Raw genomic sequence first — 121,896 nt, forward strand, 5'->3', positions numbered from 1 at the left:
TGTAGCCCCCCATCACCCAGAGCAGCACGAGTCCTTCCCAAAGTGCTCCTGCAATAATTCCTTGATGAAGCTTGACCCAGAGCTCCTGAACTGTTAGAGCCGACTCGGAGTTCACCTGGCATTAATTTAAAGCTCTGACTCAGGTGGTATATATGGAGGGACTCAGCATAGGTTGCTGCAGCTGTTGACAACCTTGAGTACACTAGGCACTGTCCTGATTCTTTGTAGAGAAAAAAAAAAGGGAGTTAAAATCATTGAACCTCCTCTACCAGTCAGATGCTCTCATCTACCGTATCTGATTTCATCGGCACAACAAACTTATGAGGTGAGGATTATTGTTCCCATTTTACAGCTGAAGAAACGGAGGTCCAAAGAAGCAAAGCAGCTTGAGGAATGTCACCCAATAAGTCAATGGCAGAGCCAGGAATAGAACTCAGATCCCCATGGCAACTGCCCAATAAGGATGGAATGGGAATTCCCTGGCATGGAGAATGCATTCCAGGAATCTCTTATATTAGGAATTCTCAGACCTAGTCCTTACCCCGAAGTTCAAATACTTCAACCTGGCCCTGTGACTAAGAGGGTTTCCAGGTAGTTTAAGGAAAAGTGGTAGAGTTATTTTATAAATGCCTCTGTGCTCGTGGTGTGCCTATGTCAGGCAGAGCGATCATATCTCCTTTGTGACCAGGTCTTAGAAGATGAAGAGGACAATCCCATCTGGTCTCTGAATCTTGTCACCCGATAGCACAGGAGCCAGTCTCTTCTGGCCTAATCCTAAAACTGCCGTATCTCCTTCGGCAGGCTTTATTTTAGCCTAGAGGACCATGGGGTTAGAAGATAATGGGTAAATATTTTAGGACCAACTCCTCATAAAAGAACAGGGAGGCCTGGGAGAGGATTTCCCCAGATCTAATCTAGCCCTGGTTGGACAACAGTCAACCTGTGTCCTGTGGACTGTGCCAGTTCACAGTAAAAGGGCTAACTGTTTACTGCAAATTTTATATAGTTCTCAACCCAGTGTTAAAATCAGGAGAGAATGCTTTTTGAAAAACTACATACCATGAGTTTTGTTTTTTTTTTTTTTAAGAATTAACAGTAGAATTTAAGGCACTCAAATCATTTGTCTCCTCTAAAGCCTCATGTCTTAATGACTACAAAATCTTGCCTCTGGAACCCTGGCAGGATTTTAGACTGGGTGTTAATTAATTTGGGGGAGAAGGGGATTGGCATGCATTCACTTGGAGTAGGGAGAGATTTCGTACTTCTTGAGGAGAAAGAGCAGAGGTGAAATAGATGTAAAAATGTATCCCTCGGGCTTCCCTGGTGGCGCAGTGGTTGAGAGTCCACCTGCCGATGCAGGGGACGCGGGTTCGTGTCCCGGTCTGGGAAGATCCCACATGCCGCGGAGCGGCTGGGCCCGTGAGCCATGGCTGCTGAGCCTGCGCGTCTGGAGCCTGTGCTCCGCAATGGGAGAGGCCACAACAGTGAGAGGCCCGCGTACCGGGGGAAAAAAAAAAAAGTATCCCTCCTCAGCAGGACTTGGTTCCCACAGCTGAACTGCTGATTCTACAAGCCGCCTTCTGCTTCATATGAAAATGACCCCTTAGTTTTGCTCTGATTTCCTTTTGGTCATAATTACCTGTTATTATAATATTCTCATTACCACAATATAAAACTGTAGAGGATTAAGAAAATATAAAAATCACCACTAATCCTATCACCAACCAATAACAGTTTCCAGGGTTTTTTTTTCCCCCTGCAAGTTCTTTTTCCCTCTGTATGAGCTTTATTCATCCATTCAACAAATATTTATTGAGCAACTACTTCTATGTGTCGAACACTGTTCTTTTCCATTGTCGTCGTCATCGCGGTAAACACCATCTTTTCCCTTGTTTTCACTGAATAATACAGATGGCTTATATTTCTAGCAACAGAAAAGAAAAAGGCAACATAAAACCCGTCAAAATTAAACTCCATTCCTGAAGTCTGAGGTGATGTCCTGGGAGTATCTTGGCATTTACTCTGTGTGGGAAGTAACTCAGGGTCCATAGTCCAGTTGTTTCTCATTCATTTGTGCCCAGGGGAGGGGGCTGTCTTAGCTGCTCCAAGAGCACTGGTGGTCACTTACCTCTAGGCAGACCTATCCGCCCTGTCACATCTGCGCCCTTGACAGGGAAGGAGAATTGTCCTCCCTGAGAGGAGGACCTTCCACTCCACACCTCCTGCACCTTCTCACCTCTGCTGACCTGGGGCCTTGATCTCTTTGTCCCAAGGAAAGAGCACAAAATCTCTAGACAGTCTGTTCCGTCCCTCGGGCCGCTAGAAGAAACAAGATGGCAGCCCCCAGCTGGTCACTCTGGCCTTTTGTTATGGTCAGCCTGGAGCTTCACTCCCTCTAAGCCCCCTGGCCTCCCACACTGGAATGTAAATATAGAAGCCACCGACCTTCTTGGGATCCAACAAGCAGCGTGGGGGCCTCCATCTTCTCCACCTGCAGGCACCCAGAACTCTCCTCCCTCCTCCCCCCAACCCACTTCAGGGCCCTGAGCTGCTCTCCTCACTGTTCATCAGCTTCTTCACCCAAACCACGTGAGAGAACATGAGCCGATAGAAAATGGGGAAGTGGCGGATCCAGCTGACTTCTGGGAGGCCTCCTTGTTATACAGATGGGCTTACTGAATGGGAGGGGCCCCGAGGAAATGGGGGTTTCACCTCCTTCCCCATTCCTTACTCACCACAACTCCCATCACCATCCTTGCTCTTGGAGCGAAAGCAGCACACATGAGGACTGAAAAAATAACCATAGTAATAATAACAGTCAACATTTCTTGATGATGACAATGAGCCAGGTCCTTTATGCCGTGCTAGGTCCTTTATGAGGGTCATCTCAATTAATCCTTGGAACAAGTTAGTTATTATCCCCATTTTATACAAGAGGAAATTTGGGCTTAGAGAGGTTATGTGACGTGCCCAAGGTCACATAGTTATTAAGTGGAGGAGGTGGGATTTGGACTAGAACAGGATTCCTAAGCGTCATCCTACACTACCTCCTGTGCCATTCACTCATACCTACTATGTGCCAGGCATTATGGTGGAGCCTTTATACAGGTTTCTTTAATCCCAAAACAACCTGTGAAGGAGGCTGTATCCCATAGTACTAAGTAACCTTTTGGAGTCAAGCAGGCTTTGCCCGTTGTCCCTTAAACTCAATTAAGGCCATCGCCTGGGCTTGTGCCTTTCCCCCTCTGCTTTAAACTGCCATATCGCAAAGAACATGGATTTTAGAGTGCAGGAGACTATCTGAATCCCAGCTCTTCCACATGGCAGCTATAGCAGCTTTGTTATCTCAAGTCTCAGTTTCTTCATACATAAAATGGAGATAAACACAACCTCCCTAATGGGGTTATTGGGGGTGGTTAGTTAAGGGACATAATGCAGGTAAAGCACAACACCTGACATCAGTGTCCGATAAAAGGCAATGCTTATTAGAATAAATGGTAAGCATCAGAACCACAATACAAACTCAGGGATTATTGGCTCCAAATACCAGGAACACTGCACTTCCAGGGTCATGACAAATGGCCCAGCAATGTAATCAGGGTTCCTGCCTGAGTGACAGAAAATCGTGTGCTTTTGGAAACACTTGTTTGCTTTTATAGGGTATGCTCGCAATGCTGAGACATGTGCACCTTTTCTCACTTTTCTTTAAAAAATGAGTGTACCACACTCAAACTTTTTTGGAGGCCCCTCATCACAACTTCACTGCAAAGGTTCAGCAAGTTAGGCACACGTTAGAAGAGAATTTAGCAATATTTGCATCCAACATCCCTCATTTACAAGGCAAACGTGACATGATGGATTTGCTCCCTGCCAGCAGCTACTTTGAACACTTTGAGTCATACTGCTGATTCATAAAATGAGGATAATAATATACTTGTTCAATTACCTGAACAAAGTGCTTCCCAGTACTCCTCCGTTCTCTCCCTTCCTAATTCCCATAAAACAAAAATGCTATTTTCTCTGCGGAGGTACTCTTCACGCAAATCTCAGGGATATCTGCATTAAAAGTAAGTGTAAAATTTTGGAAAGTTTGGGCATAGTGGGCATATTTTGAATTGTAGATGATGGCAGTGGGAAAAAACACAACCTTTTTTTCACTCCATCTGACCCTACTTATGTATCAGGTTGGCCCTAGAAGTAGCTCTGAATTGTAGCACAAAGAGAAGAATACCAGCAAATCTGCCTTTGAGATTGAACCTTGTCCACTACTGGCTCTTTGACTCTGGGCGAGGCTGAGCCTCAGTTTTCCTACCTGTAAAGAGTTGGTGGGGTAGGGTAACACCCAACTGCTAGAGCTGTTGTGAGGACTAAATAAAATAAAGGACATGAAAGCACTTTTAAAACCCTGGGTATCCACAGAGACGTGAGATCTTATTGTGGATTGTAATCATTAAAATCGGAGTTGTCATTGTTAACTGGAAATCTAACAGTAACCTCCATTTGTGTTTAATTCCTGGTGAAAAGCACTTTCCAGAATGTCATCCAGCTTTGGTCTGTGGTCACAGAGCTTACTAGTAAATACTTGTGCACGGGTGGCAAACGACATCCCCAGATGTGTCTAAGCCAACAGTAACACCCGATAGCCATCATTCCAGTCTGGTTCCTTCTCTCTGAAACACTTTGTCGTGTTTGCAGAACTGGCCCACACTTGGCACATCTGACGAGTGATGAGGAAGCCAGTGGCTAGAACAGAGTGAGTAGGGGCAATGAGCTCAGAGAAGCAGTGAGAGACAGGACCTGTGTGAGCAAAGGAGGCTGTGATCGAACTCAGGTTCCAACTGGATCATTTCAGGGCCAGAGTGGAAGTGGGGAGGCCAGCAAGGAGACCTTAACCCTGACGAGGGGCCTGGTGGGTTGGACCAGGGAGTTAGTGATGGAGGTGGTAAGTAGTGACTTGGTGCTGGACATAGAAAGGACATGTAGGAGAACATGATGTCCAGGAGGATCCAAGATTTGGGCCCGAGCATCTGCAAAGAAGACAGTGCAGCAGGTGTTGGGGAGCCCAGGAGTTCTGCTTTAAGAACTATTTTGAAGAATTACATTTGGGGGACTTCCCTGATGGCGTAGTGGTTAAGAATCCGCCTGCCAATGCAGGGGTCACGGGTTCGAGCCTTGGTCCGGAAAGGTCCCACATGCCGCGGAGCAACTAAGCCCCTGCGCCACAGCTACTGAGCCTGTGCACCTAGAGCCTGTGAGCCACAACAAGAGAAGCCACCGCAATGAGAAGCCTGTGCGCCGCAACGAAGAGTAGCCCCCGCTCGCCGCAACTAGAGAAAGCCCACGCGCAGCAATGAAGACCCAACACAGCCAAAAATAAATACGTAAATAAATTTTAAAAGTATATATTAAAAAAAGAAAAGAATTACGCCTGGGAGTTTTAGTAAAACATTTATCCACATGTGATTTTTTGAAAAGGCACACACATCCATAACACACATTATAATATTCAGAGAAATTGCTTGTCCGTTATCTCATTTGATCCTTAAAGCAGCCTTGTGAGGTTGCTGCTGCTTTCCCCACTGCATCATGATTTGATTGGACAAGTGGAATCACTATGGTTTGATATAGAATAAGGGGTTTACCATAGAAATTAGACCTTCTGCCATGGGTAAGCTCATGGAGAAGGGTCTGTGTCAGGTGTTGTGCCTACAGTTGATACTGGAAGTCGGGAGGGAAAGCTGGACATGAAGTGATGGAGAGCAAGGACGTGCCAGAATCCCCATGGAAAATAGGGACCCCATGAACATGAACCAGAGCCTGTGTCCATCTCCCATCACCTCCAACCTCAATGTCACAGACGACCTACAGGAGAAGCCGTGCCCTTTACGTGCAACTGCATACACTCTGACCCAGGACTTGAAAGGGCTACAGGAGGATGTAATAGGAGCTGAAGGTCCAGGTGCAGCGCCACACCAATGAGCCGAGCTAGCAGATCAGCAACAGTGTGAGAGTGCGTGTGTGTGTGTGTGTGTGTGTGTTGCCACAGTGCCTGTTATAGCATAAAAATAGTTCCTGCTTTGCTGCCACCTTCCAAATGTAGCACAGATTTGTCTTGTAGCCAACTCGAAATGAGATCCACACAGGGAAGGGAATTCTGGGAAAAATGATTCCAGCGTAGCTAAATTGACATGGTATAAAGCCACCACACCCAGTTTACAGATGAAGAAAATTAAGGCCCAGAGAAATGACCTGACTTGCCCAATGCCTCGCAGAAGCTTTGTAGATGTTTTTTCCAGAGCCAGTTTTGCTGACCCCTAGCCCTCTGGCTTTAGTTCACAGTTTCTGAATGCTTGCCATGTGCCAGACACTGAACGATCGCATCCAATGCTCACCACCACTTTAGGGAGTAGGTATTATATTCCCCAGTTTATAGATGAACACACCGAGGCTCAAATAGGTCAAGTCAAGTAATACAACTACGGAAAGGGAAAGCCGAGATTCAAACGCGGGTTGGTCAGACCACGAGCCCCACGCTCTCAGCCTCCTAGCGTGTGGTCTCTCCTCCACGGACCCCATGTCCCACCCTGCTTCCCAGGGCGGAGCATCAGAAGCTGGCTCACGCTAAGAGAGGTCCTGGTACCCCAATTTCTCCTCCGTGGTGCTGGCCTGGGGCCAGTTCCCTCCCACCCCATGGACAGTGTAAAATCATGGTAGGAAATGCTTTGGTTAGTACAATTAGGAGCTGCACTGAAGGGAACGCGTACTCCAAACACAGCAGGGCAAAAACACCAGAGCACAGGCTCTGATGGGGAAGAAGCCCACCAGCTCTCGGCCACAGGAACCGGAAGCATAAAAATCAAGCAAGTGCCCCCTTTATGCTGAGGAATTTCCCACAGTTCCAAAGAGACCAGAAAATAGATCTGGGTGGGGACAGGAGAAGGCCTATTGCTTTAGAAATAAAACCTAAGATTTGTGGCTTTAGAGTTATCAGACGACTCTACATTCATTTAATTCTCTTGGTAATAGTAATAATAATAATAATGTAATAGCTATTATTACGTATTGCAGTGGACTGCTTATTTTGTGCCAGGCACTCTTCTGAGCACTTCACATAAATTAACCCAGTTAATCCTCACAATAAGCATATAGGGTAGGAAGTACTACTGTCCCTATTGGGAAATTGAGATATGGAAAGATTATAACTTGTCCAGGGAGCCCAGGGCGTCTGCCACCAGAGCCTAATTATTCAACCTTTATGCAATACTAATCTGTCTCTCAACAACCCTGTAAGGAAAGGAGACAGGAAAGGAAGGTGACAGGATTATGGTCTCCATTTTGCAGATGAGGAAACTGAGGCTCAGAGAGTGGAATAAGGTGCCGAAAACCTCCCTGCCAAACCCAAATTTGAAGCCAGAGCTAGTGAACTATGAAGCTCATTCCCTTTCCACTCTGTCGCTCAGTCCTGTTCAGTTAGTGAATGGAACATTCAGAACTTGAAACCAAGTCTTCCAAAGTCTAACTCAAGCCCAGCACCAGTTGCTTATGGTTTGCCAGAAAGACTCATTGCTTTGAATACTCAAGTGGGCAATTTGGCTTCCGAAGTCAGCCTGGAGGCCAAAAGCCATCTACCTGGTGAACAGAAAGGTCCTCTCACATTTTCAGTCAGGAAAGGACCAACGTTGACTTTCCCACCTTGGAAATGTTGCCTCACGCCTTGAAAACAGAAGAACAAAAATAATTTGAGTTTTAGAGGTTGGGCAACCCCAGCCCTGGTCTATGGCCATAACTGTGGACACCCTAGCATTTAGCCCCTTGGAGGCAATAGTGTAATCACGCCTCTGTAATTCAACAAAACTCACTCACCCAGCATGGACTTACTAGGCATCCCCTCCAGAGACACACCCTAGGGGGAGGGGAGGCATGTCCATGAGGGAGCTCACACACAGTCCCTGCCTTCGGTGACTTTACTGAGTAGCTGGGCAAACTCCAGTTCCCCTCCCACCCATCCGCACCACCACATACCTAAATAATATCAAGAAACATGGCCACAGGAACCAGTGGAAGCTAGCAGGAAAATGGCTGATAAAAATGTCTTTCATCATTCACTCAATTATACGTAAATATGCGTAGTTTCCTCTTATTTGTCAAGTGCTGTGCTAGGCACTTTGGATGTGAATCACATTTAATCTTCCTAACACCCCCGTATGGTATGTACTCGTATCTTTATTTTACGGATAAAGGGAAGCACATGGTGGGAAGATGACTTGCTCAAGATGAGCCTGTGAGATAGTGTTTGTAATTCTAGAACCCAGATCATCTGACATCCAGTTCACAGCTCTTTTAATTCCATCATACTAGAAAGGGAATTATAAGATCCTGGAGTAAAACACAGGAGCAAAGCAAGCAGAGAAAAAAGGGTGAGACAGGCAAATCAATGGGCAGGTCATTACAGATTTTTTACCTACCCATGGAAGGCGGAAATAACTAAGACAGCTAGTTGTCCAGCAAAGCATGGTGTTCCCCTTCCATAGCCGAGCCATGTTGCTAGGAAATGATTGCCAGGCCAAGGCCTCCCTTTGTCCTTGCATCTCGATGTGGCTGTGGAATCTGTCATCACCAATGGGATGAGAACAGAAGTCGTGTATGTCACTTTGGGACAGTGTGTTTAAGAAGTGGTTATGCCTTCTTTATTCCCACTTTTCCCATCCACTGGTAGAAAACAGAGGGTCTCACCACAGACACTGCAGACATCCCTGCTGGGAGAAGAGCAGTTGGGTAAATAGAATCTCACATTTGGGCTGGATGTGAGCAAGAAATGAACTTCTGTTCTGTTGGTCCATCATACATTTGGGGGTTTACTTGTTACAGCATCTAGCATTAGGCTAACTAAATATGGCAGATGAGTGCTAGGCTTTGGGTTGTTGTAGAACATAATTCACTCTACCTCTCAGGTAGGCAATAAATCAATAAGGTACATATGGGTTAACCAGCCTTTCTGAGGACAAGAAGGGCCCTTGGCCAGAGGTGTGGCTTTCACTAGACTGAGCTCCTTGGGCTGAGGCCTGTCTCACTGCTCTCTGCTTCCCGGGTCTAGCACAGCTCCTGGCTCACAGGACACATTCAGTAGGTGCTCTATGAATGGATCACTTCCCAGATCATTGCCACCAGAACACAGCGAGTGGCCGCAAGACTGAAACTTGATGCAAATATCTTGAAACCAGAAAAAAAGGGAGTATTTCTAAAATGTCTAGGAGAGAATCTGAACTAAGCCTTGAGCCTCTCTCAGCCAGACAGAGCTGACAAACACTACAGCGGACGCAATAAGGAAATATTTTGGACTTTAACAACATTACACATATAACAAAACAAAAGAAGAAATCCCTCAATAAAATACCCTTGTGAAGGACACCCCTGCCAACCCTTACCCCAAGGAAGGTGTCCTAAGTGATGAACTGGAGTGTCCCCATCCTTCTCCTGATGCATAACCATCACTTGTATTCCCAAAGGACTTTTCTGCTTAGGAAGTTTTATGGGGAGGGCCTTGAAGTACCCTGGGGGAGAGCTTATGGTAAAGAGATGAGGGAAATACCCTGGGGCTTGGGGGTAGACTTCCTCTACCACCGTATCCCAAACAGCAACTTTCTCTATCTCTCTCTAGCCTTTTACTCTCTTTTATTTTCCTTCATAGCACATATAACCCTCTGAGAGTGTATATACCGATTTGTATGTCTCTCTCCATTAGAATGTAAGCTCATAATGTCAGAGACTTTGTTTTACTCACTGCTGTGCCCCAGTACCTAGAACCATGCTAACACCTAGGAGGTGCTCAATAAATAATTGTTGAATGAATAAATAAATGAATATATGTATCATAACAAGAACAACAAATTTTGGTAGTTTTCCCACTTTTAATTTGAGCTGTCCTATAGTTCAGCTTGGTAGGTACAGTTAGTACCCATCAATATGCAGTTCGCCCCTCCTTCCTGGGCACACAGAAGACCACTCATCCCAATAACCATGTGGTTAGGTGTGGCCGTGGGAGTAGATCTAGCCCCAGGGCTCTGAGGGAAAGTGACGCTAGCATATCTGGGCTGAAGCACGGCTGAGAGGGTATGTGTTCTCCACGAGCCCCTGCCCTGCCTGGGCTGAGGTTATGGGGACACCAAATCACAGGAGTCTGGGATTGCCGAGCCGCTGGATGGAGAGCAGCTGCTCTGAAGAGCTGCCCAGAACCACAGGGGACTTTGCATGAGTCAGAAATTAACTTGTGTTAAGTCACTGAGATCTGAGAGTGGGTTGTTACTGCAACACGGCCTAGCCCAACCTGATCCCAAAAAGCCTGTTTGCTTCAAATTCCTTTACGTCCGAGAAATAGATGAGGCAAATGTACAGGAAAGAGGGAAAGAATAAAGTGTTTCCATCACCCAAATACTAATCTACAATTTCAAAGTACGAAAGTGTCCGCCATGAGCCAAGCATGGTGCCAGGTCCCAAGCTGGGCCCTGAGGGAATTGGAATGAATCTGAATCAATCCCTCTCCGCACAGAGCTCACAGACCAGTGAGACAGGCGTGTTATTAAAATATGATGGGATGCTGCAATGGCTAGAGTTCTACTACGTACAAAGTGCTCAGGGCACACATAGGGTGGAACACTGCCTTCTGCCTGCTCCTATGTTAAAGTCACTCTGGGCTCAGCCCAACAGGAGCCGCTCCTAGAACACTCACAGGAGCCAGCCTAGGTCAGACTGTCTCTAGTAGTTAAAGCGGGCGAACAAGGCAAGGGGCAAAGTTTCCCTTCCCTCCTTATCGCGCTTCCTCTTGGCTTGTGATGCAGGCTCCTCTTTCCCGGTGTGGAAGGCCTCCCCAGGCTCTGCAGGTCCTCCCCTCGGCCAGTCCTCTAAATCAGAGCCCTAAGTGGTGTATTAGTCAGGATTCTCCAGAGAAACAGAACCAGATACGTGTTTGTTTGTTTATTTGTTTATTAATGCTAAGGAATTGGCTCACACAGTTATGGAGGCTGAGAAGTCCCAAGATCGGCAATCAAGAAGTCTGAGACTGGGCTTCCCCGGTGGCGCAGTGGTTGGGAGTCCGCCTGCCGATGCAGGGGACACGGGTTCGTACCCCGGTCCGGGAAGATCCCACATGCCGTGGAGCGGCTGGGCCCGTGAGCCATGGCCGCTGGGCCTGCGCGTCCGGAGCCTGTGCTCCGCAACGGGAGAGGCCACAGCAGTGAGAGGCCCGCGTACCGCAAAAATAAATAAATAAAAAATTTTAAAAAAAGTCTGAGACGCAGGATTGCCCATGATGTGGTTCTAGTCCAAGTCCAAAGGCCTGAGAATCAGGAGAGATAATGGTATAAATTCCAGTCTGAAAGCCTGCAGGACTGAGACCCAAGAAGAGTGATTTTTCAGTTTGAGTCCAAAGGAAGGAAAAGACTGATGTCCCAGTTCAAGCCCGTCAAACAGCAGGCATTCCCTCTTACCCAGTCAGTTTTGTTCTATTTAGGTCTTCAGTTGATTGGATGAGGCCCACCCACATCAGGGAGGGCATCTGCTTTACTCAGTCTACTGATTTGTTGTACACCTGAAACTAACACAACATTGTTAATCAACTGTACTCCAATATAAAATAAAAAGTTAAAAAAAAAAAAGCAAATGTTAATCTTCATCCAGAAACAGTCTTACAGACACACCCAGAATAATGTCTGACCAAGTGTCTGGGCATCCTTGGCCCAGTCAACTTGATACATAACATTAATCATCATGGATGGTGACACTTGTCCTGACTGCTTTCCCATTGATTCACAGCCAGTTCAGCTTGGGAAGCAAAAAGGAGAGGAAGGGAATCCAACAGACTAATGTATGTCAACGATGGAAGTAACTCTCATTCATTTAGTGGCTACTGCTAGCCAGGCATGTTAGATACATTCTCTCTAACTTTTATACAACTCTGCAACATAGGAGAATGAGCCCCATTGTACAGATAAGGAACCTCAGGATCAGAGAGATGACGTATACTGAGAGTAAGTCATTGTATCAGCTGGTGGCTCTGAGAGGTCTGAACATCACAGCCTCATCTTCTAATTCCTGCCCTGTAACCAAGTTCCTGACTTTAATATCTGAGCTATTCTGTCTGCTCCTTAGCCTTACAGCTATTGTTTCCTTCCTACGTGTTTGCAGTAGCAAAGTAAAAACTCCCAACCATCTGCCACTTAATAAAAAGAAAAATATTATTGATATTTTTAACTCAAAGGACATGGTCATGGCAGCAGGAAGCAAGCAGGGCAGGTAGATCAGCTGATTGCAAGGCTCTCACAAACCCATGTCCCTTGTCTTCTCCCACCACCTCATCTTGCTACTCCAAAGCCATTAAAGAAATAGCCCCTGGCTCTGAACAGCACCCAAGAAAGGCAATTCAGAAGCTGGTACTCTGATGGCAAGATGTCTTCTAGGTCTATTGCCCTTGAGCTTGGAGACCTCTACCATTTCTCTGCCTGGCTTGCTTTTACAGTTTCTTTAGGACCAGGAGGTTGCTACTTCAAAATGGTCCCTTGCCTTTTGTTCATTGGTCAGTTCATGCATGTGATCCAACTGCTTCTCCAATCAGGAGCATTTAAGAAGGAGGTGGTGAAGTCATCCAGCTCAACTGCAGCGGCAGGGTGGCCCTTAGGAAGAGTCCAAAGGACTGCTGTCATTGCAGCTTTTTTTTTTTTTTTTTTTTTGCAGTACGCGGGCCTCTCGCTGCTGTGGCCTCTCCCGTTGCGGAGCACAGGCTCCGGATGCGCAGGCTCAGCGGCCATGGCTCACGGGCCCAGCCGCTTCGCGGCATGTGGGATCTTCCCGGACCGGGGCACGAACCCGCGTCCCCTGCATCGGCAGGCGGACTCTCAACCACTGCGCCACCAGGGAAGCCCTGTCATTGCAGCTTTAATTGACAGATACGCTAGGGGAGGACAAGGAGTAAAACCACAAGCATCGGCCAATGTCTTAGTTTGTTCCGGCTGCAGTAATAAGTACCAGAGACTGGATAGCTTATAACAACAGAATTTTATTTCTCAGAGTTCTAGAGGATGGGACTTCCAGGATCATGGTGCTGGCAGATTCAGTGTCTGGTGAGAGCCCACTTCTTGGTTCATAGATGGCTGTCTTCTCACTAAGTCTTCATACGGCTGAAGGAGAGGAAGGAGCTCTCTGGAGTCTCTTTTATAAGGACACTAATCCCATTCAGGAGAGCTCTGCCATTATCACCTAACTGCCTCTCAAAGACCCTACCTCCAAATACCATCACGTTGGGGATCAGGTTTCAACACATGAATCCTGAGGGGACAGAAGAAATACTTAATCTATAGCAGCCAAGAAACAAAAGACCTTTAGGAAAAAAGTATTTCTAATCCTTATCTTTTGCTGAGACATCTTTAGCCCAAGAACCAGGACATTTCCTTGGTTACAAAATTCAACTTTAGTAAAGAGCAAGATAAACATGCAGTTCTAAGAGTTTCTAAGGACAAGCCAAGGCAGTGTGTGTGTGTGTGTGTGTGTGTGTGTGTGTGTAAAATAGGTCTTACTTACAATTATAGCTGGCTCAAGACTTGAACCCAAATCATCCTTACTCCCAAATCCACACAAACACCAATGTACCCTTCGTTTAATACAATGTCACCTGCATGGGTGATATGTTTAAAATAAGAAAATGCTTATTCCTCCCATCTGAGACACAGGCTCCTGGGGTTTCACAGGAACCTTTGGAAGGCAATGCTTTAACCAGTGATTTCTAGTCTGTCTTTTTTGCTCCAAATAAATAAAAAATAAATATTCATGCTTCCACTGGGAGCAGTAGCTCACTATGGCATAGACATAGAGTTGAAATGCAGGGTTGGGGGCAGAGAGAAGAGGGCATGTGTGGGCTGGACAAGCCCCCAGGTGATTTGGGTACATCATGGAGAGATAAATGGTATGGGCTTCTACTCTACAAGGATCCTAATGTTCAGACCTGGTCTTCGTGGGACAGATCTCATTTTAGTCCTTTGTTTTCTTCTAACTTAAATTTACACAATTTTTCATTAATAAGACAATTAAAAATAAACTCTCGTCTCCTTGGAGCTCTATGTTTCCTTTATATCATTGCCAGAAAATTAGGCACAGCTGGGAGCTGCATTTACAGGAGGACATGGACTTTGGAATCAGAGAGACCCAGGCTCGAATTCCAGGTCCTCTCTAGGAAGGACAGTAAACCCCTTGACTCAGTTTCACCCACCCCTTGAGCCTCAGTTTCCTCATCCTCAGAACCAGGTGATCCTATCACCTTTCTGGATTTGGAGGGTCTTACATGCTACAGACAATAAACATTTTCCAGTCTGCTGCCTCTCACTGAACATTGCTTCAGAAGTCCGTTTCTAAGAATTGGCCTAGTGTGTATATTTGTCATTTGAAATAGCTGTTCTATTGTGATAATGTGCCACAATTTGCTCTGCCATTTCCCCAATGGTGGTAGTGGGGATGGTTTCTAGTTTTCTTTTCTTATGAATTGGATTGCTATAAACATCTTTACACAGATGACTTTTTCCCCCCTTAAGGGATTTCCCTGGAGTAAATTCCCAGAAGTAGAATTACTGGATTGAAGAATAGAATCTTCTTTGTAGCCCTTGTTATTTGTTGCCAGATGAATTCTCATTTTCTAAGAAGGCTTTCAGCTGGGAGAGCCCAGCATTTGTGGTAGATATTATGGGTTGTTTCTGTCTGCCACTGCTGTTCCTGTCAAAAGCCTTACTGGAGAAATCATTCTCAGACTTTCATCCTGCAATTGGCACAAAGTGGTAGGAAATATGGACTAAATATAGAAGAAAGTGGAATGTGTAGGGATGCAGGGCTGGGAGAGTGAAGGTTGATAAAGCTCTCTGCATTTAGGAATTAGGATCTGGTTTGACTATGTACTTTGGTCTAGAGGTAAAGGCTGCTGGAAGAAAACACTTCAAATAAGCTAATATTTAATGTTTTCATTCTACATACATTTATGAGCCCTTACCCAACATGTGCCAACATTTATTTGGTGTCTGAACCTAGCCTCCCCAACTCACTTTGTAATATGAGGAAGGCAAGTGGTCAAAGTCTGGTCCTGCCCACCAGGGGCCTTTCCCAGCTCAGATACTAGAAGAGAGAGCCTGCTTAAGAAGCCAAATGAGGGTATGAGTAGAGCCTCAAATCAGAGGCAAATAACAAACTGAGGCACAGAACAACGAATCAAGAGCTTCCCTGAAATGAACAAATGCAAAAGTCCAGAGGAAGAGTAATGGGAGTATATGTGGAGTAAAGGAGAAAACTGCAGGGAGGGAGGGTGATGTAAACCAGTATAATTTCCTAGAAGTTTTTAAATTGTGCTATTCAAATCTTAAATATCTTTGCCAATGTTGTTTTCTGCTTGATCTATCAATAACTGAGAAAGCTGTATTAAAATAGTGAAGGATCTGTTAATAATTCTTTGTAAATCTAACAATATATATAATATATAATTTTGAAGCTATGCTATTAGGTGAATAATGTTTTATACTGTTACCTTCCTGATAAATTGAACCTCTTAGCATGATGCAGTGATTCTCTTTATTTTTCTTAAAGCTTTTCGCCTTGAACTCTATTTTGTTTTGCATTGATTTAACTGTAGCTGCTTTTTTAGGTTAATATTTTCCTGCTTTATTTTTTCTAGCCTTTGACTTTAAAATTTTCTGTATTCATTACAGAATGTATTCATAATGAATGTATTCATTCATTATAGTTGAACATCCCATAGAAATCATATAGTTAAATTGGTTTCTATATAGCCTAAGAATCTTTGTGTTTTAACAGGAGAGTTTTATCCATTTACATATATTGTGATCACTGACTGATTTGGATTATTTCTGCCCTCTTATTTGTTTTTTTGTTTTGTTTTGTTTTGTTTGTTTGCGGTACGCGGGCCTCTCACTGTTGTGACCTCTCCCGTTGTGGAGCACAGGCTCCGGACGCGCAGGCTCAGCGGCCATGGCTCACGGGCCCAGCCGCTCCGTGGCATGTGGGATCTTAACAGACCAGGGCACGAACCCACGTCCCCTGCATCGGCAGGCGGACTCTCAACCACTGCACCACCAGGGAAGCCCCTGCCCTCTTATTTCTATTTCTCTTTTCTATTCTTACTGTCTTTACTGTTTTACACCCACTCTTATTACCTTCTTTGAACTGACTGCATTTTTCCTCTTCCTCATCCTACTTCTCCCTGTACTTGTTTGGAAATTAAATGCTCCAAGTCTATTCTTTTCAACAAAGTATAAATAGCATTTTCACTTTTTTCTCAGAAAATACCGTGACCTTAGAATGCCTTAAATCTGATCACCTCCTCCTCCAAACTCATGTACTATTTTTGTCCATATTTCAGTTCTTGGCTTTTTGCCCCAGACACTAGATATTATCATTATTTTAGTTTTCTTAGTTTCGTCTACAAATTTACCAAAATCCCCACTCACCATATCTCCTTGAACATTTCATCATTTTCCTTAATAATTATCTGCTGTTAGTAAACTTTCTCAGTTTTTGTTTTTCTGCAAATTTCTGTATTTTACCCTTATTCTTGATGGGTAGTTTTCCTGGGTATGGAATTGTGGGTTACTTTATTTCAGCACATTGAAGATATCAATTCACCATTTTCTGGCTTCCATATTTTCTCTAGAGAAATGCAAAACAAAACTACAATGAGCTACCATTTCACACCGGTCAGAATGGCCAACATTAAAAAGTCTACAAATGACAAATGCTGGAGAGGGTGTGGAGAAAAGAGAACCCTCCTTCACTGTTGGTGGGAATGTAAGTTGGTGCAGTCACTCTGGAAAACAGTATGGATGTTCCTCATAAAACTAAAAATAGAGTTGCCATATGACCCTGCAATCCCACTCTTGGGTATATATCCAGAGAAAACTGTAATTTGAAAAGATCCATGCACCCCTATGTTCATAGCAGCACTAGTCACAATAGCCAAGACACTGAAGCAACCTAAATGTCCATTGACAGATGAATGGATAAAGAAGATGTGGCACATATATACAATGGAATACTACTCAGCCATAAAAAAGAATGAAATAATGCCATTTGCAGCAACATGGAGGGACCCAGAGATGATCATACTAAGTTAAGTAAGTCAAAGAGAAAGACAAACACCATATGATATCACTCATATGTAGAATCTAAAATATGACACAAATGAGCCTATCTACAAAACAGAAACAGACTCACAGACATAGAGAACAGGCTTGTGGTTGCCAAGGGGGAGAGGAGTAGGGGAGCGGGTGGATTGGGAGTTTGGGATTAGCAGATGCAATCTATTATATATAGAATGGATAAACAACAAGGTCCTACTGTATAGCACAGGGAACTATATTCAGTATCCTGTGATAAACCATAATGGAAATAGATATGAAAAAGAATGTATACTCAATACTCTGTAATGGCCTGTATGGGAAAAAACTAAAAAAGAGTTGATATACATATATGTATAACTGATTCACTTTGCTGTACACCTGAAACTAACACATTGTAAATCAACTATAATCCAATAAAAAATTTTTTTCAATAAAAATTTTTTAAAAAGAAAGGAAAAGTATGTATATATGAATATACATATATGTATAACTGAATCACTTTGCTGTACAGCAGAAATTAACACAACATTGTAAATCAACTCTACTCCAATTTAAAAAAGAAAAAGAAGAAGAAGAGACACCAGAGTGCTCGTCCTTTCTCTCTGCCATGTGAAGACATGGCCAGAAGGTGGCTGTCAGCAAACCAGGGAGAGAGCCCTCACCAGAACCCAACCATGCTTGCTCCCTGATCTTAGACTTCCTGTCTCCAGAACTGAGAAAAAAATTTTCTGTTGTTTAAGTCACCCAGTCTGTGTTACTTTGTTATGGCAACCCAAGGAGACTCCGCATAAAAACTGAGATAATATAGTAAAAAATATATTTTTTTTTCTCTAGAGAAGTCAGCCATCAGACACATTGCTGATCCTTTGAGAAAAGTCTTATCTTTTCTTTCCAACTTATCTTCTCTTTCATCCCACCTCCAAATACCTTTTTTGATTTTCTGGAGTTTGCCATTATTTGTATTTGTGTGTGTGTGTGTGTGTGTGTGTGTGTGTGTGTAATTTGTTGTTATTTTGGATCTGAGAATTGGTTTCTGTTGTATGCCTTATTCTCTGGAAAATAGACTCTGAGTAAAAGATTGGCATGCAGAAAGCTTTTTGAAGAGAGTTCTCAGGATCAAGGTCCGTAAAGTAAAGGAATAGGATTGGAACTGGATGAAATTGGGTTGTGATGTAGTCACAAAAACAGCATCATCAGCCCATCCTATGGGGGACTCTGGCACTTAGATGGCCAGAATCAGAAGCATTGTCTCAAACTGGGCCAATGTAGCTGAGCCTTTACAATTTCACAGCAATGACTCATTGGACTGAGGCGGCCCTCAAGAGAGGTGTGTGACATTGGGCAAGGCAACTCTCTTCAGCTGTACCTTGTCAATTGCCAACACTCTTAGTAGCTGGTCCTGATGGGGGTAGGAAACAGAATTGGGCTGGAACACCAGAGTATCCACTACAGTCCACCCCTCATGATATTCAGATCTACTTGTTAGAATATGTCCTAGAATATGGAATATGTCCTGGAATATGGAATATGTCCTAGAAGCGTATCTTTCAGGAATTTACTGGACTCTTTTTCTGGAAAAACTTAAAAATAAGGTTAATGGTATAAACTACTGCACTGACTGCTGCAGGACAAAGCAGATACTCATCATCTCCTTCCTCTACTCTCCAGACCCCTCATCCTCAGCTAGTGCCTCTGAAGGTTTAAACAGCTTACCTGGAGGGGTGACCCAGGCTCTCATCTCTGAAGGATCTGAACTCTTGGTCACCCTGGCCTTCTCAGGCAATGACTTTTGCACTTATCTATTTACCATCAAAATTAGGTGAAGAAGTACCAAGAAACACTCAAATAAATCACCTGGGTGCCAAACATATTCTTCCCTGCCCCCACTGTGTAACATCAGCTCTACCTCTTCCTGCTAATCAGAATCAATTACCCCTTCCAGGAGCCTGAAGGGATGAGAGAGCAAGAGGTAGCTGAAAAGTTAATGGAATCCTTTCCAGAAGCATTTCCCTTTCTGTAAATAAACCTATGTAGAGCCCAGAGTTGTGGGGATGAAGCACAAATTCCCCAAGTGGATAATTGGGAATGATGGCAAGGAGGCTACTCCTACATAAACCCCTTGGTTTCCAGATCCGTGTATCCCCAGCCTACGGGGGACAGCACATCACCTCCATAGCTCTCTTCAGATCAGGCTCATTCTTCTGTCTTGGCGCTCATTAAGATAATTGCACCTACTATGATTTTGACAATTAAATGCTGAAATCTCACCTCTGTTTTGGGGATCATGTCATCTCCATTGTTATTAGTATCCCAATTCTCCTACCATGAGCTCTGGTCTATAGGGAACAGCCATCACTGAGCTTCTCGGTGATGCTGATCCTCCTCTGGTCAGTGTGTTCCTTATTGCTTTGGCAAGTGGTGTGTCTTTTGGGCCCACCTGTGCAACATAGTCTTCTGGTGGATTTCCCAGCCTTAGTTTGCACACTTCTCCGAGCCATTTTATCTCCTCTTCCAACATCTTCCATAGCAACTATGGTATTTCAACTTCACTGACTGTGGGCTATAAGCATTCTCCAAACATTTAAGAGTCATCCTGAAAGTGTGTTAGCACTGTCTCCCAGGGTCCTAGTCAGGGAGAGTGCTGCCATATCTTTAAACTTTTCCTTATCCAGTTTTATGGTCTGTACCCCATCTTGCTTCAGCACTCTCAGAATCTAGGTCTATACACACTCTCGCTTCTGCTGGTACATGCTGGCTCTGTCCTGCAGTTCCTCTGGGTTATAGTTCCTTTCTTCCTTTACCAGGCCTGGCACATCCCTAGCTGGAATATGTTGTGATTTAATCCTATATTTTTCTGGTGGCTAAAAGGAGGGCAAATAGGGGTGTCATGTGTTAGCTCACAAGGCAAAGGCCTCTGCATTGTCTTCAAATGAGGGGGAAACACTAGCCTTTAATGGGGAGTGGTAGGCTACTGCTGCAGACCCAGAAAATTCAGAGCAATCTGGAGACTCAAGATATTCAGGTACATCAACACAGATGTCCTTCTGCCACATCTCAGGGTCCGCTTCCTTTCCAATCAGGGCTCAACATTGGTAGACTAACCCCGCCTGAGTTTAGAATCTCTGTGACTCTTATGCTTAAATGCTGGGTAAGCTGAGCTCTTTCTGTTCCAGAGTTCAGGTGATGGGAGTCTCCATATAAGCTGCTGAATATTTACCCTCAGTCGTTCATTATCTTTCTCTGGAGCATCAATTGCTCCCTGCCACACTCATCCAATTCCATCCTCCTTATAGAGCATTTCCTCCATATTACTCAAACATCTGACCCACCACTGTACATAAATACACTTGTACACCTTCCCAGTTTACCACAGTGAAAATTTTAGCCATTTCACCGCTACCTTGTGCCAAGAATCATCTGTGTTCCATCCACCACCAGTGATAACATTCTTACTGCGTGCAGCCAGCTCAGAAATTTTATATTAACATCTGCATTCTTGGACACTCCAGGAACCAACTACTGCAGGTCAGATTTCCCGGGAAGCAGATTTTGGGATGAACATTTGCATATTGGAAACTTTTTGGAGAATATTCTCAGAATAATCACCTTCAAGGACATGAGGGAACAGAATTGAACAGAAGGAGAAGGTAGGGTATTGAAGCACTCACAGCAGTTCTCAGCTAATCCCAGGTGGACCACTGGAGCTTGGACAGACTTGAAGAATAATCCTGAATCTAGGCAAGGAGGCTGGCTTGATTCCTATACATTCACCACTTACTGGAGGCTGACTGCCCTCAGGAAGGTGTGTGGGGGTGACCCTGGATGAAAGCAACTGTTCACAAAAGTTTCAAGTCAAAGAGAAAGAACAATGGAGCCACAGCGTGAGGACATGGTATAGTCAAGGAAAGAGTTCCTTAAATGAAAAAAGATGTTAGCGCTTTTTAGGCTAAAAGGAAGGAACTAGAGGAAAGGGAGTTTTTCAGCCATCAGGAGGTCTGTGGCCTGGTGGTGGGTAGGATGAAGGGAAAATTAGAAGGAAGATTCTCCCTTTGCTGAGTACTGATGACACCGTAAGAGAAGCAGCCCCGAAAGCTATGGACCATTTGGGAAAATAGTTCTGTGCATGAGGGTAGATGTGTGTGTTTAAAAGTTATTCATTAAACAATCATGAGAATGGAGAGGTATGCCTAAAACTCATACAGATGGGGAGAGCTTGAAGGGAACCAGACCTGGAAGAGAATCTGTGCTTGGAGAAAATTTTCAATCAAAAAACTCTGTTGACCCTATTGAATCAGTATTTTCCAAATTTGTATGACCATGGAAGTTTTAATTTTTTGGAATATCTTTTGATGTGTCTCAGTACACTCCTCAAAACACAGTTTAGTAAATGTGGAGCCAAGTAATAACTTGAAGACTTTAATCAGTCTTCTAATGGCCGATTCATCGTCAGGAGAGAAATGGAATGAAATAGAAGGATGGTTGAACTTTCTTATTCAATGATGTTTCACTTTGGAAGACATTTACAGAGCATCTACTGTCCACTGGACCCTGTTCTGGGCCCTAAGGACACAGAGATGACCAAGGCAAAGGCCCTGCACTCAAGAAGCTGGCAGCCTGTGAGGAGACTCAGACAGGTCTATAAGTAGATATTATACTGAGTCCCTCGGGGAGGGAGATACTTGGTGACCAGCCAGGAGCCTGTGCTTGTCCAGACACGGCCTGGACACCCTTTCTTCATGAGAATGGACATGAAGAAGGAGGAAGACAGGAGCTGGGCCTGAGTGAGGGGACTCTTGGAGAGACCAAGAAGGGCAGGGGAAGGCCAGCATTTGGAGTGAGGACCTACCTGGCCTGACTCTGCCATTACCTGGTCATGTAATCTTGGGCCAGGCCCATCTCTTAATCTCCCGGAGCTTCTGTCTCACTTGCAAAGTGGAGACATTTATAATCCACACCTCACAGGGTCTCCATAAGGATCAAATAGGAAAAAAGGAATGTGAAAAAATTATGTAGGCCGTAGAGCACTCCACAAAGAGGGATCTTATGACTTACTTACTCCTTCACAAAGTGCATTTCAAAGAAAGCTAAACAAACTCCCCCAAACTTTCCACTCAGGGCTATTTTTATTTTGTGATTTTCCAAGCCTCAAAATGAAATTGAAAAAAAAAAAATCTTCAGCGGCTGCTTTTTATATGGTAGTTTATAAGAGTCAGGGTGAAATAGAAATCATGATAGCACAAGGCCCCAAGTTTACATTCTCAGAGGGAGGCCACGAGCTGGGAGCAACGAGGACTGTAGAGAGGGCAGCTGAAATCACTAACGCCAGCCTGGCTCTAACTAGCCTGTGTAGTTTTAAGTGGTCTAATCAGCCCTGCTTTTCACAAACACAAATAAATAAAAATTGACATTACATCGGGCAACAATACGGCATGCCCTGTGCAATTAGAACCAGCTGAGTTTATGCGCCCCACGGTTTACGGAGAAGGCAGCCGTGCACTGCGCTCTGGGGACAGATGGCTATGTGGCTTCTTAATACACATGTTCCAGGACAGCGGTTCCCAACCCCTCGGGGGGATGCAGGCTTCTTTCAGATGGTTCTAGAGGTTCATCTGTTATAGCAGCGATGTCAATAGGCTGGCTAAATACTGGCTCCCACATATATGTAGGCATAATTTTCAAGTGTGCAGGCATCTAGAGGCTTTGTTCTTTAGGTATTTTCTCAATGAACAGATACTAAGAGCAAAATGACTGTGCCATGCAGGTGAGGTCTTTTATGTTAACAAAGGGTCCTCTTGCTCGAAAGGGTTAGATTCCACTGCTCTAATGTGACAGAAGTCCCAGAATTAATTAGAATTCAATTGTAGAATGCTGTGGTGCATGGAGAAAAGGAACCACAGGGGTCTGAGAAAAGACAGGAGTCAAAACTTGTTCTAGGAATTCCAAAGCCTGGACCTGCTCTTGGAGGCAAGAGATTTCTTCTGCATTCTTACTGTTCTTACTTGGTCGCCCAGTGTCTGGTGCTCCCGCCTTGCCTCCCTCCCGAGGGGGCTCCACACTGCAGTTGGAGTGAGCGTTCCAAAATGCAAATCGGAACTTCACGCTACCCAACTCCAGAACCCTACCCCCTCCCCCACTGCCCTGGGCACAAAATCCAAACTCTTTGCAGAGGCTCACAGAGCTCTAGGCAAGACCTCCCCCATCCCCTTTCCTCTCAGACCTCATCTCCTGCCCCTCCCCCTCACTCTCTACTCCAGCTCCTGGGCTTCCTGCCTTATTTAGAAACAATCCCAACACCCACGGCCCCCACTCTGGCCTCTGCATTTACACACATTTATACTCTCAGCCTCAGACACTTCCTCCCCCTCCCCCTTGCCTGAATAACTTCTACTCTCCCAGTTTCACATCTTGGTTTACATGTCGTTTACTTTGGGAAGGTTTGCTAGAATCTTCCCCCTCAAGACAGGTCTGAGTTAATTAGCCCTCCTATGGATACAGCTCCCTGTAGCTGTGTCACGGGAGCATGAGATGTGCCTGGTTCTTCAACCATCTCTCCATCACCACACCTGAAGCTTTGTGGGCTTTGTTCCCTAGCGTGTCCCGGTGGCAGAAGGTCAATAAATAGGCTCTGAATGTGTGCAGATGTGCAATGAACGTCTTTCCCCTTGTGGGATTGGACAAGTAATGCTTTCAGACAGAGGAGCTACGCAGCCCCCGTCCCACCTCCCTGCATAGCCAACCACTTACTACAAGCCAGACAGACCTGGGCACAGGTACTAGCTCTTGTTCAAGAGCAAAGCAGAAACCCGCAGAAGGTTCTGGCACTGGTTGCAAGCTCTTGGGAAGAGAGATGCTTGTGCTGGGGAAAAAATGAAGAAAAAGTTGACTCAGTGGAAAAAACAGAAGACAGAGACAGCTAAAGTACACAGAACTCTCTCTCCCCCTCCCTCCCCCGCTCCCTCTCTGTCATCTCAGTAATTTGCTGAGCAGAAAACTACTGATATTTCCTCTTGAAGTCATAGGATTCTGCTAAGGGCAAAAGGGTCCAGAAAGGGTACCACGTGGCCCGAATTTACCAAACAAGAGAGGGGCAGACCTCAAACGAGAACCCAGGTCCCCCGATGCCAAGTTGCCTCCTCTTCTCAGATCACCATGGTACTTAGGCCTGTGTGTACACTTCTCTGGAGAAACTTCCAAATCCCAGAAGCAGCATATGTGCCCTCGGCCGGAGATGGCCTCAGTAAATACATAGTGCTTCTTGGCTTGCAAAGCAAATGTTTACTCAAAACCCACATAGCATGGCACGTAAGTTCCTGACAGCCCTGGGCAGTTTCTAACTCACTTATCATTTATTTTTAATTTGCTTTTTAGTGCTTATATTTTCTCCATTAGACCTGGAATAAACAGAGTTCCGAGTAGAGGCTGGGTGAACTGAAAAGTGGTTTTTACTAAAAAACCCTAGTCTCTGCCTATTATCTCTAGATTCCAGTTTCTGACCAGTCCATGAAAAAAATCAGTCAAGCTTAAATGGAGGCAGTGCTCCGTTCAGGGGTGGTCTTTAAGACAAGACGACATGCCCTGCTTTAGGAAACGGGCTGAAGAGTTAAGGAGACACATGTGGCTCTCAGCATGTGCCTCAGCTTGAGACTCAGGGTGTCTGGGTTCTGGTCCTGACCTTGCCTCCAACTAGCTGGTGACCTTGGGCAAGTCACTTAACCTCTCTGAACTTCAGTCTCCTAATCTGTATAGTGTGACTAATGATATCATTTTACCTAATTCACTATACGGACAACAGACCAAATTAAAGGTCACGTCCAATATCTCTCCATCAAGTATTTATTAAAGGCCTACCAGGGGCCTGGCTGTTCTAGGAACTGAAAAGACAGCAGTGAACAGAATGAAATCCTGTCTTCATGGAGCTTGCATTTCAGTGGGGAGCAGACGTGATAAATAAAACATAAGTAATAGGTCTGATGCTAAGTTCTAAGGAGAAAAATTATCATGATAAGGAAACAGAGGATGATGGGAGTGGGTCACCTTTTTCTAAAGGGTGGTCAGTAAGAGGCTCTCTGATATGGTGAGTCTTGGAGGAGGTAAGGGAAGAGAGTCCCAGGCAGGAGGAAGAGTGGTAACAAGGCTCCAGGTGGTAAAGCTTGGAGTGTTCAAGTAGGAAGAGTAGGGTGACTGGAGCACAGTGAAAGAGTGGAGAGGGACAGGAGACAGGATCAAGGAGGAAGGATGGGGTTCCCCAAATTTAGTGTGTATAAGCATCCCTGGAGGTGCCAGGAAATGTGATCCAGAGATGCTCCTGTGTACTAAGCACTGGCCTGGAGTCGAGCATGGGCAAAGGGCTCCCTGGACCACAGTAAACACCATCCCAACCTGACTCGAGAATGCACACGAGGACTTCCCTGGTGGTGCCGTGGTGAAGAATCCACCTGCCAATGCAGGGGACACGGGTTCGAGCCGTGGTCTGGGAAGATCCCACATGCTGTGGAGCAACTAAGCCTGTGAGCCACAGCTACTGAACCTGCGCTCTAGAGCCTACGAGCCACAACTACTGAGCCCTCGTGCCACAACTACAGAAGCCCACAAGCCTAGAGCCCACGTTCTGCGACAAGAGAAGCCACCGCAATGAGAAGCCCGCGCACCGTATCGAAGAGTAGCCCCCCCTTGCCGCAACTAGAGAAAGCCCGCACATAGCAACGGAGACCCAATGCAGCCAAAAATAAATAAATAAATTTATTAAAAAAAAAAAAAGAATGCATATGACCTCTGGTTGCCCATGAACATGTTCCCATTTACACCAGCTCAGCTCATGTGAATTACATGGCTTAAATGTGCCTGACTTTCAGCCCTCCTTTAGGTCAAGCCACTGTGTTTTAGAAAATTTCACCTGCAGAACTGGACATTAGTGTGGACATTGTTAGATACAGACATGAGGGCCTGGGCAGCCCAGCCACTGCTGCCCTTATTTATGAGGCAGACTGTGGTTTGTTATGTGAGGTCTGACAGAGGTTCTCAGCCTTGAGCCCTTGCCTACCAGACTCTTGCCTACTATTTTCCAAGAATCAGAGAAATATAAGTATGTGTGGTCTGGATCTTGATCGCAGCCTGGGAGCCGTTGGAACTGCTAGCCCGTGGGCTGGAGCCATGAGCGGGCCCGCGTGGGCCAGGCCAGGCCAGGCCGGTCAGGGTGGACACTGTAGGAAGGATACGATGGGCTGGTCCAGGGTTGCACTGTGACAAGGCTTAAGCCTGGCCCAGAGAGCACTGAGTAGGGCTTGGAGAGAAGGGAGGGAACATTATTAAGCACCTCGTGTTTTCTAGGCAGCGGGTTAGGCTCTTTTCATGCACAATCACATTAAATCCTCGCTAACCTGAAAAATAGAATTACTGTTCTATAGAAAAGGAAACTGGGGTCCAGAGAGGCTGAATAAACTGCCCAATGCCACATTGCTATTAAGAGGTAACTGGAAGCATTAGAACTCACTGACCACCAAGGGGGGAACGGGGTAGTGGGTGGGATGAATTGGGAGGTTGGGATTGACATATATACACTATTGATACTATGGATAAAATAATGAGAACGTACTGTATAGCTCAGGGAACTCTACTCAGTGTTCTGTGGTGACCTAAATGGGAAGGAAATCCAAAAAAAGAGGGGATATACGTATATGTATAGCTGATTCACTTTGCTGTACAGTAGAAACTAACCCAACATTGTAAAGCAACTATACTCCGATAAAAATCAATTAAAAAAAAAAAAAGAACTCACTGACCCAAAGACCGGCATCCTTCGGTGACACCACGACTGTTGTTTTATGAGTTACTTTATCATGTGCAGCTCAATGAGGTCCTGTTGAGTTGGGTAGTTGAGACTAGTCATCCTTCCTGTCATCTCAGGAGTCTGGAGAGATAACCAGATTCTCCAGACAGATTTGGGATTCCAGTGGGGAAGAAGAGTCCATGATCCCCAAGGGCTCCACTGATCTGGCCCTTTCAAGAAGATGCCCATCTCCTCGCCATTGGGGCCCTCGTGTTTCAGTCTGGGCAGGGCCTCTGGCACTGGGCACCCTACCGCCCTTCGCGTGACCCAGCACCCAGCCACCCAGACCCACCTCTGCGGCCCCGGGCCAGGCTGGCTGAGTCAGAGATGTTGGTAATGACCTCCGTGTCTCCCCAAGTCTGAAACACTGACTTGTCTCATAACCATCTGCTTCTGCTTCCTTCTTCCTTCTTGGGCTTGTTGGCACTGACTCTCATTCGAGGGCACCCTTGCTCATGAAATCTCATCTGCAAATAGGGGAATCTATGCACCAGTCCCACATTGTTGACATCTCTGGAGTTGTTTATAAAAGTATCCCTGGCGGGCTTCCCTGGTGGCGCAGTGGTTGAGAATCTGCCTGCTACTGCAGGGGACACGGGTTCGAGCCCTGGTCTGGGAGGATCCCACATGCCGCGGAGCAACTGGGCCCGTGAGCCACAACTACTGAGCCTGCACGTCTGGAGCCTGTGCTCTGCAACAAGAGAGGCTGCAATAGTGAGAGGCCCGCGCACTGCGATGAAGAGTGGCCCCCGCTTGCCACAATTAGATAAAGCCCTCGTACAGAAAGGAAGACCCAACATAGCCAAAAATTAAAAACAAAAACAAAAACAAAAACCCAGCATTTGAAGCCTTTAAAAAAAAAAAAAAATCCCTGGCATTCCCTGCCCTGTGCAGCTCCATGTCACGCTCCACTTGCAGGTGAGCTTTACCAGCCCTATAAGGAGTCCTTTACTTGCCCTTTGGGGAAGTTATGACTCACATCACCAGCTTTCCTTCCCTTTCTAGAGCTTGCGTTATCCATTAAAAGGGCCATTATAAAGGTCATGGAGAAGACTAATCCCAGTCCCGGGCTTTAAACATTTTCTCCAGGACACAGTTGAATCAGTGATAACTTGTGACCAATTCGTTTGAAAAGGAACTAGTTAGCTTAACTGGAGGATGGTTATCTCAGTGACTTGTCTATTCATCTTGGGACTGGCTAGTTCAGGTAGGATCTGGCTAGCAAAACCATGGGCTGGGTAGTTCATATTTGGATTGGAAATTGTAGCTCAGGGCTTGATTAATATGTTTTTCTGGCTGATTAGCTCAACTTGTTATAGCAGCAGGCTTTGGAAGAAACACCTTGATCTTTATCTCCCTGAAAGCAAGTCAGCATCACTCTGCCAGGTTCACCTAACTCCAGGTAGCCAGCATACAGGTGCAGAGAGTATGAATGGATCCCTGCAGCACGGCAGCATCACAGGACCGAGCCCAGCCTTTCGCTCATATCTAGGACACTAGGTCTCTGCCCAGATAGAATAGTCATGAGGAGAAAGAAGATAAAGTTCATCTACACATTTATTCCACGATGCTTACTGAGCACCCACTCTACCCTGGCACCGTCAGGCACTGGGCATGCAGTCAGGACAGGATGCTACACGTGCTTCGATGATATTTCCCAGCCTCCTTTGTGGTTAGGAGTAGCCACGGGACTGAGGTTTGGCCAGTGGAACACTAGCAAAAGTGATGTGCAACACTTCCAGGTGTGGCCTTTAAAGTCTCCTACACAATCCTCCACAGTCTTTCTCTTTTCCTGTGTTTGCCAGTAGAGCAGACGATCCAGAAAAAGACTCTGAGATCCTCGAGGAGCCATAAAATGTATGGAGCCTGAGTCCCTGATCACTGCACACAACAGAGGCCTCTCTGAACCCCATGCTGACTGGATTTAATGGGAAGAGAAATACACGTTCATTGTGTGAAGCCACTAAAACTCAGGGCTTGTTTGTCGCAGCACTCGACCCATCCTGACTAATGCACAGCCCTTCGCCTTTTACTCATAGCTCTTGGCAGGCATTGCCACTTTCTGTTCCAAGAAAGACAAACCATCCAGAGAGTCCAACTTCCTTCTGCTATATCCCTGACTCGTCTGTGTGTCTTCACCCTTTCCTTGTCCATCCCCACCCCCCCCCCAGGGTGAATCCATCCACCAGGTGCTTGATCACATCCCCCTATCTGTTTTGCACCTGCATTCTGTTGATTGTTCTCTGCCTAAAACAAAAAATATACATTGAACTCTCCTCTTTCCTTAAATGAAAGAGAGTCCCATCTAGAAGCTGGGTACTTGAGGCAAGTCATCCTCCTCGTCATCCCAGGAGTCTGGAGAGACTGTCAGATTTTCCAAACAGATTTAGGTGGGGACAGAGGGTCCACATTTCCTGAGAGCTCCATTGATCTGGCCCTTTGAAGGGGGTGCCTATCTCCTGAAATAAAGTCTGTGAAAGCGAGCTGCTTATCCATCCTGCATCTCCCTAAAGCAACCAACCTATTTGTCTCTGACCCTTTAGTACCTAATTCCTGATGAATAAGCCAGTTACTATTTCTACCTTATCACTCATTGATTCCTTAACCCACAGAAACCTAGTTTCCTCTCCCACTGTTATCCTGATACTTTTCATTCAAAGGTCGCTGTTGACCTCTAACTGTCAGGTCCAGGGGATTCTTCTCAGCCTCTTCCAGCTTAATTTCTCAGAAGCACTTGACACTTGCCCAACTTCTCCTCTAACTCACTCTTGCTTAATGTTTGCAGCCCTCCTCCCTCCTAGTTCCTTCTGATGCCCCTAAATGGACGAAGGCCCCCATGTTCTGCTCTCTGCCAACTCTTTTTTCTTGAAATTCTCTTGTTTGACACATAAGGCTACTTAATAATAATAACAATAACTAACATATTGAATACAAGTGTCAGACAAGTGCCACGCATATCACATACGTTATCCCACCTCACCCTAACAAGAGCCCTCTGAGGTTGGTGGTGCTATAGCCCCATTCTACAGATGAGAAAGTCTAGGCAAAAAGCATAGGTAAGGAACTTGTGCCAGGCCACCACCGGCAAGGGGTGGAGACAGACGAGGCTAGTGCTTGCCTGCAGGATGCCTTTTATTTACTTTTGGAGAAGTCAGATGCAGCCCCATTCCAGAGTGCGTGTTTTGGCAAGTGGAAGGAGCAGCTGGCCGCACTTGCCCCCTAGGCAAGCCCCTCATGCAGAACACAAAGTACAGGAGTGTGCAGGCACTCAGAGAGCCAGAATTCAAACCCTGGCCTCTCTGACTCCAGAGAGGCTGTGCCCCTCACCTCACAGGGCATTGTGAGGATTAAAACTAAACAGAGCACAGAAGGATGTAAAGCTCTGGGCTCAGCGTTCAGCGTGTAAGAAATATACAACATAGTTACTATCATTGTCATTATAATTCATCTCACCATTCTCATCCACTTCCGATGTTTCAACAAGTGAATTCATCAAATGTTTAATCATCTCTCACGTGTCAAGCGGTAGGCTAGATTCTGAGGTTACCAAGATGAATAAAACACTGTTCCTGCCTCATTAAATTAAAAATCTAGCAGGAGAGAAAGCCATGCAAACAATGTACTAAAATTAAAAAGCAACAGGCGCAGTAACAGAGCTGGTGCAAAGTGCTGTGTGAGCACAGAGGGGAGAGCATTATGCCGGTGTAAAGCAGGGAAGGGAACCAAGGTAAGTTTGGTGGCAACTTCAGAGAGGAAGGGACATTTCAAAGCGTCTGGACCATGAGGAGGGATAATCCAGAGAGGGAAACTGCGTGAACAGAAGCATGCAGGTGGGCAAGTACATGGTGTATGTGGCCTGGAGTTTGCAGTTGGCAATGGGAAGTCATTGAAAGCAGTGAGGCTGTGATGTGGTCAGATCTTGGTTTTAGAAAGAAAGCCCTGACATCTAGAATGGTGTTTGGCACATAGTAGGTGCTCAGTAAACATCTGATGGACATTAGTTGAAAGGAGAAGTGGAAGAATGTATGAAGAACTTGAAGGAAACTTTTTTCCTGGGTAAGCACTGAGACACTGCACGTGAATGTCAACGTCCTCTGGAGTTGTGTAAACATGTATGCTCACATATTTATTAGAATTCACTGTGGAACAAACTTGGACTTAGAGAACATTAGCACTGGAAGAATCCCTGATGGGGAATCGTTCCTGTCCAACCCAACCAGCCCAGAAGCTGAGGCCCAGGGAGGGAAGTGGCTTGCTGAAGGGCTTTGTCTCAGGGGCCAGTCAGTTTGGGCTGCTGTAGTGTGGCTCTCCTTGAGTCTAGTGGCCTAAGTTTCTGATTTGATCAGGTGCTCCATTCAGGAACTCTACCTCCTACTGAGCACACCTATCATATTTCCACCTCCACTCCTTGCTTATAGGTCGGTGGCCCTGCCTGAACGCCCCATCCTGTGTTCTTTCCAAAGAGTATCCATCCTTCAAGGCTCTTTTCCTCCGGGAAGCCTCCTCTGACTACCCTGGCATAAAGTGATCTTCTCTTACACTTGTAGTAGTTCTTGAATACTTCTTATGTGCCAAGAACTGTGCTGGGTAATTTACAACCTCTACTATACTTAATCCTCACAACAGCCTTGTGAAATACGTGTCATTGTTATCCCTCATTTTCAGAAAAGGAAAGAGGCACCAGCAATATACTAAAAGCTAACAGTACACCGGACAGTCGACTAAATACTTTTCATGGATTACCTAGATTATCCACAGCACAACCCCATTACGTGGCACTGTTACTATAATTTCACTTGACTGATGAGAAAAGTGAGGCTCAGAAAGCTGAACTTGTCCAAGTTCGCACAGGGATGAGGGGCTGGTTCCGGAATCGAACCCAGCATCCTGTCTCTGGAGTCCCACTGGCTTCCCAGTGAGGTGAGGACTTGCTTCGGGTCACCCCAGCAAAGGCAGAGCCGGGGTACCAGCTGACCGGAAACCCACACTTCACCCCCTGTGCTGGATAGTCCTCTGTTGCCCCAACTGTCCATCCAAATCACCCATCTGGCTCTCTCCATTGCTACTAAACAGCATGCTTGTTCCTGTGTTTTACTTCTCTAACTGGATTGCTAGTGCCTTCCGGACAGAGAATATGCCTTTGAGATCTCAGTATCCCTCAGGACCCCAACAAAGTGCCACTAATTCATGGGTGTTTATGACTGAGTAACTGATTGATCGGTAAGACAACCCAACGACGGAAGTCATGTTGTATTTTCTCAAGTATGGAGAGGTTTGTGGAAGCCAGTAGCCCAAAGTTATTACAGAAGCAGTGACTACAGATTCCATCTACTTTTCAAACATTATAAAGTAGATCCCAGAACAAACAGGTTAAGCTTGGGCTTCCCTGGTGGCGCACTGGTTGAGAGTCCGCCTGCCGATGCAGGGGACACGGGTTCATGCCCCGGTCCGGGAAGATCCACATGCCGCGGAGCGGCTGGGCCCGTGAGCCATGGCCGCTGAGCCTGCGCGTCCGGAGCCTGCGCTCCGCAACGGGAGAGGCCACAACAGTGAGAGGCCCGAGTATCGCAAAAAAAATAAAATAAAAATAAAAATGTTAAGCTTATTGTCATGTGCTCAATTTAAAAAATATTGAAATTTATATTTCTCTTGAAGGCAGGTTGCCTTCTTTGAATGCCACTCTTGTCCCTAGAGCCACCACTATAAATACTTCTGATCAACTGGTCCATAAAGACACATTATATCTTAACACTGAGGACTATTTTTGTTAGATTTTTTGGACCCCTAGACTCTTGTAATATAACTTAAATCGCATTGATTTTATACTGAACCTGATTATGTGAATTTCTCCTCTTACTGACCTAAGGACCTACTCCCTGAGAACAGACTATAAAGTTTTGAAACAGCTTTCTACAAAAAAAAAATGTAGATTTTTTTTTTTACTCCCATACTTTATTTTCCCAGCTCCTACATGAGGAGGTTACATGTTTTCTGTAGGTTTCCTCCTCTAAACTCCAGCTTTAATCCATTGTGTTGCTGCCCCCTACTGGTGACAAATGGAGGGTGACTTGCTCTGTTGGGTTAGGGCTGGAAGCTTCTTGCCTTGAAAACACCCCCATGCTTTTGCAGCTAAGAATGTTTTGTTTTCAATAATAAATCTGCCAGCCAGCGGTAGACATGTTACACTTACCTAAATAGTAAATAAATAAAAGCTTTTCCCAATTCTCAGAGCCCTCCAGAAGTAACTGTACGATTAACACTTACTTTCATTTTTTTCATACCCATACCCTACAACCTCATTCTCTCAGGGCTGCTCCTGAGGATTTCTGTTTTGTTCATCTTTGTTTCCTCTGCACTTAGCACAGGTTTTGAGACATAGTAGGTACTCAATAAAAGTTCATTAAAAACAGGTATGCTTAATAATGAATGCCTGAGACGATGGGAAAGAGGGAGGGAGGAAAGACATTTTCTACAAGCCCCTCAGCTCATGGTGAACTACAGAGAGCCACACTGGGTTTACAGACTCATTTAGTCAACAACAAGGGCTTCAGAACTTTCACCAGCAGATTCTAAAAAACAGAATAAAAACTTCTTTCCTTTCTTCCTTTCTCCTATAGCTGAGCAGACAAAAGCCTGGTATTGTTTGAATTGTGGTCATTAGGCTCTCGACTCACAGGCTGTACTTCTCACTTTTTTCTTGAGGTTCTCAGTAATTACAGGGCAGCTTAGGTGTTTTCCCTTTTCTAGAAGGGAGAATAAAGGAGACTAGCCCTGCATAGCTGTGGTGAACATCTGCAGGTTGGGCTATCCAGTGTCAGTTCCCCTTTCTGTTAGGGGAATGCCTGCTGGGAGTAGCCTGGGAGGGGTAGGACCCTGTCTCCGCCTGGTCCCCTGGCAGCCATGGTCCTGGCATGGAACCCAAGATCAGCCAGTTGAACATTCTTGCCCTGCGCTTGGACTCCTGTAGGGACGGTGGGAAAATGGCAAGTCATTAAAATTCTTTTATAGTAGCAGTTATGCTGGTTGGCAGAAGGGCATCTATGGCTGGGGTGGCCATGTCTACATCAGGAGGCTGTGTCTCAGCCACAGGTCCCTCTAGACAGTGGGGCTCAGGGGCTGACTTCTTGGACCTCTGGAGCTGTCTCAGTTCTAGCCTCTCTTCCAAGCGTGGTCCTCCAGACTTTCTGGAAATTCCATGAGCCCACATAGTCTTCCAATCAAATCCTTTTTGACTCAGTGAAACCAGAGTCAGTTTCTATCACTTGCATCTGAAAAAAAATTAACTAATACAATAGGAATCAAAGGGAAAAGCGAAGACAAAAGAGAGAGAAGGAAGGAAGGAAGGAAGGAAGGAAGGAAGGAAGGAAGGAAGGGAGGGAGGGAGGAAAGAAGGGAGGAAGGGAGGGAGGGAGGGAGGGAGGGAGGAAGGGAAGGTAAAGAAAAGGAGAGGGGAGTCCTTTTCTGGTTGTCAAAATGGGTGCCTAACCGCTGCTCAATGCATAGTGGGCAGTAAATAACGTTGAATGCAAGGAAAGTTCCTTTATAAAGTTTAATATAGTGTAAGATGCTTGTCTGGTAGTCTCCTTACCTGATCCCCACCTCAGCTCTAGGGGTCCTGTAGGGATCAGGTAAACTCAAGTCAGCTATTAATTTGTCCTTACGACTCAAAGTCTGCAGTCCACAGACCAGCAGGAATCACCTGGGAACTTGGAGAATGCAGACTCTCAGACCGAGTCAGAATCTGCACTTTAACAAGGTCCCCAGTGATTAGTTTGCACAATACAGTTTGAGAAGCACAGGTCTCTGAGACCGTGGTTAAGTTACTTACCCTGCCAAGTCTCAGATTTTTCATCTGTACAACGAGAATAACAATCATAAGACCTAATGCACGTATAGGACACAGGCACGTGAAATTGTCCATATTTAATCATTTTGACTTAACGGAAATGACAACTCCATGTGGTTCAATGGAATACTTGTACAGGATTGAATAAAATTATCCACAGAAAGTGCTTACCGCAGTGCCTGGCACAAGGTAAGATCAGTAAATCTGTCCCCAACTTAAGTTCTAGCAGAATTTTTTCAATTCAAGTTTCACACTCTCAGGACGTTGGAAGTAAACTCCGACAAGCCTCGGATAGAAGGGGGAAAGGTGATGAATTAGCAGACACAGGGAGAATGCAAATGATTATTTCAATTAACATTATTTCTCATGCACCTGCTCTGTGCCAGTTACTCGGCTAGCTGCTGGGGATCCTGAAGAGAGCCTGACAGACAGTGTATTCAGCACCGTTACCTGCAGGCGGAAAGTCACTTGCCCGTGTTCTCTCATGTCATTCTCACAGAACCACGAGATGGGGATTAACTCTACACGTACATGAGAGAACTGGGCTGAGAGTCCAGCAATTGTCCAAAGTCAACCGCTAGTAGACGACGAAACTAGGTTTGGAATCCGGATAAGCTAACCAGCATGCTCAGCTGTCACCATATGTCAGCATGGTGGGCTGGAAGCTTTCCTCGGGGCCACCCGAGCTTTGAGGCCTCCTTCCCAACCCCCTGGCTTCTCCCGGCCCTGCCACAACCTCACCTCTTTCATCATCCAACTCTGATTTGATAAAACATTGCCTACCCCCCAAAACAGTCTGGTTCCTAAATCAGAGAACTCCTTGTAATTCCGGGTCTAAGATGCAGCACAGCATTGGTCTGGCAGCATTTCCTAGAGATCCGTGGGAAGCGTTTTGGCCCTAGGTATTATTCTGCCTCTCCAGCTTGAGCTGGTTTTAGAATTTTCAAGTCCTCTCTTCATCCCCAGCCCGGTGGAGGGCCAAGTCCTCCAGTCGAAGTTGTCCTACGGTTATATCCGAACGCCTGAGGTGTGGAGAAGTTACCGCACCTGGGTGCCCTACTGTTGCCTGCTGCACCAGCGGGTTACCTCTTCAGCCTTCCCTGTGGCCTTGCTAAAATGGGCGCAGCTTGGATTCATCAATTTAGTGGGAAAACACTGAGCGTCAGCTGTGGCCAGGCACTGCCTGGGGCCTGGCAATACCTTAGGGTAACAGATGCTGCTGGTACCCACATTTTTTTCCAGGTAGGGGTGACTTTTATTTGAAACCAGAAAACACCCTATTTTGGGGTTCATCTGTAACAGTTAAAAAACAAAAGAAGAGAGAGAGAGAAAAACCAATACTCAAAGGCCTTCCCATCTCGGGGTGAGCTGGCCCACAGACAACATGTGCACCTCTTTGCCTTAGGGACGTTTCTTTGTTTTTCTGTTCTTTTGTTTTTCAGTGGAGGAAAATGGCTCTGCCTGCTACAAGGCAGGACCGACAAGTCCTAGAATCCATACTCCAGAGGGGCGGGACTCTGGTGAATTCTGGCAGTTGGTATATAAGTACTCCAGCTCCTGGGCTCCTGTCAAAGGCAGGTATTCTACATTGGCTCCCAGAGTCCCCAGTGGGGTCAGGCTCCAGTTTCCCACAATGGTAAGGTGATTGAAAACACATTCCCCCTTTGCTTTCTTTTCTTCTCTGCCTCACCTCCACAACCCCCTGCTGGTGCTGGGCACCTCCTAAATAAACTGTCTACACTTTCCCAGTCTTGGAGTCAGCCTTTGAGGAAACCCCAATCAGGGCCAGCTGTACACAAAGCTCACATCCTGCCCTCGGGGACACACTCAGGCAGCAGTCACTTGCTGTGCCTTCAAATCACTCTTCTCTGATTATTTATTCAATAGTTATTAAGTGAAGGTTGCAATTTCCTATGGAAAAATGTTATGAATAAACACCGATATCCTATGAATAAATACTATTTACAGAAACAACTTAATTACTAGTTCTTGTCTACTGGCTGAAGCAGAATCAATGTTCAGGAAAATCTGACAAAATTTCCTACCTTTCAGAATTCTGATTCTGTCTCCAGTTTTCTTTGCTGACTTCCTGAAGTGGACTTCTTAAGGAGGCACTTCAGAGGATTTTTAAATTTAGATGATAAAATGAGTCATAAGTTCCCAGGAAAGAGCACTAACCATGCATTCCTTGTATGGTTTTCAGAATTTCATCAGAGCGCGACCATTGTGAGTTTCACAAAAACTCAACAGAGATTGGCCAGGGCTAGCCAGGAGCGTTTTTCATTCCCAATGACAGATGCCATCTCCCTCAAGGGGAACAGGACCAATTTATATTTTGCCAATTTTGTCTAGTGACGTCCCAGTGCCCCGTATAGATGAGCGTCCTGGCTGGCCGCTGCCTGGCCTGCGCCTTCATTCACCTCCGTCCACCTCCACAGTGCTCAGTCTGCACTGATTTCCTTTTGCTGCCCTTACTTCTTGGCGTTAAGAGACCCTAATTGGCAAAAGTTTGCAGGCTCCACGGCCAGAAGCTAAGGTGAGCTCTACTGCATGTCACTGCGACTTAGGACATGGCTTCTGCGGCTGCTTTCCTCTCCACCCCTGTCCATACCCCTTCCCCAGACCCTGGGTGGGAGCTATCCTGCTGCCAGAACAATCTGGAAGTCACAGTGATGGAGAGAACCCCAGGATGTGAACAGTCTTGCTGGGGCTTCAGAGCAAGTAGGCACACGGGAGCCCCAGCCTGCGGCAGGTTCTTGAGGACTTCCTGAGTGTTCCTCTTTTTTTTTTCTTGACAGCTGAGAGAAGTGGGTGAAACACTAACTCAGTTTGGCCTGACAGTTATTTATGGAGCATCTACTATGCCCCTAGCACCATATGAAACCCCATGGAGGGAAAGGATGCTAAAGATGTCCAAGGTGTGGTCTATGCATTGAAGGAATTTATAGGCTTCTTACCAAGGAAACGATTAACGTGAATTAAACAATTAATTTTTAACTAATTAAATCAGTTAGAATTTAATCAAATTAATTTAATTAGAATTTAATTAAATTAATTAAACTTAACAGCATGAATCTGATGGCTATAGTACAGACCATTGGTCCAATTTTGGGAGAGGGAGGGGCAATGTGGAGAGGAGAAGAAATAACTTCTATTAAGCACCTACTACCTACTATATAATTTAAATTCAGTTTCTCAGTTAATCATCCAACCACCTTAGGAGGTAGATATTATCATTATTACTATTCTCATTACCATGATTTCCATTTCACAAATGAGGAAGGCAGAGGCTCAAAAAAGAACAATTTGGTTACATAGTTATGGAGAGGGCAGAGCTGGGATTTGCGCCCATGTCTGTCACATTCTAAGCCTTGTGTTCTTTAATGTGACATTCCATCCAGAGTTAGACTGAGTTCATTTGGATGAACATAGTGAGAGAAGTCTTTAAGGGAGATGAAGGATTTGAATTGGGTATTAGAGCAGGGGAGGATTTGGATGGGCAGAGAGGAAGAGGGAAGTCGCTTTGAGTGTGGGAAATAATATGAAGGTGATGTGTCATGGGGTGTTCAGCACCTGGAATAGAGTCTGTTACATGGAAAGCTGTAGGATGGATGGATGGATGGATGGATTCATGGGTGGATGGAGGAATGGATAGATGGGTGGGTGGACAGATGGAGGGGTAAGTGGATGAGTAGGTGGGTAGGTGGATGAGTGGATGAATAGGTAGGTTGGAATGTGAACGGTTGAAGGAAGGAATGGATGGAAGAGTGGGCAGATGGGCAGGGGAAGGAATGGATGGATGGATGCCACTACATATAAGACATGATAGTCACTTATAAAACATGAATACAGAAATAGGAATGATTTTTAATATGCATATCAAGATGTCAATTTGAAAACCACTGTTGTCTCTCAAATGGGTCAGCTCAGAGAGCCTGTAAACATATTACCAGGAGGGGTTCACCTGCCTTAAGAATTAAGAGAGTTAAGGTCAAAGGTAGTTAAGGTAGTTAAGGTAGTTAAGATTTCAATTTGTATTTCACTATTTCCTAACTTGATTTCAATTTGTATTTCACTATTTCCTAGCTGTGTGACTTTGGGAAAGTTTCTTAACTTCTCTGGGCCTTGGTTTCTTCATCTATATAATAAGAATAATACCTTACAGCACTCTTCAAAGGGATAAATGAACCAGTCCATGTAAAGCTCTTAACATAGTACCTGGCATTCAATAAAAGGTAAAGAAACTTTCAAAATAAGTAAATACCATGGGGTTGATTAACCTGGGGCTTTTTGTGGCCAGGAGCCTACCTAACATGCAAGACTTATTATTTATTAAAAGTATTTTCAGGGAGACAGAAATAGTCTAGTCCGAAGAACGCTAATTAGAGTTTCTAAACAAACACATGACAGACCAGAGACCAGAATTGGGAGCCAAGCTCCTAAAATCTAGAAGATAGTTCAACAGCACAGAGCCTTCAGAGGTAGAGTCATTTTGAAATCTGAACACAGCTGTTGTTTACTTAATGGAAAATCAGTGGGCTGCGAATGGGAGAGAATCGCATCTATCCACCTGGACCCCATGGGCTGCGGTCGTTGCAACCAGAGTGTGACCGCAGTGCGGAGGCACGAGGGGATTTACTCAGAGCAGAGGATGCAGGCAGTGACTGAGCCCCGCAGTCTCCCCTGCAGTCTCCATGGTGCAAGATCAGAGTAGGGGCTCCCGCAAAGTGACCCACAGCGCTGGGAGGGCTGGCTGCCCCCTGGGTTCTCTTTTCCCACTGGGGGACCTGGAGGCTCATGGGAGAGCTCTCCGCGTGCTGGGGGAGGGGCAACGCGGCCAACGTGTACCGGCTTCTTTTACCTTCAAACGCGGTCTGTCTTGGTCTCTGAGGTGCAGGGGGGTGCTTCAGCCTCACCGCATGCTCTAGGATCCTCTTGGTGGTGTCTTGTTCTTGAATAGACGTTACTTATTCTTGTGAGGGGGAGCGAGGTCAGGATCGACCTATGTCAACATCATGGTGACGTCACTCCTCCCTCCATGCCTTTCTTCTCTCCCTGCCCCAGGCCTTCTTCATTGAACTATAATTGCCCTTCTTTCTCCCTCAGCAAACGGAGCTTCCTTAAGGACAGAGACCACGTCCCTCCTTGCTCACCATTGCATCCCAATTGGCACATAAATATTTGATGATATATAAGAGGAAGGAAGGAAAGGAGGAAAGAAGGAGGGAAGGAAGGGAGTTAATTTCTCAGTGAACTTTGAGAAAGGATTATCTAGAAAAAAAAGGGATATGCTGGTGTTCCATGGCCTGCGTGCATTTCACAGGATCCCAAATACAGCAAGGAGCATACGGCAGCCACTCAATAATTGCTCGGTACTTCACCCCGCCAGTTAAGATCATTAGAATGCCTAGGTCCCCACGTAAGACCAAGACTTAAGATTTCCCAAAAGGACGGTTTTAGAATCAGCCATTGTGATGCTCCTTTTGGCAGCACCTCTGCATCAGCCTGTGGGGAAATGAGTAGCGGAAGATGTTCAAGCGGGTCCAGGAGAGGGCCTGGAACCAAACCCACAGAGGCATATCCTCAAGCTCCCTAACAAGAGTGGCCTGAAGTGGGTGTCAGGAGCTGGGGTATCTGGAACCAAGGGGGTCAGAAAGGCAGGAAGAGCGAACAAGTGATGGGGGGTGGGTGTCTATATAAGGCAGGGGAGGAGGTCTGCATGGATCCTGGACTGTTCCCAGCAGGGCCTGCAGGGGCTTCTGGCAGTACAACAGCTGGATATGCCGGAAGCATGCAAAGGTCAGAGTGAAAGTCAGGCAGTGCTGGGGTATAGGCGCTCCACTCTTCACGTGGTTCTTCTCTGCTCCATGAGTGGTCTCATCCTCTACCCACCAGATTCCCTTTGTTCCCTGCTGCAGCCCGTTCTCAAGGAAGAAAAGAGCTGGTGCCCTCACCCACGTGGGTATCTAGGGCTTTGCGCCAGTCACTTGCTTGCTGGCTGTCTGATCCATCCCCACCCTTCTCCTGCTCTACCCTGAATCTCATGACCATCCTTGTCAATGATCCTTAAGCTCCTTTGTCCGAAGGATTCTGGCCAGGTTCAGCGGAGGCACCAGTGGGCGATGGAGGGCTTGGGTTGGGAAGAAGCCAGGGTGTTTCGCTCCCTTTCTCTCAGCTCCAGGCAGCATCTTTAACAGTGGTCACATCTCTGTGGTTCCACTTCCCACTAAGCACCCTTCTCTCGGTGGTCTCAGCTCTTGTCAAGCAACCCCTGCTGTGGACTCTTACCTGATGACCCAGGCCACGGGGCCCCTCACACAGCCCTTCCCCCAAGGTTCCAGCTCCCACCAGGCAACTCTGGTCCTAGTCTCTGATAATACAGCTCCTCCTCCTAAACTCATTCATTTCTGGGTCACCTTACCTTCCTCTGGTTGTCCTTTCAGCCCTTTCGACACCTCTGTAACAAATTCCCTAAATTAAACCCACTCTATTGAGTTCTATTTCCTGACTGGACTCTGGCAAATATAGGGTTAATCTGTTATCTTTCCCAGGCGTCTGATCATTTTAAAAGAAAAATATAGGCTGAGGGCACTGTATATCACAGAGGAATGAAATACCGGGATTTTACTTTACAGAAGAGGGGAGATTTAGGACTGCTGGCTTCTCATAACACATCATTTAAGTAGGTGTGTGAGTCTTCTGGGTCAACTGGCCTCTTAGATCACAAAGAACAGGCACTTGCTCCAAGTGAGCCCCAAATCGAAACACTAGAATAAAATAAGAAGAGCTGACCCCAGGATCCAGCACAGTCAGACATCAGAAAGCCATTGTAGACCCAAGGCTAGGACCCTGGGCTTGAGGTATGCGGCGGGCTGGATAATGACCCCCAGAGACATCAGGTCTGTAACCTGTAACTGTTACCATTAGTCAGCTCAGGCTGCCATTACAAAATACCGTACACTGGCTGGCTTAAACAGTAGAAATGTATTTGCTACATTTCTGGAGGCTGTGGAGTTCAAGATCAAGGTGCTGGTCAATTTGATTCCTGGTCAGAGCTGTCTTCTTCCAAGCCGGCTTGGAGATGACGCCTTCTCTCTGTGTTCTCTCGTGGGCTTTTCTCAGCGTGTGCACGTGGAGAGAGAGAGAGAGATTTCTCTTCTTCTTATGAGGCCACCAGTCCTATTGATTAGGACCCCACCCTTATGACCTCATTTAATCTTAATTGCCTCCTAAAAGCCCAATCTCCAAATATAGTCACATTGAGAGTTGAGGCATCAACATTGGAATGGGTCCCCCTTTCGCCCACACAAAAGCAGTTCATAGCAGTTACCTTATTTGGCAAAAGGACTTTGCAGATATGAGTAAACTAAGGATCTCAAGATGGGGAGATTACTCGGGGTCACCCAAGTAGGTCCAAAATGCAATTACAAGTATCTTTATAAGAGAGAACCGGAAGGATATTTGACACAGAAGAGAAGGCAATATAACCACAGAGACAGAGATTGGAGTGGTGCAGCCACCGGAAGATAGGAGAGGCAAGGAAGGATTCTCCCCCAGAGCCTCAAGAGAGAACACAACCGTCAGGCACCTTTATTCCAGATTTCTGCCCTCCAGGACTATGAGAGAATAAACCTCTGTTGTTTTAAACTGCCAAGTTTGTAGTCATTTGTTATAGCAGCCACAGGAAACCAACACAAGGTGCGGTTCACTGCCTGCTGCTCTGCCTGGAGCAGGCCGCAGCTCTGCACGCATCTGCTCTACTCTCTCACCCTTGTTCCCACCTTCCGCTGTATCTTTTCTCCACCTCAGAGCCCCTGCTTCCTCACCGTTTCTGCTCTCTCATAGCGTTGGCTTACGCTTAGCCTGTCCCTGTCCTCTCTGGCTCCTGTCTGTATTAGAACCTTTCAGCTTTGGGACCCATTGCTCTTTTCACTGCCTCCTATAGTTCGCATTCTGCCCCAGGGCACACAGTTTGCTGGACAGCATATAGGTTGGCTTCCCTTAAGCCAAGTGCCCATCTGTGGTCCAGTGGCCCCTCGTCCAACAGAGATGTAGGACGATCACACCGTATGTCCCTGGAGCACGTAGGACTGTGTCTTCCTCGGAGGCTATGGGGAGAACCCCTTCACTTGGGCAGGGCTGTGAATGTGGCAGATGGTGGGGCTGCCAGATACGGCTCCGCTCAAACGTCTAGAAATTTTTAAGCAAAATGATAGGATCTTGGTTCTGAGGCAGCATGGATGAAAAGAAGGAGAAAACGATCATTCATAGAGTTAATTCTTCCTAATGAGGAATTACCAGAATCTTATAGGTGGGCCAGGGCCCTAGTTAAATATGGCATTCTTACTCCATGTCCTATTTATGTTTAGTTGGGGGGTTGGGATTGATGGGACAATGAAGAAACTGGGCTTTCTTTCTAATTTGGTTTTCCAAATAGCACTCGTGTTGCCATCTTTCAAAACTTGGGTGGCCGAATGAGGCCTGTCTACTCAGTGAGCTTCCTGGTCTAGTGACAGTAGTTTGGCCGTACTCTAACCTAGAGCAGGGCTTCCCGGGGGTTAATGCTGTGAAGTCACCAGAGGATTCAGTGGCATATGGCCTGAGATTCGGCATTTCCAGCGAGCTCACAGGTGATGCGGCTCTGCTGGTCTGAGCACAGTGCTTTCAGTAGCAGGGCTCTGGAGCAGAAGAGTTTCTGAGGACTCAGTTCCATGGATGTTTCTAGGTGTGCCCTTTTTTTCTTTAATTTTTATTGGAGTGTAGTTGATTTACAATCTTGTGTTAGTTTCAGGTCTACAGTAAAGTGAGTCAGTTATACATATACATAGATCCACTCTTTTTACCTTCTATTCCCATATAGGTCATTACAGAGCATTGAGGAGAGTTCTCTGTGCTATACAGTGTCTTTATTAGCTACCTATTTTACATACGGTAGAGTGTATATGTCAACCCCAATCTCCCAATTTATCCCTCCCGCCCCCTCCCCGCTGGTAACCATAAGTTTGTTTTCTACATCCATCACTCTATTTCTGTTTTATATATAAGTTCATGACTACCATTTTTTTTAGATTCCCCATATAAATTATATCATATGATATTTGTCTTTCTCTGTCTTACTTAACTTCACTCAGTATTACAATCTCTAAGTCCATCCATGTTGCTGCAAATGGCATTATTTCATTCTATTTTTATGGCTGAGTAACATTCCATTGTATACATGTACTACATCTTCTTTATCCATTCATCTGTCAATGGACACTTAGGTTACTTCCCTGTCCTGGCTATTGTAAATACAGCTGCAATGAACATTGGGGTGCATGTATCTTTTCAAATTATGGTTTTCTCCAGATATATGCCCAGGAGTGGGATTGCTAGATAATATGGTAGTTCTATTTGTAGTTTTTTAAGGAACCTCCATACTGTTCTCCGTAGAGGCTGTACCAATTTACGTTCCCACCTACAGTGTAGGAGGATTCCCTTTTCGCCACACCCTCTCCAGCATTTATTGTTTGTAAACAGATTTTTTTGATGATGGCCATTCTGACTGGTATGAGGTGATACCTCATTGTAGTTTTGATTTGCATTTCTCTAATAATTAGTGATGTTGAGCATCTTTTCATGTACTTTTTGGTCATCTGTATGTCTTCTTTCTAGGTGTGCCTTGAAAAACATAACTGGGCCAAATTCTTTGGGGAAAGAGTGAGCATAGCAAAGTTCTACAGGTTCCCTTACTTTCAGGACTTCTTGCCTGCTCACATGCCTTGTGACTCTTGGAGACTGATATAAGTAGTGGTTCCCACATTATTTGACCACAGGATATGTGTTCCCATATACGTCAAAGACTAGGATTTTATAAAGTATACCTCAGGAAATGCTTCTCTGGGAACCCAATCCTTACCCCTTGCTTTCTGCTTTCTGCCCAAGACTCCAGGGAGAGTTTTTTAACAATAAGAAAGAACAGGAAACGGTGTTCTTGGCTTAAGCTGAACTCTCCCTTCAGGTAAAGACTTACACCAGAGAGATTAGCAGCTCTTAAGACAAAAGAGTGTGTAAAGTGTAATGGTTGGAATAACACAAACCTAAGTTTGTGTCCTTGCTCCACAATTTACTAACTGTATGACTTTAAGTCAGTCATCCTTTCTAAACCTTGGTTTCTTAATCTGTAAAATGGGGATACTCCACACTGCTGGCTCCATCACCAGCACAAGCCTGAGAAGGAGATATTATTATTCTCTCATAGAGAGAAGGTGAGGCGTTTATCATGGGTCACCCAGTCAGTGACAGAGCCAGGATCTGAGCAGAGGACTGTCCACCATAACCCTATTTTGGAGGCTTATGGTGAGAAATAAATGAGTTGAATGCAAGTAGAGGACGTGGTATGTTGCCTAGTACATAGTAAATGCCCAGTGGAGGCTCTTATTATTACAATGAGGCAAAAGTGTCACAACATTTCATTTGCACCCCATTTTTTACTCCAGTTTTTTTATTTTAAGAGAGAGGGAGAAGGAGACAGGGAGAGAGAGAGAGAGAGAAAGCGCAAACATTCTGACTTGGAAGGGAACTTGTGCTTTGAAGCTGACAAGTATAATTTGTCTTGAGACTGCCAAGCTCTTGGGCTGAGCCTTCATATTGGAAAAAAAAGAGACAAGTGAGATTAATCTGGGGCCTTCATTACCTACTCCATCTGGCCTGGCTTTGGCACGGCCCCTTCCCTCTACAAACCGATTACTCCTTCAAAAGCCTCAGCAGAGTGGCCGCTAATGGGTTCTGACATGGCAGGAATGGCACTCACACAGCACAGAGATAAGGGCTCCAGCCTCAGAGCCAAAATACTTCCAGCGCTATGGCCCAGCCACTCCACCACGAAAGAAATGAACTGAAAAGGAGCCAGGGCCTTTGGGTCAGGGTAGCTCTCAGGATTCCAGGGCACACCTGGTTCCCCACAGTGGGGAGTGGCAGAAGCAAGGCTCACGTGGATGAGACCAGTGACATGGGTTATCTGACCGGGCTGTGTTCCGGTGTCCATGGGAACTTTTTAACCTGGCTTCATAGTCACACTGGGGATAGGTAGGTGCTTCGGGGAAGTGAAGAAGGTTGTTGTTTTTAGGCCTTTGCCAGTAAAAACCTGCTGAGGAGGACTTCTTATCTTTTCTCCCTGTACACATGGCTGCCCCAGGGTTGTGGGAGGGGGACAAGGAAGGGAACCGATGTTCACTGAGCACCTACTGTGCTCCAGGCAGGGCGCCAGGCAGTCTCCATACAGCTGGCTCCATCACCAGCACAAGCCTGAGAAGGAGATACTACTATTCTCTCATTGGGAGGAGGTAAGGCGTCTATCCTGGGTCATCCAGTGAGTGACAGAGCCAGGATCTGAGCAGAGGACTGTCCACCTGTGGGTCTACATTGGTAGTTGGGCTATTTTGCACCCTCAGTAGCAGCCTCTGGATTTGAGAGAAATTATGAATAGGGAGAATCTTCCACAGCCTCAGGAGGTACCAACTCTGTGACTTGAAGTCTTCTCTCCTGGGAGATTGTAGAGCATAAGGGAAGCCTTTGGGCCACCCTGAGAAAGATGGAGTTCTTGAACAGAGGAACCAAACCAGAGCAATCAGTCGTTCAATCAGGATTGTTTATCTTGGATTGGGGGACAGCCAGGCTCTGAAACAAAGGCTCTGCTACCGAGCTGCTTTGAACATGCAGCTCTTTGAAAGGGCCATGAACTTTGGCTTCTGGGGCACTGGGTGTCAAGGCCAAGCCCAGTAGCTCCCAGGGCCTCAGAGAAGTGTTTGGGAGGCCTGAGGAGCCAAAGACTGTACAACACTGCCCTCTCCTGGGAACAAGGTCCATCTGGTCTGGCCAGGCAGAAATCTAGCTCAGAATGAATACCTGACTAAATTACATGTTAGTTTCTCTGCTTCCCCCAGGGAGCCTTCAGTGATCACATTATGAATCTGGACTGCCAGTGTTTATTTATTAGTTAACAAAACCCACAGAGATGGAAAGTATGGGCTTCCAAGTCAAACACTGACCTATTCATTTCACTTTTTTTCATTCAACAAATATTTACGGGGTACCTATTTTGTGCCAAACACTGTGCTAGGCATTGAATGCACAATGATGATCCAGGCATATGGTTCCTAACTTCATGAATTTTCTAGTCCCATGGAAAGGATGGGCTATAAACAAGGAATTGTCTTATTGTAAACAAGGAATTTGTGCATTATTACTGTGACAAGTGTTTAGAAGGAAAAGCACAGGATGCTGTAGGAGTACATAATGTGGAAAGGGAGAGGAGGACCCTGGCCTGGTCAGTCAGTCAGGAAAGCCTTCCCTAAGGACATGCTCTATGTGCAGACACCTGAAGGATGTGTAGGAATTAGCAAAGCAAAGTGATTTAGGAGAACAACATGTGTGAAGGCCCTGATACAGGAAGGAGCCTGGTGCATTTGAAGAACTAAAAGAAGCTCTGTATTGACGGGCCATCAAGGGAGAGCAAAAGAGTGGTGTGAGGTGAGGCTGCGGAAATAGGCAGCAAACAGGTCACACAGGGCCTTGGAATGCCATGTTAAGGATTTGGCCCTTTATCGGTCAAGTCTCTTTTTGTTACACATGACAAGACCTAATGCAAACTAGTTTAAGTTGAAAAGGCAATTTATTGGTTCATATAATTGGAAAATCTGGCATTAAAGCTTCAGGTATGGCTGAATCCAGGAGTTCAGATAGTATCATCAAGACTTCCTTTTCAATGAATTAGTTATCTTTGCTTGTTTCTGCGTTTGTTATTAGTTCTAATTTTCTCTTGCACTGACATATTCTGTCCATTTGGTAGGAAAATAGGCTGATATTCCAGGCCTATATCTTTACAACCTATAATCCAAAAGGAAGAGAAAGTTACCCCTCTATCTCCATTTTGAAAAGAAAAATCGGGGAAAGACTCTAACTGGCTCAGCTTTGGTCACATGCTGGAACCATTAGACTCACTGGACCAATCACTATGTCCATAGGGAGGCAGTATAATGATCAGCCTAACCTGGGCCATGTTCCTACCACTGTAGCTAGAATGAGGGTGGAGGGTGAATAAAGGAAAAGGGGAGGCACCATGACTGACAGACGTAGGGCCATATGGAATATGGGAGGAGATTTCCCCCAAAGAAAAGTGGTGCTGATTATAGAAGGGAAATGGGAAAAAATGTGGGATATACAAAAACATTGGCAAAACAAAATCATAATTAACAAAAAGCTATGCGACTGAAAGTTTGTATGCAAGTGAAAAACAAGATAAGGTGTATTTTTTTGAAAGATCACACTGGCTATTGTAAGACTGGAATGGAAGGAAAAGGGTAGAAGCAGAAGGGACTTCAGATTCTAGGCCAACTGAAACACCTCCCAGCTACCTAGAAATTATCTAGAAATGCTCAATAAATCATAGCAAATATCCTTTTAAATGCACAGTAGTACTTGCAGGAAAGTAAGAGAAATCCTCTCGGGGGCAATGACAAGGAAGAAACTGAAAAATAAGTGTTAAGTGAGTACCTGAATCTGCTTTCCCTTGGAAGTTCTTCCAGTCTTAGATAACCAAGAGACTTATGTTTTAACAGCCGCATGGGGAAAGGAGAGAGGGTCTCAGGCCTAAATGAGATGGGCATTAGATCTGAGAACCTTCCTACTCCTGCCCATACCCCACATAAAGCTGGGAATTTCAGTGAATGGTGAAATAATGAACCAGGGGAAAAAATGCACCCACCATCAAGGAGAGAGAATAAGAAAGTATTTGCATCTTGGCCTGGCCTCTGGGTAGAAAAAAAGCCATCCCCTTTGAGAGTGTATAGATATGAGTCTTCTCATGGGTTTGGGGTTGAAATTTATTCTGCTGGCGTGGTCCTGAAATCTTCAACTTTAAAAGGATTCCAAACAAGTCAAACCCAGCGGGGTACCTGGAAGAAACAAACACAAATTTCTCTAGAGACCCTCAATCTAGGATGCACCCGGAGAAATTCCACTGAACATGTGCTCACCATCCCATGCTGAGGTTTTCAGCCATCTTTTTTCCCCTGTGATGACCACATGGGCCGTTAGCTGGCCAGTGGCCACTGGAGCATCCTGACCCCTTCCCAATCTGCTTCTGACCTTCCTAGTGCCTGTCCTCATGATTCCTCTTCCTGCCTATGGCTGAACTGAACCCACTATAGCCCTCATCTTTGCATCATTCTCTGGCTTGGAACTTCTGTCTTCTTCTCAACCTAGTCTGGGGTTTCCTTTAGTTATGAAGCCCCTGACTGCCCCCCAGTGACAGTTTTTCTCCACCTCTTAGGCCCAGCCTGGCTTTGAGATCTTACACACTGGCATGACCCCATGTGTACTATGCCCCCCTCAGTTTGTTCTGACCCTGCTTGCTGGACAAAGACAGAGGGAACAGGAGAAAAGGAGAAATGAACCAGGACAGGCTCTGGGTTGGTCTTCATCTCAGTCTGTGGCATCTCGTGGAGGTGGTGTGGCCTGGGCTCCTCCTGACACAGAGCCCCTTTGCCCTCTTGCTGACCAGGCCCGAGTCAGATGGTGGGTGTGGGAGTCTCTCCTGACTCCGCCCCCCAAATGAGGAGTGCCCAGACAGTGCTCCAGAACCTGAATTCCTTCCCACACCATGGCCTGTGGCAGTGAGGCTGGCAACACAGAACATTGGCACAGAGTTCTGAGGTGGAAATCAAATAACTATCTGACTCAAAACAGATCCAACACAGCAGTCTTTGTGAGAAGAGAAAAGCCACCAGCAGGCCAGAAACACTAAGGGAGTGGGCTTCCAGCTGCACCCAGTCCTGCAGCCCCGCAGTGAGGAGGAAAGGCCCACTCACCTGCTGTCCTGAGAGACAAGGGCCTTGACAGCCCTGACAGGCCAGGAGAATAAGCACATCCAACCCTCAAGGCAGCCCTCAAGGTGTGGAGGAGGGTGACAATGGGCCCCATGAGCTCATGCATGGGGATGTGCTTTGCTAACAGCACTGGGTAGAAACTGGCTCAGGCCCTGGGATGTGCACCCGCGCAGGCACCTTGGACCCACCATTCCCGCAGCTCTCCATGCACATATATCTCTACCTAGTGCCCGTTGCAGGGAATTGCTGTTGTTGGTTTAATTACCTTTGTTCTTGACTAGCACGTGGTCTCCAACGTAATGTGGTGGCTGGCACATAGCATGGGCTCAAGGAATGTTAGGTGCCCTACATACAAACGAATTCTGTTCTGAGAGTCCGTTTGTAAGTGCAATTTGTTCTTAAGTCCAACAAAATTAGCCTAGGTACCCAACTAACACAATCGACTATACAGTACTGTACTGTAATAGGTTTATAGTACTTTTCACACAAATAATACATAAACATCAAACAAACATGGAAAATAAAGAAAACATTTTTAATCTTACAGTGCAGTACCTTGAAAAGTACAGTAGTACAGTACAACAGCCAGCATCCAGGGGCTGGCATCGAGTGAACAGGCAAGAAGCGTTACTGGCTGGAGGAGGGAGAGGAGGTGGGAGATGGTAGAGCTGAAGGATCGTCAGCGATAGGAGACAGAGGGCAAGCTGCAATTTCACTTACAGCTTATGTGATTGGACATGCGAACACACGTTCACATCTTTGGAAGTTCACAACTTGAAGATTTGTATGTAGGGGACTTGCTGTAAATGCATTATAGATCTCCATTTTCTTGCTGCAGACAGAGGAGGTTAGACCCTATCTCTAAAGGACTTTCCTTTGCATACAATTTAGAAGTGCAGACTCAGAGACTGAGGACACGAGTGCAGTCTGGCTCCACCACCCACTGTCTTGGACTTGCAGCAAGTTTTTTTAACCTCCTTGTCTTCCATCTGTAAAATGGGCATGTTACAGTAATCATCTCGTGGGGGTGTTATGAAGGTGAAGTGAGGTCACTTTTGCAAAGCACTTAGCACCCTGCCAGGTCCATAGTGGGCACTCAGCAAACGTCAGACTCTGAGCTTATTTAGTGTCTACATATATTTATTTCATAATTCATTTGCACATTCAGTCATTCATTTAATCATCACAGTGGATTCAGGGCATTGTGAAGACAAAAATGAACAGAAAGTCTTCACACTGGAGGAATTCATAGTTTAGGGGCATTTGCTTTGTGTTAAAATAAGAGCTCTACAGACACAAAAGGCCATATATTATACAATTCCATGTATATGAAATATCCAGATGGGGCAAATCCATAGAAACAGAAAGTAGATTTGTGGTTGCCAGGGGCTGAAGGGAGGGGAGAATTGGGAGTGGCTCTCGTGGGTACCAGTTTTTTTAGGGGCAAAGAAGATGTTTTAGAATTGAATAGTGGCGATGGTTACACAACCTGCACAACCTTGTGAATACACAGAAACCAATGTACACTTTAAAAGGGAGAATTTCATGTATGTGAGTTATAACAATTTTTTAAAGGGCTCTAGAGTCTAACTGCTTGCTACTTATAGCTACTGGACCTTGGAGAAGTTACACAACGTCTCTGGGCCTCAGTTTCCTCATCAGTAAAATGGGGATAATAATCACCATCTGGTGGAATACTGGGGAAAACAGCTCAGTCACCACGCTGACTTTACCAGTGTTATTTTAATTTATAAGATCACACAATAATTCCAAATTGCCAACCAGATAAGAGTAAGATCCATTAAAAAAATTAATTAAATAAAAAATAAACTTTTATAAACATACTGCTTGGGTTTTGTCACATCACACATCACATGATCTGCAGAAAATTTCCAGAGTATTTGGAACCTATACCATTCCATGACTTAAGCTTTTCCAAAGGAAAGCAAACAAGGGCTTAACTCGAGGATCTGAAACTTTTTACTCTAAAGTTCAAATTTTCAAGAGGAAAGCATCTGGGCATTAAAAAAGAATCCCTTCTTGAACTAACAGCAACTTGAATTAATATTTCAAGACAAATAATTTTCAGCCATATTTAATCAACTTTTTCTCCACATTCCCTGGAACGGTACCTGGCATAAGGCAAGTACTCACTAACTCTGATATTTACACTGTTAGCTCTGATTATTACACTACGGGAACTTCTCTGCAAAGGATGTGAATAAATTAAATATGAATGAAATAAATGCTGAAGAAACATGAAAAAAAGAGGGACCAACTAATGGTGGAAAGGAGTTGTAGGTCAGAGCATCTTATTCGTTCATCCATTGGTGAGTAGCAACATTGGCTAAGATGAAATATGATGCAAACTATTATATACAGGATGGATATACAACAAGCTCCTACTGTATAGCACAGGGAACTATCTTCAATATCCTGTGATAGACCATAATGGAAAAGAATATGAAAAATAATGTATATATGTGTATAACTGAATCACTTTGCTATATAGCAGAAGTTAACACAACATTGTAAATGAACTATACTTCAATACAATTTTTTTTTAAAAAGATGAAATCTGATTAAGAGTGAGGACTTGACTGTGTTTTATCTGAGATCTGTCACTTGTTAGCACTGTGACCTCGAGCAAGTTACCTAAACATTCTGCACCTTTGCTTTTTCATGTAGAAAATGGGAATAAAAATCTTCCATTGCTGTGAGCATTACATGAGTAACATAAAGTGTCCAATTAAAAAAATAAAATCCTGACAGCCTAGTGGAATGGGGGTCACAGCCAGATTCAAGTTGCCTTGAGATAATAAGAAATGTGACTTTTTCTTGCCCATCTGAGTTCATGGACTCACTACACATTTACTGAGCCCCTACAGTGGGCCAGACATTGAACTAGACCCTGTGGATACAATGCAAGACATCATTTTTCTCCTTCAGAGACTATTGTAAGGAGTATGAAGCGTTGTGTTCATCTGAAGGAGAGGGTCTGTCTTACTCCTGGCTAGGTAGATTGAGCAAATTTGTTCTTGTCTTACCTCAGATTCCCAAGAGAGAGCCTGATCATTCCAGCTTATCTTTTGGAACCAAGCCGTAGGTCAGAGGTGATAAGTTGTTGACAGGCCAGTGGATTGGCTGCCCTTGAGTCAGGTGCTCACCCCTGGTCTAATCAGCTGTGGCCAGGAAATCTGAGGGTGGATCATGTTCAAGTCATGGCCATATCCTCCTCCCCAGCAGAAGCTAGTTTCCCTTAGAAGGGGAATTGGGTGGAGCAGACAGTATGACATTAGCATAACAGGGAAAATTTTTCCAGCAGATGTAACAGCACATGCAAAGTCAGACCAGTGTGGAAAAGTATGAGATATTTGGGGAACTGTGAGGGTGGAGGGTGGAGAAGTTGGATTGTGATTGGAGATAAAACTGGAAAGGGAGGCTGGGGAAGAGCAGCTGGGGTGAACATCATCCCCTTTCTCTGGAAGTCAGGACATTCTTTCACTGCAGGGCAGGAGTGATGGTGGTAAACATCATTATCCCATAAACGCTCACTGTGGTCCCAGTCTGGGTCAGAGATCACAGTGAGCACTAGAGTGGGAACCCCTGCCACTGTTGTCAGAGGTCCCCTCCCCACCCACCCCCCAAAAAGACATTTTGAAGGCAACCCTTCATTTGCTGGAAACTGCTATATAATAGGACATAAATCTGCCTTGAGCGTGGAGGTGGGAGCATAAACATGAACTTAGGGGCCCTGAGAGGAACTGCTCTTATGATGCCAAGCACTTCCCTAGCACAACAACCAGGCTAGACTGGTTCAGGGAGACTGCACAGATGCGGCAGACCCCCAGGTCTTTCCTGCCTTCTGTAATCAGCCACGTTGCAAGGGGCTCTCTCCTGATAACACTTGGAACCCCTGAACCTGGGCTTCTGTGCAGACTAGGCTTGACTTCTCCCCAAGTATCAGCTGTGTAAATATCTCCCTACCACCACCACCCATCTGTCAGAAACATAATATCAAATTATACATCAAATTTTATCATCAGTTCGTCTTGCTAAAATCATCATTTAAAAAATTAGATCTGAATAAAATTTTATTTCCCAAAGGAAGTAACTGAGGCCTTGTTTCTTCTTCTAGGTTTTACTTGACTGTTATCATCTGATCAACTCTGGTTTAAATCTCTGTTCCACCACTGGCTAACTTTAACCTCAGGCAAATTACTTAATCTCTTGGCCTCCATTTCCTCATCTGTAAAATGGAACTAATAATACCCACCTTTAGGGTTATGATAAGGATTCAATGACATGGTGTATATAAAGTGATTAAATGGTATCTGGTACCAAAAAGGTGATCAATACATATTAGTAGTAGTAGTGGCTTGTATGATTTGGGGCAAATAATCTGATTGCAAAATGTCATATTTACTGCAAATCTACCTATTTGACAGCACTGTTGTGAAGATTAAATTAAAGAAGGCGAGTTGAGTGCTTTGAAAGTGCTGTACAGCTTTAGGAATCATGAAGTCAGACACGGGGAACTGTTACAGGCGAGGCTGCAAAGTGGCAGATGGAAAAAGCCGAAGTGTAGAAAAAAGCTGGGGCCGTGAACTTAAACTACTGAAATCCATCTTTAATTCACTTCTGAGTTTAAAAATATCTGTACAACTATTTTATTAATATGTTTTGTACTATTTCTGAAATCAATTGTGATTTATCTCATTTAATAGTAACTACTAATTGTCTGTATATTGGGCACATATTTTTTATCAATTTACAGATTGGCTGGTCTATTTTCAAATAGGCTTTCACACCCACAAATGTTAATTAAACATTTGTGAAAGAAAGTAGGAATATTCCTCAGAAGTAGCAAATAAGTTTTCATTGACATTCCCACTACCATTGATTAATATATCTCGTCCAGTGCATTGTATTGGGGTGTCTGGGGCCCTATCTGGACTTAGTAGAAATAGTGCTGCAATTGATTAGTTATGTCTGTCATGGGCATGGGAATGTGAAATAATAGCACATGTCTATACTTAGAAAATTGACAGATGGATGCTCTTGGTGAAAATAATTTCAAGATTAAATTCATTCTCCTGCCCACCTGACTCAGAATGGTATATTTAGCGATGGGAGGGGGTGGAATATTTGAGTATTATGACAGATTGTGTTTTCCATAAGATGGCTACAGAGCTTCCAGCTCACGTGCTCTTCTGCAATGTGACCTTGCCACTCCTCCAAGAGGTAGAGTGTAATGCCCCGTCCCTTCAATCTTGGCTGGCCTGAGTGGGTCATAACCAATTGGATATAGCAGAAGTGAGGCTGCCTGACTCCCGAAGCTAGGTAGGAAAGGAATCCCAGCTTCTGCCTGGCTCTCTTGGCATACCTGCTCTTGGGAAGCTTCCTCTGGGAAGCCAGCACCGTGCTGTAAGAAAAGCAAGCTACACAGGAGATCATGTGCAGGTCAAGCTGTCGACATTCCCAGCTGAACCCAGCCTTCAATTCTGAGAGGCTCCAGATGATTCCTGCCTATGGCCTTTGAGTCATTCCCAGCTGTTCTGGCCTTCCCAGGTAAGGGCTCAGACGTCGTGGAGCAGAGACAAGCTATCTCCTCTGTGTCTGCCTTCCTGACCCACAGAATCTGTGAGCATAAAAATATCATGCAAAAGTTTAACACCACTAGATTTGGGGTGCTTTGTTACACAGCAATGGTAAACCAGAAGAAGCATCCCAAACACCGAGGGTGGGTGCTGGTGGCGGGTCTGCTTTTTCCTTCATCTTGATTGTGAGAATCTGCACAGGACAGGAAAACTCTCAAAGTTTCCATTCCTTTATCTGGGATAATAATAGCCTTCCTATCACAGTACAAAAATGAAGTCAGAAACCAATAGAGACTGAGCTTTCATGAGACAGAGTGTTTATGAAACAACACCGTCATGAAGAGCAAATGATTGCTACTCTTGACTAGCCTTTCCGTCGACTGGAGAGTGGCACTCTGAATCACGAAAGACGTGCCTTCAGGAAAATAGTTATTATCCCACTTCCACAAATCCAACTTAATGGATCTAGGTAGAACTTTCACATTTGGTAAAAACCAAACCAAAGCCCTCAAAAATTCCCACATGACAAGCAGACATGAGACATACTCTTGCTGGCGGTGACCTCACTTCTCTTAGATAATGACACGCCAAGTTTGTGGGACTGCTTCTTGCCTCTGATAATAAGAATGAAGAAGAGCCTCTCAGCCTCCCAGAAGTACATGCTGTGTGCCCTTCCAGTGCGAGGCCCAGGGCCAGCCTGCCCACCTAGTCCCATCATGACTGCCCTTCTGAGAACCTGCTTGAGGTGGGGCTTTGGGGCTTGGGCCTGCCTTTGTTGAGTCTACTCCTTAAAGAAAAATAACTCCTTTTGGATTCAGGCTAAGTTGGTAGAACCCTCCTCCAGCTATACCCCCAATTAACTTTTGTAGCAATGGGAGATAAAATACTTTTTAACATGTAAATCTAGTTTTATTCAAAGTGACCATGATACATATCTCCCATCTCCTGCCAGCATCCCCCCTGCACCCCGACCCTCTGTCCTGGGTGCTTCTCCCCTTCAGCCTCTAAAGCTTTAGGAAAGAGTTCTTGGCTAGACAGTCACTAGCTGCAAAAGTTGGTCAACTCACTGGTCACCTGTAAAATGAAGCTAATCATACCTCACAGGTTGGGGAGGTCACGGCATAAGGAAACACTCTGCCATGCAACAAACATTTCATTCACTCTTTTTTTTTTTTTAACATCTTTATTGGAGTATAATTGCTTTACAATGGTGTGTTAGTTTCTGCTGTATAACAAAGTGAATCAGTTATACATATGTTCCCATATCTCTTCCCTCTTGCGTCTCCCTCCCTTCCACCCTCCCTATCCCACCCCTCCAGGTGGTCACAAACCACCAAGCTGATCTCCCTGTGCTTTGCGGCTGCTTCCCACTAGCTATCTATTTTACGTTTCGTAGTGTATATATGTCCATGCCACTCTCTCACTTTGTCACAGCTTACCCTTCCCCCTCCCCATATCCTCAAGTCCATTCTCTAATAGGTCTGTGTTTTTATTCCCGTCTTGCCCCTAGGTTCTTCATAACATTTTTTTTTCTTAGATTCCATATATATTTGTTAGCATACGGTATTTGTTTTTCTCTTTCTTACTTCACTCTGTATGACAGACTCTAGGTCCATCCACCTCACTACAAATAATGCAATTTCGTTTCCTTTTATGGCTGAGTAATATTCCATTGTATATATGTGCCACATCTTCTTTATCCATTCATCTGTCGATGGACACTTAGGTTGCTTCCATGTCCTGGCTATTGTAAATAGAGCTGCCATGAACATTGTGGTACATGCCTCTTTTTGAATTATGGTTTTCTCAGGGTATATGCCCAGTAGTGGGATTGCTAGGTCATATGGTAGTTCTATTTTTAGTTTTTTAACAAACCTCCATACTGTTCTCCATAGTAGCTGTATCAATTTACATTCCCACCAACAGTGCAGGAGTGTTCCCTTTTCTCCACACCCTCTCCAGCATTTATTGTTTGTAGATTTGATGGCCATTCTGACCGGTGTGAGATGCACTCTTTAAAAAAAACGTTTATTGAACTTTTATGATGTGGCAGGCATGGGGCTAGACCCTGGGTAAACATTGGTGAAAAAAGCAGCCCCTGCCTTCTGGGAGTTCCAGGGCAGTAGGAGAAATGGAAAATAAACAGGTAGAGTGCAATAAGTGCTGTGAAGAGGATGCTGCTACGGGAACACTAGAAAAAGCTCCCAAGCCAGAGATTGGAAGCTCAGAAGCTTCTGAGGCCTGAGGAAGGAGTAGGAGTTGGGGAATATGGGGGAGGGTGGGGCGGAGGAGAAGGGTGATGCAAGCAGGTCCGAAGGCCTGGAGACAAGGGAGCACGGTATTTCCAGAGAACTGCAGGTGGGTTCACGTGGCTGAAGCATCCAACATAAAGCAGAAGGTAGAAGCGGAGCCGGGGGTGGGATGGGAAGCGGCAGGCAAGTTTGCATGGGTCTTGTAGGCTACATAAGGCATTGGAGAAAGAGCACTTGAAGGAGTCAGCGTTGGAAAGAGCACTTAGCCAGTGATGAGAATAGCGGATGAGAGGGGACAAGAATGAAGGCCAGGGGCCGTGAGGAGGCCTCTGCTGTAACCCAGGTGGGATGCAATGATTCTGTGCATGAGCTGCTACTCATTTCCAACTCCTTTTGCTGGGGGTTCAGAACATAGAAAGATGAAGGGTGTGTCTTTTACATATTATGTTTTCTGGAAGATTCTAACACAGTAAGGCCACGTTCTGTCCGATGAGTAAACAGGAAATGCAGTTGAAGCAGTGTGGGATGAGCTCTGAGGCAGAAGGGGCAGAAGGACCCAGGCCCCAGAGCTGGCCTCCCGGGCACTGCAGTGAGCTCGGCCTTTGCTGTCATCCTCCATGAGGCAGGGCCCACCCCCTGGAAGCCCCGCCATTCCCTGGGCCTGAGGAACATCCCTGAACAGGAACCTCCTTCTCTGAAATCAGAGCTGAATGTCAAGAGGGAGGGGAAAAGTTGAAATTTCAGAGTTGGGGCCCAGAGAGTTGAAACCCAATTATCTCGCTGTAGTCCTCACCACACTCTAAAGAAAACAGGCCTGACTCACGGACCACATCAATCCTGGGAGGCAGGGAAGCTTGGCTGTGCGCTGCTGGCCGGCGTCTCAGGGTTCCGTCTCCCTGCACGCCTGGGGGCACGTGTTGGGGTGTCTCTCTAGAGGCCACAGAGGGAGGAAGGGCAGCCCATACCCTAGCCCATCCCACTGTCCACGGCCCCAGACACCTCCCTCTTCCTCCTTTGAGCTAACAGCTCCCAAACCTATAGCCAAGTGGATCAGGGAAAGCAGCTCAGTTACGATCAGGTTTGAGGAGGAAATTCTTGAAGCCGCTCCAGGGGCCATAGACCCAGAACTGTGTGCAGCTGATTCAACAGATGGGGGGTGCAGCAAAGGGTCATGGAAAATGAGCGAGATTCAGGGTCAAAATTCCACTTCTACCACATGGTAGCTGAAAACCCGGGGCAAATTACTTAAGCTTCTGTTGAGTTTCAGTTGCCTCAGCTCTAAAACGGGCACAAGAATGTCTTGCTTGGAGGGTTACTGGAAACCATCTTCTGAAACAGAAGAGGTGCTTGGAAAATTTGGATTCTAACAGCATGTGTTGCCTATACAACTCCTAAGGCACTTATCTTACACAGCCTTTCTTTCTTTTTTTTTTTTTTATTGAAGTATAGTTGATTTACAGTGCTCTGCCAATCTCTGCTGTGCAGCAAAGTGTCTCAGATATACACATCTATATATTCTTTTTTTTAATATTCTTTTCCATTATGGTTTATCCCAGGGTATTGAATATAGTTCCCTGTGCTATACAGTAGGACCTTGTTGTTTAGCCATTCTAAATGTAATAGTTTGCATCTACCAACCCCAAGCTCCCAGTCCATCCCTCTCCCTCCCCCGCTCCTCCTTGGCAACCACAAGTCTGTTCTCTATGTCTATGAGTCCTACACAGCCTTCTATTTGTGTGGGACTCCATTCCTCTAGCTAGTCTCACAGGCAGCTGGAGGGCAGCAACTGTGTGTTTCACACCCTTGCCTTCCCAAGGCATCTCACACTTAAGGTGGTCAATACGTGTTTCCTGGCTGACTATACACCCAGGTATCCATATCCCCAGGGTAGGGGTTGGACAACAATGCCAAAATTAATAGAGTTTCTGGCACCCAAGGCATCACCCTTTAATCACCAAAATACAGGGGCATTTGCACGCCTTTCTTCCACCTGTTAGAAGTAGTTGAGAAGTAGCCAGTTAGTACTAGAGGCAATACAAAGCATTGGTAAACCATGGAGGACTAGGGCTGCCCCGCCGGGGTACATGCCACCACCCTCCCGTGGTGCGAGCTTGGATGATGAGCTGAACCTCATCTCTAAAGCGGGGATATTCAGAGTACTTACCTCATAGTTATTGGGAGCATTTACAGAGTATATGGAAAGCACTCAGCACAGCGCCTGGCATAGGATTAATGTTCAGCAAGTATTCATCTTCACCTCATCATTGTCAAAGCTCAGTTTGGTTTGCTGGGCTGGACTCCCCGGTTAAATGGCAACACTGGAAATCTCACCCCAGATAAAGACCCTGCCACCTGGAATGGGGATTCTACCCTGGGTCGGGGAGGGGTGCAGAGCTGGGCTGTCTCTCTGGAACAGTCCACACGGCAGGTGACTACGGGAAGTGCCTTCCAAACCATAAAATGCATTTCAAATATTTGTTTTATAGTTTTTGTTTTTCTGATTCTTTAAAATCTAGAAACAATATTGTAAACATAATCCTAGTTCCCATTTATCTGATAACCTACCATGAATGAGATACTGTGCCCATGGCTTTTCACAGACTTACTTGCTTTATATTCTCAATGACCCTACAAAGTTAGAACTATTTTTCAAGCCCATTTTAAAGATAAGGAGAATGACATTCCAAGATCACTCAAGGTCTCAAGTGGTATTCAAACTCAGGTCTGTTGGCTCCCAGGACTATGCTTTTAACTACTAAGTTACACTCGTGGGCTGAATATAGTCTAAGATGAATAAGATGCCAACGGGCTCAAGATTTCCAGCCAAATGCCAGAAATCCTGCTCTCAGATTCCGAGAGTTCTGTTTCTGTCCCCTCAACAGGCAGGGTGGCATCTCAGCACCACAAGGCACAAGACGGTGCTTTGCTATTTCAGATCTCCTGAAAACTATCTTCCTTTTCCTTGTTCCAAGTTAACCGTGTCGAGGTTAATTTATCCACCTCAGAAGGAGCCAGGGCCCAGCTGACCCTGCTAAGATTTGAAATTATAGTTCTTGAGTCAAATTTTAAACCAAGCACAGAGAACATTTTTTTTTCTAGCTAGGACATCCAAACAAAATACAATACCACCCACCCCCTCTAAAAAAATCTGGTTTCTTTCTGAAATCAAAAGAGCGTTTTGTAGGAAAGAAAAAAGACAGATAGAAATAGTAGCTTATTTTGCTTTAATATCCCAAAATATTTGTGTGAATGGGACTACGCTGCAGAACAAGGCAGAACTCTGTAGACAAGCACGTCTCACTCTGAGGAAAGAACTGATTGGAGAGAAGGCACCAGAAACTGCATTTTGCTGGATTATATGTAAACAGTAAATGGGGGGAAAGGCTCACAAAGGAGAAAGGAACTTGCACTGTCATTTCACAGGTGGATCCTAAGGATGGAAATTAGCCTCATGAGCTGATGCTCAACCTCCATCTTCCACTGTAGTGTAAACAGGACCTGGTGCTAAGGAGACAAACACCCACACACCAGTGGTGCACGAGGACACAAAAAGGAACTGACGGTAGTATAAGCCCATGGGTCCCTTTTATTCTCTTTCCCGCATGGCTCCTACGGGCATATCAATGGGCAATGCCTTGGAATTGTACCATTTGTCAATGACTGGTTAGTGGAAAAACCGAATCCTAAAAAGCCTGGGTGAATACACTTTGTTTCTGTTCATGCTCTTCAATCAGATGACTCGGAGGGCCTGGGGTGGAGGGATGTACCGCATCTGGCCCGTCTTCTTAGGTGATAACAGTGGGTGCAGTGCGTCCTGTCCTTTCCTGGAGATGGGACAACTTCAGGGCAATAGAAATAAGGGGGGCCAACATGACCTGAGGGAGACACAAAGAGAAAAACCTTTGCCAACCCTTTCTCTAGACACGGATCCATAGCTCCAGCCCTGAGTAGGCCTCGAGCTCCAGACCCATGTCTGACTGCTACTCCGATAACCCAAAGGCTCCTCAAACTCTGTAAGTCTAAAAACAAAGACACGTTCTTTCTTCACAAAAAAACCCAGTGCCAGCATTCCCTATTTCAGTCAATGATCTATTACATAAAGCAAATGAATGACTAGGAGTCATTCTTGATACCTTCCTCCCTCATATTCCTGTTGTCCAACCCACCAGCAGCCTAAGTGACTTATCTTCTACCTCTCTCCCATTGTCACCCAGTTCTCTCCATCCCAGTGCCACAGCTCTCGCTAAACCAAGTCCTCCCTCTTACCTGGAACAACTGTGCTTCCACGTCCGCTTCTGCATCCTCCTATTTGTTTCCCACACTCTACCCAAAGAACTCTTTTCAAAATACACCACCCTCCCATCTACCTCTCACTTAAGGGAAAAAAAGAATTCTGCTGTTGCTTGAATAAATAAATATTTTAATATTAAAAAAAGAAAACTATGTATCTAGTTGAACTGCCCATTTTATAGATGAGGAAACTGATACCCAAAGAAGTGAAGTGATTTAGCCAAGTGATTCAAGGGCAGAGCCAAGAGTAGTACATTTTCTATTGACCACTGTTGCTTTCCCTCGTCTAAATCTCTACCAACTCATTACACCTGGAAGAAAGTTGGAGAACCACTGCACGCACTGACATACCACTTGCCATCCCCCTTGGGGCTCCAACAGTCCCAATGAAGTGCTGAGGCTGAGGCCCAGGGGAAAGGCACGTCCCCAGATAGAATGGTGGTACACCTGGGCAGGTGGGCACCTTGCATCCTTCAGGGCCCTCCCACTTCCTGAGGACTATGGTTCAGACGAAACAACTCTCACTCATTCTTTGTATTTACCATGTGTCAGGTATTAAGACAGAGAAACACAACTTCCTTCCTCTTTTGCTCTTGTGCTATTATTCTGTGGATCTACAATGTGGACACCATCGCCTTTGATTTTAGTTTTAGAGATGTCTCAACACCACAGCAATCTGGCGATAACTGGAGCTAATGCCTGGCCACTGGAAAAACTGTAAACTTGAAGCACCCTTTCATTTCTCTCTTTTTGTAATAAAAACAGTTGTAAGAGCCACTTTTCCTCAAAAGCTAGTTCCATATGTCAGGCAGTGTTCAGAATTTTGCCTTCATTATCTCCTTAAATCCCTGTAACAACTCTGTGAGGTAAGTAGCGTTCTGCCATTTTACAGACAAAGAAACCAAAGCTCAGAACATTGAAAAGACTTACCCAGGGACACACAGTTATAAAGGAACTGAATTTAAAACAAGATCTAACTCCAAAATGGGTTAGAGAGATCAAAATCACTATGCCAGGGGTTTCCAAATGAGTTTCACAGGATTCTAATTAGGTGTCAGAAGGAAAAAGGCTTTGTGGGAGAATAGACATGGCGAACTGGCCTATGTACTGCAAGTCTGCTCCGAGCTTGAAGGCGAGGTGTGTGTTGTGAGCTGCTAAGACGGGGCTAACGTACCCCAGCACTTCCTAAACTGGTTTTGGCTCTGGAGCTCTGGTTGGGGAGCAGTTTCCAAAACAAGGAACACCCGTGGGGAAACTCTCCCCTGTGCGTCCCTGCTTCCCCATTTGGGTGGTTGTCCTCCAAGTTCTCTGTTCCACCTCTGGTTCCTAGGGCCCCTCCTCACTCTAACATACCTCTGGAGACACTCTGGGTGGGGCTGGGACCCCAAAATACAGGTTGCAAGTCCGAAGACTCTCCCATAAAGACCTTTCTTTCTGGGCCACGAAACAGTCTCTCCCTGCCTACCCCCTAGCCCTGACCAAATCTAGAGCCAGTGTATGTTCTGCCAGGGCAGGTGATGAGACCAAGGAAAGTGGCAAATAATCAGTGACAGACCAGAATACCAGATCAGGGGCTGATCTGAAAGATTAGTTCTCTTGAATCTGCCACTTAACCAGGCGTGTGAACCTATTAACTATTATTTAACCTTTCTGAGCCTCCGTTTCCTTATCTGTAGAAGGGGTATTAATAGATAAGAATAACAGATTTGAGAATGAAATGAGTATATCCACTTGGGTAATGGGTTTAGAACAGAGCTTGGTGAATAGAAAATGCTCAGATAATTATTAGCTATTATTGCTTTCTGATGCACTGAAGAAGACGTGGAGGAAAGTGAGCCCACCTGTCTGATCATTTGAGAAACGGGTTGTGATGACAGGCGCAATGGAGCCACTACCCGTCCCTCCAACAGAAAGAACTAGCCGGGGCGCAGGGCCTGGGCATTACCTGGGGGTCCTGGTAGATCTTGGCGATGTCCTTCTCATAGCTGTCGACGTACAGTCGAACGGTGGCGCCTGCACTCCCGGTGCCGCTCAGTCGAAAGATGATGCGAGAACCGTCTGCAAAAATGAGCCGCAAGCCCTGGGAAAGGTAACAGAGTTTCTTTTTTCCTCACATGCTGGAAGAAAGATTGAAGGCTGACAAATTATGAGGGGTCTATTTGGAGATCTAATTTCATCCGTACTTGATCAGTTGGAGGATTAGATCCTTGAGAAACGGCCACAGTTGAGCCCCGTGAGTCTGCCCTCGGTCAGCCTGTCACTGCATCCAGCCAATGGGGGTTGGGCTCATGGGGGAGAAACATCCCCAGGGTCAGGCGGGAGACAGGATCCTGGGGAGGCTGGCTGACACAAGCCCTGCCCTCTCCATCCCGCTTCCCTGTGATTTATGGACTAACCATTCCAGTTTGAAGCCTAATAAATAAGTTAATAAATAAATAAGCTGCTAGGTACGGAAATCCGATTTCCAAATCAGGAGGGAAACACGGACAGAATGGGCTGAAACCAGAGCAGAGGAGGTTTCAGGTGAAACAGAGGAAAAACTCTTTGCAAAACACTGATGGAGAGCCTCAGAGTAGAACAGGGGGCCATGTGCCCCAAATGGCAGAGGCCAGCTATTCCGACCTATTGAGCCAGATCCAGTGGTCAGTCTCCACCAGTGCCTGATGACTCAGAGCAGGGCCCATGTGGGTGCAATGCCAAGCCCCGCCCCTCTATCTCCTGCCCTCCCCCTTCCCTCTCTGGCCGCATCTCTTGTCCTCAATAATCTTGATTCAGGGAAAAAAGGCTGGGGACTCTTGAGGTAAGAAGGCTGAGCAAGACAGTTATCTGAAGACCCTTCAGTCTTGATGAGGCTGTCAATTCTTCCATAAAAAGAACTTTGCCTAAAGCTGATGGCCTACCAAAAGGAAAGGTACTACCTCTCATCTACTATTTGTCACCAGACCCAACCCAGGGTTTAATCATGCCACTCAGCACTGAAGACAGCGGATGAAATACACAGAGTACATTCCCACTTAGTCAACATGGGGAGGATACAGTTAATACCCGTTTACCATTTCCTGCTCTCTAGACACATACCAGGGTTGGCCTCCGTCTCCCACAACTTTCAACTTGAAGCCTCTTAAATTTTTTTCACTTGACTGCAGATGCTATATCTACTTCAGAAGATTTTCCCCCCTCCCCGGTCTTCCATCTAAATGCTCAGACTTTCTGATTATAAAACGTGGAGCTGCTGACTTCCTCCTCTGAGCACAGAGCACAGGGCCCGTCCCATGCATACCTCAGCATCCCGCCTCTCTCCTGGTACATGCCGGATGCGGCGCAGAGTCGGGGTTTACTTTGCCTAAGGGTCTGTTCTCTCTCTGAAGCCTCACCACAAAATCTTCTGCTCTGCTCTGCGCCCCCCGGACCCCACCCTCCGCTTTCCTACACCCACCCTCTCCTCAATCCCAGGCCTCTCTTTTTCTAATTATCTCAGACATCATTTACGATCATCCATACTAGACCCAAAGTTCTCACAGATGGTGAAAAAGCATAAGGAAGAAAAGCCACGGGGCCAGAATTTTGACAAAGGGAGACTCCAGGCACTGAGGGTCACTGTGGCCATGCTCCATCCACTCGTCCACTACCTGCTCTCCAGAGAGAGACTTTAAATAAGTCCTGCAGCCCAATTCCTTCAAAGCTTGCTGGATGCCTTGAGAAGGACCCAGCCAAAAATCTGGGTCTGGATCAGAAAAAAAGCTAACTGGACAGCTATAGCATAATATTACCTCCCTCTTTATTATCTTTGTTTCTAAGTTATGAGTCCATTCTGTGACAACAACAACAGAACCAGAGGAGAGAGGAGCCTGAGCCCGGGTGTTAGTGAGAAGGGCTGACCCAGCCTGCACCCTGGGCGCCTGGTGCCCAGTGAGGGAAACGCTAACAGTTCTGTACATATCCAGACACGGTCCAGGGTCTCAACTGTGATGTCCTCCTACGCGCTGCTGTGTTAGGGTCAGCTGCGAGTCACGTGCTACAGGTAATAACAGTGAATGTTTCTAAGTCTGTAAATGGCTTGTCTGTTTTTTTCTTCTTTTTTAGAAATCAGAACATATCACAGAAATGTCTATGAAGAGGCTACTCTCATGCCACGCCGGCATCTGCTACAAGCTCTTGAGAGAGAAGAAGCAGGTTGAGGTCTAAGGCAGCAGTTCTCCATCTTTTTAAGATTCTAGGGCTCTTTTCTGCACACACTCACAACATGACCTCTTGCATAGAATCCTGGAGAATGTAAAAAGTCTTTCTGGAGCCTACACTAAGAATCCCAGAATGAGGGCATAGGGGTGTGCGTAGAATCAGGGCAAAAACCATGTTCCCTACAAGTACCTGTGCAAATCATGTGTGACTCAGCAGAAAGCCACTTGAGAAAACAGGGCAGCAAAGGACAAATGACCAAGAAGCCTTTTTCTTTTTTCTCTTGAGATTTCAGAGATGAAGCTCCGAGGCTTCTCTCCCACATCGCACATACGTCCGTTCCTACCTGATTTCTTGAAACACTTCCATCCACCGGATCATTGTATTCAAAGTTATCAATTTTCACCACAGTGTAAACTTTATCTCCCACTGGGAACTGTTTCCCCACGAAGGAGCGATCAGAGATCAGGGCCTCCAAGTCCTTCATCATTTTGTTTGCGCCCTCGGCTTCCACCTCCTCGTAATCATACCTGGAAGAAATCACAAAGTTGAGGCCTGGGGGCTGACTTCAGATCACACCAACTTATTTCACCACTTTCTACAGCCTTTGTTTGGCCCTCCCCCAAACCATCTAACTTCAGAAGAAGCTGGCAAAAATATGAGCGTGTCATTCTCTGGGGATGGAGCAGACGAGGGATGAAAAGAAGGGTTTGGAGGGTTTCAGGAAAGGGTTAGGAGCTTCTGAATAAGCAGAAAACTCCCATCTTGGCTCTTCTACAGAATAAAGCTCTTAGAAGCTTCAAAGGCTTTTGAGAGAGATTATCTAACATTTAATCACCACATCCTGAGGATGTAGAAACAAAAGCAACGTTATCTGCATAAATGCACACGTGACTCAGGCACTGCTCTTCCAAACTGCTGGAGCTTCTATGGGATAAATGCCGGGAAGGCTCCCAGTCTGGGACCTGCCTGAGGCTGCTGAGATTTTGGATAAGGAGAGTTCCAGTCTCCACAGGAGCTTCCTCAAGTAAGGCCAATTCTTTTTTTTTTTTTCCCCGGTACGCGGGCCTCTCACTACTGCGGCCCCTCCTGTTGCGTTGCAACAGGCTCCAGATGCGCAGCCCCAGCGGCCATGGCCCACGGGCGCAGCCGCTCCGCGGCATGCAGGATCCTCCCGGACCGGGGCACGAACCCGCGTCCCCTGCATCGGCAGGTGGACTCCCAACCACTGCACCACCAGGGAAGCCCAAGGCCAATTCTTCATTGACCAAATGAAGGAGCCAAGCCCTAACTCTTTTTTTTTTTTAAGCCCTAACTCTTTACACCTGAAATGCCTCCCTCCTCTCAGTGAGAGTGGATTCCCGTCCACAGCATTCACCCTGACAGAGGAGGCCTGGTGTGGATGCAAAAGGGCCAAGAAAAAAAAGTACATCACAAATGAAATTCTATGACTGTTACTTTTCCTCCAAGAATTGTTCTTGGCTTCTTTCTTATGAGGTTAAAGACTCTTACAGGTGGCTTTTCTTGTCCTAGTGGCACACACCCTCTTGAGAGCTTTCTTTTTTCGAGGCTCAAGATAGCAGAGTCTATATTTATTTGCAATAGTGAAACAAATATGATATGCGCAAGCAGACACCTCTGAGACATGAGAAATACCAGGGAATTAAGGCCAACTATTCTGGCTCCAGGATTCCATGAATCAAGGACAGCAGTCCCCTTAATCCTGAAGTCAGCTCTTTCCCCCAGTTAAAATGATAAACAGCAAAAAATTACAACCAGGTGTTTGTGCTTTACATCTGTGACCTTTGGGTGTTTGAGGGAAATGTTCTATAAATCCTAGGCACAGAAGGGTATAATGGAAAGAATCTGGGCTTTGGAATCAGAATGAGCTATGAACCCAGCCTTTATTGGTTACTAACTGTGCAACTATGGGAAAGCTGCTTCATGTCTTAGAACCTCAGTTGCCTTATCAATAACTGTTTTCGAAGCTGATGTGAAACAATGCATGCAAAAAGCACTTTTGTTAAATAAATGGAGGGTATAATGGAGTCTTAACTAACCATAAATTCAGTTTCTGAGGACTTTATTTGTAATACTTGGTGAGCAGTTATTTGAAATGAATAAAAATGTGTTAAGATAGTTTTTAGATGGAGACTCCTAATTGATTCAAGAGTGACCCTCTCTGAACAAACCCTCCTAACCTTATTCCATTCTGGTTACTTTTCATTTGTTAACTCATTCATTTATCTATTCAAAGCACATTTACACAATGTCACTATGAATTAGTGTCTGGTGATACCATGGATTACAAAAACAGATATGGTCCTGCCTTCATGATCCTTTAGGCTCTAGAGAGTTCATGACTGCTGTTCTAAATTACCAGATTTTTCTGGTTCTTAGAAAGTAGAGATTCTTGCATTGGTTACCAGGGCTACTGTGTGGTACCATGTGGCAGTTACTACTTATACCTTCCACAAAAAATAACCTGAGGGAGAAAGATAGCAATATACTTGTCCAAAGTCAAAAAAAGGATTCTGATTAAGGAGGCCAAGTTCCTGAAGGCTGAATTCTTTTCCTGACTATCCAAAGATCATGGACCATTAAATCTGTGACATATTTTAAAAATTCTCTAGTCTAACTCACCTATTTTATAGAGAAGGCAACTGAGGCTCAGAGAAATAATACCTTTGTATTTCTTACATAAATAATTTATTTAATATGCTTTTCCTCATATTTATTTTCCATAATTAGAATAGTGAGGTTCAGGAAAAAAATTATTAGATTTTTACACTTACTGTGGGAAAGGCAAATTGAAATTAGTGAAAAGTACAACTGGAAAAAAATGTTAATGCTTCTTAAAAATAGAAGTACAGGGCTTCCCTGGTGGCGCAGTGGTTGAGAGTCCGCCTGCCGATGCAGGGGACACGGGTTCGTGCCCCGGTCCGGGAAGATCCCACATGCCGCGGAGCGGCTGGGCCTGTGAGCCATGGCCACAGGGCCTGTGCGTCCGGAGCCTGTGCTCCACAACGGGAGAAGCCACAACAGTGAGAGGCCAGCGTACCGCAAAAAAACAAAAACCAAAAACCAAAAAACATAGAAGTATGTATGGTAAAGAAGACTTACTAACTAGTCTAAGTATTTTGTCCACTGATGAATCCCCAGTGCTTGGCAGAAAGTAGGTACACAGTCAATATATATTGAATCAATGAATGAAGTATTGATAACTACACAGCCTTTGGGGACCTATTTTAATGAGTCAGAAAAGTTGATTTAGACTAAGTATAATTGTTTCCATAATTCCAGAAAAAGTTTCCATACTTTCAGTGTCCCAGAGTTTATAGAACACTTTCAGACTCATATTTCATTTAATCCACTCAATAGCTAGACTGTTATTTCCATTTCTACAAATGAGAAAACTGAGTACAGAAAGAGGTTAAATGACTTCCCAATCTACTAGGGGGCAGAAATAAAATTCTAATCCGTTCTTCTGAATCCAAATCCAATGTTATTATCATGTCCACCTGATAGGTACATTTAAAAGGCTGACAAAACATTCATTCTTTTGAATATGTTAACTAAAAGTTTTAAGCCTCGTTCTTTACGACTAACATAAAAGTTGACTTCATCTCGACCCTGACTGAATTATATTAAAAATCCTCAATTGATAGAGGCTGAAGGAACTGAGGTTTTATTATCACTTAAGACAGGGAGTAAAAAATTTGTACACATGAGAATTCTCTCTATCCACTTCCCCATGCTACCTCTGTACCCAGCCAGGCTGTGGCTTACCTGGTGAAGAAATTCCGGCCATACTTTTGCCAGTGATCTTTGAGGATGTCCTCCACACTCTGTTTGCGGGTGGCTAGGATGGAGAGCCAAGCAAGGACAGCCCAGAGTCCGTCTTTCTCACGGATGTGGTCAGAACCTGGTCGGGGGACAGCATGCGGCTGTGAGAAACGTGATTTCTCCAAAATATTTGGGAATAAACTCCTCAACAGTATATGACCCAACCAAAAAAGTCATAAAACTTTACTGAGGAACTTGAATACATGGAAGAAACCACGTATTGAATAAAGCCACATACTATTGAAAAGAAGGTGATGCTTCCCAAAGTAATTTTAGAAATTTAAGGCAAATGCCAATAAAAATGTCAGCAGGGGCTTCCCTGGTGGCGCAGTGGTTGAGCGTCCGCCTGCCGATGCAGGGGACGCGGGTTCGTGCCCCGGTCCGGGAGGATCCCACATGCCGCGGAGCGGCTGGGCCCGTGAGCCATGGCCGCTGAGCCTGCGCGTCCGGAGCCTGTGCTCCGCAACGGGAGAGGCCACAGCGGTGAGAGGCCCGCGTACCGAAAAAAAAAAAAAAAAAAAAATGTCAGCAGAATAATTTGGTGGAACTTGATGTATCAATTATGAAGTATGAATGTGAGTGGAAAAAACAAAAGAACATGATCACTGTGAATTTTTAATAACTAAAATAGTCTGGTAGCTTAACGGAACAAAAGAGAGCACCCAGAAATAGACCCAAACACATATGAGACTTGAATAAATGATAAAGGTGTCACTTTAAGGCTGTAGGAAAGAATGGATTACTTTTTTTTTTTTTTTTTTTTTTTGCAGTACGTGGGCCTCTCACTGTTGTGGCCTCTCCCGTTGTGGAACACAGGCTCCGGACGCGCAGGCTCAGCGGCCATGGCTCACGGGCCCAGCTGCTCCGCGGCACGTGGGATCTTCCCGGACCGGGTCACGAACCCGTGTCCCCTGAATCGGCAGGCGGACTCTCAACCACTGCGCCACCAGGGAAGCCCCTGGATTACTTTTTAAGTAGTATTTGTCTAACTAGCTAAACAGTTGGGAAAAAATCCGGTTTTTTCCCTATAAAACACCATACAAAAAGAATTCCAGATGAATTATACATTCAAATATAAAAACTGAAAACCTTTAAATATTAGAAGATATATATATATTTTTTAAATCTTAGAGATGGCAAATACATATAAATTCAGAATTCATAAAGAAAAAAATCTATGTATTTTTCTACTTAAAAATTAGCATTTCTATCAGCAAAACTACTATAGATAAAATTAAAAGGCTAGGGCTTCCCTGGTGGTGCAGTGGTTGGGGGTCCGCCTGCCGATGCAGGGGACGCGGGCTCGTGCCCCGGTCCGGGGGCATCCCGCGTGCCACGGAGCGGCTGCGCCCGTGAGCCGTGGCCGCTGGGCCTGCGCGTCCGGAGCCTGTGCTCCGCAACGGGAGAGGCCACAGCAGTGAGACACCCGCGTACCACAAAAAAAAAAAAAAAATTAAAAGACCATTGGTAAACTTAAAAAAAAAAAAATACACATTTGCAATATACAGTAGATATTTAAAACACTCAATATAGAAAAAGTTCTTATATATTAATAAGAAAAAAGTAAAATCTTGATAGAAAAACAGGCCAAGGATATAAATAGGCAATTCATCGAAGAATAAATATAGGTACCCAATTTACATAATAAAAAGCTGTATTTTTAAGAAGACAAATTAAAGTTAAAATCACAATAAGAAACTGCTGCTTGTTTGACAAATGGCCATAGATTTAAAAATGCGAACACCTAGCATCAGGGGAGGCATAAGGGAAATGGGATTCCAACATGCTGCTGCTGGGAGGGGTACAGTCCTTCCAGAGAGCAATTTGGCAAAAAGTATGAAAGGCTTAAAAATGGACCTACTTGTGGATCCTCCTGGATCCTCCTCCAATCCTAGGATATCTTTCTTTAACCAAAAGGGGTTTGGTTAAATAAACTCTGGCACATCTGTCTCCTGCTAAGGTCCTTGCTAAACTCTTTATCAAAAATAAGAAATTGGCTCCTTTGGATGTGCTTATATGCATGGAGATCCTTTCCCAAGAGCCTGATGGGGAACAGAACTCTCATTTTTTTGCCTTTAACTTCCTTATTCTAAAAAGAGCGGACGATATTGAGCTTTACTTTCTGATTTCTGAATAGGACTCGATACAATCCCTCCAATAATGTTTTGCATGTTATCATGCCTTGAACTTTTTTATGTACCTCTCTGTCCTTCTTGACTTCCCACTGGGTCTTATTCTCCTTACAACTGTGAGAGTATCTAGCACAATGCTGGCGATGAGGCATGAGGTAAGTTTGTTTCCTTCCTCTCTTCATCCTTTTTGACCCAGTTCAAATATCCTCTCCTATCTGAGACTAGCTCCCAGCTTCCCTGGACAGTGATGAGCTACTTGTTCTTCTCGTACAGCAACTGCTCAAAACATGTGGTGCGGCGCCATACTCCTTGAGCCTCGGCCATCTATTTATGAGCCTTTTACCCCACTGTCCATGTATGTCTTGGAGGCATCTCTTATATCTTTGTAACTTAGTCTGGTGGCTAGCATAGCACATGGAATATATTAAATAACTAATTGTGAAGGAGTTCATAAATGAATTAATCAATTAATATTCTACTCCAACATCTTCTCTTTCTCTTTTTGGTTCATAAAAATATACAACTTTTTCCCCCAAAAGAGTCCCTCTTCAGTAAGACACTACTTTTAGAAACAGCAGTTCTCAAAACCTGGATGCTGACAAACTAGAAATATCAGGCAATACTTTTAGCACTTTATATAACAAATTGAAGAAATGTTAACCTAATTTTATTAGCTATGGACTTTTATTTGCCTTTAGTGCTATTTCAAGGAACAGAAAGTTAGCTCTCTGGCTCCTACAGCTTTTGCAAATGATATGTTTTGGCAATAGTTTACCCTGAGCAGTAAGATCCTAGCAGCTTCCCCAGTATACTGAGAATTCATGACAGAAGTGAACAGCTTGGAATTATTCATCTGTGAACCCCTAGGTTTGGTTTTTTTTTCCTGCCCTTCCTTCCTTTTTCTTTTCTTTTTTCTTGGGGGTGGGGTGCAGAGAGGCGGAAGGGAGGTGGCTAGACTGAAAGCATAGGGGGCAGTGTTCGTTTGTGCTTTTCCTATTCTAAGTAATGAACTGGCTTTTTCCTTTATGTAGAAATGACAATAAAATCTAAAAATCTCACCCAACTCTGACCAAGTTACTTGGAGATAACTAAATCACACACCTAATATTATAAAGAAGTCATCTGCCTTGGATAATATAAATAAATATTCTATTCCATTTACACAATCCCCAGTCTCTTTGAAAATTCTCATTAATTTCACTAATCACCTTGGATGTATCAAAACTCTAGGTAACTCTGACTAATACTCAGGAAGTCTGGGTAAGTTTCATTTTCTTTAGGGTTCTAATGAATGATGACAAGTTAGTCGTGAAAAAAGGCAATGGTGTGTGTATGTGTTTCTCAAGCTACTGTTGTTTTTGCAGTTGTGGCAGTTGTTCAATGGAAAACGTTTTATGCTTAAGAGTCAGAAAACCTGAATCTGAAACTTACTTATAAGCTGCTTGAATTTGGACAAGTTACTTAACTTTTCCAAGCCTCAGTTTCTTCAACTGTAAAATGGGGATGATGCCCCCTTTCTCACACAATTTTAAGACTTTACTGCGATAGAGAGTGGAAATAGTTTATAAATTGTTAAGTACAATATAAATGCAAGATACCATTATTAATAAGGGAAAATAAAAAAACTTTTAGGGAAAATTAACATTTTCTACTACCTCATTAAGCTTTCAAAAATAACGTCCCTTGCAGCTCAATAACAAAAAAACAAACAACCCAATCCAAAAATGGGCAGAAGACCTAAATAGACATTTCTCCAAAGAAGATATACAGACTGCCAACAAACACATGAAAGAATGCTCAACATCATTAATCATTAGAGAAATGCAAATCAAAACTACAATGAGATATCATCTCACAACAGTCAGAATGGCCATCATCAAAAAATCTAGAAACAGTAAATGCTGGAGAGGGTGTGGAGAAAAGGGAACACTCTTGCACTGCTGGTGGGAATGTGAATTGGTATAGCCACTATGGAGAACAGTATGGCGGTTTCTTAAAAAAACTACAAATAGAACTACCATATGACCCAGCAATCCCACTACTGGGCATATACCCTGAGAAAACCATAATTCAAAAAGAGTCATGTACCAAAATGTTCATTGCAGCTCTATTTACAATAGCCCAGAGATGGAAACAACCTAAGTGTCCATCATTAGATGAATGGATAAAGAAGATGTGGCACATATATACAATGGAATATTACTCAGCCATAAAAAGAAACGAAATTGAGCTATTTGTAATGAGGTGGATGGACCTAGAGTCTGTCATACAGAGTGAAGTAAGTCAGAAAGAGAAAGACAAATACCATATACTAACACATATATATGGAATTTAAGAAAAAAAAGAAAAAAATGTCATGAAGAACCTGGGGGTAGGACGGGAATGGAGACGCGGACCTGCTGGGGAATGGACTTGGGGATATGGGGAGGGGGAAGGGTAAGCTGTGACAGGGCAGGAGGGTGGCATGGACATATATACACTACCAAGTGTGGAATGGATAGCTAGTGGGAAGCAGCCGCATAGCACAGGGAGATCAGCTCGGTGCTTTGTGACCACCTAGAGGGGTGGGATGGGGGTGGGGTGGGGGGGGAGGGAGACGCAAGAGGGAAGAGATATGGGAACATATGTATATGTATAACTGATTCACTCTGTTGTGAAGCAGAAACTGGCACACCATTGTAAAGCAATTATACTCCAATAAAATGTAAAAAAAAAAAGAATATAGAATCAGAGAAATCTGAATTAGGTAGAATAGAAATTTCAGAAGGTATGGTGCTTGATAAAAAAATAAAAATAAAATAAAATAAAAAAATAACGTCCCTTAACTCTACATAATGGGAAAGAAAATGGAATATAACCCAATATGTTCTTTTTTTCTGGGCAGTGTGATTACAGTGCTTTTCTCTTCTTCCTTATCTAATTTTTTCCAGTTATGAATGTGAATTACTGGTATCATTTTTTTAATTAAAAAAAAAAAAGCCAATCCCACTGAAGTGTAAGGAAAGGGAAAACTATCAGCAAGCACCACTGATCCCAGCTGACAGGAGTTTTGCCTCAGGTCTTTTCATACTTAGTCCAGGTCAGGGACCAACTAAGCCTATGGGGACTCTGCCCTTTCAGCATCTCCAAACACCTGTCACTTGACTTTGACTTAATCAGCACCTTGTGACATGTATAAACTGCTCAGTCAGGGCACACGCTGGTCTCAGCCAAGAAAAATGTCAACCTTTGTTCAGGGAGCCAAGAGCCAATAGTTTGGGGATTAGGTTTCATTTACCAGTACGAGCATCTCAGGAGTGCCCGGGCTCCTGCCTCTGCCAGGCCAAGGCCTGTGGATGGACCACGGCAGCAGAAAAAGAGCTCCACAGAGTTCTCTGAAAACCCTAGCATCCATCTGTCCGCCTCTGTCTCTCTGCCTCTCTCTCTTTCTCTGACCACCTCTATCTCTCCTTCAATCTCCTAAACATGCCTGGAAATGTCCACCCCACATATACCTATTAGCCTGGCCAACATCTCCTGCAACTACTTTCAACTTCCTCCTTATCTAGGATGCCTTACTTGTTACCCTCTGTCCTTACCCCTATTCTATCACACCCTGTCTGCTCTTACCCCAACCTACGCCAAGAATTGTATCCCCAGCTCATGCCTGGTGTGCAGTCAGCTCTCAATACAGGCTTGCCCAGAGAATGCCCAGACCTCAGCTGACTGGCTGGGAGGTCCAGCAGGCCTGCTCTGTCCACAGTGCTGTCCTCTTTGGCTTCCACTGCACAAATGACTTCCCTGTGAAAGGGCAGATAAGCTCCTCAGGAAGCCTTTTCCAGACCACGCCGGCCTTCAAGGGGGCTCCTCCTCAGCAACCCCCAAACTTTCCATTTATCAATCCATCCTGCACTGCTTCATGACTGTCCCTCGAACTTTGTTTCCTTTGGAGGAAATTGGTAAGCGCCTGACAGGCAGGAAACGTGTCTTAACCCAAACTCCATTTGATACTCAACAAATTTGAATCAGTGCCTACCATGTTCCAAGTATATGAGAAAATACTAAGATGAATAAGATACGTTCCCTGCCCTCACAGACGAGCACAGATGTACAGATGAGGGAGACAGACATGCAGGTAACAGTTTAACTGAGTTAGTTATAATTAGGGTATCAGCCTAGTTCTACTGGGGTGTTCTGCCTGGGAAATTTCCAGAGATGGGATGCTCTAACCTTCCTGCGGGGGCTTTACCTACAGGAAAATGTACTCAGTAGGTATGCAAATCAGGGCAGGCAGAGAAGTAGATAGGACATCTAATCCCCTACACCACAGAACCAGGTTAGGCGCCCTGACTATACAGTTCCCAGAGCATCCTGTACTTCAGTTTCTATCACTTTCTATTACACTTGTAAGAGCCTAGCCGGGGTCCGATTTCCTTCCCCAAATGTGGCCTCCACGGAGTCCTCCACAGGGAGGTTATGCTTAACCCTGTGTTCCCAGAACCTAATTCAGTATCTGGGTTACAGTCAAAGCTCAATAAACATTTGAGGAATGAGTTGATGAAAAGAAGTATAAATGTGAAGGACTTTTCATAAGAAATTAAAATTAAAAGAAATCTGCAAAGCATGAATGCTGTACTTCTTCAAGATATCACTCCTATATAATATATCATCACTAGGACCTTTTCAAGATGGGATGGGGGAAAAATATTGCTAACCTTTGGACCCAACCAGATCAGAATTTACTGGCATATTTCCACATGATACCAAGTTAATCCTCAACCTGGTTTCCTATCCCTCTTTCCCAGGACCCCCCACTTTTCCCAAGGAAGAGTTTAAAAAGCAGTGACATTCTATTCTAATCAGTGACTTCACTTTCTATTTCCTTCCCAGCTTCCCAAGAATTCAAGGTTTCCCTCCACCCTTGTGCATGAACACATGCGTCAGCATCCACAGTTAGGGGGGCAAATAACTGCTCCATGAGATCAACCAAAAACAGCAGGTTCACCCTGTCTAGTTCTGGTGCTCTAACAAAAACACCTTTATCGGGCTTCCCTGGTGGCGCAGTGGTTGGCGGTCTGCCTGCCGATGCAGGGGACACAGGTTCGTGCCCTGGTCCGGGAAGATCCCACATGCCACGGAGCGGCTGGGCCCGTGAGCCATGGCCTCTGAGCCTGCGCGTCAGGAGTCTGTGCTCTGCAACGGGAGAGGCCGCAGCAGTGAGAGGCCCGTGTACCGCCAAAAAAAAAAAAAAAAAAAAAACACCTTTATCCCTGGCATTTGTAATGCTGATGTCTGAGGAAGCATCATAGCCTTGGTGGCTACAGTAGTCATGTTAGACAGTTGCTGTTTCTCCACCAGGAACAGACTAACGTATACCTGGTAAGAGTCATATTATGGCTTGTGCTTTTAAATGCTAGTGGTTTGTTTTATTTGGTGAGCCAGTTCTGAAGTCTGACTCCTATGCACCTCTTTGCCAGTAAACTTCTCTTTTTCTTTCATGAAAGGTCATCTCGTCTCACAAAGACCTTGGGTCCTCAGCTCTGGACTATGGAGAGGGAACGATGCTGAGTCCCCACAAGAGTCCCAGACTGCAGCCAGAGGTGAGGTGGGCATTCTCCACGGAGGTGGGCATTCTCCACGGAGGTGGGTGTTTAAGCAGAAGAGCACTGACTGGTTATTTATGACTCCAGCAACACGCAGAAAATTATGTCGGATAACGTTTAAAGTTCTTTCCTTTCCAACAGCAGGATTCTGTTGGTCTGAATGGATGATGCTAAGTAAAGAGCGTGTTCTCCCATTCATTCAACAAGTGTTTGCTGAGCACCTGGTCCATTCTGGGATTTATAGGAGGCTCTGGGGATATGACGGAGAACAAGACAGATGTGACTCCTGTCCTCATCGAGCTTACAATCTAGTGGAACCAACAGACATTATTCAAGTAATCATAAATAATTGTGAAGTTACAGCTGTAATACGTGCAAGGAAGAAGTATGCGGTGCCATGAAGTCCAATAATAAGGGGATTGGACCCACTCTGGGAGGTTAGGAAGGCTTTCCTGAGAAATTGCCTCTGCTCTTGCCTAGAAAAATACACACATAAATGACCCTGTACTCAATTAAGCTACAGAATTTAAATATTTCAAAGCTTGTAGAATCACTTCTCCTTTACAGAGAAGCTCTGTAAAGGAACCGCTGGAAGCATCTGCCAACAAGGGGCATAGTAGGTGGAAATTAACTCCTCTATAAATAAGGAGATCAGAAGTTCAGTTAAATAAGTTCAGCTGCACTCACTTAGCAGTGGAGACCCATGGCTATGCAGCCTGGTTTTTTAAATGCTTATCTCAGAAATATTGCAGAACAATTGTCTTTTTTTCAGAGAGAGAGAATGAGTTTGTGGATTGTTCTTATGATGAATTCTCTCTTTTGATATAAAAGATATCAAAGGGCAGATAAAACCATGGTTGGTACTTAGTATTTGATGAGTGGGTTAATAAGTAAACAAATAAGAACAAGCTTTAACAAGAAATAATTTAAAATCTAATACTTGGATTCAAAGAAATCAGTTCCACAAACGTAACATGGGGACTTTTCTTGGCCAATGTTCCTAAGTAAAAGCTTAAGGGGGTTTAATTATCTACAACATTACATGGGCTAAACAGTATTACGAAATGTCCTAAAAGCTAACATAAATGAAAGTTACATCAAGAAAACTACAGGGTCCAGTTTTCTAGAAATAGTCATCCCATCTACTCTTTACTTGTCAGGTCAATCGTGGAGGATTTGGGCTCAGTTCTAGACACGATCTTCTTCAAAGGGCATTGGTGAACAGGGAAGCATCAAGAAACTCATGCTGGGTATATAACCAACGTGAAGTGGGGGATGACTGGAGGACTAGGGATGGGTGGCCAGAGAAGAGAACTGCCCTCTGGCATCTTGAAGGCCTGTCATGCGACGGAGGAGCAGCTAAGACTCTGACCCACCTTGACCAATGCTACCCACATGGGTCTGTGGGGCAATACGTTACTAGATATATCACAAAAAAGAGATATCGCAGTTAACTATGCTTAGGTAAAACTGTACAAACAGGATTCCTTATAGCAGAATGTTTTGGAATCTTCAAATGATAACATCATCATGAATATCCAAGACAGAAAGGTATATTCCATGTTTCCCAATCTGTATTGAACTCAGAACTCTTTCATGGAACTAGTATCTTTCCACACATCCAAACACCCTGGAAAGACCTGTTCTAGACTTTTCTCTTTTCGCTAGGCTCAGTACTGAAATAGGTACATGGGGTCAGGAAACCAAAGGTTTAGACATGGTGCCTGCCTTCAAAGACAGCTTCATCCATAGGGAAGAATTATTGACACCAAGTCTGCACTGGATAACACTGAGGAGATTTCATGGGAGAAGACCACCTCATAGGTCCATTGGGTATTCATCTAGTATCCCATGGAGTAACATGGCACCATCCATACTTTATGAGGTAGGAAAGGACTAAGCAGTAGACTTGTTACCTCTTACCAAAGACCTAGAACCTTGGGAAACCATGTAGCCTTTTTTGTAGACATTGTTCAACCCCCCAGACTCATCCATCTTTCTTAATACTCTCCGATTCCATCAAGCCAATTCATTACCAAGAAGTATTGCCACTCCCTCAAGGATATTAAACTGCTTAGAGTTTTGTCAATGGGTGTCTCAAATTTACCAGCTCATTCTACCCACCACGCCCTAGGACTTGTAGGAAAAGAAATCAGCATTCTATTCTGTTTAACTAGCAAAGGGCCACACGCCTGAATGAATGTTTAGAAAAGAAAGAGACTGATGTAGGATGGGTTACAGGAAAGTCATGGAGGTGGGAATTCAGGTCGTTATTGGACAGACATAGAAGAGGAGAGAGAGCATAGAAAGTGGGATCTAGGGGTCTTGGGACATCTCCCAAAGCGTACCATGTTCTACTCTTTCATCATACCACAATTTACATATAGATCCTTGTCGTCAACTTCTTGATCACCTAGCAACTTAGTTCCACCCTAATGGTCTCCCTCCACTTAACCTTAATAAATCACAACCTGTTGCTAAGGAAAATGTGTGCCTATTAAAGAGGAAGATGTACTGCTGTGGTGCAACCTTCTCTTAAATAAAAACAAGAAACTGACTCACTCCACCATATTTCTTCTTAGAAATGAAAACATTTATAAAGGTTTCCTTGACCACCGAGGGAAGAAAAATGTGTTTATCACTGTTTAATCCCCACAGACTCAAGGACCAAACTTCCTGCCTCAGTAGATGTGATCCTCTGAAAGTAAAATTAGCCCTCCCTGGCAGAACGTGCTCATTGCTTTTCAAATGTGTACACTCCATCAGGGTTGTTATAAATAAGCTGTATCTTGATTTAGGACACATCAGCTACCGTTGCTATTTCAGTGCTGCCTTTAGCAGTCTAAGCTTTCTTTCACTGCAAATAGCATTTACAGGAAAGAAATCGGTGGCTCAGGACTGCACACTTACCGGTCCCGAAGCTCTCCTCCCCACAAAGGGACAGTCTGCTTGCATCCATCAGATTCCCAAAAAACTTCCAGCCAGTTGGGGTTTCATACAAAGTGATCTTTGTAGCATTAGCCACCCTTCAAAGGCATGAAATCAAAGTTACATCACAGCAGGACTGCTAGCATAGCCATGTGAGGGATGGAAAACAGCAACCATTATTGTATCAAGGGTCCCGTTTAGTATTCCTCAGAGGTACACATAATTCTAAGATTGGTGAAAAATCATATGAGAAAACTTGCACACAATGTGCTATTATATGTGGAGTCAGCGGAGGGGGGAAAAGGGGACGAAGAAAGAATTAATTCAGGTCACTGAGTTTAACATTTTAGAAGAAGCAACAGTGGCAAAATGGGCAAGGCTGTTTGGGGGGCCATTTAAACCCACATGTTTTGGATACAGACAATATTTATAACCATTCCATAGTGAATAAAAGAGTGATGTTTTGATGCACCTATAGTCATAGAGACATAGAATATTGGGTCTGGGAGGTCAGTATTTTACTGAGAAGGAAACAGGACCCAGAATGTTATGTGATCAGCCCGAGGTCACACGGCCAGGATGACCAATGCCTGCTATCCAGCTGCCCAGTCAGTGCTCCTTTCATTTCCCTGGAAGGCCCCCCAAGGACAGTGCCCAGTGAAGTCTCCCGTGTGCACCAGCTGCACCCACACTGATGCATGGTCCCCTGTCCCCCCCAATATCTCTTTTACCTCTCCCTATATTATCCTTAGCCTATTTGAAACCTTTGAGTGACTGTTTTTTTAAACCCTTGCCCTTGAACAGGAAAAGTTACCTACAATTCATTTACTCTTTTAGTGAGATTTGCTTTCCAAAATGCTTGTCTTATCACTAGCAACACGATATCATATTTCAATTCTAATATTTGAGGAAAATTAGATCTACGATTTTGAAACCTGTGAAAGTACAATGAACTTTTTTCTGGGTAATGAGGTATTTTCCATTGTGATTCTATATGTGGATTATCAATTTTTTCAGAACTTGGAATTAAACTGTTTTGGATTACACAGAAGGTATTTCAGGACCTGACCAGTCTAATGTACAAGAGCGTGGCCACACACCAGCTCACGACTTCGGATGGAGGATGTGAAGGCAGAAGTACCAGGTTCTAATTCTAGCTCTGATGTAGCTGTGGGGTCCCGGGCAAGACTGCTAACTACTCTTTGGGTTTCCTCCTCTTTAAAATAAGGACTGCTATGAGGATCAATTGAGATGGTGAATGTAAAAAGGCGCTGTGTCAACTACAAACTACTATATGAATATTAGCCACTACTTTGTTAGCTGAAGTCAGCACTAGTTCTATAACACACACACACACACACACGCACACACACATGAAATAGAAAACTACTGTATAGCTCAGTGGTTGGGAGCAAAGGTTCTGGGTTCAAATTCTGCTCCATCATTGACTAGCTGGGTGACCTTGGGCAAATTAGTTAATTTCTTTGTTCTTTTGTTTTCCCACCTGTAAAGAGGAGTTAAATATAGCATTTACTTCATGGGGTCGGTCTGAGAATTAAATGACTTAAAACATATCTAGTGTCTAGCATAAGGTAATGTTCAATTAATATTAATTATGATTGTAAGCGCCTAGATACATACATTCTGCTTTCCTCCCTGGCCTCGACCTTTTATTCATTCACTTGTTCTTTATCTATTCATTCAGGAAACATTTATTGGACACCTAACATGGTCTAGTTAATACTCTCCCTGGTTGGTCCTCATTTATAACTTATATTTTTCAGATGTTTTAGATGTGATCCCGTAAGCTACCCTAAAGCCTTTGCAAGTGAGATGAAATACAATCAATCAATAAATAAGCAAGTCAGAGATATCAACTGTTTACTGTCACTGGTACCGCCTTTCTCAAAAACTGAATGCACTTTTTTTTAACTATTCTAGCTTTACGTTTACTCAGATTTTGGACAAATGAACATTTACTATGCTTGTGTGTGTATGGGCATCTGATGGGGGCTGGATGAGGGATGTTTTTTGAAAGTTCTGCTGAAACACTGATCTTACATCCAACTGCTCTTTCATCCAAACTCTGTGTACACTGCTAAGGGAAAGTGAGTCTCTAGAATGATGTCTTGACTACAACGAAGTGCTATCCATTCATTTATTCATTAACATTCAATCATTCATTTTTAAAAATGATGTGTGTGTGTGTGTGTGTGTGTGTGTGTGTGTGTGAGGCACACCATGATCAGGAAGAGTTTAGGACAGTGAATAAGACATTCTTTTCTCTGTAGAAGTTTCTAGTCTCACCGGGCAGATAGTCAAGTAAACAGGCTATCAGGACACAGTGTGGTAAGTGCCAGGATGGAAGAAATGCAGGGTGCTAAGGGAGCACAGAGGGGAGACAACCAATCCAGAAAAAAGTTCATCCACTCCTTCATAAAATAAACACTTCCATAGCACATACTATGCATCAGATGCCCTAGCTGAAAAGGGAAGAAGGATGTTCCCAGCATTGTGAAGGGCCTGGCGGGAGCCAAGGGAATGGAGAGACGTACCGGTCCAGGGCACCACTGGTGGGCATGCTGCGTGCAAAGCCGCGGACCCCGGTTTGCTGGAAATACGGAATGCTGAAGATGTTGGCAGCAATGACAGCCACAGAGTCTGAAGGGTTCACAAAGAACCCATGCTTGCCCAGAATCATGTTTCGATCCTTTGGGAGAAGGGGAATTCAAAGGAAGATCTTTTAATCAAAGTGCTGAAGAAACCAAACTATCTTACATGGAGGTTTTATAAAATTTAAAACTATGATACATTTATTCATACTGGCTTCTAAACACTGGATTTTATTCCTAATGGATCTGTACAGTACCACTGGGCCAGTGGCACCTCCGTGCCGAAGAGCTAAAACTGTTTTAAATTAAAGTGCAGGCACAAACTCCTTCTGGGCCGAATCCTCTGTTCTCCCTCGAGAGGCCAGCTGACTGTAACCTCCCCGACCTTTTCCAAACTCTGGAACTAATCACCTCTCTTCTCTCCCAAAAGAGAGGAGAGATCACAATGAGAGGAAATATGGGCTCTTTAGAGTCTGGTAGGTCTACCAGGCATCCTTCAAGGAACAAAGCAGATCCCCTCAAGGAAAGGCTTCTAAATCTGGGGCCCTCCATGTGGTGCAGGACCCAACAGAACATGCTGCCACCTCACTGCTCTCCTGGTGCCTGACATACCGGAAGTACTCAAGTAACTGAGATTAGGGAGGGAGAAACTCCCATCATGCACTGCCACAGAAAGATGCATTGCAAATGATGTCTGCTAGGGACCCTTCTCATTTCTCCAAATTTTGATATGGGAATATCTATTTTTAGGAAACAAGGAATTCTAGATGATGTTAAAGAATAATAGCAACCACCAAAATATATTTTCGACTAAGTAAATATGTGTAGTGTTTACTATCTCTGAGATATCAAGTATACAAACCTAAGACAGTTTCCCTCCTCGTCTGTCATGTACTCACCAATGTAAATAAAAGTGCGTGTTCATTTAAAATATTAATTGTAGCTAAAGAATAAAATGCTAATTCTCTCATTATAGTTTCATCTTTCAGCTAATGTGAATGAACGGGTGGGTATATTATAAGGCCAAGACCCTTGCCAGAGATTAAGTAGCTAGCTGCTCGTTTAGAGCAAAAACCTACCTCAGGACAGGTACCTAGAACCCAACTAGTTCATGAAGCACCAGTCATGACATCATAACCAGGCCCCAATTACCCTGCCCCTCTTAGCAGACATTAAACACATGGGTTCCATTTCAAGGACTCATTCTGTTCAAGAGGGTCTTCTAATAACTGAGCCCTGACTCCAGGTGCAATGAAGGAGGTTGACTGGCACTCCTAGGCCCACAGGGCCTGGTAGAAGCAGTCTGCTTTTTCCCCCGTCTTTAGGATCAAGCCTGCCCTGCATCAGAGTTCACTTAAAAACACTCGTACCCACCCCATCTCCATCAAAGGCAGCCCCAAAATCATGCTCTCCTGTCTTCATAGTCTCCACCAGGTCAGCGGCATAGGTGAGGTTGGGGTCAGGGTGGTGGCCTCCAAAGTCCTCCAGGGGAACACAGTTAACTGCTGAGTTTGCGGGGGCTCCGAGCTCTTCACAGAGGATCTTCTTCACATACGGTCCCACAACTATGCAGAGCGTGAAATAAAGAACCAGAAAATAAAACTTACTACAGGAGGTGAGGACTTACTACATAAGGTGGAGGTGTTCTAGGGAGAATGGCAAAGAGAACATGCAAACTGTATTCAAGGGCTTGTGGGGATATAAGTCTGGAGTAGAAAGTTCTACAAACAGGAATATTGAGAGGTTAGGTTGGAAAGGGTGAGGCCATTTGTTGAAGGAAAGAGTGGGGGAAGGGAAGGGAGCGAACCATTATGAAGGCCCTGCTACACACCTGTGCCAGGTGCGTCTCAACTGTTTTCTCACTCAGTCCTTCAAAAAAGGCCCATGAGCTGGTACAGCATAGTGCTTAAGAACCTGGACTCTGGAATCAGAGTGTCTGGGTTCAAATCTCAGCTCTGCCAATTATTGGCTGTGCCATTTGGGGAAAGCTATGTAATCTCTTTGCTGTGCCTCCGTCTACCCCACCTGCAAAGTGAGGATAATAATAGTTGATGTGAGAATTAAATGAGTTAATAGATATGAGGCACTGAGAACAGTACCAGCACACATTTTATAAATTTTGTATTACGATTATTTCCTCCAATTTATAGATAAGAAAACTGAGGTTCTGAGAGGAAGCTATTTGCCCAGACTTACACAGATAGTAGGAGTGGGAGCTAGGATTCAGAGCCCTAATCCTTCTCCTCTATCAAGCTATCCGAAAAACTGATCAAAAGAATACAGACAAACAAACAAGTAACAGTAACAATGAACAACAGGAAAAACCAGTCACATACTTTACAGTGATACTTAGTGTTCATCTCTAAAATGCTGAGAATGTTTTTTCACCAAGGAAGGTACCGACACCAATATATGCGACAGAGGTCAGAACAGTATAGAATACATGTCTCCCATTAGGAGCCTCCCGTTAAGGAGGCTACTGACACACCACAGAATGAGGCCGAGGCAGCCAGGGCTGTGAGGCGTATAGCAACTGAGGCTTTCGAGGAACAACTTAAAGGCCTGGAGAAAGAGGTCAGCTTCGTGACCAGCAGCGACTAGCAAATACCTCATCACAGGCTCCGTTCTCAAGCCAGCCCAGGCTTCTGCTCATTCCCCTAACGTGACTTCTATCTTTAAGCTTTCATGCATTTGCTACAGCCAACTGCCTCAGCTGGGAATGACCATCACTTGACTCTCCACCACCCTACGTCTTTCTTTCATAAAAGATGAGTTGGTTGCCACTTTTTCCAGGAAACCTTTCTTGATACCTTTGGTCAAATTATGCCTTCTTCCACGCCCCAAGGAGAATACTTGAAATTCTACCTAACCCTCATTTTGCTGGCCTGGCAATGGTTGGTTTCTTACCTACCTCATCTCTCCAAGCATCGCAGAGCTCTTTGAAGAGAGTCTCTACTGAACCCCTGCCTACCCCCAAGCATACATGTAGTAGCTACTCAATACATGTCTGTTGAATGCTTTGAAAAGTCAGAATAGCCTTTGTCTGAATCAAGAAGGAGACTCATTCTGTGGGACTCCAGAGGCAAGTTAGGACCCAATGGGAGAAGCTCCAGAGACAGAAGATTTCAGCCCACCAGGAGAAGTTTTCTAACTGTGGTTTTGCAGTGTAACAGAAGGCCCTGACAGCATCATGGAAAGGGTTCAAGCACAGGCAGAAAGTCTTCCACAACCAGGAAGGCAGATGGATTCCAACGCCAGGGAAAATCCCTGTGACTCAAAGAGTCTAAAATTGTAAATTATTACAAAACAAATAAACTCAAGGGCTCAGGAATTCCCTACATGCAAGAGAACCTCATGGTTCTGGTTCGGTGACAGCTGCTCTCTCTACTGACCTGGCCACACAACCCACAGAGGAAGAAGAGGGAGAGACATACATCCTGTTTTTCCTGAATTTAATCCTCAGCCTGCTCTGGTCATCTTCTAAGTAAAGGCTTATGTGGGAGCAGGCAAGTGGGGTGTGGGGTCAGAAGCACGTTTATCGTATCTAGCAAACCACAGGCCAGCTCGGAAATAGATGGGGGCATTTAAGAAGAATGTAAGGCATCTTCTGAGGGGGAGGGAGAGTACACAAAAATAGTTGCCTGTTACTCAAAACCTGATGCTTAATGTGGAAACGCTGACCTTAACACTACCTTACCATTAGGAATCTTTCCTGCATACAATTAGATTTTTATCTGCGTGAATATTACTCTGAAATTTCTGCAACGTAACTGTTTAAAAACCGTCCAACAGAAAGAGTCTTAAGAAAAGGTTTATTAAAGCATCATAATACACAAAGTCGAGAGCTGCTTCATGTCTTTGAGGGAAGGGAACAGAAAACAAATGGCTCCATACCTCCATGCATGGCGTCTATACGGATCTTTAGTCGGTTTGGACCAGAAAGCAGTTCTTTCAGTGCATTGAAATCAAAGATGCTTCTCAGCATCGTAGCATAAGCTTCCACCGAATCCACAATTTCCACTGTGAGAACAAGCAACATTAAAGATGGAGGAACTAAATACATTTAGAAATATTCTCCTCTGAAATGCTCATATTGCTGTAAACGTGCAATTGCTATTTTAAAAGGACATTTACGGAGCAGCTCCAATGTGCCAGGGCCGCGTTACATGATCTCTTATTCGATGCTAACAAATTTCCTGAGAGGTAAATGTTATCAGTTCTATTTTATAGATGAGCAAGTTCAAGTTCTGAAAGATTTAAGTAACTTGCCCACACACCTGGGATGGGGCACAGAGGGGAATTTTGACAGAGTTTTGCCTGATGCTAAACTCTGTTCTGCTGCCACGTTGATTCCCTATCAGTCTCCATGAGAAGTGTATTTTGGTGTCAAAAAATAACAGAAAATGTAACACCTTACTTTATTTTACTTTTTCCAGGCCCCTTGCCATCAAGATATATTAGTAAAAAGCAGAGAAAATAAATTTTTTTTATTTTTTTTTTTGCGGTACGCAGGCCTCTCACTGTTGTGGCCTCTCCCGTTGCGGAGCACAGGCTCCGGACGCGCAGGCTCAGCGGCCATGGCTCACGGCCCAGCCGATCAGTGGCATGTGGGATCTTCCTGGACCGGGTCATGAACCCGTGTCCCCTGCATCGGCAGGCGGACTCTCAACCACTGCGCCACCAGGGAAGCCCCAGAGAAAATAATTTTTAATGAATCACTTTTCACATGCACTGCTAAAGGAGTAAAACAAATGTAAGAACTAAGTATTGTTCTTGTTGAATTTTCACGGGTCTGAACATTTTCAAAACATGAAGTGTTTAAGAAATTCTCTACTGGTGTTTTCTAAACCCTAAGAATGTCTTCAGAATGTACCAAAGCACCCCTACCTCTTTGTTGGGATGCAACTGTCAGCTCCTTATGGGTAGGTTCAAACAAAAAAATGCCTCCCATAAACTTGCAGCCCAGAGGAAAGAATACATGTTAGAGCAAAGTTGAATTGCAAGTCACATTGCTAACCCATCTCATCCTCGTTTATTAATATGAATAATTTTATAAACATTTATTCCATCAATTATTGTCAAAACTTGGCATTCAACAACAAAATGTTTACCACAGCTGCTACACAGGGAGTTTCAATGTAGCCCCCAAAATGGTCTAAGTTGATTTTACTGAAAAGGAAATCAAAGCCCAGGCTTTGGAATCATTCACACCTGTGTCTGAATCCTGGCTTACCACTCACTGACTATGTGACCTGGAGCCTGTTACTTAAGCTCTCTCAGCCTTTGTTTCCTCATCTGGAAAAAGTGAATACTGACAGTGCTGCCCTCACAGGGCTACTGTAAGAATAAAATGAGATAATGCATGTGAAGAGCTTGGCACATAATAAAAGCTCAATAAAAGATAGCTATGAACATGACCTTACAGGTCTTCTCCTCAAGGCTGTTCGTTTTATACGTATGGAAACTGAAGCCGAGAGATTTGGAAACAACTCACCCAAGGTCACACAGCTGATCCCCAGCAGGGCCCAAAGAGCCCAGGTCTCTAGACTTCCAGACCTGCTAATTCATGCATGCAAAGCTTGGTGACCACAATCTTTCCAAAGATAAAGACCCATGTTATTAAAACCTTGAAAGGCAAATCCCTCAAGTTGGAACTAGGAGTGGGCAACAGAGGAGAAGAGTAAACATGCCTGTGAAGGGTTTGAACTTGTTTTCCAGGTCAAATTGCTGCTTTCCCAGAACCCCAAGGTCTACATGCAGGTCAGGACAAATTGCATAGTCTTCGATTGTCTTGCTGATTTGGAAAATTTTATCAGTTATTGCTTCCGGGGCAGGACCTGGAAATCAAACAGCAAACAGTGGGTCATTTTGTACAGTTGACATGGAAATACAAAGGGCACAAAGCTCATCAACTCCTCCTTACTAGCACATCTGCCATGCCACCATTCAAGCAGCAAAGTGTCGGAATTTTCTAAAAGGAAATATTATGTTAATGATCATTCATGCACGGCTCCTCATACTCAGGTACAGCAAAATGAGAAGCATCTCATTTTCACCAAAAGGAAACAAAAAGCTCCCTTGCTAAGGATCAGAACGGGAACCCTGACCTCCCAGGGCCTTGGTCATCAGTGTGTCCTACAGAACATAAAATTGGCTATACTCAAAATGACAGCAAACTCACCTCCATTGGAAATATTGAATTTGATTCCAAAATCTCCATTGGGTCCTCCTGGGTTGTGGCTGGCTGTCAGAATGATCCCACCAATGGCTTTGATCTTTCTAATGATGCAGGATACAGCAGGGGTGGAGAGGATTCCATTCTGTCCAATAACCAGGCGACCAATCTAGGAGAAGAAATCCAGAACAAACACTTTAACGTTAATAAATCCAGAGCTACTGCACAGAAATGCCAGAACAGCCAGATGGACAAAGAAATATTCTACTGGACAAGAAAAGATGTCCTTTAATGAACATCTAACAGCTTGGATTAATAGTATTATTATATCGAAGTAGAGTATTTTATTGCTGTTGTTGAGTAATATTATTACTGAAGTAGAATCAGCATTGCTGAACAAAGCCATTCCTTCAGATAGCTTTTTGGGACTTTGTAGTGTATGATCCAGGGACGCTGTAAGGCTTTGGCAAGAAAACAAAACACAGCCTTTCCAGACTAGGTTCATAATTTGGATACATTAAAAATTTGTGAGAAAACCCACATTTTTATCCACTATAATCATACTTTCAATCCACATTGGGAAAAAGAATATAAATTTAACTAGTTAAAGGAATTCTAACCCAAACACAAGTCTTCTGTAAACTAAAATATCTGACAAAGTAAAAGGGGCAAACTTTACATGAAGAAATGTTACAAAATGCATCTCATAAATTTATGTTTCCAGTCAAGCTTGGATTTGGGGGTTCCTCAAAGCCGGACACACCTACCCATGTTAGGGTGTACCTGAGCTACTTCCTGGGCCTAAGGCAGGGAATGCTGGGAGTGTTACTGGGTAAACCAGCCAGAACACCTACATGAAAGAGCTACAGGTGGTACTTCTGTTGCGTTCTTAACTCACCTTCCCATACCTCTCACAGATGGTATCAGCACAGCTCCTTTGCTAAAATGAGAGTAATTTATATCTGTTTCAACACGACGCAAGTTGGAAAAGAAGGAAGAAGTTCTGTCTGTTCCTCTGACTAGAGAAGATGTGACTGCTACATGAAAAGATTTAAAAAACAAGGAGTTTGTGCCCTTCCTCCATTCTCCCCTCTGAAAGAAGGAAGGGACGAGGATGTTTTTAAGTTTTCCAGTTGTTATTTCTTCTTGCCCCACCCAAGATAAACATCGTTGAAGAAATGACTTGATGGTGGAAGATGCATTTCTAATGTTGAAAATGCCAATGAGATACCTGGATTCCCTGGGGAAGTTTTTCTGGGACTGTTAGCTTTGCCACCTTCCCGCAGGTCACTAACGGCTCGACTGCCTTATAATTAACCCTCTCCACTACCAACCACCTCTCAGGAGGCAGCCACTTCATTGCAGGCACAACTTGGCTCTCATGTGTCTCTCTCTGAACAATTTCTGTTATCCTAATATATTTCTTATGTTCTGCCTCCCTCAGGAAGTGGTAGCTCCCTGACTCAATACAGTGGTAATGGTAACATCTCACCCTTCCAGCAGTTTCCGGGTGTGGTTCTGATGAAAATAAAAGCCTATGGCTGAGCAGTTCCATAATTTCGATGAGAGGAGCTTACAGATGGCAGTTTAATTAGCCAGAGTGGCTGGTGGAGTTATCTGGAAACAGTGTTTCCCCATCAAGCACGCTGACTTTTACTTGGATTCTGTATGTTCTTAATGTGGAAGGGGAAACTGATAAATGAATATTAAGCTATGCCACCCAAGTCACCCCTTAATTCTACCATTCCTTACGGTGAAATCTGCTGTCAGGAATGGTCCAAGACTGAGAGGACTATACCAGAAGGTAAGAGTAAGAGAGAAAGTCAAGAGAAGCAACGGAAGTCCACGGTAGGTTCCTTCTCCTGAGCCCAAGAATAGGTACAGCTGGCCAAAATATTCCCTTCCAGAGCAGACTCTTTTCCATGAATTATCCTCAGCAATATTAATCCTCAACCTGATATTGGGGAGAAATTACTCTATTACCTTCCTCCCCTTAAGGATGTCTGGAGCATTGTAACAGCTCCTGACTCAACCTCCCCTGCCTCTCTCCCACCTGTACCTCCCTTGCCCTACCCTGGCTGAATCTATCTGACCTACTCAGGCCCACTTAGTTCATCTTTCTAAACCATAGTTCTAACTGTGTCCCTCCCCTACTCAAAAACCTTCCCTGTACCATACAATCCAGAAATTCCACTTCTAGGTATAAACACAAAAAGAAAGCAGGGACTCAAACAGATATTTGCACACCCATGTTCACAGCAGCATTATACACAATAGCCAAAAGTGGAAACAACCCAAATGTCCATTAAAAGATGAATGGATAAACAAAATGTGGCATACACATACAATGGAATATTATTCAGCCTCAGAAAGGAAGGAAATCTGATACATGCTACAATATGGATGTACCTTGAAAACATTATACTAAGTAAAATAAGCCAGACACAAAAGGACAAGTATTGTATGGTTCCACTTATATGAAGGACACAGAACAGGTAAATTCACAGCAAGTAAAACCAAAGTTGCCAGGGGTTGGGGGGAGAAGAGAATGGGGACTTCTTGTTTCGTGGGTACAGAGTTTTGGATGAGATGATGAAAAGGTTCTGGAACTAGATAGTGGTGATGGTTGCAGAACACTGTGAATGTAATGAATACCAATGAATTGTACACTTAAAAATGGTTAAAACAGCAAATTTTGTTAGGTATACTCTACCACAAAAAAGAAAATTAAAAAAAAAAAAAACCCTTCCCTGGGTCCCAAGTGTCTACCAACTTAGAGATACCCCTTCATGCCACACTGAGAGTCCTTCACCAAGCAGCCTTTCCTGCCCTTCCTCCTGGCCCTTTACTCCCTTCCGTAAGACTCACGTCCTGCTGCCAAGCTGGATACCTCACTCTCCCCCCAACCCCACATTTGATAGTTAACCATGACAGGGAGCAAACTTTAAAATATTCCTTTTAATTGAAAATAGGGCCTGGTGTTTTATGTTTCACACAAAAACAAACAAAAAAACAAGTTCCATTTTCTTTGCTCTGCCAGTCATACACACAGGTTCTATTCTCATTTCTAAAATTATCTCTAGGTTTAAAGCTCGGGGGACTGAATGACATACCCGTACTATAAACGGGGCCCCACCAATGTTTTATTTTGTCCATTAAAATTGCCTGTAAATGCAGACAGCTCTGTGCAAATAAAAACAAAGGCAGAGTGTATTCCATTACCTGTAAATGTACCAGATAAAACTGTACTAAAGGGGAGAAATGAAATGATCTCCATGTAGCTCACTAGGCTGAGAAGCTCTCCTAGAATCGGCTCACGGGTGGAGTGGGTATTGACAAAGCTGAGGAAGGAACATTGACTTCTACCAAAATCTGTGGCAATAAATTTTCTTTCCTTTAGATTGCCTCCCTAAAGTTCTGCCCACAATCAAAGGGATGTTAAAATAGTCAGAATTTAGGATATGCTAGAAAAGGAAATCAAACTATATAGGATTTAATAGGTTTTATCAGATGAAAGTGCTTTATGGGTCCACTAAACGTTTTATGTAAGTCAGCCGGGTAGTGTGACGTTTAAATGTAACATTATTTTTAATGAGGAATGTCCTTGGAAAGACTTGAAAATATTGCTGGGGCTGTCACAGCTCTAACAAATAGGCAGTTACCATATTTAGTCAAGTATTATCACTTGATTGCATTATTTAGCAAACCTTCAGATGGTAAATCTGAGAAAGTCTATAGCGTCTGCCTGAATTACACATTCCTACCACATCTTCCACATCCTTCTGCTTTGCACAAAAATGAAATGAAGCCAAATATATCACAGCAAAGGGGACAGTGTACCAGATCCACTCAACAATCTAGATATATTTGGAGAAATAATGTTCCATTCGTTCTCCCCCAAAAGATTAAAGCATCTTAATACCGTTCGTTCCCTTTGCAGCTCTCCTCAAATGGACAGCATGTCACATTTTATCTTAAAAATGTGTATGTGTCATAATTTCATATTTGAGTACTTTATCAGCAAATTTTACATGAGAGGCATTCACATTCTGAAACTGGGTATAAAGGAAACCTCACATAAACAGTAGGATCTACAAACTCTTCTAAATTTGATAACATATGCTTTTTTTTAAATTTGGCTTTTGTAATCACACCTTCTTAGTGTGTTGTTAAAACAGACTGAAAATGAATGCCCAACACATTTGGCTACAATGCTAAATTTTTATGTTCTCAGAATCAGAATTGCTTCCAGAAAGGAAATAAAACAGATTTTTAAAATTTATAAGTACTGAAGGACTGTGTGCTCCAAATTATTGCTAAGTGTAATCTAAAATCTAAAAATATATTTTTGGTCCCACAGAGGAATTTGCAGAGCAAAAAACACCAATGTCCTGATGCCTGCCTTCCTGTAAATCAGTAAGGCTGTGCAAATTGTTAGATTATCAAGATCAATGCTTCCTGGTGCAAGATTCCTTCTGATTTGGTTAATTCAGGCAACACAGTTTTTCACGATGCAGAGCGTTAGCAGAGCCTCCATATATTATAGTCTTACAGGAGTTATTATCTCTACCCTGCTGCACAAATTCACCACACACAGGGCTTCTTTGTGTTCAAGGTCATTATAAGTGGGTTCCCCTGTAACACGTCCTCTTGGAAAGCTCACACCTAACATTTTCCAATTCCCTCCTAGCATTTCTGCACAACTACCGGGATCCACAAATAACAGCGTGCCCTGGCTTTTGTTTTCCTGTTTGACAAGTGACTGAACTTCAACAAGGAAGCCATTGAAAGAAAACAAAATCTTCTTCTCTCCGCTGCTCATTAGAGCCTCATACACAGGACAGAGTGTCCCTCAAAACTAGTTGAATGTAGATAAGACAGCTTAAGCCTGGGGTACGCTTTGAATGTCTAAAAGCAACAGGTACTTTTTCAAGCAACAGGCACAGAGCACAACATAAGAAATTAAGCTTACATTCCCATATCCCAATGTGACTAATGTAATTTCAGGGGTAATATCACAATATACAATCTCTGAAGTCACAATGAAACTTAATTTGATGCTAGTAGCATTGAGGTGTTTACAATATACAAATCTTTGTACTTGTGTATATTTCTGCAAAATTAAGAGGTTATGTGGAGAGCCAGAAGCATAGCAATACTTATCGTATACCAACCCCATTGGCAGCTGCCATCTGCACTATTGTCTCTATTGCTGATTTATTAAAATACCGCCCATCTCCACCAACCACCAGTGAGGATCCCTGGCGATCTTTTAGGTCTATGGAAAAGAATACACTCTGGATGAAATTCTCCAGATAGCATGGCTTTGCCTCGAAATAATAGGTTTTCTTCCGTAATCCACTAGTTCCTGGTTTCTGGTCGTAGTAGGGAGCTGTAGCAAAAGTCAACAGAGGGAGAGGACCTTCTTCCATTTTTCTGTATTTCCCGGAAATCCATTCATCAGGATCACTCATCTTTCACTTCCACCAGTTGGCTCAGTGAGGGTGCCCAGAAAGCAGCCAAGGGTCCCCCAAATAGTCTGTCCAAACCGAAGCTGCAACAGTGTTGGCCGAGTAACTAAAATAGAGGTCTTGCCTGGAAGATCACTCTCAATGACGAAGCAGAGTTAATTCCTGTTGTCGTCACCCCGTGTGAAAAAGTTACGGACCAAACACCCACCCACATCCACAGATCTTCAAAGTTGTTTTGATGAGGACAGTCTGCCCACATAACCAAGCCAAATACCCTTCAATTATTTTTGCCTCGTTTCCCTGTTAGGGTGGAGATGGGTTCAGAGGGTGTTGCATGCAGCAGACTTCAGTTACAAACACCAGGTGGCCTCCAGACTCCACTCTCAGAGCCAGACAAAGACGGAGCAAGTGCGGTCCTAAGAGGCAGGATCATTAACAAGACACCCTGGTGTGGCTCCCACCAGGCTCTCTGCTACTGACACCCCTTAAAACAGAGCCTCTCTGGGCAGTCATCACTGTGAAGGCCATCTGCAGCTAAAGTTGTTCCAGGCCATCTCACAAGTTAAAGGTCAATCTTAAAATGGAAGTGAAGGATCTCAGTTACCTCTGGTTTCCTTTCATCACTGTCATTTTTGATACTTAAGTATTTGATACTCAAGTGATTTTTTTTTACTTCCCACATGCAATTCCAGTTAGAAGGAAAAAGAGCATCTAACAGAACAGATTTATTCACTGGCCACCAAAGATTTAACAAAAAAGTATTCAGTTCTAGAAGAATAGATTCACAAATATGCCCTGAATGACCAACAGCTTGGTCATTCCCTTGAACTTATAGAAAAGTAGGGATGAAGATGCACCACATCCTTGAAAACATAAGCAGAATAGTGTGTGTGTGGTAGGGGGAGAGGGAAGTAAGTTTTTCTGAATGCATGAGGCTTGATCAAGTTATTATTTGGAAAAATAATATGAACATAAGATTAAAATGTGTATATTCATATTCTCAGTTTTAAGTAGACCTGACTTTTAAGAAAACATTTTTAGTGAAGCAGTTTAAGTCCTTTGCATTTGAAGAACCTAAGATGTTTAAAAACGTTCTACCTCATCCCATTTGATCCCTGAGATTTTATTAATAATCTATTTCAGTACATACATGTCGTGTTCTTTATCTGGCTCAGCGAAAGTTGTCAATTACGAAGCTCCATTGTCAAGGTTTTGGTGAACTTGTTAACAAGGCTTAAAAAGTAAATCAAGACTAGTTACGCCACATGTCTGGGGAGTTTGATGGGCACATAAAAGTCAGGTTTTCAAGGGAAAAGTAGTAATCTCTTGAGAAACAAAATCTGAGTATTTTTCTAATAATTTGTCAAGCCAGTCCAAAAGCAGACAGGCCCTGAGAGCAGCAGACTGCCCTCTGTGAGGCAAGAATGTCTCTGTGCTCCAGGGGCTACACATACTGGACCAGGAGAGCTAACGGGCTCATGAGCAGAAAGCAGGCCACTACCAAGGAAGCCTAGTCTCCTTCAAATGGCAAACGGGGCTGGCCCACCTGAAAAGAGGACCTCGAGACATAACATTATAACAATTCACAAGACACGTCTATTAAGCTGAAAACCAGTCAGCCAAAAGACAATTGCTTTTTATAGCTTATTTTTCCCTCTTATTTCAAGTTTAAAACCAAAATTATTAGGAAGTAAGCTTCCTTTATGAACAGTAGTTTACACACCCAATGTTTTTCAACTTAATACAAATGCATTTTTTTAATTCATATATATTAAGTTCCGTGGCCATTTTTCTCTGGTTTTAGATAGGCTCGCAAATTATGCCAGTCTATGTGTCTTGACATATTTAATAATAGATCCGCATTCATGAAATATCAACTCAACAGTCTTTTCATTGGGAATAACAGAGCAACCAACCATGTAATTGGTAGTGTCCTTAACAAGGTCTTGAAAGCCCAGCATAGATTCAGGGACACTTCGTTGAAAAGGGGCTCCAATATCCCCACTAAAGCTTCTCTGCCCACACTTTCCAGCATGTTCTCTGCTGGTGATCGACCACTCTCTCTCAGCTCTTTCTGAAGCCAGAACTAGAAGAGTAATGTTTTGTTGGGGGCTTTTCCCACACATTCACTTATTTTATTTACAGTTTATGGTCAATGCAAATCAATTTCGTAAAATGAGAAATGATGAAGAATCAAGGCATAACTATGAAAATTCAAAATCGATAGATGTTCAACACAAAAAAACCCCACAAGCATCAAAATGGGTTTGTTTGCAGCATAAGATCCAACAGGTGTTATTTCAAAGGATGGCAAATGCTTGTTTGTTTGTTTTTTTTAAAGACAGTGGCCACATCATATACTAGAACACCTCAGCTTAGCAGTGTGTTTTCATATGGACTAAAATTTGTTTCTAAAAATATTTTTCACATTGAAAGTGTCGTAAGAGCTACACTTCTCCAGGATTAGGCCTGTTCCTAGGCCTAGTACCAGTTTCTAACCACCTAAAAACTGACTGATACAGAAAGTATTCCAAACATAAGTATTCTGATTCTTAAAGGTTAAAAAATATATCTTCTAAAGTAGTTTAGAAGAATCATTGCAAACAATAATGCTGGTGGTCTTCTACTCCTAACTCTCCAATTAGCTGATATGCCACTTTGGGGTTCATTATTTGATGGCCTCTCACTTCCAAGGTTTTTAAATATAGCTCCCCAGCGGAACATCTTTATATTTAAAACATTATTGAACACAAATGGAAATAGACAGCAGTGTTTGAGCACCGGGAAGTCCTACCTGTGAAACCTGGGGAATCAGGTCACTAGGTGAACCCAGCGCCCCCTTCCTGGATGGGAATGTCCGTGTAGGCACGTACACTTTTTTACTTCACTGTATGTGAGCCAGCTTTACGGCGAGGCATGGACTGGAAAAGACCTCATCTCTCATGGCCCCTGCACGTGCCAATGAATATCCAGCAATTTAAGTGCACATCAAATCTAAGGCTCCGAAGGAGAGAGTTCTGTTCCCCAAAATGAAGAGCAATGTTTTCACCAACTACACGTGTCAGCATGGTGTTTGTCAACATGCAAAACTAAACCAAAAAGATATAATCCTTGCCCTAGAAAAGCTTCTGTTCTAAAGATGGGCCTGGGTCATAATTTTATGGACACTACAGAATTCAACCCCACATAAAAATATTACCAGAAGCAAAAATGTTAGATGGACTGTGAAGTGTGGTAAAAAAGAAGAAGCATTAAAAATATTAAGCTTCCGAAGACGCTCAGACTAAGTGGGCTGGCTATTAAGAAACTCATTTGTCTGAGCTCTCCAGCAAAGGTTGAACTTCATCTTCGGAAACGTTACTGTCGAGCATAGCGAACCCAATTTAGCCTAATGAATTCGCCTGCCTTGCCAGTACTCCTTCACAATGACACAAATTACATTTAAACCATGCAGGGGATTTAAGGATTATTCCCTTCAGACAAGGAACTTTCATCCTGGTCTTGGGTCCAATCAATTTCACAATGGCAGAGTTATGAACCCCTTCGCTCCCAGCCTCGCAAAGACTCCAGCTCCCACTCTGATCAGCAATGATGCCTTCCTAGGAGAACACAGCAGAAACTGAAGACTTGCCAATCCTTTATTCATTCTACCTTTCTTTGTTTTTTGCCATTGACAAATATTTACTGGGTTACTAACTGCTGTGCCCCAGGGCCAGTGGGAGGGCTGGACCCAGGGCCTGAAAAGGTTCGCCTCTTCACACCAAGAATTATTCTTTAGAAAATGCCACAGGTGTGGGCATAGTGGATAGAACTGGTAACGCTTTCTCTCAGCACAAGCACTAGAAAGAAAGCTACTAACTGGGCTAAAAGCAGCAGGGCTCATTAGACCCCCAGCCCAAAGCCCTGCGCTTGTGACAGCTGCAGGTGCCTGCCTGAGTGCTTGGCGTGTTTGACCCCAGTGACAGGAAACGAAAGCTGGGAAAAGTCATTCATTTCTCCAACCAACAGTAAGTAGGCATGCAGTGAATGCCAGCCCCAGGAGAGGCACTGCAGGATAATGCAAAAACCACAGGTTCAGGAGCCAGACACAACCAGGGCTCATATCTTTTTTTTTTTTTTTTTTTCAGTACGTGGGCCTGTCACTGCTGTGGCCTCTCCCGTGGCGGAGCACAGACTCCGGACACGCAGCCCCAGCGGCCATGGCTCACAGGCCCAGCCGCTCCGCAGCATGTGGGATCCTCCCGGACCGGGGCACGAACCCGTGCCCGCTGCATCGGCAGGCGGACTCTCAACCACTGCGCCACCAGGGAAGCCCCAGGGCTCATATCTTGCACTCTAAAATGTATGAGGAGGTATAATCTCGAGCAAGTTAACTGACTTGAGCCTGTAAGATGGGGATAGCTGTCAAGGTTGTTCTGAGAACTGAATCAGGCAACAGGTGTGAAAACACTTAGTACCTGTGTCTGGCATACAGCAGATTATCAGTAAATGTCAGCCCCTCACCCTTCCATCCTTAATGTCCTCATCTCTAAAATGGGATAATGATACCTGCCTCACAAGGTTTGGGGGACGATGACTTCCCCGAATGTCTGTGAAAGCCTTTGTGAACTAGAAAATGATGTAAAGATATGAATTTTTTTCACATTCTGAGGGGTGATAGGGATAGGAAAAACAGGCGAACGGACTTTTGTTCTTAAGAAGTTCTTTTTGGAGGAGCCATCACAGCCTGGTGGCCTCCGTGCTGTCCTGGAGGTGCATGGACAGAGCCATGGCTCGCAAGAGGTTGCAGTGATGGGGTAAGGCTGAAAAGTAGTTGGGGCAAGATTATAGAGTCTCATGAATCACAATAAAGTTTATTCTGCAGACACCAAAAGCTATGGAAATTTTTAAGCCAGAGGAATACAAACTGCTATTTTTTGGAAAGTTGAATGGCTGCCAGTGGTGCATCAAATAGCTTGGAGGAGAGACTGGAAAAAGATGAATCAAGGCTTGCAAAAAAGGATTGCCTCTGCAGCTGAGGTGGCTCTGAGGATCCTGGTCTCTGTGATCTTGTCAAAAGCTGCTCCTCTTACAAAGGACTTCAACTTTGAGTCTTGGCCAGTTTGGGCCCTTTTAAGTTATTTTCCTCCAATATGAAGACACTACCCGAACAAGTTCTTTCCTCTGACCCCTTCAGTTCACTCTCTCTCTTCTCTGAGAACTGTCCCCTATCCCACCCCACAACAGTGGATACCTAGGGCCAAGTTTCTACTGCAGGACCCTGATGGCAGGCCATGATCACCAACGGCAGACACCTGACCAAAGCTGGATCACTCATATTTTTTCTCCTAGGAATCTAGAATTAGGATTCAAAAGTGTGCCAGTCAGATTCAGTTAGTCCTTGAACTGGGAATACAGGTAAACTCAGGCGCTGTGGGGCAGGGATGTCGTGTCATGAGAATATCTATAGAATTGTAACTGGCAGCCAGATGATACACGAGAATATGAGACAATATTACGCAGGATCCAACTCTGGACCACTCAGGCATCCCTAAGAGCTGGGGGCCTGATGTATAGGAAGAACTGGAAAAGAATTCAGAGGAGATTCAGGCAGAATATAGGTTAGATGAATCTTCTCAAGTGGGCAAGTGTTGCAGACTCGTGAGACATGAGAGTTGCGGATTGTGGTCTTTGAACACAAGCCACTTGAGACTTCCCTGGTGGCACTGGCATTCTGGACTGGGGTGCTTCCATAGCCAGATTCCCAGTCAGTGTCACCCCCAATTCCATTGGAAAGGTAACTCCTAATTGCTTGGGATAAAAGAATTTTTTTTAAAAAACAGATCTTTACTGGAGTATAATTGTTTCACAATACTGTGTTAGTTTCTGTTGTACACCAAGGTGAATCAGCCATATGCATACATATGTCCCCATATCCCCTCCCTCTAGAGCCTCCCTCCCACCCTCCCTATCCCACCCCTCTAGGTCATGGCAAAGCATCAAGCTGATCTCCTTGTGCTATGCTGCTGCTTCCCACTAGCTAACTATTTTACATCGGTAGTGTACATATGTCGATGCTACTCTCACTTCACCCCAGCCTCCCCCTCCCACCCCGGGTCCTCAAGTCCATTCTCTATGTCTACATCTTTATTCCTGCCCTGCAACTAGGTTCATCGGTACCAATTTTTTTTTTAGATTCCATATATGTGTTAGCATATGGCATTTGTTTTTCTCTTTCTGACTTACTTCACTCTGTATGACAGACTCTAGGTCCACCCACCTCACTACAAAAACTCAATTTTCTTTCTTTTTATGGCTGAGTAATATTCCATTGTATATATGTGCCACATCTTTATCCATTCATCTGTCGATGGACATTTAGGTTGGTTCCATGTCCTGGCTATTGTAAATAGAGCTTCAGTGAACGTTGTGGTACAGGTCTCTTTTTGAATTATGGTTTTCTCAGGGTATATGCCCAGTAGTGGGATTGCTGGGTCATATGGTAGTTCTATTTTTAGTTTTTTAAGGAATCTCCATACTGTTTTCCATAGTGGTTGTATCTATTTACATTCCCACCAACAGTGCAGGAGGGTTCCCTTTTCACCACACCCTTTCCAGCATTTTTTGTTTCTAGATATTTTGATAATAGCCATTCTGACTGGCAAGAGGTGATACCTCATTGTAGCTTTGATTTGCATTTCTCTAATAATTAGTGATGGTGAGCATATTTTCATGTGCCTCTTGGCCACCTGTATGTCTTCCTTGGTGAAATGTCTATTTAGGTCTTCTGCCCATTTTTTAACTGGATTGTTTGTATTTTTGATATTGAGCTCCATGAGCTGTTTGTATATTTTGGAGATTAATCCTTTGTCTGTTGTTTCATTTGCAAATATTTTCTCCCATTCTGAGGGTTGTCGTTTTCTCTTGTTTATGGTTTCCTTTGCTGTGCAAAAGCTTTTACGTTTCATTAGGTCCCATTTGTTTATTTTTGTTTTTATTTCCCTTTGTCTAGGAGGTGGGTCAAAAAAGATATTGCTGTAGTTTATGTCAGAGTGTTTTTCCTATGTTTTCCTCTAAGAGTTTTATAGTGTCTGGTCTTACATTTAGCTCTTTAATGCATTTGGAGTTTATTTTTGTGTCTGTTGTTAGGTACCATTCTAATTTCATTCTTTTACATGTAACTGTCCAGTTTTCCCAGCACCACTTACTGAAGAGGCTGTCCTTTCTCCACTGTATGTTCTTGCCTCCCTTGTCATAAATTAGGTGACCATATGTGTGTGGGTTTATCTCTGGGTATTCTATCCTGTACCATTGATCTATATTTCTGTTTTTGTACCAGCACCATACTGTCTTGATTACTGTAGTTTTGTGATATAGTTTAAAGTTGGGGATTGGGCACTTCTTAACATAAAAAGATTTAGAATTAAGTGTAGACATGAAGTAAATCAAACTCGTAGTAGAGAGATAATAAATCATAGTATTAATATTTTTGCAATAAGCTTGGGAGAAAATCTATATTTAAGTATATTAAGAGACTCTGGGATATTGGTTTATCTAATAGATCGGCCCTGTGATTCCAATTTATAAGATATAGGTGAGTAACTTATTTTGACTTATGATTTCAAGTAAGAGAATTTTATAAAATTTATAAACATTATTGGATCATTCAAGAAAACTTTGAATGCACCATACTTATATGTTTAAATCATCAGATGCAGAGAGTTTACTGCAATATTTCAGGGAATGGATTCTAAGGCCAGACTGACAAAAGTTGGAACCCAGTTCTGCCAGTCACTGGCTGTGTGACCTCAGACAAGCTACTTAGCCTTTTTGGGCTTCCATTGCCCCATCTGTAAAAATGGGGAGAACAACAGTCCCCCTATCTCACTTATTGTTGCAGTCATGACTGAATGAAGTAATATACAGAAAATTCTAAAACCATTGCTGGCATAAGGTACCCTACACAAGTATCTGCTATTATCATTATTAGATTATATGAGAACAATGGGAATATTTTCAAAGTTTTGCTTGTTAGACAAAGGCTGTAAAAAGTAAATAAATATTTGATTTATAAACTTGAAATATTCATAGGAGTTTGAGTATATAGCTAAGATCTCTCTCTCTCTCTCTCTCTCTCTCTCTCTCACACACACACACACACACACACACACACACACACACACACACACACACCCTGCACCAACTTACACTGACAATGGAGTCAGCAGAGAGAGGAAAATGAAGCAGATGTGCTGAGATAAACAGAGAAGAGACAGAGGCTAGCTGCCTGGGCTCCTCTTGCCTCAGGCTCTTGTGAGGCCCAAGTGCCCACCCTGCCCTTGGCTTTCAGGAGACCCTCTGGCCTTACGATACAGTCCTCTTAGAGGCTCAGTGTGTCAGACTGGGTTTCTATTGCTTGCCACACCTGCACGCTTCAGTGTGTTGAGCAGGGCTCTGCAGTGCATGGCCCCCATTTGCCAGCTCTAAGGCAGGCTCCACCTGCTGTCCCATCCAGGCAAGAAGAGGAAGAAAAGAAACCTCCTGCCTTCACACTTTGAGCAACCTCAGCCAACAGCAAGGAGACCTTGGGCAAAGTATTTAACCTCTCGGCGCCCCCATTTTCTCATCTTTGAAACGGGGACTGATAATAGCACCTCCTTAGACTTACTGTGGCGATCATTTCATAGTATTGCAATCTAGAATCATTAGCTTGTAACCTGAAACTAACACAATGTTATATGTTGATTATACCTCAATTTTTTAAAAAATGCATCTCTTAAAGAGAGTTAAGAAAAGAAAGATATAGTACCTACAGCACAGGTTTGTTGTATAAAGGTACAATGAGTTAATAAGTATAAAGAGCTTAGCACTGGCTGGTTCTAGTGCCCTGTGAGTCCTACATAAGAGTTAGCTTTTATGACTACCCTGAACCAATCTGAAAATATGTAGCTGCGTTTAATAGCTATCTATGAGTACATATGTTTTAATAGAGTTAGGAAGTGTCCTTTAAAGAAAAGGAGAAACTACATTAAGCTATAAAGGTACAAGGCCAGAAGAATTACAAGGACCAAATGGTTTGCTTAGAGTTGTACAGAATCCCAGGCTCAAAAAATACTCCTGAAGCATATTTTGAAGTTAAAAACAAACAAAACCGCTCCCTAGGAGCGTGTACATCCTTTAGCATCTGCCAGTCTGTTGGCCCTCCGCTTACACCCATATGTCCAACAGTTACTATGTAAACTGACTTTTTCCATTCAGATCATCAGGCACTGTGCACCACGGGAAGATGACAGACTCAAGTTGTCAAACTCCTGATCTAAAAGGAGAGATTAGTAAGTCAATAAATCATTTTTAAAGGAGTAAAATCTGGGAGCTTACAAGGGTGCTCTGAGTGTTCAGAGGAGAGAGGAAATTTTTGGAAGGCATTCCCCACTCCACAAATACCATTCTTAACTTGTGTGGTTAAATCTAAAAACAGTCTCTCCAACTTGAAGATGCTCAAGGCTTAGGAATTACTTTCATACAAAATGCACATGTCAAGAAGACTCCTGTTTAATAAGAAATCATCAATAATCAATCATTCTGACCTAAAAAAACAATGAATATGGTTCATATAAAATTTTTATATGTATTTTTATCTTATTTCCTTTTTGGAGCATCCTTAAATTTTTTTTCGTTTAAATCCGCGAAGAACATTCATTTGGAGTTAGCAGAATATTGTCCCATATTCTGGCTATTACCAGGAACTATGTATTAAAATCCTTTGGTAAAAAGAGGTCTATCTATAAAGAATTGCTTTATTTCAAATCATTCATAGCTGTATGCTTCCCTCTTGTGTTAGAAAATGGAATCACAAGCAAGATTTCCTACAGCCTCAGAATGGGTGGGCTACCTGCCTGGAGCAGCATTACACAACTCTCGGGGGTACCATTCACCTGGAATACAATGAGAATCAAGTCCCTTGGAATTCTGTGGCAGCCAGTGATTGGCCCTCTGTCAAATAATTAAAATGTGCCAGATTTCTTGACTTTTAAGAAGAAGAGACGTTACATTATTCTGTCTCCTCACTAAGGATTTTTCCAATTGCACGGTCTGGCCAAACTAGGATGTCCAGCTGTAAAGAAACTGAATGAAGGTGGCCACAGAGAGGGGACATCTTTTTCTATGGGGTCTTTGTGAGTCTGAGTTTCTGTAAAATGGGGATAGTAAAACTTCCTTTAAAGGTTCTGACAGCAAATGAGGAAAGGCGTGTAAAGTGCTTATCACAATGCCGGCCTGCAGAGTAGCCACTCAGTAAATGTTATATAAACTACCAAAATAGAGATACTGAGAAGGACTGATCCCATCCTTCTAACACAACCCCTGATCTCTAAAGCACGTGGGCCCAGGCAGGAGAGAATCAATGCTCTGGGTCAGCCTGTGGGATAGATTAAACACCTACGATGGGCCAGGGTAAAGGTGGAGGAAGGGGAATCTACAGTCCCTGCTCTAACCAGAGGACTTCAGAGAGGCCTGGGTCCAAATCCTGCCTTTGCCAGCTTCTGGCTGTGTATGGCCTTTCTGGTCTCATTTTTCTTATTTGTAAAACAGGGACAACGACACTGCTTTAAAGGCTGTTGTACAGTAGGAGATAATTGCAGTAGGTGACGATGTGCTGGGCAGTGTTCCAAGAGCTTTACAAGCATTAACCCACTTAATCTTTATAACAACCCTATGAGATCAATACTATTATTCTCAGCCCCTATCTTAGGTATAAGAACACTGGTTATGTCATCTGCCCGAGGTCAAATAGCTGGGAAATTATGGAGATGGGTTTTGAACCCAGGGAATCTGGCTCCAGAGCCCACCCTCTTAACCATCATGCCGTGTTGCCTCTTATTGTATACTATGTGGCAAATACACAATATGCAATAGCTTTTAAAACAGCGATCTAAAGAGATGTGGTCATTTTCCCACTCTACACCATTTATGGGAATTCCTGGGATAAACAGTAGCCCAAGTGGGCAGAGGCAGGACACTCTCACTGGGTTTTAAGATTTAAGTGAGAACAAGGCTTCAGGAAAATCAAAAGTTGCACCACAACATAAAAGATTCGGGAACCCCCTAGACTACAGCTCTAGATAACTCTATTAAAAATGTCTACCTTGAGGAATTCAGCATAGTGGAAATCTAGGTTTGCATCCTTACTCTTGATAATTTTTAGTATCTTGGTGATCTTGGGCAAATCACTTACCCTCTATTTCCTCATCAGTAAAACAGAGGTCTAAATACCAACTTCTTAAGAGTTGTTGACAGGATAAAAGGAGATCATGTAAAGGGCTTATCATGGTACACAGGATTACATGTAGGTTCTCAGGCAGGTTTATTTAATAACAACCCTGCGATATAGGCATCCTCACAATCCCCATTTTACAGATGAGGAAACTGAGGCTTAGGGAATAAATGACTCGCTCAAAGCCTCACAACTAATAAACTGGAAGGAAGGCTTCCACGCCAGTTTTAACGCCAAAGCTGGTGCTTAGGCTGTATGGCTCCTTTGGATGATCAAGTGCATTTGAACTTGGAAAAAAATTAAGAGGAAATAGATTCCAGGTGACTCTCATTGGGATATTGGGCAAGTGCAAAGTATATGAGTTTTGATGCCTGTACAACCCACTGCACTTGGTAGACAGAGCACAGGTGTTGTGTGTTGAACTGAGCATCCCACCAAAAAAAAAAAGATATGTTAAATTCTGAACCCCAGATACCTGTGAATGTGACCTTATTTGGAAAAAGGGTCTTTGCAGATGCGATCAAATTAAGACGAGGTCATACTGGATTAGAATGGGCCATAAATCCAATCACTGGTGTCTTTATAAGGAGAGGGAGATTCAGAGACAGACACATAGGGAAGAAAGCCAGTGAAGACAGAGACGGAGATTGGAGCTCTCTGCACCAATGACTGCACCTTAGAGTCCTCCAAACCTTTGTATGCCCATTATTTAAATTAATTCTCATAAAACTCTCCAATAGGGCAGATACTAGAATCGATTCCATTTTACAAGTGTGAAAACTGAGATTTATATCAGTTAAGCAGAATACATGATATTGCACAGTAAATGGTACAACTGAGATTTGAACCAAAATCTTCAATTCCTACCCATCACTATGAACTAAAGTTATCTGGTAAGATGCAAGGAGCCACCAAGTGGCCTGTCTTCCGTTTGACATTATGTCAGAAGTCTACAGAAGCAGTGTGGATTATGGAGCACTGGAATCTTCTCGTCAATTATTACCATTAGTATAGCTTTAAAAAGGACAACAACGGTATTAGGTATATGCATTAAAGCAGCGACTGTGCCCTGCCTCCACCCTCACTTCACTCTCGGCTAAGGTCTCCCTGATTCCTCTTCATCATCCTGCACTTGCCTCAAAAATCACCTTGTCTGGGCAGAGAAAACATCCTCATTCTTCCCTTCCCCTTCAAGGTGGGGTTGAGTGACTCTGTGATCCTTTGATTCCCTGAACTTCTCCCCTGGAGATTCAGAGGGAGTGCAACCCTGCCAACACCTTGATTTCAGACTTCTCGTCTCCAGAACAGTAAGAAAATAAATTTCTGTAGTTTTAAGCCACCCAGTTTGGAGTCATTTATCACAGCAGCAATAGGAAACTAATACACTAGTATTCACACCATATTTTTGTAACTACTTATGGATTCTCCTCTACCAGCATGAATCCTGGTATGAGATTGAAGATTTTGTCTTATTTATCTTTGTACCTGCAACTATCTCACACAGTGCCTGGCACTTAAAGAGTGCTCAGCAATGCTTGTTGAATGAGAAAATACACGTGGTCCAGGAGGTGCACAGTAATGCCAGCACACGTTTCGTGCAGCTTCCCATCTGTAGCATGACAGTGGCCTGGGCCAGGTAACCATGCCACAGATCCATCCCAAAATACCCATCTTCAACTACGCACTGCTAGCTCATGACTCCAGTAAGGTGAAGGCCTCAAATCAATGGCCTTGTGACTGACACTTAGAGCAACTGTGAATCTCTGCCTCACAGATCAAATTCAAGGGACAACGTATGGACAGAGACAGGATAGGACATGTAGGCAGTGGAGGTGACAGACATAGAAGACCTTCCCCTCTGCCCCTCCACTGGCTTCAGAGTTTGGAATAATCATAATAATCATTAGAATCATCAGAATCTTCTGTTTGCTAGCTACGTACTTCCAATGTCAGGCACTATGGTGAGTGCTTCACGAATTTTACTTTGTTCTCACATTAATCGTTAAGGCACATATTTTTACTCTCTTTATACCAAATCTACTTACACGGTGAAAGGCTATGGTGAACTGTGTGATAAGCATGTTTCTAGTGAATTTGACCTCAGAGGGCTTGGCGCCAACTGCATGGCCCAACCCAGAGAGGCAGCTGTCTTTTGTGACAGGAGGCAACCTCACTCCCAATTCCATCTGAGTTTCCTACACTTATTTCCCTTTTGCTTCCTTTTTAAATGGATTTCATTTGGCTCCACAGAACGCATTTCTTTCAAAGTCCCCATGGGGCAGCGTAACATAATAGTTTTATTACCAAAGCAAAAGATCTTTCCCCATCCCCACCCAGTTATGCCAACCCAGCTCCATTTTCTGGCCTCTTTGCAATCATGGGATGATCTCTCAGAGTTGAGGTGGACACAGGCTTAACACCTAGGTTTCTGGTTTTCGTGGCTTTGAGCTGATAGTACTGCCTTCCGAGGTCAGGGTCATTTTGTCTACCTGGGCTTTCACAAAACTTTCTACTGTGTACAATTTCTAAATGCACCAAAGCAGGTTGAGATGCTTACCAGGATGGACGAGAACTGGATCCCCAGGCCACTGCGGTAAACTGCGGAAGGAAAGCAGAATGCCAGAATCTCCCTCAGCATGAACTGTCTTCTAAGACCTTCTCGACAGGGCAGTGTGCTTGAACAGTATAAAATGTAACTCATTTTCAACAGTTATACCAGAGTATTTTCATCTAAATTAATATTATCTCCTTCAAAACAAGCACCCTGGGTAGCAACGTATGTATTCAAACAATGCTGACATTGCGCTAACATTTCTGGAACTCTTTTTCAGGCAGCTGTTTTTACCGTCTGTGGTACTTTCTTTGAAAGTCTTCAGTCTTAACAAATTTCATCCTTTGAGAATAGATGTGAACTTTGGAAAGAGAAGAAAATTGGTTGGAGCCATGTCTAATGAATAAAGTGGGTAATCAAATCTCGTTACATCATTTTAGGTGAAAAATGAGGCATGACTATAAAATAATGTGACTGGTTCCCCTAGGTGACCCATAAACCGACTAGCTGAAAAATAATTCCCGTAGAGGAGTTTCAAAATGCTTTGAGCACTAGATGCATCACTGGAATAAGTGTATGATTCCCAGAGTGGTGATTTGGCAGGGTACAATACTAATTTGGATATATAAGTTCAAATATGTTTGTAAAAAAAAAGAAATCTGATTGCTTACACTCACGAAAATGAAGAAGCTATTCTCCTGGAGAAATTTCTCCTCCTTTTTTTGACAGACTGGTTGGCTTTGGACAAGGAGTGTGCTGAGAAAAATAGACTCATCTCCTGCAGAAAGGCTTCATTGGACACACTACCCCCTCCCACACATAACCCCCGCCTCAAGCTGGGGCAGGCATCCCGGCTCTGAGCGTCCACAGCCATCTCTTTTCCCCTCAGGTATTAGCACTTATAAAACTTAGTGGTGATTGTCTGTTTTTGTGTCAATCTACCTCCTTCAACTAGAGGCTCCTTGAGAATGAGGACATTATTTTGATCCTGTATCTCCAATGCTCGGACAATGTGCACAGAAGCACAGGACACTAATCCCTGTTCTGGAGGCGGACCCTTTGCCTTTGCTTCTCACGTTCCCAGGGCTTCGCCTGCCAAATATAATTTCTTCTGCCTGGCAAGCAAAACTGGACATTCAGTCTGTGTAAAATCCACCCATACAAATTTATAGAGGCCTAAGGTAGAGTTAGTGGCTGCTTAGGGCTGAAGGTGTAGGGGAGCAAGAAGGATTGACTGTTAATGCACAGGGCTTCTTTTAGGGTGATGGAAATATTTTAAAATCAGATTGTGGTGATGGTTGCATAACTCTGTAAATACACTAAAAAATACTGAGTTGTACACTTTAAATGGATAAATTGTGTGGTGTGTGAATTATATCTCAATAAAATAGTTTTATTTTAAAAGTCCTCCACAATGAGAATGATTGTTGCCTAGGTTCCTTTCTAAGCCTGTAGTTGGAATAAATGATAGTCAAGGTCTTTTAAAAAAATCTAGGTACCGATATAAAATTAGGTCTTTATGTTCCCTCTGTAAATCTATCACTTGAAAATGACTGAGTGGTTTTCACTAAATTTGGAAAGCATGTTTATGATAATGAGGACTGTGAGGTATTCCCCAAGATTAATACTCCCCTTCATTTGGACTGACACCCCCAATATTTAGCCTAACACATAGTACCCAGAATAACATCGATATAGGCATACTGCAGAGATACTGCAGTTCCAGACAACTGCAATAAAGTGAATATCACAATAAAGCAAGTCATACGAATTTTTTGGCTTCTCAGTGCATATAAAAGTTATGTTTACATTATTCTGCCGTCTGTTTAGTGTACAATAGCATCATGTCTAAAAAACTTGTATATACCTTAATTTTAAAATATTTTATTGGTAAAATAAAATGTTAAGCATCATCTGAGCCTTCAGTGAGTTATCTTTTTGCACTAGCAACTTCAAAGATCATTGATCACGTAACAAATATAATAATGATGAAAAAGTTGGAAATATTGCGAGAATTACCAAAATTTGACACAAAGACATGAAATGAGCAAATGTTGCTGGAAAAAAACTCGTCACAGAGTTGCCACAAATCTTCAATTTGCAAAAAATACAGTATCGGTGAAGTGCAAAAAAGCAAAGTGCAATAAAGTGAGGCATACCTGTATTTCCCAGCCTCCCTTGCTGCTTGAGGAGGCCTTAGCCTAAGTTTCAGCCAATGGAACAGGAGTGAAATCGATTACATGCAGCCTCTGAGAAGGGTGTGCCTTCCTCCCTCTTTCTCCCCTTCCTGTTGGCTGGAATGACCATATGGTGGTAGGCAGCTACGTTGGACTATGCAGATAAGGGCAATTCACTGGGGAAGGCTGAGCAACAAAAGAAAAACATGCATCCTCTGACACAGTGGAGCCCCCACCCTAGGCCTGGACTGCCCACACCCAGTCTATTACAGAAAGGGTAATACTCTTGAACCTATTACTATGAACTTTTATTTTAAGTAACTTATTTTAGAACTCTGCTATAGCAGCCAAAACCTACGTTTTAACTAATGATAAAATTTGGTGTTCTGTACCAAAACAGAATCTAAAATATGCAGCATTGGCATACTTTTTATGGCCATGGCAAAATTTTTACCACCACTACCCTGGAAGGCAGACCACGGGCCAACCAAACCTGTAGCTCTAGGCAAATGGTTAGGAGAATTCAGAACAGGAGTGTTTGTTGGCTGCTTCTTGCCACAATACAGAGAGGAGCTCAGGCAAGGACTAGGCATCCTGCAAGCAGAAATGGAGGTGATGGCTCTGCTAAGGAAAGTTTTCTTTGTGGCTTGTACACCATGTTGCCCAAGTCCAGTAATTTGTACACTGCAGAGTTGAGATAAGATCATTTGTATACCTACGCTAAAGCAGCTACCCATGAAGCAGCAGGTGTAGCAGAAAAGGCTTAAATCTTTCCTGGGATTCTCTGCCACACAGTGGGAACTAGCCTACCAGCAAATAACCCATTAAGGATACTGTCTTCTTACCCAGCCTAGCTTTTCCTACTGTCTTAAAGTGACCATCAGTGACAGAGAAATCAGGGGAGGGACAAAGCATAGAGGCCAAAAAATAAAAGCTAATGTTTTCAGGCTTCTAAACTCCATCTAGGTGAGAACTTTCACTGTGGTTATCAGTGTTGGAGAAACAAAGGACTTTTAGGAAAGATAAATGGGGCCTTAAAGGAATGGGTAGGGGATATTATAATTTTGTGATAATGTCTGTTTCGGTGTGGTGCTGAGTCAATTTTCCTTGGTTTCCAGAAACTCTCTCCCAGGGACGGGATTTATGACAACTGAGGAGGCTCTGCTTTTAGGCAGAGAAAGGGGTTCAGAAAAATGCCTATTCTCAAAGGCCTTCAGCTCGAAATAGTTTTTATGCCACAGTGATGTATTCTGGACCCCTTCAGACTTCAGAAAAGCTTTCAGAAGAATGATTTGAGTGGGCTACACCTCTAAGAAAGTTAAGCAGGCAAGTTTCTATGATCCATTCATTCTCCCTTAAATTTCCTTGAACTTGACACAGACATACCCAGTCATTCTGTGGCCATTGGAGCTGTGGTTAAAGTGGGGAATCACCTTTTAAAAATGGCTACTGAAGCACTGACGTATATACACTACCAAATGTAAAGTGGATGGCTAGTGGGAAGCAGCCACATAGCACAGGGATAACACAGGGAGATCAGTTCGGTGCTTTGTGACCCCCTAGAGGGATGGGATAGGGAAGGTGGGAGGGAGATGCGAGAGGGAGGAGATATGGGGATATACGTATGCATATAGCTGATTCACTCTGTTATACAGCAGAAACTAACACGACATTGTAAAGCATTTATACTCCAATAAAGATGTGAAAACACACACACACACACACACACACACACAAATTAAAAAATAAAAAAAAAATTTTAAATGGCTCCTGAGTGTGCCAAGTAATCTAGGGCTTACCTTCAGTTGGGAGAATTTGGAGAAGAGTTTTCTTACCTGGTGTCCTCAAACGGGATGGACCACAAACGGGGTAGCCCTAAGGGTGGGGGGGGATGTTTGGAAAGGGTGAAAAGGGGCTGCCTTTGCCTCAGGGTTTTGTTGCTTTTTTAACTTCAACTGTTTGAAGTCTCCCTTCCCAATGCTTATCCCAGTCACCATTCAGATGAGTCCCTGAGGCACAAGATAGAAAAGGTGAATGAAGCCCTGAATAAATACAGTGAGGAATGTCAATCAGCTCAGGCCAATGAGGCTGAAACACTTTGAACACTACGTTTTCGTACTGGAAACAATTTCTTCCCTTTTTCCTCTTCATGAGTGCCCCAAAGTGTTTCTGAAAAGAAGAAACGTGACAGGTAGGTGGTGGTACAGAAAGACTTGATTGACTTGTCCAACCTGCTAGAAATGGTGGAGCTGGAATCAGGACTCTGGTCTTCTGATATTTCATCCAGTTGATCTTTTCCATAAATAAGTATATCCCAAAGCAAGCAGTTTCAGGGATTGTTATATCTTACTTAAAAGCTTGGGAAAACTGGATTGGGCAATGTTAAGTAGGACTTTCAGAGCTTTTAATATACAAAAGAGTCATGTGAGATTGCAAGAGGGCCCCAGAATGATATTGGGAAATATCAATTTCCACCACCCCAGGGTTGATATGACTATCCATACATTATAAAAATCTTCCCAGGGTTAAGTTTGGCCTCTTCCTTTTAAACTGCTGTTAGTGGCATACAGGGAGGGTGAGATCCTGTTTTCCTACAGATTATACCGTACGGCTCATTTTGGCAACTGACACATGAATCTGTTTTTGCCTGCTGTTGAGTGTGAATGATTCTGCCCAAGGAGTACTTTCCTCCCAGGTCACACTGCCTGGTAGGATTTGGGGATAAGGATTTGGGGGTAGGATTTGGGGTAACTTTCCTCCTGAGTCACCACATGGTAGGATCTGGGGGTAAGGATTTGATTCTGAATAAATATTAGTCTTTTTTTTTTTTTTTTTTTTTGCGGTACTCGGGCCTCTCACTGTTCTGGCCACTCCCGTTGCGGAGCACAGGCTCCGGACGCGCAGGCTCAGCGGCCATGGCTCACGGGCCCAGCCGCTCCGCGGCATGTGGGATCCTCCCGAACCGGGGCACGAACCCGCGTCCCCTGCATCGGCAGGCGGACTCTCAACCACTGTGCCACCAGGGAAGCCCAAATATTAGTCTCTTATACTGAGCTCTAATATGCTTACAAACACCTGTGTTGCTAAAGAGTGAGCTGAAATGGTCACTACATTGTGTGAGTCCCACGGGCTTAATCAGCAGGGTGAGTAGCCATTCTGGGGCCAAACCAACCAGCGTGAGGACCACAAACACTGGCGGGAGCTCAAGATGAACTCGCAGTTCATCTGAATGGTCTCCTGGGATAAAGCAGAGAACAAGACAAGCCCAGGCTTCATCCACTTGAGACCTACAGTCAAGAAGGTTTGTGTTGGAGGCCAGGTGGGTTACAGACAAGCAACCCAACAACCACTATAAGATGCAGTCAGCGCTCTTATGGAGGTGAGCAAGACAGGCTACGAGAGCAGAAAAGTGGTGCACCTGATTCAGGGATTGGGAGCAGAGAAGTGCCAACTAAACCCAGACCTGAAGGTGAAGGGGCGAGAAGAACGCTCCAGGTGGAACCAGATGTGAGAGAGTAGAGCACGTTGAAGAAGTAGGTTGAAGAGGCTGGTTGGAGAGAGCCCCATCCTCCAACTCTATTGTTTCACGCTCTACAGGAAGCAACCACACTAAAAACCCCTCATGTTTTATATTTTACGAGATACTTCCACACATACTGCTTTATTTTCTCACTACAGCAAACATTTCAGGCGTCCCTGGCCCACACTCACAGAGTCATGAAAAGAGACTGGGAATTGCCCCCTCTGTTCCTGGAATGCAAGAGATGTTACACAGTAGCAAACACAGATATGCCAGGACTGTGTTCCAAGTACTAGATTCCCGCAGGGAGTGGCTGAGGACACTCTCAGTCTGGGTAAAGGTTTTTTTTTTTTAACATCTTTATTGGAGTATAATTGCTCTACATTGTTGCGTTAGTTTCTGCTTTATAACAAAGTGAATCAGCTATATGTATACATATATCCCCATATCGCCTCCCTCTTGTGTCTCCCTCCCACCCTCCCTATCCCACCCCTCTAGGTGGTCACAAAGCTGATCTCCCTGTGCTATGCGGCTGCTTCCCACTAGCTATCTGTTTTACATTTGGTAGTGTGTATATGTCAATGCCATTCTCTCACTTCGTCCCAGCTTACCCTTCCCCCTCTCCAGTCTGGGTAAAGCTTTAAGCAGTAAATGAGCATTTGGAAGGTATCCCAAATTCCCTCCTTTTTCGCTTGGGCTAATCTAAGTTTTTGTCACTTGTACCCAATTGGGTTCTGACTAACAAGGTATCACTCTATTTTGGTTGGGGCCATGGAGGGTAAGAGGAAGGTAGGAGACAACGCTGAGATCTATGGGGTGTGGGCATTAATATGTGCCTCAGGCTGGGTATGATTAACTTAGTGTCCCTATATTAGCAGAACATTGATAACAGAAAGTCCTGCCCTCAGGCTCATCCTGAGGTTTCCCTACAAGTGTCATTCAAACAGTTTCCAGGTGAAAAGGGGCTGCCAGGCACTTTTAAATATGTTGTTTCATTTAATCCTCACAAGAGCCTCACTGTGTACATATTATCATTTCCTGTCTTCACAGACAAGGGGGAAAAAGGATCAGAAATTGAATAACTTGCCCAAGAGAACTGTCCCCAACTCCTATGATTTTTATTCTTTCTGCCTAGAATTCCTCCCCCAACAAATCCATCTTAGAAACTCCAACTCATCCTGTAAGCCTCAATCCTGCTACCACCCCTCTGTGAAAACTTTTTCGCTTCCCCTTCCGCACCCAAGTACAGCCTGCCATGCTCTTGTCCCTTCAGCATCTGGCACATAACTCCCTCACAACACCTAACACACTGTGCTGTCTGCTTATTCCTGTCTACCTCCCCTTCTAGGCTATGTACTTACTGAGGGCAGGAATGTATTATATCCCAAGTACTAAGTACAATGACTGATAAGAAGTAAGCACATAATAAATGTTTAATGAGAATAAATGTATGGGTCATAAACTATATGCTGGCTTTAAGTGCTGGAATATACTTGAAGTATTTTCCATATACTTCATAATTCAGGGCAACAGAACAAGGATTCATTGAATGCTGCATTGCCTTAGGTACGAGGGAGTGTCACATGTAAACTGACAATTTCATCTATTCTAGCGGTATCTACGGGGAAAGGTCAGTTAAGGGAGAAGAGTGGCAGACAGGGGCTGCCGGGAAACGCTTTCTGAAGATGCTATCTAGATTGCACCAGAAGAGAAAGAGCAGCATATTTAAATCCCTGGTGAGGGATGAGAGAGAGAGAGAATCAAATCAGAGAACAGGGAGCTGAGGATGGAAACCTAGGGAATAGCTAGGATGTGGGTAGAGTAAGCAGTCCATGAAGGAACTCTCAAAAAGTGTGAGTAGAATCGGGAGACAGTGACCAAGGCAAGGGAATGAGAATTTTTAATGAGTACGAAGTCAGCAGTGCCAAATGCAACAGGCAGGTCAGATAAGATAAGGCCCAAACAGTGTGCAATGGATTTAGCAACCAGAAAGTCATCAGTAACCTTGGCAAGAGCAACGTCAGTGGAGTGGTGGAATAAACAGAAGCCAGACTGCAGTAAGGCGGTGAGTGAACGGGAGTTAAGAAATCTGTGATGGTGAATGCACACAACCTTTACAAAGATTGGCTAAAAGGGGGCGGGGAAAGCAACAGGGTAGAAGCAAAAGGGTGAAGAGGTTTTAAGAACATATATTTTTAGTCTTAACCAATTCTTTTCTTTCACCCCACGCTACTCTCAAATGGACAGTTTTCCAGTTGGACCCCTTAAATTCCCACTATGCTGTAAGCCCCTTAAGGACAAATCTTGCTTCTAAATCATCTTTTTATTCCACCCATTTCTCTGACATAGTATAGGCTCAGTATTTGCTGAAGAAATGCAAATTCAACACAGGTGATAACAGGGAAATGAACAAGAGCTGTACTGGGATACAGGTCTTGTTCATTCTTCGTTCTTCTTTCAAGGGAATGTGAGGTTGTCTGAAAACTCAGGATTATAAAGAAAACAAATCCAGACAATCTTCTCTCACCGATGCTTATAAACGTTTGACCCCGAGAGGCAGATGTAGATTGTTCCCAGTTTAGATTTGAGAGACAGCTGGAAAATATATCTTTAGACTCAGGGTCTCTTCATTCCCAGAAACTGTTCAAGTCCTTGGAACTAGCAGGTGTATACTAGATTCTCAGTGCTGCCATTAGAGTTCCTGTTGAACCTGCCTAAGTTTCAGTTTTCTAATTGGCATCTTGAAGATGCCCATAATAGCATCTACCTCATAAGGCTACAGGAGGATAAATGAGATACTGCAGGGAAGCACTTTTCACAGGGCTTGGCAAAATGGCACTCAATATGTTAATAAGAGAAATAAAGTACTGCTAAAATGGATAAAAATATTACTAAATATTACTGAGTTCCAGAAGAGGTGAGTGTAAGTCAAATCTTATGTTAAATATATAAAGAAAAAAGAAAACTTAAAAAAAAAAACTCGTTAGAAAACTTTTTTATAAGAGTAAACAATTACCCCAATTTACCTATTTTATAAAGCCGCATTTTCGCAAACGTGTCAGGTTGACTGAAAAGTCTACTTCAAAGTTTCACCTAAGCGGACCTGCCCCATTAACTCATTTAACGTTCCTTAGCTGTGGTGGCAGAACCAAGGTATTGCGTTAATTTCCTGGCTTGCCACGACTGCTTACACAAGAGCGCCCTTGGGTAGGTGGTTTCTGTTCTAATGGAAATTCAGCTCCAGCCCCCTCGGTGGAACAGATCCAGTAGCAACACCGAGCAAAGACTACCGTTTTCAAAAGCCTGCCCCCCCAGCAACCAGGCCGCTCCAGGGCAGAGGCAGAAGCTCCGTCCCAGCAAACTTAGGGGACGGGGAAAGGGACTTTGCGACCGCCTCCTCAGAACTGAGCGCTTGACCACCAGCGGGGCGGGTGCCCAAAGCCTTGAGCTCGCAGCCAGCGGGAAACGCCAGTCCCGGACGAGAATAGCAGGCAACCCGGCGGGATGCAAAGGGGTTCTGAGCAAGACGGCGGCCTCTAACCTTTCCCGGTTAAGGCGACTGCACTCTGCTCGGTAACTGCATCTTCACCGGCAGAAAAGGTTAACGTAAAGGTCAGAGGCCTGGACGGCGGCGGGGGGAGGGGAAGGAGGGAGGAGGAGAGAGAAGGGAGGTGCAGGAGGCGGAGGGGCGGGCCTCCCAAGGTCAAGCCCTGCCCTTCGCCTCGCGCCTCCCCACCCGCGGGGGCCGGGGGGCGACGAGGGATGGGAGGAGCTGGCAGAAGAGCAGCTCTGCGGCGCCCCGTGGCCACTGTCCGGCCCTGGGCCACCTCCGTCCGGCCCGCTAGGCCAGGAAGAGCGAGCGCAGAGAATTGTGGGGGTGGAGACTGAAGCGGCGCGCGCGGAAGTGGCCCCGCAAGAGTGAGGCAGAAGGCGGGCGGGCGACGGGGGCGACCGAGGAGCGGGCGCGTCCCTTACCCCGTTGGCGGCGGCGATGCGGACGATGAGCTGGATGGCCTCCTTCATGTAGAACCTGCCGTCACCGCCCACCACCAGGGTGGCCTCCTGCCGCTTTGCCGTCTCCACGGTGGAGATGATACTCTGGATGAAATTCTCGGCATAGTTGGCGCTGCTCTGAAACACCTTCACCCGCTTCCGCAGCCCGCTCGTGCCCGGCTTCTGGTCTTGGTACGCCTTGGTCTTAACGGTCACGATCTTCACCATGGTGGCGACTAGCTTCCTGGGGCCCGAGCGGACTCTGCTAAGCGAGGGGCGACCGGAGCTGTGGCTGCAGCTGCTGTGTGGTGAGGCCGCTGACGGGTCGGGGCAATGCAGGCTCTCTCAGCGGTGCTCGTCCCTCCTCCTTAAAGGGACAGGGGACAGGGCCCTCCCTTCGCGGCCAGCCCACCTCCTTGCAGGTCCGAGAGGGAGGGGAATGGGGAGCGCCCACCCCTAGACCTCCAGTGTGATGGGTGGAGCCTCTGTGATTTACCCTCCCCTCGTAAACCCATCCGCTGTAAAATGAAATCCGGAACTCCTCCCATAAGTGGAAGAGCGGAGCTTGGGGTAGGGACCGGGTCACAGGGCAAGGACTTGAGGCAGAGTGGGAAAAATAGAGTAGGGACAGCCGGACTTAGAAGACTTGGGAAGGTTCCAACTTAGGATTTTTCCGCTTTATGATGGTGCGAAAGCAATAAGCGTTCAGTAGAAGCCATACTTCTAATTTTGATTTCTGATCTTTTCCTGGGCTAGCAATATGCAGTAGGTACTCTGTACACTGGAGATGCTGAGCTGTGACAGCAAACCCAGCCCCAGCTCCCAGTCAGCCACTTGATCAGGAGGGTAAACAACCAATACACGTGGAGCCACTCTGTATCCATACAACCATTCTGTTTTTCACTTTCAGTACAGTATTCAATAAATTGCATGAGACATGCAACACTTTAGTATAAAATAGGCTTTGTGTTAGATGAATTTGCCCAACTGCAGGGTAAAGTAAGTACTCTTATAGGTAAGCTAAGCTGAGCTACAGTGTTTGCTAGGTTAGGTGTATTAAATGCGTTTTCCCCTTAGGATAGTTTCACCTAACGGTGGGTTTATCAGGAGGTAACCCTAAGCGGAAGAAGATCTGTACAACATTTCCTGTGGTTAAGCTGGAGTTTCATGTGTAAATAACTTTCCGGAAACACGTTCTGAAGGATGGAAGTGTCAGCCTTACCTAGATTTTGACTCATTTTTTTGTATTCTCTAAATATTAGGGTATTTGTGTCTAATCCAAAGGTCTAATTCAACCTACTACTTTCCACCTGTTTACTGATGGGCCACACTTCATTTGGTTAGGGTGGGTGTACTAATAGGTAAGATTTATTGAATATAATGTTTACTGAGTATAACGTTTCTAAAGTACAGGTTTTATTTTTTCCCCTATTTCATGCGCACAAAACTGAGATTCAAAAAATAAAATGGGGGCTTCCCTGGTGGCGCAGTGGTTGAGAGTCGCCTGCCGATGCAGGGGACACGGGTTCGTGACCCGGTCCGCGAAGATCCCACATGCCGCGGAGCGGCTGGGCCCGTGAGCCATGGCTGCTGAGCCTGCGTGTCCGGAGCCTGTGCTCCGCAACGGGAGAGGCCACAACAGTAAGAGGCTCGCGTACGGAAGGAAGGAAGGAAGGAAGGAGGGAGGGAGGGAGGGAGGGAGGGAAGGAGGGAAGGAAGGAAGGAAGGAAGGAAGGAAGGAAGGAAGGGAGGGAGGGAGGGAGGGAGGGAGGGAGGGAGGGAGGAAGGAAGGAAGGAAGGAAGGCTAGTCAAGGCCACAGAGATAAGTATATGCAGGAGGCCAACTCAGGTGGATGTGGCTCCCAAGCCAGGGCTCTTACCATGATTTGCCTGCATGTCACCAGGTTTGAGAACTAGGAAATGTATGGGGAAGCCTTGATAAACATATGTACAAATACATGGTAAGGCTGAGTGTTACTACCACCAGTTATTCATGTAGTACAGAATTGGTGAAGAGATCAAAAAGAACTGAGGTGGCCACAGAGGGTTGGAGGATACAGAGTCAATGAAAGAGGCTCGATTGTTAAGTAGGAATCTTCTGTCTTTTAGGTTCAGCATCTCCCTTGATTGGGTGAGAGTGGTTGTCTCCTCTGCTTGAGAAATGTGTCATTTACAAGATGTGTTAACCAGGGAGAGCTAGTTAATATCTATGGGCATATGTTTCTTTACTATAAAATGGACACAAAACCTATCTTAGAGAATTTCTGCAAGAATTAATGGGGTTTTGTATGTCCCTAGTTCTCAATCATGCATACACAGTAGACTCACCTGAGACCCTTTAGAAACTAGCCATGTTCTGATCCAAACAGATTCAATCATAATCAGCTGATGTAAGTAAAGCAGCATGATGCTTATAGAGTAGTATCATCTTGTGAATTTAGTATAATCAAACTCATTTTGTAGACTAGAAGATTGAGAATAGAATGGTGAATGTAATCAAGGTTACCTGACTCCACAAAATGAAAATATAGCATAGAATCACTGAGTCTTAGAAATACGAACCTCTCAGAGTTGTATGGATTAAATGACATACTGAATATAGAGCTCCTCGCACAGTACTGATAGCTACTCAGTAAATGGTAACTCGTTATTATAAAGTGGTGGGCTCAACTTCAGATCTCATGCTCTTTCTCTATTCTTCCCTATCTTTGGAACTAGGATGGGGCTTTTCATTTAAGAGGACTTGTTCCATACTTCTCTCACCTCAGAAGTTGTAACAATTAGCTTTAGCTATATAACAAACCACTCTTAAACTTAGACAATCACCATTTATTCTTATGGCCCATGATTTTATGAGTTAACTGGGTGGTTCTGCAGATCTTGACTGGGCTCCTGTAGATGGTGGTCCCCGCGATCCCCTCCTCCTGGTAATCATGCTTTTATGTAATCCCCTTATATTATTTGTCTTGCTGTGTAACACATTACCACAGAGCCAGCGACTTAACGCCCATTTATTATCACAGTTCTACAGGTCAGATGTCTTGGCAGGGGGGGGTTTGGCTGGGTTGAATGTTCATAGTACCTGTACAACAAGGCTGAAATCGAGGTATTGGCTAGGCTGGGCTCTTACCTGGAGGCTCTGGGAAGAATCTGCTTCCAAGTTCATTCAAATTGTTGCAGGATCCATTTCCCTGCAGTTGTATGTCTGAGGTCCTTGTTTCTTTGGTGGCTGTCAGCCAGGCTCCACTCTCTGCTCCTAGAGGCCACCTACAGTGAGTCCTTCTCATGGCTGCAATCTCTGACTCCCTCTTCAACCATCAGCCAGAGAAAACTACTGCTTTGTAAAGGGCTTGTGTGATTAGATCAGAATACCTGGATAACCTCCATTTTGCCACATAATGTAACAATCATGGAAGTTATATCCCATCATGTTCGAATATTCTACCTGCACTCAAAAACTGACTTACAGATTTCCAAGTTGTAGTATTGAGAAAAGCAGCAGAATGATTCCTCTTCCCTCCTGGGTGGCAAGTGAAGTGGGGAAAGAAGCCATTGGACCTGAAGTGCCCATACAAATAGAAATGAGAATTCTTGGTAGTGTGGACCAATGGTCAAGAATTCGACAGGATGATTGTGTGCCTC

The 121,896-nt window shown here is 44.3% G+C and overlaps 1 protein-coding gene across 1 annotated transcript; it reads right to left on the bottom strand.

Moving 5' to 3' along the window:
- Positions 1-58,965: 58,965 nt before the first annotated feature.
- Positions 58,966-118,715, bottom strand: PGM1 (phosphoglucomutase 1). Its single transcript, XM_030865829.3, has 11 exons — positions 118,237-118,715; positions 89,298-89,460; positions 88,807-88,953; positions 87,011-87,136; positions 84,491-84,681; positions 83,060-83,214; positions 80,487-80,602; positions 69,806-69,941; positions 66,363-66,546; positions 63,786-63,920; positions 58,966-61,425 (listed from the first exon to the last, which is right to left on the bottom strand). Exons 1-11 carry the CDS (start codon positions 118,480-118,482, stop codon positions 61,336-61,338), a joined length of 1,689 nt encoding a protein of 562 aa, XP_030721689.2. The 5' UTR covers positions 118,483-118,715; the 3' UTR covers positions 58,966-61,335.
- Positions 118,716-121,896: the final 3,181 nt, after the last annotated feature.

The sequence above is a fragment of the Globicephala melas genome, chromosome 1, assembly GCF_963455315.2.
Source record: "Globicephala melas chromosome 1, mGloMel1.2, whole genome shotgun sequence".
Classification (NCBI taxonomy): Eukaryota; Metazoa; Chordata; class Mammalia; order Artiodactyla; family Delphinidae; genus Globicephala; species Globicephala melas.

What these genes read in the sequence shown, in the direction of transcription:
- PGM1 (XM_030865829.3), bottom strand. Translation starts at nt 118,482, where the DNA reads ATGGTGAAGATCGTGACCGTTAAGACCAAGGCGTACCAAGACCAGAAG. An exon ending in TATAGACGCCATGCATGGAG is followed by an intron (nt 84,682 to 87,010) that starts GTATGGAGCCAT and finishes CGCTCTGCATAG; the next exon opens with TTGTGGGACCGTATGTGAAG. An exon ending in GGAGGAGAGCTTCGGGACCG is followed by an intron (nt 69,942 to 80,486) that starts GTAAGTGTGCAG and finishes TCCCCCGACCAG; the next exon opens with GTTCTGACCACATCCGTGAG.